The sequence below is a fragment of the Anarhichas minor genome, unplaced genomic scaffold (genome assembly GCF_050575085.1).
Source record: "Anarhichas minor isolate MPS153535 unplaced genomic scaffold, ASM5057508v1 ptg000017l, whole genome shotgun sequence".
NCBI lineage: Eukaryota > Metazoa > Chordata > Actinopteri > Perciformes > Anarhichadidae > Anarhichas > Anarhichas minor.
The window spans coordinates 10555980-10671454 of NW_027466463.1; the positions used below are offsets into that span (position 1 = coordinate 10555980).

The 115475-nt window shown below is 42.1% G+C and overlaps 10 protein-coding genes across 27 annotated transcripts; 5 read left to right on the forward strand and 5 right to left on the reverse strand.

The window, feature by feature from the left end:
• Positions 1-30690: 30690 nt before the first annotated feature.
• Positions 30691-33328, reverse strand: lyrm1 (LYR motif containing 1). Of its 4 annotated transcripts, none has more exons than XM_076093488.1 (6): positions 33180-33328; positions 32416-32493; positions 31963-32144; positions 31809-31869; positions 31267-31298; positions 30691-31169 (listed from the first exon to the last, which is right to left on the reverse strand). In XM_076093488.1, exons 3-6 carry the CDS (start codon positions 32119-32121, stop codon positions 31056-31058), a joined length of 366 nt encoding a protein of 121 aa, XP_075949603.1. In that variant the 5' UTR covers positions 32122-32144; positions 32416-32493; positions 33180-33328; the 3' UTR covers positions 30691-31055. The 4 variants fall into 4 exon arrangements, with proteins under 4 accessions (XP_075949603.1, XP_075949602.1, XP_075949604.1 ...); XM_076093487.1 differs by lacking the exon at positions 33180-33328 and adding an exon at positions 32688-32867; XM_076093489.1 differs by lacking the exon at positions 33180-33328 and adding an exon at positions 32748-32834.
• dcun1d3 (defective in cullin neddylation 1 domain containing 3) lies at positions 32085-39930 on the forward strand. 4 transcript variants are annotated; one of them, XM_076093482.1, is made up of 5 exons: positions 32085-33248; positions 34312-34394; positions 35424-35465; positions 35634-36188; positions 37933-39930. In XM_076093482.1, the coding sequence occupies exons 4-5, from the start codon at positions 35749-35751 to the stop codon at positions 38474-38476; spliced, it is 984 nt and encodes a 327-aa protein (XP_075949597.1). In that variant the 5' UTR covers positions 32085-33248; positions 34312-34394; positions 35424-35465; positions 35634-35748; the 3' UTR covers positions 38477-39930. The 4 variants fall into 4 exon arrangements, with proteins under 4 accessions (XP_075949597.1, XP_075949598.1, XP_075949599.1 ...); XM_076093483.1 differs by having other exon boundaries at positions 34315-34394; XM_076093484.1 differs by lacking the exon at positions 34312-34394.
• Positions 39931-40076: 146 nt separating this feature from the next.
• On the forward strand, positions 40077-54875 carry katnip (katanin interacting protein). 3 transcript variants are annotated; one of them, XM_076093464.1, is made up of 29 exons: positions 40077-40300; positions 40852-40969; positions 42117-42205; positions 42491-42657; positions 43068-43180; positions 43294-43395; positions 43548-43688; positions 43928-44168; positions 44442-44567; positions 44724-44875; positions 45139-45245; positions 45993-46089; positions 46194-46403; positions 46678-46815; positions 47758-48619; positions 48748-49515; positions 49602-49810; positions 50071-50149; positions 50232-50409; positions 50534-50699; positions 50856-51022; positions 51110-51174; positions 51316-51426; positions 51739-51878; positions 52003-52104; positions 52196-52356; positions 52716-52742; positions 53065-53150; positions 53265-54875. In XM_076093464.1, the coding sequence occupies exons 2-29, from the start codon at positions 40958-40960 to the stop codon at positions 53321-53323; spliced, it is 4875 nt and encodes a 1624-aa protein (XP_075949579.1). In that variant the 5' UTR covers positions 40077-40300; positions 40852-40957; the 3' UTR covers positions 53324-54875. The 3 variants fall into 3 exon arrangements, with proteins under 3 accessions (XP_075949579.1, XP_075949580.1, XP_075949581.1); XM_076093465.1 differs by lacking the exon at positions 52716-52742; XM_076093466.1 differs by lacking the exon at positions 44442-44567.
• A 117-nt stretch (positions 54876-54992) lies between these two features.
• Positions 54993-57140, reverse strand: cox6b1 (cytochrome c oxidase subunit 6B1). The gene is made up of 4 exons (XM_076093491.1): positions 56983-57140; positions 56170-56283; positions 55819-55919; positions 54993-55214 (listed from the first exon to the last, which is right to left on the reverse strand). Exons 2-4 carry the CDS (start codon positions 56273-56275, stop codon positions 55161-55163), a joined length of 261 nt encoding a protein of 86 aa, XP_075949606.1. The 5' UTR covers positions 56276-56283; positions 56983-57140; the 3' UTR covers positions 54993-55160.
• Positions 57141-58317: 1177 nt separating this feature from the next.
• fam234a (family with sequence similarity 234 member A) lies at positions 58318-63199 on the reverse strand. Of its 3 annotated transcripts, XM_076093475.1 has the most exons (13): positions 63041-63199; positions 62054-62362; positions 61857-61967; positions 61591-61773; positions 61252-61376; positions 60993-61125; positions 60589-60721; positions 60323-60466; positions 60033-60114; positions 59781-59933; positions 59595-59697; positions 59264-59471; positions 58318-59033 (listed from the first exon to the last, which is right to left on the reverse strand). In XM_076093475.1, coding segments are annotated over exons 2-13 (1653 nt in total). In that variant the 5' UTR covers positions 62331-62362; positions 63041-63199; the 3' UTR covers positions 58318-59032. The 3 variants fall into 3 exon arrangements, with proteins under 3 accessions (XP_075949590.1, XP_075949588.1, XP_075949589.1); XM_076093473.1 differs by having other exon boundaries at positions 58318-59471; XM_076093474.1 differs by lacking the exon at positions 63041-63199 and adding an exon at positions 62875-62893 and having other exon boundaries at positions 58318-59471.
• Positions 63200-64628: 1429 nt separating this feature from the next.
• luc7l (LUC7-like (S. cerevisiae)) lies at positions 64629-70939 on the forward strand. Of its 5 annotated transcripts, none has more exons than XM_076093479.1 (12): positions 64823-64876; positions 66284-66354; positions 66719-66785; positions 67488-67582; positions 67741-67839; positions 68299-68409; positions 68500-68643; positions 68766-68942; positions 69070-69158; positions 69252-69281; positions 69372-69533; positions 69707-70939. In XM_076093479.1, the coding sequence occupies exons 3-12, from the start codon at positions 66752-66754 to the stop codon at positions 69825-69827; spliced, it is 1062 nt and encodes a 353-aa protein (XP_075949594.1). In that variant the 5' UTR covers positions 64823-64876; positions 66284-66354; positions 66719-66751; the 3' UTR covers positions 69828-70939. The 5 variants fall into 5 exon arrangements, with proteins under 5 accessions (XP_075949593.1, XP_075949596.1, XP_075949594.1 ...); XM_076093480.1 differs by having other exon boundaries at positions 66719-66761; XM_076093481.1 differs by lacking the exon at positions 66719-66785 and having other exon boundaries at positions 64734-64876.
• On the reverse strand, positions 70752-80337 carry LOC142951726 (epidermal growth factor receptor kinase substrate 8-like protein 1). 3 transcript variants are annotated; one of them, XM_076093470.1, is made up of 19 exons: positions 80197-80337; positions 78732-78811; positions 78475-78633; positions 78185-78334; positions 77979-78061; positions 76653-76765; positions 76320-76366; positions 76097-76226; positions 75918-76006; positions 75757-75831; positions 74326-74474; positions 73708-73840; positions 73284-73309; positions 73087-73195; positions 72845-72970; positions 72606-72744; positions 72221-72386; positions 71879-72011; positions 70752-71453 (listed from the first exon to the last, which is right to left on the reverse strand). In XM_076093470.1, exons 2-19 carry the CDS (start codon positions 78759-78761, stop codon positions 71367-71369), a joined length of 1944 nt encoding a protein of 647 aa, XP_075949585.1. In that variant the 5' UTR covers positions 78762-78811; positions 80197-80337; the 3' UTR covers positions 70752-71366. The 3 variants fall into 3 exon arrangements, with proteins under 3 accessions (XP_075949585.1, XP_075949587.1, XP_075949584.1); XM_076093472.1 differs by lacking the exon at positions 80197-80337 and adding an exon at positions 79767-79905 and having other exon boundaries at positions 73284-73306; XM_076093469.1 differs by lacking the exon at positions 80197-80337 and adding an exon at positions 79767-79904.
• A 53-nt stretch (positions 80338-80390) lies between these two features.
• LOC142951725 (sodium-dependent neutral amino acid transporter B(0)AT2-like) lies at positions 80391-89945 on the forward strand. Of its 2 annotated transcripts, XM_076093468.1 has the most exons (13): positions 81918-81935; positions 82124-82199; positions 82856-83069; positions 83706-83863; positions 84217-84337; positions 84591-84766; positions 85960-86070; positions 86167-86408; positions 86599-86782; positions 86883-87084; positions 87386-87545; positions 87679-87841; positions 88150-89945. In XM_076093468.1, the coding sequence occupies exons 3-13, from the start codon at positions 82856-82858 to the stop codon at positions 88375-88377; spliced, it is 1959 nt and encodes a 652-aa protein (XP_075949583.1). In that variant the 5' UTR covers positions 81918-81935; positions 82124-82199; the 3' UTR covers positions 88378-89945. The 2 variants fall into 2 exon arrangements, with proteins under 2 accessions (XP_075949582.1, XP_075949583.1); XM_076093467.1 differs by lacking the exons at positions 81918-81935; positions 82124-82199 and adding an exon at positions 80391-80558.
• A 3529-nt stretch (positions 89946-93474) lies between these two features.
• Positions 93475-106103, forward strand: LOC142951728 (vesicular glutamate transporter 1-like). The gene is made up of 13 exons (XM_076093476.1): positions 93475-94791; positions 100510-100762; positions 101299-101417; positions 101515-101629; positions 101743-101830; positions 102198-102284; positions 102886-103022; positions 103363-103512; positions 103659-103791; positions 104621-104731; positions 104939-105066; positions 105513-105582; positions 105760-106103. Exons 1-13 carry the CDS (start codon positions 94730-94732, stop codon positions 106032-106034), a joined length of 1728 nt encoding a protein of 575 aa, XP_075949591.1. The 5' UTR covers positions 93475-94729; the 3' UTR covers positions 106035-106103.
• A 3035-nt stretch (positions 106104-109138) lies between these two features.
• On the reverse strand, positions 109139-113783 carry LOC142951734 (B-cell receptor CD22-like). Its single transcript, XM_076093492.1, has 8 exons — positions 113578-113783; positions 113012-113044; positions 112604-112828; positions 112229-112504; positions 111782-112060; positions 111442-111663; positions 110713-110820; positions 109139-110633 (listed from the first exon to the last, which is right to left on the reverse strand). Exons 1-8 carry the CDS (start codon positions 113696-113698, stop codon positions 110410-110412), a joined length of 1488 nt encoding a protein of 495 aa, XP_075949607.1. The 5' UTR covers positions 113699-113783; the 3' UTR covers positions 109139-110409.
• Positions 113784-115475: the final 1692 nt, after the last annotated feature.

Consider the following 115475-nt stretch of genomic DNA (forward strand, 5'->3'; position numbering starts at 1 on the left):
ATAGACAGGGAGCTGGGTGGGAGTCTTGAGCTTTAATCCAATCCCTGTAGAGAATGCCGGGAAAGGAGAACAATGTAAGCGTCTTTCTGTGACATAATGGTCAAATCACACCATACATGTGTATGAAATCACATACACAGTCAACAAAGAACCAACCATGAAATCCTTCAACTGAAAGACCTTGTAAAACGTACATAATACTCAAATAATTCTGCTACTTACTAATACTTATAGATCATTTCACTGAATGAGCACAAATTACCAATTCACCATCATCACTTACAGCGTTCTGAAGAACAAAAATTCAGAATAAAATTATTATTTTTGGGGGATATTGTAGATATACCTGCATTAGATTAACTTGATTTAGATTTTTGCTGTATGACTGACTGTTTTACCATCTATTTAATGTAATGTGTTTGTTTATTATACGTCTTCCTGTTAACTAATGCAGTAAGTAGTCAGTCTACCGGGGGCCAGCTTCTGATAAGTTTGTCCTCTTGCAAAATCTGATGTTTAATATGATAGGAAACAATAAGGAACATGATGAATGTGTTAACAGTAACAGTAAACATTGTTATGCGTTATGAGATCACCCTTTTCCCTGTCCCTCTTCTCTGTACAGGGTTTATAGTGTCAGTATCTATAATACCGGTCACTTCAGTTCATTTACACTCCTTCTCCTCGCCATCTTGCTCTCTTTAAACATCACGACTCAAAATCCAATTGGTCCTCACTGAAGGGTCCTCATGTCTTTTGATGTTGGCTGGGTGAGTGAAGAGCTGGTCTCACAGCAGATCCACTTCTGTCACATGGCTGTTCCTGTGCTTTTCTCTTTCAAATTAGACGGTCGGCAGTGGAGACAAACTAAGTCACCTACCAGATGTTTATTATTCTGGAATGGAAAAAAAATGACCGTCATGTGAGTCACTTCTGGTATCTGGTTACGTGTTTTATGAAATTAGGAGCGCTGTCAAATTTCAGGCCTACCAGTCATAGGGAAGGCTATCACATGCTAGTTTTCAGCACTCTTGCTCGTATTTATAGATTATCAGCAGCGTGCCATGCAGTCATCACATATTCAACAGACAATCTGCGCGCCTCTATTTCTGTTTTGGCATTAAGTTTGCCATTGTCCTTTCACTACAATACTTTTTGTGAGACTGTGTTGTGTGTGTGTGTGTGTGAGTATTTAAACACACTCCGAGGGGACTTGTGTATCTATGCCACTGACTCCATGGACATGCAATTCTAGATGCTGCGTACAGGGATGAGGGACTGCAGGACTATTTATTTGACCCCATTCTGTACAATTTGCAGTGTTATTAATGATGTTGTGAGGATGCGGTCAATTTATAGCACCTTCCCATGGTGCCCCATACTAGTAGGTAGTCGATTTGCCCCTGTGCAATGCCCTGTATTTAATTATATACTGGAACTTCAGCTTAACCAAAAATGACAAGATTATACACACTTGATAATGTATGTGTCAAAATGTTAGTCTGGAATGTAGTTAATCTACAATATGTCAGTGCAGCGATAACCTGGCCACTGCGCTGGATGTTGAGCCTCATGTTCAAGGAGTTTTGCCCAAAGGGGCTAGACTGAAGCCCTTCTGGGTGCAGCCAGCTTTTATCGCCTGGCCACATCCGTTCTGTGTCTGCTGGCCTGATTTGGGCCCTGAAGACTTGACAGTTCACTCATGTGTGATCCCAAATCCCCGGGTGCCCTGCCGTCTGCCGCACACTCACACTGATTCCATCCTCACTTACACTCTTTCAGCTGGAGGTTCTCCTGATCTGGAGCCAAATTACTTCATGCACAATCTAAAAATTGTCCCTTAGGGGTCAAACGCATACCTGTATCAGTAAAATATATACTGTAGCTAAATGTTATGTTCTATTTTTATACTTCCAAAGGCTCTTTTTGCCTTTTTGGACAATATCACACTACATTCCCAAAAGAGCACACAGCTGTTAATGCTTAAAATAGTAATCCTCATCCGCTCATCTCAAATCTGTGAAAAAGTCAACCAAACTAGATTGTCTCATCCTTTAGACAGACAGTTTAATTATGTATATTTGTGCTCATGGCCTCACCCACGTAATGGCAGGTAGGCCTGGTTGTGTGGTATAGTAACCACACTGACTGTGTTATATAACTGAGATGACTATTGAGCCTGAACGTCCTCTCAATATGTCACACTATACATTTTGGTCTCTACACGCATGACCTGAGCAGCATGGTCCGCAGTCTCCATATCATACTGTAGTCGTACAGTGTCAGGTGTCCAGAGAATTGGTCAAATGAAAGTAAAAACCCCTCCCTGAGTCTTTGGAGTCATTAGAAAAGTGCCTTAGAGTCTTAACCCATGCAGAAAGCCTTTGCTGTAGCTACACAGGAAGCTCTTCAAATCAGATTTTCCCCCTGAGAGGTTATGCATGTAACGTTTGAGTGTACATGCTGCTTAAAGATTAATCTTTGTCCCCAGCTCTTTGACTTGGAATTGATGGTAGTCTTTACCAAGACGTTTGACATTAGATTAATTAACTGCTAGTGACAGCTGAATAACTATGAATCTAAATGGTATCAGATGGTAAATAATCAATCTGTAGTTCTTTAGTCATATTTATTACAGATACAGCATACATTTAATTGAAAAGCTGGTTGTATAGATGAAAAATAAGCATTTTTTTGGTCATTTGTGTGTATTTTTGTATTCATATGTTTATGTCGTCTCGCTGTTCAAACACTTTGATTTTCAGACTTGCATCTTTGCTTCATAAGGCAGGACAGAGAAAGTGATTCTCCCTCAGCCAATAACTTCATAAAAAACCTTTTGTGACCTTGTCTGCTGTGTCTGTTCTTGGGGTGTCAAGAGGAGTGACCTCGGGGTGACGATAAGCTCGCAGCTGATTAGGTTCAACAGAATGAATAATTGGATGTGCAAAATAATTGAAGGAATTCGGAGGAACAATGACGTGTAGCGGGAGAGGGTACTTCATCTCAAGAGAAGCTTGCAGGAAACTGAGCTCCACCGCTATGATCCCGGCCCACCTCCCAAGGCCATTGTGAAGGAAGAGCCGAGGCTCGGGTGTCATTGTATTTTCCTATAGCTCTCCACGCGGAACTCATCTCGTCTCAAGTAACCTTCAGGTATTTTCCTATAGAAAGTAACACCAACTTCACCATGCAAGAAATGGTGAAGCGCTGAAGACCAACTGTCCGATTTACAGTATGTTATACGAACAACAACACAGTTTCTTGTTGTTGTTATTGTTTTCTTTTTCAAAAAATAATGCAATAATTGACATTTCGAAGGCTGTCTATGGTTCAACTGCTGGACAAAGAGATGAAAGTTAGAATCAGACAGACTCACTATGTAGGCCATGCCCTGCGGCTGAGATACCATGTCAGGTGGTTGTTGAGAGAAGTGGTAGAGGGACGTGTTCATAAAGAACTGAGTCACCTTCTCACGTTGTTTTAACAGCTGGTATATTATATACAAGTAGAACAAAATCTGTAGTTTTTTTGCTAGCTGCACCTGTAGGTTTTTTCTCTCTCCTCTCAAACACCTGGTTTCCTTTGATTGATCATTCCCACATGTACGCTTCTCACTGGGCTTTTTTGATCTTTATTTGTGCAGCTTTTTAATTACTTGTACCCATTCACAAAGGCTGCATCGCCCATATTCAACCTAAACTCTGTAATTTCCAATTTGAAGCAGCACCTGTTGGTTAGAGCTCACACGCTTAGAAACATTACTTTTAACACAGTGCTGCTAGATATTCTACATGAAGTCATACAAGACGATGCATAGGTTGTAGTCCATGTGTTTGATGTGATATCGTGCCTTTTTTTTGTGTGTAATATTTTATGTTTTCAGTGTGCTTGCTAAATATCCCTTTTGGATCATAGAAAGTGAATCAAACTGAACTAAGCTGAGATGAAAAGCAGGGTGAGGTAATTGAACTGTCAGGCTATTCTGCATAAATCTTTGTCCTCTTCATCCTCTGTCTCTTTTGTACCCTCACATTAGGGATTTCTTTATACACTGAAAGAAAAGTGCAGTACCCAAAGCAACACATTTATCCATTGATACCTGCTCATGTCTGTCCTCCAGTAATATTATTACAAGCTGTGGTTAGTTATCTGATATAACACTCGCAGGATAATGAGGGGCCTAAAAAGTGCTCAAGTGGTAACCAGTGCATTTATTATCAAGGTGTAAGTTGAAGTTGAATTGGGAAGATGTAGTGCAGAAATGAGTGTTTGTTCATAATGACTGAATGTTTTGATCCGTCCAGGCCTAAAACGGACGATTGTTATTGTCTATTGGATGTTTGCTAGACTAAATTAATTTCAGTCATTAATTAGTCTATCAAATCTAATAAGTACTGACAAATTCCCATCACAGTGAACCAGATTTGAAAGCGGTTTCTTTAAATGTCTTATTTTGTCTGATTCATGGTCAATAAACCTCAAGAAGAAGAGAGAAACATACAGAAAAATAGCAGAAACCTTCCAGAATTTTTTGTGCATTTTTGATAGATTTCACATCCTCCTATACATTTTCTGTGGACTCAATAATTAATCATTTCAGCAGTACTGTCACACAATATATAATTTTTATATCCTCTCCCATCTTAGTGAACATTGAGCTCTGATATTGATGGAGACAATGTCGAGGTGAATCCGCTGTTAATGTATATTCAAACCTGATTGGTAAATTCAGGATGAAAGTTTTGAAACCGATTGCTTTTAATGCTTGTCTTCGTCCGCCTTCTACATTTCTACAAGTTTGTTTGTTTGAACCATTTGGGAGCTGAGCGCCTGTCAATATCATGCAGCCTGATGTCAACAGGCACGGCCTTCTTGGCCATTTCAAAATCGATGCCAGGATTAAGATTAAAGGTGATTGAGAGTCGTGGGGTGGAGAAACCAACGTCATTTTAAATATCGGGTTGATCCACATTCTGCAGAAAAGCTTCTGCTGTGGTAAAGCTACATACTGTGGAGATGTAGGTAGATGATCAGTTATATATTATTTGTTGTTTTGACTCTGCACTACAGCACAGTGGATTTGACGTGAAACCATGAGACGATACAGCAATGACTTCCAGTTTCAATGTGTGGTGTTTACATTCACATTAGATGAATAGTCATGGAATCTTTAGCCATTTTTATACATTTACTCCAAGTTTGTGAAATGATTTATATGAATTAGATTACAACAAGGTGACTACGGATTTGCTCCAAAGGGAGAGCTTGAGAGTATACATTATAACACTACGGACCAGTGACATCTGACAGATGTCGACGTGACAATCAGGCTACAAGTTTGAGTTGAAGTTTTCTGTCCTCCTCTTACCTTTTATTTCTACCTGTCCTCCCCCAGGCTGCAGAAGCAAAAGGTGGTATCTTCTCTCCCAGTGTCCCTGTTAACCAAACTGAGGCATTCTTTGCATCTGCCACCGCAGCTGCTCCTTCTTTGTGTGTTACTCTGATACTGGAGAAAACCACTCCATCATCTTCAGCACAAGGCACAGACCCCGTTTGAATTTCTTCATCCTTGCTTGAATTCTTCTCTCTCTCTCTCTCTTTTTCAGGCGCTGTTGCGAGCGCAGATGAAACGCAATTCTGACCGGACTGAATCACACCAGAACACCAGAACCACTTTTGCTCGGTCAGCGCCTCGCGTACGGAACAGGTACGAAGCGTTTAACGAGGATTATCCCAGGGAAAATTCAGGTTTGTTTGTATCTCCATCTTCTGGGGCAATTTTCTTCAGCTGGTCTTCTGCTCATCCTTCATCTTGAGGAACATGAAGTCTTTCCTTCACATTCGCCATAAAACTGTGCAATACTCCTCACTGCTTATTAACTGAACATCTCTCTTTATCAATATTTTGCAATCTGATCTAGTTGGACTGATGATCTCTCTCTCTCTCTCTCTCTATCACACTCTCTCTCACACTCTCTCTCCCTCTGACTATTTCTTTGCTCTCTCCCTCCCTGTCTCCTCTCTCCCTCCCTCCAGTGGTGTCACAGAAGCTGCCATTTGCAGCCTCCCTCCCTCCCTCCCTCCCTCCCTCTCTTTTCTCCTCCCCTCCTCTCCTCTCTCTTGTTGTCTCTCTCCCTCCCTTCCTCCCTCACACATCATGGCACTACCAGTTGACAGCAACTTGATGCACAGACGTATCATTCAGAAAGCACAAGCAGACAATCCGCCATTGTATTTGATCAGATGTTAATCAAAAGTAAATGGAGGCAACCTCATGAAGATGAACGGCTTATACAATGACTTCCCACGTATCATTTACAGCCCAGAGTTTGCTGCCGTGTTCGTCCATCTGCTCTGCTTTTACTCTGAGATACGTCCTGTTATCCCATCATTTACCTTCAGAGGAAATAATGGGAGGTTATATGTTTAGAATAAATTAAATTCACCAGGACTTTGCAGCATCAAATTGATTGTCGCATGGCCGTGACATGACCGGGTCAAATATTCATGCATCTCTTTGACCTGCGATAGTCTGCTGCCGTGATGAAAGATCCTACGTGTGTTGTGCAGTGCAGTGTGGACCAATGTGTCATGCTGCTGGCTGCTGTGTCTCTATGAAGACAGATGCCTTTCACACTTGTCACCAAAGACTAATCAATAACATTTGACTTGAGGACGTATGTGTTTTTTGACGATATGGCTTTCTCGCCACACCAGGACTCCTGTGTCAGAGGAATTGAAAGGGATAGTTAGCCAGCCATTTTATTTCATCATATTCTGTGACACTGTTCTACAATTCTAGTCTTCTAGGAAAACGCTGTTCTCCTGAGGAAGAGTTGTTTTCAGCGTTAACACAGGACTATTGTCTTGATGTGTTACTGTGCCTGTGTCTCTAAAAAGATGAGTTAGTGTCCCTGGTTCTGCCGTTTAGTTGTCGTTGGGAGCAAACTGCAGCTTTTTCTGCATCGCTGCCACTGTTGAGTACATCACGGTTACCCTTGACGGCGTGGAGGGTAAAGTGTGACATTATCCTCAGACCTGAGTGCCTGCTTCCCTTTTCTCACGTCTTTTCAGAGAGCCAGTCATCAGTCAAATGCTAAAAGAGATGACAATTAGTAAGAGGGTGGGGGGTAGTTCGGGGGGGGGGGGAGAGTGAGAAGTTTCTAAATACAGCCATACTGGCTCAGCCCCAGCTTTATCACTAATGATTCATCAGTGCAGGAACCCTCTCTCTCTCTCTTTTTCTCCCTTTTTCTCTCTCTGGGCTCCTGTTGTTTCTCCCTCGCAGCCTCTGATTTCAGACGTCTGAGGGTGATTTGCGATATAGCCTGTGTGTGATCATCACCAGGCTATTGTGTTTGGCTGAGGACGTCAACTAATGGAGCTCAAAGCGTCCTTTTAAAGCGCCTCTTGGTCTGTGTCGGCAACAGGTACCGTACCCGTTCCTGCATAATGTAAGGCTTTGACGTCGTGGTGCTGCAAGCCCAGAGAACAGTAGATCACAAGGTTCACACATCCAGACTGTAAACCTTGTTATGTAACTGCACCATAATCACAGGTGGCAGCTCACATATCCTTTGCATGTGTGTGTGTGTGTGTGTGTGTGTGTGTGTGTGTGTGTGTGTGTGTGTGTGTGTGTGTGTGTGTGTGTGTGTGTAAATGAGAGGGTTTTGCCTCCCAGGGAGATGGCTAAGTAGGATTTGCTGCCGCTTCCATGGCTACAGGTATAACACATTTTCACTATTTTCAGACCAACTGGTAGAAATGAAGCAAAGAGAGAGGCAAGAAAAGACAGTTGGTCAACTAAAGGCTTTGGCAATACTTAGGCCATTGTAAACATGACTCATCAGAGAAATTGTGTTGGAAACATTTAAAACGATTTGATAAGGTTAAGCGGTTGAAGAGGTATATATTAAATATTTTATCTTGAAAGCAGAATTGTATCTTGCTTGAATGGGTATATTTTAAGTTATTTTATGTTCATAACTTTGCTTTAACCTTCCTCTTGTGTTAGGGTCGGCACCGACCCGTTTTAGGTTTTAAATGCTTAAAGGAACCACAAAAAATTTGTTTATTGCATCAAGGCTTTTTGACTTTGTCAGGAACCTCTATTTCAACAAAATAAAACAAAAACATTTTTTTTCGCTAAATTATAAAATGCTCTCGTTGAAATTATGACCTTTGTGTTGTTAGGGTCGGTTTCGACCCAGTTATAAAAATAATATTATAAAGCAATAATTAGAGCCAAAACTGAAATCATAAGTGCACCGTCAGCTAACACACTGACAGCCAGCTCCTCTCCCAATCATGTGAGCTTTAGGGGATTCTCATTTTGCCTTGTTATCCAGTATACCTGCACAAAAACAAAACAAACGAAGACGGATGTCCAGACATGTGAGGTCAATTCAGTATAGAGTTGGTGACTTGCAGAGTGCACATCTCCAATTTGCAGCATGCAAAAATGAAAAGATTTTCAGTGAGACAAGTTCTGGATCATATTTTTGGTGAAAATGAGGGAGAGGACATAGAGCAGCATAGCGAGACGGATGAGCAGGTTTCTGAGGAGGAAGACAATGTGGAGTAGCATCCAGAAGACACAGACACATCTGATGAGTCTGATGAGGAGGTCACCGGTGGTGAAGCTGCTCCCGCTGAAAGATACAAGTCCAAAAATGGTAAGATGTGTTGGAGCTCAGTACCTCATGATGTACATGGCAGGGCAGCTGCTGCAAATGTCATCAAAATGACCCCTGGAATCACAAGGTTTGCTGTGATGAGAGTCAGTGACATCAAGACATGTTTTGAGCTATTTATGCCATTGTCACTAAAAAGAGTCATCATTGCTATGACAAACCTTGAAGGAAAAAAAGTCCATGGCGACATGTGGAAAGACATTGATGAGGAATACCTGGATGCTTATATTGGTGTTCTTCTTATTGCTGGAGTGTACAGATCCTGCAATGAGGCCACTGATAGTCTCTGGGACGCATCGACAGGCAGAAATATTTTCCGGGCAACAATGTCACTTCAGACCTTTCAAATGATATCAAGAGTCCTCAGATTTGACAACAGAGATACCAGAGCAATATCTGACAAGCTTACCCCCATTAGGGATGTCTGGGACAGATGGGTGCTGAAAAAAATACTTTTGAGCTTTTTTCTTGAAGTAAATATATATGGGTCGAAATTGACCCTAACACCATAGATGTTACTATAGTTAATAATATTAAAATGAAAAAATAAATAAAACAAATTTATTTAAGAGATGTGTTCTAATACCCCTCAGTAATAGTCAGGTAACACAACAACCTTTTATTTATTTATATGATTCTCTTGAGGTTCATTTTAACATTCTTTTAATTGAAATCGAGGGGTATACTGACAAAGAAAAGGCCCAGAGGCCCACACCAAAAATATTAAAACCAATATGTTCATGGATAAGGAAGCCTAACAAGGTAACCAAGAGATGAGAAACAAATTGGATGATAGATAATTGTTTTTAGTGTATTTTACAGCTGATTTAAGACACGGGTCAAAACCGACCCGTTAACATAAGAGATGGTAACAGAAAGCCAACACAGGAGGAAGGTTAAACTGACTCCATTTAATACAGCGTATATATGGAGCTGGGCTTGATTGGCTGCAAGAACTAAAGATTAATCAAAATCCTTCTAATCCAGCCATTTTACAGCATTTGAACGGACATGCCTCCAAGCATTTTCTTTTTAATTTATTTGCAAAAACATTACAAGGGAATTATGCAAACGTCAGCCATAGTGTAACTGAAAGAAAACCGGAAAAGTGTGCTGAAATGGAAGTGTCACGCGGAGGTCTTAAACAGCAGCTGAGACGAGAACGTCAGGAAAATGGAGAGTTGGAGATGGTGAAATGTTTCTGCTGCTGCCACTTGCATATGCAGCAAGGTGTAATTTGCATTAATCAGAGGGGCCCTAAGAATAAACTTCTCGCAATCTTTCTGGTGATAGTGATTGTGGCGTTTCATCTTTTACAATGGAGCTCGCTTTAGGCAGACGCTGCACAGAAGCTCTATTGACGTATTGCTGCTGACAGCTCGATCGCTCTCCATCATAGTCAAGAAATATCATCTGAAGGGTTTTGACACACAAAGGGAAATATATGAAATATGTGCTGTGTTAGTAATGTGGGATACTTGAAGTTAAGGAAATCAGCACTTGTATTTTCCTAATTTAGACAGTGATAGATAATCCTAACAGATTGGATGTGCCTTCTTTATGTCACAACTAAATACACCTTATTGGATATAAAATGAGTTTGTATATATTTAATGAATGAAAACTACCCTCTGTCATTTTGATTCTTCTAAACCACGGCTACATAATGCCACTGAACCTTCCTCTGTCTCTTTATCTCTCATCTAAATAAGTCATGTTGTCCCACACTAATGTGTCTTCATATTGTGTGGAAGGCCGGGAGAGCTGAACTTTCCCCCTCCTTGCTCGGCTCGTTCTAAGCACCCCAATTACATTATTCTCCGAGACTCCTGTCTGATGCCGCTATTTCAGGCTTTGGAGTCATTCCTGTTCATTTCATTTCTTGTCAGCAGGGATTAGGAATGTGATATTACTGTACTCACACCGGCTGAAATAGTTGTGAAACGGCCTTCTTGTTCTTGGGCCCAGCTGGCTATGGCGGTGGTGGTGGAGTGTGCGTGTGTGTTGGGTGGTTTATTCAAATGTTGGACAGTGTGGAAATAATGTCTTACACAAACCTTAAAAATTGCCCAGTGGGATTTTAAGTTTGTAAAAGTTAAGTTAGGCTAAATAGTTTTCAAACATTTAACAAAGGAAGTGATGTGTTTATCAGAGATAATTTGTGACACATTTTGGAAGGTAATCATGTATAATATTGTTTATGTTCACATAAGAAACCTATTGATCTGCTATTGTAGTTCTTCCCTTAACTGCTCAGCATGATCAGTGAGGACTGAGTATAAATATCTTTGTGGGGCTGAGAACAGTGAGAAAGTGGCCAAAAACAAACCAAAACATTCCTTCCATATATGCTCCGTTATAAAAACATATATAGATAGTTTAACCGTCTGTTGTTGGTCTTGCTGTTCTCTGTGATACACACACCATCTGCATGTGTTAAACATGCTGATGTCAAGGAAAATAATCCCTCGTCAAGTTTGTTTGCCAGACCCACAGTTGATTACCAGCCAGGTTTGATTCTGTCAAGAGCCTTTTGTTCAAGAAAACAACACCATAGTAAGACATTCCACAATACCGACTACACTATCACAGTGACGGGAGCCATGACTACATGTGAGGACGGAGACTGTTAATGCTTTTACATAATGACTCCTACAGCTGCACTTAGCATCCCTCTTTCTCTCCGCCTCACGCTGGTGCTACTTTGAGTCCAGGAAATGGACAGTGATGGAGGGTTGATCTGAAGGCCATCCTAACTACGCTGACTAACGTCACTCTTATTTTACACTTGCATTAACCCTCCACTGCCTAACACTCACACCATGTATCCTCCAACCTGCTCTGATTCAGGTAATTAGGTAACCAAGGAAAAACAGGCTCTGATTGGCTTGCAGGTGTTCATTGAAATTGTGTATCAGGACACCTCAAACATACTCTCAACAGTTTGACTACTGGTCTAAATTAAAGCTCAAACTACTGTAAACCGCAGGAACTAAAGCAGTACTTCTTAACTCACTGATGGAACTAGTGAATTTAAACAAACCTTGCCTTTGTGGACATGGTATAAGTGCACTCAAGGTGTCCTGATTAGCACACCTCAATCATTTCTTATCATGTGTGATTACCTACTTATTCCACTATTTAATAAAAGCTGCAACGTGCATTTGGTTTTAGTTTTTTTTATCTCCATGCTGGAATAATGATATAAAGCCATGTGGGTGTTTATCAGGACAAAAATATATATATATATTTGTATTTAATACATAGATGGGAAGTATCCATGTTTAGATATGATTATGAGCTAAAATCACACAGGCATTATTGTTTTTTTTTATCTTAGATATAATGAATACGTATTATACGTAATACTTAAATACATTTTATTATATGTATTTACATGTCTTCTAAAAGAAATGCAATGCTATCTGTAATCTCCTAGATTATGTAATTTATTTTACAAAAAACACATCAAAAGCATAATAATCACATATTAATTTCCACGTTTGGTAAATGTATTTACTTGTGTAAAGTCACTGAACTTAGAATAAGAGCAGTCTGTGGCTCTTAGTTTGTCTGTGTCCTCAAATCCTTGTATAAATGACCCATGTTTCACAATGTGTCAACACCACTTAGCTAATATGTATGTTTCTCAGTGCTAATGCTAATATGTGTGGGCCTTGAGCTATCAATTAAAATTAAAATTGTAATGTGACAAAGTTTTGAGTATCTTTGCATCTCTTATGGTGACTGATTCATAAGAATTTGACATTCACTGAGGCATCAATGCAACGTCTTGTTAGCCACAATTAAATAGGCTTTTAAAGCTTCATTGTGCAACAACTCGCTGTTTAGATCAATGAAGTGGTCACTGTCAGACTTCCTGCACTTTATTAGACAGGATGAATATGACACAAGGATGTGTGTGACAGCAACATGATCACACTCAAACTTTAGCTTGAGAGGTCATGGTTATGGTTATGGGTTAGTGTTGACTTTGGGAGTAAGTCATCTTCAAATCACCTGATGAATGTCAGATGAAGAAAAATAAGTGTTTTCAAACAGACTGAACCCCTTTATATTCATTTTACCTCGCTCCGAAACTTGTGCCCCAGCTTTCCACAAGAGTTTCATTACCTAATGTGCAGCGCGCTGCGACGCTGGGGGTGGCTGGTGGGTGTCTATGGTTCACCATGTCCTCACCTTGACAGCACGCTGAGAAAAGCTCCCGTCTGCCTTTCCACCCGGTATACCCCGGGGGTGAGAAAATTAATCGGCTCAGGATCCAGTGTCCTCGCAGCCACATCTCCCCCTGCCGACCCTGACCTCTGCCCTGCTCATACGACAGACCATCCCTGCAGTGATCAAACGCTCTCCTCTCCCTTCAGCCTTTGAGGAAGTGCATTTAGTCAAGTTATGTTTAACTTTGAGGCGCTAGTACCATACGGGAGAATTTCCTTTTCAGAAGATGTTATACTTGTCGGCTTCTTACTGCTAAATTAGGTAGCAGAGATGGCTGCTCACCTGACGTTCCCGTTGTGCCTCCTCTTTCTCTGTGTGACACTGTGTCTCGGCAAGTTCATTATAGCAGATGCTGTCACTAATGACACGCATTAAACTCCTCTGCTGAACTGATTATATATTCAGACGCTCTCAGACTCCCTCTCTGTTTCCATAGCTGATATTTTTAGAACTTGTTTCAAACAGCAAAATAAAAAAAGAGAAACACCCAGATCATTAGTTTTGAAGGACTGCTTGTCAGTGGTCCAGTAAAAGACTAATGGAGGGTGCTATCATTATGAATGAAGCCATGTCCATCTTTAGAAAGTGGGTAAATGTACATAGACACGGACATGTCCTAATTAAGCTGGTTTATATTCTTCAAAGTTATAAAAATCACCTACATTTCTTGCAAATTAGCTCACTTTAAATGGCAGAACAAGGACAGGGACGTTGGCACACCGTGACTTCATCAGAGCTACTCTATGTGTTCCCTCGTCTCTCTGTTCTTCTAACCTTGATGGCTCGACTGCAATGTGATTGGACAGTTCCTGTGGATCCCTCAGAGTTAGTCCCAAGAAGGGGACACAGCGTTGTGCTCGGGATGTTAGACCAAACCAATTCAAACCAGGCCAGGAACCAGATCAAATCTTGTCACACAGTCCAGAGAGGTCAGAGCGATGATGAGGAGTTTATCTCTCATTGTGACTCTCATTGTCCATTGAATATAAGCCAAAGGTTAAATAAAGCCTATACGTGTTGTCTGAAAGCACCGATGTGGAACATGTGTTATCAGATGTGTCGGTGTGGATGTGTGTACATCTGTGATAGAACTTGTCTTTCTGTTCTGAGTCTCTTTCGTGTTTGCATGTACTGTATGTGTGCACACAGGAGAGAGTGCACACTGAGCTATTCGTAGCAGGTCTAGCTCCCTGGGAGCCCATCCTCCTTCTGTCAATTCCACACAGCCGGGCACAGCGAAGCGCTGAATTTACCCAAAATCTACCAGCAGCTGACCCTTTATCTCCATGGCGTCACAGACCACATTATTTTGGAGCATTGCTTTCTGCTTTCTCCTTGCTTTCTCACTCACACCGTCTGCTTCACTCCCCCCCTCCTCTTTCTCGTCGACATACACACTCATAAAGACCTGTCTTTACTCTCTGTATGCTCTTTCACACAATCAGGCACAGTCACTGTCACACCCACACACACACTCGCCTGTAATGTCACTAGAATAGACACCAGAGACAAACGGCAGATTTATACTGAATGGCAAAGACATTTTGGAAGTCAGAGATGTTATCGCATGATTCAATGCTGCAATGTCATGCAGTACTGTAGGTTGTACAAAGGTTCAAAAGAGTGTTGTGGTATCAGTAGTATGCGGAGATGCTGAAAAATAGGCCTGTGGCCTTGGAAAAATGAATTAACTATTGAGGCATATGGTGTTATTTTTTGCAGGCATATGGTGGGATGCCACTTGCCCCTTTAGCTTGGGGCCTTTTTGGAAAGAGCTGCAAGATGCCATTCATAAGATTGGGCGGAGAAGCTCGCCTTCACACATGAGAGCTGGAGTAAAGAGGACATGCCAGGACCATGTACTGTGTTTATGTAAAGGGCCGTTCTGGTGGTTTTACATCTTTCAAACCATTCATTGGGAATGGCATGCTTAACTGTCAGTGCTCTGAATTAAACCATTCACCCTTAGGAAAGGTATTTGTACAACTTCTATATCAAGAATGACTTCCTGTCCCTTATCCTTCAAGAGCAATTCACCCGTTGCTATATCTGTATGTCTATATTAAAATAAATCCCTCAGAGTGGGTAGTATCAGTTGTTCCCAACACAGGAGTTTTCCAGGTTGGGCTCAGTGTTGCGTGGCGGGAGCCGATAGCAAGGCCAAAGCAGTGCAGTTGCGTCAGCTTTATTCCCCGCTGAGGCTTTACACTAATTCGCTGCATCCGATCCCGCAGCAAGGCGCTCAATGGCCCCGTTCACCGGCTCCAAAGGCCAAACATTTCTCCCATTGTTCCCTCGAGAGAGGCCGGATTTAAAGGGATGGCGTTGATGTTCAAGCATTTTTTATTAAATTTTTTGCACCGCTGCTGTTAACAAAGGTGAAGTTCACCAGAACTTTTTGTCGATTGTCAGTGAGACTCTGATGGCAAAGTGCATGTACCTATAAGTGTGTCTAGGTGTCACGGACCCAAGGTTACCCAGTGAGATTCACTTTGGCTCTGGGTGAGATGAAGCTTTTTGAGTTGCTGTCCCTCTTTAGCAGCTCTCACCGTGGGCGTGTGGATGAGAAGTGAGAAATAGACTGAAGCTGTGTGAAATTATTAAAAGTCAGCCCTCATTTTAGTCGTGGGAATCACATTTTGGGAGATAGCTTACAAACTCTGTTTAAGAATTCTATTTTAATTCTTAAAATAGAAATAGAATAATACCATAGTTATAGGTTTTAACTATGGTATTAAAGAAATCAAAGCTGTATTTTCTAATTATAATACCATCAACAATAATTCTCAGTGTGGTTTAACTTTTTCTGTTTGTGATCTTATTGAATTCATGGTTTTGCAGCCTTCCCCTGACTTTATAGTCCACGTGACACTTGCTCAGTACCATTACCCCTTTGAATTAAGCTTGTAAACAGGCACTTTGATGATACTCTAATTATACTGTTGTGGCCAAGAAAAATCTATGGCTTCATGTTAATTAAGAAAAATCTATTCCCTTTGAGCCACAGGTGAATTCTCTGCCTTTAGTTTTCTTATAGATTTTACATAAAGTTAATTAATAGCAAATGTAAAAGCAAAGGGAGCCATCTGACACTTTAGTCAGCGATAAACCATTTACAAATCTTTACATTCAAACGGTAAATGAATGTTTAAATCATATGATATAATAAGAAGTTGATTTGGACCCAAGGTCATACAATTTGAAGTTTTGGGGAGGAGAGGACTCGTTCTCGTGTTCTGCAGGAGATAATTTCACTACTCTGGAGACTTCAGAGATGAAGGATCTAAAGTTCTGTAACATTTAGCTTTAGTGCATCTAATCCTCTGGCATTAAAGCCGAACGCTGTGCGCTCATAACATTATCAGGAGACACTAGGATGGGGTGCTCTAATTACAGCGATGAGCCTCCTGAGTGAGCCCTCATGTCACCATTAGGTTCAGACCCACGGCACCATGAAAGAAGAGGTGCAAACTGACAGTCACCACTCTTCTCTATTACACTGATGGGGAGAGGCTCTTATTAACCCGACAATACACGCGTCAGTGGGACTAGGAATAGAGAACACCCTCTGAGTCTTTGTCTCACCTGTAACTCCATCTCACCCCTTCTAAACTCTATCATCCTGCATATCTGACAAATTGATAAAGACTGGTTAGTTTGCATATAGCAGTGATAGTTATGACTAAATGGGCACACAGTTTGTTTGTTTGTGATTTATTTGGGAATTGTAGGGCAAAAACTCTACACCAAAATGGTCCTTGAAGTCAACAAATCATCATATATTCATCAAACTGCATGTATTGTGGGTTTTTCTTTGTGATTGTCATGTCTTTTGCGAACCGTTTCATAACAATTTCACTTTCCACGCTGATGCTGAAACCTATCCAGCAACAGCTATCTTAGCAGCCAGGAAACTGAGCGTTCAATCTTTCAGCAACTGGAAACGATCCTCTAATTACTGTAATTGGCTGCGTGAGGAGGCGGGTGTGGTGGCATGGAAAAGCCACGGTGGCACCCTGATCACCGGCCTCTGACTGTCCTCTGAGCGTCATTGCCTTCGGCTGCTTTATCACCTCCGACCACTCTATCCTCCTCGATTGTGTTACCGCAGTTTGCTCCTCACCTCCTGAGCTGACACAATTGGTCACATCCATTTTGATACATAGATGAACTGTGTACCAACTCCTTCCAACTGCATCAAGTAAATAGAACACCAAGAGATCAAATTGAAGGAACTCCAAGCTAAAAGCGTCTTTATGCGACATTGCTTCACTCAAAACTCCCTTTTTTTCATAACCAAGACATGGCAGTTTGTGAAGTAACTGAGGATGGAAGAGTATGAAGGAGAGTCAACAGGGTGTCGTGCTGTCAGCCCGGCTTAGTGTCAGGGCGGGCACCGACCGTGCTGAGCTCGTGTCACAGGACGTCTCCAAGGCAGGGCACCAGCAGAGCGGTGACACTCCCAGGATGTGCAACCTTTTACCAACCGTTACCCTGGACAGCTCTCTCCACTGGACGCCTGTGAGGAATGAGGAGTAGTCATTTACATCTTATTAAAAATCGTTTTTACGCATCAGTCGTAAACTGTGTACAAAAGCAGTACAGTGTCATCACCATGATTCAACATTAGCAAGGCCATTGTGGTATTTAGCCCTTTTGATACTCGTATATTATTGTATTCAAAATGCCAGGATTTCTTCTCATAATCTCTGCCTTGTAAATCATGTCGTTGGCGTAAACACTTTTTCGTTCTCAGAAACCTCCAGTGACTGGGTGTGAACTCGCTGCATTTAGCTGAGGCTTACTTGTGTACAGCAGGTGGAGAGAGCAATTACATGTACTGAAGTGAGACATTTCTTTCTTTTTTTAGCTGGGAAGAGCTGAGAGTACTGAAAACGTGTTTAGGTTACATTGCATCATGGTCTCGTGAGGCCTCTGTCTGAAGATAGTTTGGTAGCTTTAACACGCCGCTGATGGATTTCCCTCTGCATGGTTGTTGAATTCTGCAAAAAAAAATGCTCATTCATTGAGAATGAGAAGGATATTTGTATGGATGAAATGGTTTATGATAATTAATATGATGTCATGTTGTTTTTTGTTTGGCCGGTGAACAAAAGGGGCGATCCATTGCTATTTTTAATAGAAAAAAAACACAATTACTGACAAGACATCAGTATTCTAAACGTTGTATTTTGGCTGGCACCTGTCCATCTGAGGATTCAAAAAAGGAACTTTCATTCAGTAACGCTATCTGCTCTCAGAATAATCAGAGGCACAATTTTTGTGGCTCATTGTCTGTCTGGGTCCTCTGTATTCCTCCCGGCCTTTTCTACAGGGAACATCTAATCAGCTCTTGTGTAATTGGAGCTGTGTTAAGATGATCTGTAGGAGTGGGACGTCGGCTCTAATCACACACACATACACACACACACACACACACACACACACACACACACAATGAACTGCGCTCTGGCAAGAGCAATTATTACTTCAACATTGGTACCTTTGGTTATAATGGAAAAACGGCATGTCCACAGGGAGTTGAGAACTTTAATAAGATGCTGTACATTTTCTCACTTTTTCACCTTATAACCTTTAAGAGAATGCATAATTACCCAGAGTGTGTGGTCTTTTCATCTGTTATCCGATGTAAGAGGATCAGTGGCCAGAGAGGAGGTTTGTGTTCTGTCCTGTCAGACTTGGCTGGATTTGGGAAGTGGAGAAGATTTGTAATGTACTATACCTGACAATATCATGCAAACTATTACTGGCCAGTGTTCTATGTCTTCTTCCCAATAGCATAAATGTGATTTTTTTAAAGTTGACGTTTCATGAATTTTCATATACTTTCATGCACGTGTGGTGTGTACGGGGGGGAACTGTGGTGGCACTTTTCTAGTTTTTCTTTTTCTGTTTCTTTGCCAACCTCTTGGTGATAGAAACTGAAAACCAGTGACAATGACAGCTTGTCACAGTCATCTGCAGCCAGTTGAACGATGTCTTTGAGGTTTTTTTGGATCTGTTTAGCACTATCACCAAGCTCTGTGTCCAATTCCACTTTACCGTGTGAAACAGGTCTCGTTTCTTGCCAGTTATCCTTCCTTTTTTATAATCCAAAATGGCACATCACTTTCTGTTTATTCCCGTATTCTCCCTGAGGATTGATAAAGTGCTCCATGCTTTTATAGACCTCAGCACTTCTGAGTGTGCGGCTGTCCAGAAAAGCGACTGCTGCACTGTCACAGAAGTGCAAGCTCCAAAGTACAGCAGGACTTTTAGGGGTGAATTCACAAAAGCATTGCGCAGCTTTTGCGGACACGAAATCTGCACAAATAGTTCTCAAAGCACCCGCAACGGTGAAATGCACCCTTAACTGCACTGTGCTCCAGTGCTATTTGAACATATTTAAATGAGGTACTATGCATACATTTGGTACAAAACTGGCCCCTTTCTATGCAAACGTGTCTCATTGCAATGGATCCTGGTTACCTCAGCCAACAGCCAAATGACGTTTCAAGGTGTACCACTGGTGATGTGTCTGCCAGTTACGAAAAGGGCATTTCAGTTCAATTCCAGCAAAACAAATCTGTAATCTAATCTAAACGATCTGTAAGGATTGAGGAATAACTGAGACTTGCAACGGCTGCTACCGCTACTTTGTACTTTGCATTATTACCCCGGTTCATATATTGAAATACTCATGTTGTAGTAATTTATGACAACTCACACTTATGTCATACCATCAACCTTTCTGCTGAATGAGAACAAAAAACCCATTAATGCTGTATATGGATCTGTGATTAGGCTCACAGCTGCTGAACAGGATTAGTCCTCCTCTACTCCGGTTCTTGTCCATTTCTTTCCAATCGAGCCATCTAATCATATTACTTCACTAATTAACTGCAGCTGCTGGTATTTTTAGTGTCTAGGTCATCCTGGCAACCTCATGACCTGTGTGGACTGGCTGGATTTGTGTGGTTATACACAAACTCCAAGTAATGATCTGTGACATTTTGACGTTAATGCTTTGCTCTGGTCTGTTGTTGATTGATACATCTCATTAGAGATTCAAACTATTATCAGTTCATAACAGCATTTACAAAAACTAAATCCTCTGGTACACAGGAAGTGATGTGTTTGGCCACACTGATTGACGAGTGATCTTTGGGGGGGTGCTGTGAAAAAAAAAAACACTACAGCAATTAGCATCAAAGATTTTTTCAAAATTAAAATAAAACCCAACAAATAACACTGATTAAACAAATTGATTGTTGGTAATTAGAAATTAAAGTGGTTTTTTTTTACAAGAATTTCATCATTTATTTGCAATAAGCACATTTTGCTCCTGCCTTTTAAACATAAACGCAGCAGTAACCTTCAAGGGCAGATGTCTTTTCAGGCGGCTTGAAGGCAGTCTTTAGAGTGATGTGAAGCGACAGGAAGGATGACCACTGACATGCCCACACTGGCAAACATCCAGTCCAAAATACTCTCCTCTGAGAAACTTGACCAGTCCATTAATATCACAATAAGATGGAAAAAAAGGACTACTTCATCTTTTGTCTACTAACAAACCGTGATTTTATTTTTCAGCAATAAGTGTTTGTGTGTACGTGGCTGTTCATCACCAAAACAAGTGAGTTAATGACAGGAGGTTTCATAATGTCGTCCGTGGTTGCATCCTGATGGTCAGAAGAAATTAATCAAGATTGCAGAATTCGTGACAGTTTAAGATGCTGTATAATTGTACAGTCTATTGACACCAAGCATTTAACAGGACTTCACTTTTCCCTTTATTTTTTATGTCTCTTTTTATATTAACCATAACCATTGACATCAGTCACTTCTCTTTCCTCAACAGCTGAAACTATTCTCAATGACGAGTGGCTTGAATATATAGTGCTTTTTAACACTGAATATGGATGATTCTATGATGAGTGCTATATTTATTCTCCTGTCTATAATAAGTCTCAAACTGCCCCTTTTCACTGTGTGGGAAGCCCCTATTTTTGGTCTCTGTGTAGGTACTATACTGTAGGCGCTGTAAAACCCTGACCTTGTTGTCACACCGCAAGCAACAAGATCAACAAGTTGGGATTGTTTTCCTAATGATAATTAGAGCTACTACTTGTTTTTAAAAGCTATATGACCGTAAGAATATGTTACGATGGTTAACAAAGGCCATTTGAAAGAATCAAAAATGCATTATTTTGGCTGTTCAGAATGTTAACCTACACAATGCAACATTGGTATGATCGAGAAGGAAACCGATTGTGATTTAAATGACGAGCTGCGAGTTGTTAGTCTTCCTACTCATGGTGACTGTTTTTCCTCAACCACGCTCTCTTTGTCTGCTCTCTCAGCACACTCAAAATGAATCATCTGCCACTCTGAGTGCATTGTTTCTGACCAGGTCACCTGCTGCACCGGCACCAGTTCTGTACCAACGTAAACCCCCAGATGAACCTCATCTCTGCCTCCCTCATTCTCTGAGTTTGCACCCGTTGCCCCTCTCTCTGTTTTAAAATGGGTCACTCCACAGGTGAAGAACAAAAAAAAAAAAAACGAGACTCCCATTTTTTTTTCTGAACGGACACAAAAAACGCAGCCATGACAGAGTGAAAGGCTTTTGTATGTGTGACACCCCAAAAGACAAAACGGACAAGACAGATAACAGCAATAGAAGTGAGCATGCTCCTGTTGAGGAGAATGACTAATGAATACGTAATGCTTCCTCCACATTTAGATCCAGTTGAAAATATTGTTGATGATGAGGTCATGCAAAGTCTTTAAGCATTCATTGCAAATGGGGCCACTGAAATTTATTTGGTTTTTAACCACAAATTAGTTATCATTTGCCGTCCACCCAACCCCCCTAATGTATTTATTTTGATTATAGTCAGTAGGAAAGCTAATGTGACAAATGATTTACCAACAGCGATTTAGTTACACTCTAAATTTAGAACAGCACATCATTGCCGTGTCCCTTGTAACAAGGCATATGCAAAAGCTGTGCAGAAGATCACACTTTGAGACCTGTGATTATCCATTTTCACTTCCAGACGCTCCCTGACAGCTCGCAGGAGGAAGCATGACTGGTAAGGAGTAACCGTATAGCTCTGAGACATTCATTTGGTGTGTGCGTGCATGTTTATCTGTGTGTGGGAATGCATGCGTGCACATGGTCTGAATGTTCATATATATGTTTTTATGCCAGATATTGCAACAGTCTTTGTCATTTATTTCCCATTTGGGTTGCAGGACACATCAGACTGACTCTTTGTTCTCTAAAGGAGATTCCTGCTCTGGTTACCACACTGACCATGCAACACCGGTCACCTGACACCTAGCTCCTATAGCCACCTCCAACCGGTGGGCTTCATTTGTCACTTCGACCACGCGGCTGTGCACATAGAGTCATGGTACACTCTGCTTTATAGCTGCCTGAAGGTATGACGTGATGACTTATCAATAACTGCTTCAAAGAGATGATGATGGTTCATTATTTCACAGTGGGACCACAAGCATACATTCAGAATAAAAATTGGAATAAAAATCATCTTTACACACCATGATGTGCAACTCACGCACAGTTGAATTAACAGGTAACATTCAGGAAATCAAAATATGCATTAAACATGCAGAATCAGGCAGCCTATCGCATTGCATGAAGCAATTCTCACCCACAGTGTTTTTTTTTCCACCGACAACAATGAGGGAGGTTGTGTTTCCTGTCATGGCTGCCGCTGGCTAACCTTTTTCCATTTTTGCCTGATGAGGCAGGTGCTGGCTGGGCCTTTCAGTGAAGCCGTCTCCTGACTTTCACTACGCAGGGCTGAGACACCCTGGCTCTCTGCCCAAGCCAGCCTCCTCCTCATCCTCCTCCTCCTCCTCAGCTTTGTCTCTGACCCCCCCCCTCCACCGGACGAGCCACAACAGCCCTCCATCCAGCGAAGATGTAAACTAAGCTAGCACAACACCAACACAACCTCCTCCATTATTCATCTTCCCCCTTTTAATGAGTTTTCCATCCACCTGCGTGCATCTATCACAATTAAAAGAAACAATTATTGTGTTTGATCACTTTAATTTAATTCCATCAAAGTGTCACATTAATGTCTCCATCCTACATTAAGTGCTTCCCTGTGTATAAAGTAGGAAAGCGAGTGAGGAGAAACATATGGGCACGGAAATGGAAAATGAGGGGAACATTTTCCAGCAGATAGGGTGCCCTAAAAACAACAAACAACTCACAGCAGCGAAATAGATTTGTCTCTCACCTTCTCATTTATCTCTTGGAACAGTTTAGCCAGCAGCTCGCTTACTTTACAAAGATGTTATTCAAAGTGTGCCTGTGGAAGTGCAACATTCCCAGTAGTCTGATCAACATTTCCTCAGTGACCCTTCTTTTCCTTTTACACTGAAGAGCTGTCTATAGGCTTTCGCCGTCGCGCCAGGCCAAAAGGTCGTGTGTCAATCACACAGATAATATGTTTGTTTACATCCCATGATCATGAAAAAGAGGCCAGCTAAATATTTGATGGCTTCTTCGAGTTACCCAGGAACAGTCACCCTGTGACCCAACACTAGAGTTGGACCTCTGCACATCCGGTCATTGTTAAACACCTCTACCGAGCACTGGCTCACATTTGCGGGCGCATGGCTCTGGTTGGCAAATATTATAAAACACTCTCGGGGCTTTGTGCTCTCTCTGCTCTCTGTTTTGGACACAATGATGACTCTCAGCATAGCGGCCCTCTGTGTCCTGTGTGAACTCATTCGGTTATAGGTGTTTTGTGATTATAAAAATAAACAATAAGCACAAAAGTCTTTTTTTGTCTCTTTCACTTAAAAAAATGTAGAGGTTGTTTTCTCAGTCTCGTTCATCGTAAGCTCGTCGTCATCACCCCCCCCACGACCTCACTCTGACACACTCGCATGCGCTTCACACACTTTCCGCGTAGCGCCCCTGTGGACAGAGTTTAACCAAGCATGCACCATCGCTCGTCTGCGCCCTCCGTACATTCAACAATACTCCCTACACTCCCCCCCCCCCCCCCCCCCCCCCCCCACACACACACACACCTCAGTCCTTCTCTGCTGATCTCAGAGTAACTACTCTTTGAGCTGAGACAATTGTGAAATGAATAGTCTAATGAACAAAAGGCGAGAGAAAGTGAGAGAGTGAGTGGGACGGGAGTGAGCAAGGGAGCTGGAAATGAGACAAACGTCTGCGGCTACACGAAAGGGCAATTAAACGCTTAGTCATGAAAGAACATCTCATCCTTTTGTTGTCTGTATTGTGTCATTCCAAACATAACACTTTCATGAAAATATCTAATCATTGTCTGATATGTTTTGCTGTTTTTATCATTTTTTCGTTGATCATGCTGCAGTTCCAAGGTAACTCAAACAACAAATGATGTGCACCGAAAAACAACTATTATATTATATCATTTTTAATATGCTCTGATAAACCTATGGTTTTGCCTGTTGGACCCGAGATGAACACACGCTGTGGACATGCCTTCGTTATTCGTGTTTGAAATGGAGGCTAATGGAGATTACATGCAGGAGTCTGCATCAAGTCTTCTCTATTTAGGATGACTGTTCCATCTATGAATCTATCTTTTGAAGTGCTTTATGAAACTCTCAAAAAGATATAATTGAATTTATAAAATCACGGCAAAATCCCACCAGCTCACTGTATTCAAATCCTAAAGGCTTAAGAAAAGGCTTGAGAGCCTTTGCAATTAGTAGACTGCATGACCCTGATGAGGATGATTGTTGTTAATTGAATCACTGGAGCACCGAGCATCTAATCAAGAACTAAACAAAGCACCAAAGGCAAGGTTGTGGCTGCTATAGCCTACAGCAGCAACTGCTGGAATAGTATGGCTGTGGTATTGTTATAGTAATTAACCGTGCTAAAATATAATATAATTGAATAGCTTTTAGAACATAGTATGTTATGGTTTGTATAGTTTCTTTCTTTTAATGACAGCAGTGCTATTATTTGCCTTATCCTGTATGTTTTGACTGCTTTGTAAAGTAAAAACAAGCTTGATATTTATTTTATGATGGTTTAAGTGTGATCAGGACAGACAATAATGCGATCTGCATCAAAGCATTAAGGCACGTTGACAAGCTAAGGAGTTGGATTCCCCCATTTACAAGCATCTACTTACCTGAGCTCCTTAAGTCCAGTAGATGTCCACCTCCTGCATTATTCTTTAGCCTGTCATTTTCCCCTTTTCCTGCTCCCACTGGTTCTTCCACCATATTTCCTCCAGGGTCTCTCTGAAACCCCTAAATAATGCACACAGAGTGAAGGGCTTTAAGGGGCTGTATATGATGGATCACTCTCCTCTTTCTGGAGCTGTATTCTTCTTGTACTGAAGCTTATTTATCATTTCCATAATGACACTGCTCTCAGGGGAGTCTCTAAATATCTATATTTACACCAGCCAACCTTTAAAAAGAACCATGGGTCACATGCCTGCTTTGACACTTTTAATTTGAAAGTTTATTTACAAAAAGGGAAGTCCGCAAATTGCCAGTTATAGTGTTAATCTAAAGTGGGAGAAAGTAATAATTTTGAGACATTCGGTCTGTCATTTTTACAATGCAAATGTGGAAAAGCTAGAATGAGAGACAATTTTACAGCATAAGGGGACAATACATTATTTTCTTTCAAAAACAACATCAACATCTCAGAAATGCACTTAAAGCTCTTTTTTAGTTTTTAGATGATGCAGCAGATTCATTCATTCGTTCATTTACTTTATGGTTGAGACAGTTTTAGGTTTAGAAAACAACTCGTCTATTTACTCCTGTAAATAGACGTGTTACTAATATGTCCACTAATCTAAGAAGTAATGATAAAGATATAAATGCACCGAGGTAACGGATAAAGATCCAACAAATTTAAACAAACATTAAGCTGCATTTCCCAACCGATTATGAGTTTATTGATCATTTTGAATAACTTTTTGACCAGTGAAAAGAGAGAAAACGCCCCAGAGAGGAGATTTCTCACCAGCATGTATACCTGAAACACACTGTATGTTGACACAAAGTCTATTCAAAAGATGAAATGAAACTTTAATGCTCTCTGTGGGGAAATTAACCCACTGCAGCAGTAAGTAACAACATATTTAAAAACACAACAAACACTAGAGAGTCACCGCCTAAAGAAGTTTGAAGGCGAAATAACTTTTACCCACTTGATTGTAAATGTATTTTTTAAATATAGCAAAATGTGTATTCTATCCAGAAGGATAGGACAGGTGCCTCGAGATTAAAGTCCCCACGTGGGGGTCAGCTACATTATGGAGGTTAGCATATCAGGACCCAGAGATAAATATGGGCAGCAAGATCAGGTCTATAGGAGGTCAGTTAGAGGTTGTTACACATACATTCTTTCCCACTGCAGCCTTAAATTAGCTTCATTAACTCTATACATATTTAACTTATCCTCCTGTGAATTATTAAGCCACAAACCAGCTATATTTAACATGATGCGAGACAGTCTCACTCCACCCGCTGCTGTGTCAGCCGCTCTGTTATTGAAGTGTTTCATGTTTTGAATTTTTAGGCATCAAAATCAATCGCATAAGCAGTCGGATCACAGCTGGCACGTTTCAAATAAACAGCAGGCTTCCACAAGTGTTCACCAACCAGTTGCAATCTTTGATGGATTTAAATCATGTTTACACCTCTCGCCACAGAAGTAAGTGACAGTGTGTGGAAAATAACAGATTTATGATCATAGTTGTCACTGCTTAATCTGTTTTATAGACGAAGAAAATAAGGGGCTGGAAAGGCTCATTGAAAATCAATATTTGTAAAATTTGTATTCAGTTGCAGTCAAGTCTTGAATGCACGTGAGGCTGTACATTACTTATAGGCAAAGCAGTGCTCACAATGACCATGTAGAATGTTTACCATGTTGACCTTCTTAGTTTAGCATGTTAGCATGCTTGCAATTGCTAATGAGTACTAAGCACAAATACAGCTGAGGCTGATGGGAATGTGTTTAGTTATTTAGGTTTTGTGTGTTCACTGCATCAGATTTGCAGAAGTAAGTTGATTCCAGATACACTATTTTAAAAAGGGTGTTCAAATAGTGCAGTTGGGCATTTCTCCTCGGTCAAAGTTGTTTAAATGAATGAAATATCTTCCCAGCAAGAATGACTGAAAAAAAGAAAAGAACGGCCATTGTTCAACAGGAATGCTATATATGAATGCATGGAGTGAGTCACTACTCAGCATTAATACAAACTTTAAACAGTTAACAGCCGCTGCAGCTTCTCTCCCATCAGTGGTCAATTATATGGAGGAGAGTGATTTATCACTGAGGTAATGTGGTCTCCAGAAAGAGAACGGAGAGAGCAGCGACAAGCCAACTCTCAAACAGAGTGTATTAAATGTGCATCAGACAATTATTTGAGTCTGAAGTGGTAATGAGTTTGAGACGGTCCTCAGAGAAACAAACACCCGGGTCTCGGGTGACTTTTTGAGGAGAGGTGGAGACGAATAATATTTATAGCTCGTTAAAAGTGTTTTTTTAAATCTCTTTTTACTGAGCATCAGGTGTGTGTCATCTTCAATGCCACCAGAAACATGTAGTCACATGTAGCTCAGACGCACAGAGAAGCCAGTGGTCCACTCACACTGGTGAACCACATTAGGCTTCACTTAGTATGGTGTGACCCCTGGTGGCCAAAGAGTGTCGGGACTGGTTCCAACGTTTTCCATCTTACTACACCTTCTATCAAAGCTACCTTTTTCATGGTTTTGTTGTATGTTTTCATTCTCATTTATTTTCTTCTTTTTCTGAGGCTCAGTCATCTTTTTAAGATGTTTTGGTCGATCTAACCTGCAAAAATAATGCAATCTAGTCAGTTAAGATGCTCATACTCATCAGAGATACCCACGAACTAGTGAGTTGATTTAGTCAGTCATGCAATCAGCTGTCAGTCCATCAGACAGTAAATCGGGCAGAAACTGGAGCTGATGTCCGGAATTACTCATGACTCCGTCTTCTTACTGATCTACTTTTAGTTCAGCTAATTCTGATGTTGCTGCAATCTCATTTCCCCACTGTGTCTCCTCATCTGACCCCCTGTCATTCAGGAGATTCCTTTACAGACGGTCTCCCTTTAGTGTTCCTTTACAAACCGTATTTTTCTATCTTCACTCTTTCTCTCTGCCCCCAGCAGCGTGAGGTCACTGCCGTCTATATAGGACATGTCAGTGCCATGTATAAACCTGAAATGTATTTCATTCTACCAGGTCACTGTTCACTTGTGAAAAAAACACCACAGCCCAGACGCCTCTGGTTGGAGTCTGGGGGTGTCAGACACTGGACCTGGCATCACTCAATAAAACATGCACACTTCCCGTTGCTCTGCTTCCATTGGGCTCCATCGTGTGGCTGCGTTCAGGCCAGTGCAGTGCCGAAGGACTAACAATGACCTCGGTAAAGAGAGGAGACGGTGCTTATCAAGGTGACTCGGACCAGACTGTGAAATGAAAATGATCTCGTAAAGACTCCATTGTGAGCTCTGGGCTGTTAAAGGTCAGTGGTTTACCACGCAACAATACGGAAGTGCCAATGTGTGCCCTGCTGAGATTATCAGAAGTCATGTTCGCTCATCCACTCGTTGCTGGAAAGTGGAGCAGAACATAATAGTCCCCACAGAACACATCAGCTACAGAGGGCTTTTCAAGTGGGCTGTGGCCAACTCACTGAGGTGAAGCACATTATTGAAGTGGAGGCATTCATCCTTTATGCCAGCTGGTTGTAATCTAATAATCAAGAAACCTAACTTTTAATTATCGGTGCTCTGTTTCAAATTTCAAATTTAGGGAACCAATTAAATGAAAGAACATCTGTACTTTAGCTTACTCTTGTTAATAAAATGTGATCCGTTTTTCATTTCTTTACTGCCTTTTTAGAAAAGGTAATTGGTTCTCTTGGAATAGTAATTCAAATGTGCATCTTTTAGAGCAGGAGGGAACATTTTCACCAACACCCATTGTCCATTCAGTGCACAAAGATACAGTACATGTGGATGACTAAGCCCCTATTTGTAACACAAGTGCAAAGACCATGCACAAAACACAGTATAAAATCTGGTTTATTGTGGCAAATTAGATGTTTACATTATTTTGTACATTGTAGTGGTATGAGTAAATAGTTTTTAGTTTGCAATACAAAGCTCAGTATTCAGTACATTTGAACACGAAGCGGACGGAAGATGAATCTCCGACCCCTTCTGCAGGTCTTTGGCCCTTTTATCAACATCTGAATGAACCAACAGATGAGAGAAAAGCTTCTTTCTGCTCTGATTTCTGAATAGAACTGAAAGTGATGTACAAACCAGACGCTGGATTCATCGTTATGGAGAAACTGACAAAAAAGACAAAATAAATATCAAAGCAAACCAGATATTCCGTACTCTTAGATCCAGATCCAGAAATGTTGGATAGTATAATGGCATTCTGAGTATGTCAATAAAATGTATAAATTAAGGAATTTGGAATAAATGGGATTTTTTTTTTTAAATTAATGCACAAAAAGAGTCTTAAATTAACCGTCCACAATAAATGAATACACATTCAAATTGTTGTTGTTGCGACAAAATGCCGCAATGATGCTTGACATTAATTTATGCAAAGTAATGGTCCTGTTGAACAGGTCTGTTTCGACAGAGTTCAGGAAAATAATCTGTCATTCTTACCCATAAATGAGTGATTTAAAAAAGCCTTTACTGCCACTTTTATATTTACACCTTTAATCTGCAAAAACCTGTGAAACGTTTCCATGTCTGAGAAGTGTACGTTCAGAGGCTTGGAAATGCACAGCTGTTAACATCTGAGTTACAGTTTTAAAAGCTTATGTTCATGGATCTACCAGGGCAAAATAACATCAAGAAATACACTCCTGCCTTTCCTCCAACCAGTTGGTGCATGCCAGGTTGGTGATCATCCAACAGGTCAGCCGGTGGTATATTGATCCAACAAAAAACACATGATTACGTTTTAAAATAATCCGTCACATCTCTTGTTAGATTGGTAAAAAACAATGGAGGCTTTTGATACAGTTTAACGCATTTATCCCCCTTTCCTTTTAAAGCAAACAGATAGATACAACAGTAGAAATGTTGAATCACAACACGTTATAAACTTACATTATACTTACAGTATTTTTACCTCCCACCTTTTAACTAGCCTCTCACCAAGTTAACGCATTTCTTTCATTTCTGTTTTTTCAGCCCCTCTCTGTTCCTGTTTCGGTGTCTTCCTGGAAAGCTCTTTGTAAATTGTGCCTCATATCATCATTACTGCGAGTGCTTGGACATCTGTTAAGATGAAAATGTACTGTACTATAAAGGGCACTTCCTCCTGTCTACCTCACACAGTCCTTCTGAAGAAACTCTGAACTGCATAGGAAGCACACCATCTGCATACACTACAATGGGCTCAGAATTATAGATGAGTGATGACTTGTTTTCCTTATCTTCCTCTGTGCTGTTGCCAACATTCCTGGAGTTTATTTCATATTTTCTGCGTGAATAAACCGGCTACCTATATGGACAAGCTGAGGAATGGGGCCAATATTAAGGGGTTGGCTCCTAAAAACAGTTCATGTTAGAAAAGAGAGATGGTCATAGCTGAGTGTCTCAAAGAACTTACTTAGATACTACAAATAATCTTCATGTCAAGTCACAAATGTATAACTAGAGTAAAAGATTTGAAGACAACTTTATTACATTGTTTTAGCAGTTGTGACAGAATGTGAAATAATTATTTTATTTTTTTACACAGAAAAATAAACAAAATATACAACTTGATCTTATATTACAAGTCACTCCACCCTGACAGCCTTCCTGAGCTGAACAGAAGCCGACAGCCTTTAGCTACACTGAGGAACTCATGTTTAAGCAGTGAAAAAAAAACAGACAGTGAAAAATGGCTTTTTCATGAATGGCTGGTGTTCTCGCATCAGGGAGTGCTTGCAACAGCTCGGCCCATGAGATCAGCGAGTGACTGCACTCTAGTTTCCTGCCCAGGGTAACTTGAACTGTTGGCGAGGAGCGAAGATATCGAGCATCAGGTCTCGTCGTGTGACTGCAAGTATACTGGCTTGGCCTGCTTCCTCAGGCGCTGCTGTGCTTTCAGCTTCCTGCCTTTCTGAGTGGCCAATCCCATCGGTGGTAGGTACGTCTACAGGGACAGTCAGGGAACAAAGTCATTGAAGGAAGTCTCTCGACAACACAGAGAGAAACTTATCCAATTTGTCTTATAAATGGTTATTACTTACAGGCCTTGGATATGGGTTCCTGTAATGTAAACCTGTGGAAATAATGATAAGTGTTACTCACTCTTCCAAAGCCAAAAAGCTTTCCATCCTGCAGCCCTGCATGGTCCGACACGGAGCATCTGATTCTCTCAATTTGTGATTGATTTCTGTGGTGTTTTAATTAGCGATTGTATCACTTTTGCCTGATTTACTCATTTCAAAGGCAGGATGTGAACTTTTGTCAAGGTATCCCTGTAAAAGGGGAAGGGCTGAACATGGTAATATTGCCTCTTTACTAAATGGTAAATAAAGCTTTTCAAACATTGTTAGCTAGATGTTACCCTTCTCCACAAATAAGACTGGGCCTGCTGTAATAGAACTATTATAGGTCGAGTGTCAAAGTGGAAGTATGCTACGTAGTTTATAAAGTCAGCTCTTTCCTGGCATCTGATAAATAGAAGACATGGAAAGCACAGAATGGTATTACTGTGGTCTTCACCAGAGTAGGATGAGTTTTAGTCAAGACTTGTGTATGGAAATGTGTGGAATCTCTCCACTCTTACCCATTTCTATCCTTGCTTCACATTCTTCTATACACCTTTTTATTGATTCTTGATCTGTGAGCTGAGAAGAAAAATCAATGAGTCATACAAAGTGCCAAAAAAAAACAAACTACTGCTTCTTCATTTCTGAGATCAGCGCACCGTTTGTTCACACCTGCTGGTTCTGTCTGAACAGAGTGCAGGCCTCCTGGAGAATGTATTTTCTCTCAGTCTCTGCGTCACTCGTAACTCCACTCTGCGCCTGCCAGCTGCGGGCGATGCGAAACACCCGCATGTACAGTGACAACACCGTCCTGCGAGTGGAGGCCGTCATCGGGGCTCACAGGCAGCGGTTACCTGCACGATTAGGTAGTTTGAGTTGGAAATGAACAGTGGCGTCACAAAACCTGTTACCGAGTTCTCTGTGTATGGAGCTCAATACTTTAGCATCACTTGTCAACATGGAGCTAAAGTGATGCTAACGTAGCTTTCCCCTGACAGTAAGTCATAAGACACCTAAACGAACGGAGGTGAAATTAATAGCGACACGAGTGCTCTTCACATTAACGATGTACGTTATCGCTCAATATGTTTTTCAATGTATTTAATATTACAAACTTTGACCTACCGACTGTCTGGAGAAGAGGCAAGAAAAAACACACATGTCGCATGGTGATGACGTCTTCCCCAGACTGGTTTTTAAAGGCTGCAAAGAAAAAAAAACATGAGGATAATCTTAGATAAAGTTGGAGATGTTTTGCTAATTTAAAGTAGTAGCACCATCTCTACAGTTAATTATTTATAGGCACGGTTGTAGCAATTGTATACGAGTTATAAGCTTTTTCACACGTTCTATATTATTCTCTTAAAGGTTGTGTAAAATGTCAACAAAACACGCACCCGAGTTACGTTAATTGATTTCGAGGCAATCTAGCCTTCTGTGTGTGATGCAGTATTCACATTTATTCTATATATTTCCAGGATGTTTCAGCAGATTATTTTGTTAAAATTAAAAATATCTTGTCGTTGCCATTGCCGCGATGAAGATCAGCTGTTGGCTGCTCGTAGTCAGGGAGGAAGTGATGCAGGAGAATGCCCACTGTGTAGCTACACTCAGTGACTAAAAGGGGGAAGCACAAAGAAATGGACTGCTTTGGTCCGAGGTGGTCCTTTAACTCACTCTAAAGAGCGAACGTAATTCAGAATGGATTAAAAAGTACCACCTGGTTGCTAGCGTTTCACCTATTTTCTTTTTAAAAGCGGAGATGAATACGATACTGATGAGGAAGTTTCTCTCAGCTGCCAGCTAGTTAGCTAGCATTCTGAGTTAACGCGACGAGTTTGCCTCAGTTCGTTTCTGGTCGTGTACGCTAAATTGCCCAACTTACTTACCACTTAATTTGTACCGGCGACCCTGACGTGATGTTCATCCAATTCCAGATGATACAGTTTCCCAAAAAGGTAAGTTTGTGTACGATGTTAACTGTGGCGTTTCTCGGCGTCTTAATCGGAAGACCTAGCTTAGCCGATAGCTAACTTTTAGTGGACCGAGCTGATGCTAGCTAGCTGTGGCGACGTCGTCAGGGCCAGGCAGTTGTTGATGTAACGTTAGCATTAAATGGCCCGGTGGCGGCGATGTCTCGCCAATCAATAACAGCTTTGACACAAGTACCATCTGAATAAGTGAACAGATGGAAATGCCAGGTGTTAACGGTTATCCAAACACTGTTTACATGGCATTTGTAAGTGTTGTGCTTGTGCATGTGCTGTTAAGCCCACTTGATCCTGTTTATGCTCGCCATCATAACGTGGTAAAAATAACGTTAATGCTAGCTCACGTTAGTGGAGGACAGTTCTGTGCATTGACACCAGCGGTGCAAATATCACGCGAACTGGAGCTCAACTTTGTTGTCTCACAGTTTTAGGATCTAGTTAGCTTCGTTAAAAATAATGGCTGATAACTTGACGTTAACAGTTTGGCTACCATAGCGTGCAGATTGTATTTAAAACATTCTAATAACCAAGTGAGGCTTCAGACGTCCATCATATGTTCGGTAGGTGGAGTTAGCCAGAGTGTGCCAGTGAGAGATTTGCCTCGACATGCCCAGTTCAGTGATCAGTACAGTCGATTTGCTGAATACATTTTCATTGTTAACGTTAGAACAATAATCGAGGCTTTGTAAGACCAGTAATAACCACAGACAGCAAAAGTTGTTTTCAAAAGTAAGTCGAAGTTGTGTATTTTTACAACATGTGCTCATGAGTTGAATCACATTCAGGACAAAGCCTGTCTCTCAGGTCTCTCACTGGACACCTACAGATGCTCATCCAGAGATGCATTAGCCTCTTATACCACCGTCTTTGTAGTTATACATCAGTAATTGAACATTCCTGCAATGAGGCAAACTGCTTTGTTGTGCTCAAATGACATATTCATAGGATGTTGACAAAAATAGTCCTGCAGCATTGGGAGTGATGAGCTATCGCTTTCTGCTTATGATGACAAGATTATGTGTCTTTTCAGCAGTGCGGATGTCAAGCTCACAATGATGGAGCAGAGTAGAAAGACGCTTTGATCTGTGCTCAATGCCTGCAGAGGGATTGTCTGTAAGTAACTCCCAGCTACTTTTTTGTTAGTTATCGAACACCTGATCAACTCACACATTTTATGTGAGCAGATGTTACAGCTGACTGGTTAATTGCATTGACGTACACATGAAGTCATGCTGCTTTGTGAGAAATGGGGTAGGTAGAAAAGAGATAATGCTTTTACACATTGCGTTAGTTTGATTACTCTGAACCCCAGTTTATATGCACTTCGGTCACTAATCAGATTTTCATCTTCCTCTCCAAAGTTATTTTTCTTGCCAATCACAACCGTAGTTAGTACTGTGGCAACATGTGAGTCCCCATAGTGATGTTACTTTTCAGTGTGGCGTTATTCCCCTTTTCTTTTCCATGCACATATATACTCTCTTTTAAAAGCCTGTGAAAACCTGGAAAGGGACACACATGACCAAGTAATCATGTTTATTTTAACCTCACGAAACAGCCTCGCGTTGAATTTTTCTCACTGCGGAAGGTTGGGAACCATCACGTTAAATGATTGCTGTAAAATGTCTTTCAAATAGTTTTGCCGTTTTCATTGGCAACCAGAGTAGCTCCACAGTCTTGCCTATTTTAGAAATCATTTCATGATTGCATTTTTTTTTAATCTGCTGCCATTACTGCTGGGATGTAGGAAGACAGCAACACTGCATGTACTGCCTATTGAAGAACCTGGTAAAACTGTCTCTGTCAGACTGTCTCCTGATACCAAGATAAATACGTCATTTATGTGGAAATGGTATATAGGATTATCATGAAATGAAACACAACAAAGCTAACATAATAAGTTCAAGTTATACACATTTAGGTATATTTTAATTGCCTTTAAATGGATGGACCTTTGGTGTCACAAAGGAAAACCTAACGTTTTTTAGTGGCTCTGTTTAACACAAAACCAATTCAGTAAGTTTTATGGGGTTACCTGTAATGTTTTTTTCTTTTGTAGAGGTTTCTATGGTAATCAACACTGTAAGCATTGGATGCATGCATACATATAGACTGTTGTTTTCTCTGGTCTTCACTTTTTAGGGTTTTTAAGTCTGGCAGTGAATCGGGGCAGATTTGGCACAGGTAGCGTAACTTCCTGACCTTCAATGCTCACAAATCCTTGTGCTTAGAGTTTGTTCTACAAATAGCGACAGAAATGTGGATCCTTGCCTTTTGATTCTGAGCAAGGCTGACTCAGTCTAGAGCCGCACTCTACGACAATTAACATTTTTCAATTGTTCTTCACCTCAGGCCTGAGGGTATGTTGAGACGTCTCGCCGGGCCAGAGAAGAGGCGTCTAGGTGGCTCGGACGGGGACTGAAGGTGAGGAGGAAAGACAGACGAGGGACCAGGGAGGGAGGGAGACATGGGTCAATGTGTCACCAAGTGTAAGAATCCGACGTCCTCGCTCGGCAGTAAGAGTGGAGACAAGGAGAGCGGCTCCAAGTCCCACCACAAGAAAGGAGGCAGTGCTGGTGGCGGCCACAAAGAAGAGCCCGGTGCTCCGTGTAGCAAAGCCTCCAGCGATCTGTCGAATGGCACCAAGGCCTTGGAGGTTACGGTGGAGACGCCCGTCATCCCTGCAGTGATGGGGGAACCACGCAGGGACGAGTGTCTGGATGGAGACGGGCTGTCGATGCTGCGCATCGATGAGCTGTTCCACTGCTACAAGGATGAACAGGAGGATGCTATCTTGGAGGAAGGCATGGAGATGTTTTGCAATGACCTGTGTGTGGACCCAGCAGAGTTTCGTGTGCTTGTTCTCGCCTGGAAGTTTCAAGCAGCCACCATGTGCAAGTTTACAAGGTAAGGTGGAGTTCTGGGACATTGGGTGTGTTGTTTGCTGGTATCTGTTCATCAGGATGAACTAGCATGACCACTCCACAGTTATTAGCTGTAGGTGAGAACAGGACATCTTGAGTCAGATATTTCTTCATCCCAAATGACTGACACATAGTTTCATTAGTGCTCGCCCTGATTTAATTACCAAACAGGATGCTCTTACTATATATATATATATATATATATATATATATATATTCATTTGGTATTACATTTGGAAATGCTTATTGTGGCCTGGTGGTTATTACTTTATTTATCCCGGGGGGAGATTCCTGGAAGTTTCCACGCATAATTTAATTTTACACACACAAGACCGAAATACACACATGCATGACCCATAGAAATGCAGTGTGTAGAGATGTTAGAGTGATGAGGTCATGGTCAGGCAACCCCCGAGCAGTTAGAGGATTGGCTGCCTTGCTCAAGGGAATCTCGGCAGTGCCTGCGAGATGTACGAGCACCTCTCCGGGTACTAGTACAAACACCGTACGTGTTCCATGCGGGACTCCAACCGGCCACTCCAACATGCTATCAACTGTGTTACCCCAAGTGAAAACATTGTAGGGTTTCCTTAAATTAATATGTGGGATTGGGGCCAATCAAGGCATTTGTGATTATTGATTACATACTAGATAGATTCACGTCACAGCCTTTGTTTATTGTAACCTGTTCTCTCTGTGCGTAACAGCTACAGGAACGACTCGGTGTACTTGATTAGTCACTTTGAGTCATTTCAGTGGCTGCTGGTGTCAGTGCTGATGAACAATGAAATGACACATTTTGAATAAATGCAAAAAAGCTTTTAGAAATTTAGAGGACTTTAAAACCGGTCAGTAATTGTTACATTTAAGAAGAAAGTATATTATAGCTGTAATAAATTGGCTATGCACTTGATATTAACAGACAAATCACCCATCGGGTGAGGATAGAATGAACTGTAATGCCATGAATCTGGCCGGGATCCTTTAGTGTACCTTTCTATCCTCGTCATCTCTCCACTATTTTACACACACACACACACACACACACACACACACACACACACACACACGTGTGTATATATACCTGCTCTGCACTCCCACTGCAGTTAGTGTCTGAGATGAATAGAGCTGCCTGCTGGCCGGTTCACTTGTCACCTCCCCCCTCTGATTTTGAACTCAGCACTTTTCTATCAGAGGCTTTGGACAACACCACACTCTGGTTACCACCGTGTTTCATTGTCAACTAATGCTTACCCAAGCTGTTTATATTCCATTTGACTTTGAAAGCCTATATTGTTGCAGTGCTCAAATACCAAAGTATATCTGCTTGAAGTTTGTCAATGTTTCAAGGTTTTTATTTGTCACATACTCAACAAATCTTTACATTGTACAGTTAAATGCCTGTTTGCCTCCTCCAGTACTGAGCTTTAAAATATATTTAAAGGTACAATATATAAAACACAACTGCACAATATAGTCAACGGAGAAAATACATACGACAAAGTTATAGATAGTTGTTGTAGGAGTTAGTCAGATAGTTGTTATAGACACATGGCCCTTTTGTTTGCATTTCTTCACACTGTTTTGTTGTAGCACTTAGTCAATTTAGCTACTAGTTAGCTCTGGTGCTGCTGATTGAGTTTTGTTAAAAAGTTCTTTGCTGGGCCTCATCATGGTCCACTCCACTGTCGCTCTGATGTCTGTTCTTGTTTACTTTGTGTCCCCAGGAAGGAGTTTGTTGAGGGCTGCAAGGCCATCCAGGCAGACAGCCTCGAGGGTATCTGCTCACGTTTCCCCGTCATGATGCTGGACGCCCGGGGCGAGGAGAACTTCAAGGACCTGTACCGCTTCACCTTCCAGTTTGGCCTGGACGCTGATGAGGGCCAGCGCTCGCTGCAGCGTGAAATCGCCATCGCCCTGTGGCGCCTGGTGTTCACCCAGAACTCGCCCGCGATCTTGGAGCACTGGCTGGACTTCCTGTCGGAGAACCCCTCAAGTATTCGGGGCATTTCAAGGGACACGTGGAACATGTTCCTCAACTTCACCCAAGCTATTGGGCCGGACCTGAGCAACTACAGCGAGGACGAGGCCTGGCCCAGCCTCTTCGACACCTTCGTGGAGTGGGAGTTGGAGCGCAGGAAAAGAGAGGAGGAACAGGCACTGACTGCAAAGAAGGAAGAGGGGAGGTGTACTGAGACAGAGTGTTCCCCCACCACAGACAGACTTGAAACAGAGGGAAGCCGCGGCTCACAGACGTGGGGGGGCCACTGACCAGGAATCAAGAAATAAGGGCGTGCATGATATGATCTACACCTGAACTGTACATCTGTGAATCATTGGATGAATATTAGTATTACCATTACAGCTGTTCATTTTGTTCTCCTATTCTGTCTGGGTGGGATTCCTGCTTTGCACCCTTTTTTTAGGTTTCTGAAAGGGCTCTAAGAACTGTTATTTTTAAGCACTTCTATTTAAGTTATTATTTTACCTTTTTTTTTTCTCCTCCCATGTGTGTTTTGAGTAATTGGACATGTGGTCCATTTCAGCCTCCCATCTACCGACCATAACCAAGCAGAGTTGGAGCTTGGTTTTAAAAACAGGCGAGGGAAAGCCATTACCTTTTCCCCACAATATTATTATGTAGACGGTTCACTTTGACTTGATAACACTGCTGATATGTTTAGTACAAGGATAAAGTTAATAAGAAAAAGAAGGGACATTTTGGCAACCTGTTTTACTATCAAAACATGAGAGTAAACATAAGGGTCAGGGGTCAGTGAAATCATCTTGATTGGCCTAATCTAGTTAGATGGTATGCTTTTATCTTGCAGTGCTGTGAAGATGAATTGGTTGCACTTGTTTGGCCTTCACAGCTGCTGGCCTGCAATTTCATGGCAAACACAGTAATGGATTACAATTCTGTCACAAGGGCATTTTGTTTTTAACGATAATACAACGTTGTAATATCCATCTAATTCCAAGTTGATGGTAACGGACCCACCCTCTCTTCTGTGTGGAGTGTTGTTTTTGAGTGCTACCGGTGCAGCGAGGGGCTGTGCTCCCTTTTGACCTCGAGCATCTACCATTTTCATGTCCACCTATTTTCAAGAAGCGGTTAAGTGTGTGCAACACAATGATGCTGGCTTTTCTCATTTTAGGAAGTCTGTACCGCAACAAATGAGCTAAAGCAATATGCCTTGGTCATTTCTCAACAGATGATGCCTAAACCTGCATTACATTCAGGACCGTTACAAGGGGCTTCACACAAAGCTTTTATTGTTTACTGTCAGGAGTTTGAGAGTCATCACATCCTTGAACTTCTATACAAAAAAGAAATGTATACGTACTTCTCAAATATTGTTGACCGCTGCTGGTGATGGTTGTAATGGATTGCACAAAAACCAATGGCATGCTTAGTCGCTATACTTGCAACACTTTGCAGAAAGATTGATGTCAACCACATTATTTTAATTTCCAACCTTTTCCAAAATGTAGAATGATCTTTAAGTATAGCCTAGGGCGTTTTGGGATGAGTGAATGAGTGCTAACTATGCTGGCTAATCAAGAGTCTGTGGTATGGGTCCAGTGTGGTAAGAGGATGGCATAACCTAATCTGTTTGGTTTACATCTACAATGATTTTATTTCAGACCACCTTTGTCCTTTTTTATATAAAATGTATTGATTTATAATAAATAAAAACAGTGTTGAACTTTTGACTGTTGGACCATGGGAATCTGTGTGATTTTACTTCAGTGATCTCCTTATTTCTTTGTAATCTAATGCTGATGCTGATGCTGAATGACATGCTTGCATACCACTGTCTTCACTGCTCCTCAAAGGTGTGTTTTTTTGCAGCACAGCGTTTTTTGCAGCACAGCGTTTTGTGCAGGCTTGTCTGTCTGGATGTTGGCGCGAGGAGCAGCAGTCAGAGAGCGGACAGGCTAGGGGCGTGTCTAACACCGATGCGGCTCTCCCTATTGGTGGACAGCTATCCTGGTTACTAACCAACACTACTGACTGGACACATGAGAAAACACAGGAAAACTCGTTAATTTCAAAGATAATGGCCAACAAAGTATAGTTTTACAGGGACAGTAAGTGGTTTTCTAATACTTGTACACCTTTTACTCTGGTTCTAACGAGAATATGAGAGCAAAAGCCTGATTTTGTGTTATTTAATGTGTTTATTACATGCTAACGCAGACTACTGAGTCTCTGTTATTAGCGTCAATGCTAACTGCTTGCTAACGTTGTCTCTGACACAAGCTAACCTCCGGAGATAATTTGTGCGATAAACCGTTAACCCGTATTGCTACCGTCAGCTAACCGTTCAATGTTAACAGTCAGAACTGTCAGGCGTGTTAGCTGTTAAGGTCATATGAATAAATATGATTAGCAAACGTTACCACACATCTGTAAATACCCTGCACGTAACGTCAGGGTAATGTAACGTCAAGCTGTTACAAATGGGCTATAATCAGATGGGTAACGTCAACGTTCGGCTTGGAAATAGCGGATATGATGTGTTTTTAGTTGTGAATTGTCCAGCGGGTGGGGCGACATTTGAAACGAACTGCATTAAAGGTAATTTAGGTTTCATGTCACAGGTAACCTTGGGTCTCTCTCATCTGTGCTCCCTCTGCAGTGGAAATCAAACTCAACACAGATTACAATGATATCTTTGGAGGATCACAGAGCCTCTCCATAATATGGGATAGGGTTGTGTGAACAGCACTATCTGCAGCCACACAATGCATAACGAGGTAAGATACTCATCTGCTCTGTCGGTCTCAAATTCGCATCATCTGTCACATTACTCGACATGAGACACCATTCAGAAGCTCTCTGATTTTCGGGTCAATCAGTCATATTTTACAGCAGTTGTCTCTAATCTCTGTCACTAACAAGTACTTTCTATTCTTCATTCAATGTTCTTTGCTTCTCTTCTGATATTGACAGATGCTGTAGCCTAGTTGACTTGTAGAAACTAAGTAAGGGCTTTCTGATTTCCTTGCTCGTCTTGCATGATGGTTTGTAAACACGGAATGGCATGAGCTGTAGGTGACTGTGTTATGCAGACAACTGATGCTCCTTCCAAGACGCACACATCCGTCAAATTTACCAGTGGCTTTGGGTAAAGGCCTTTTAAGACTGAAGCAGGCAGACATCTGATGATTTAATGTGATGATTTCATTTTTATTGAGTCCAGCATTGTGAGGATTGCTGCTGGACCCTCACTTTTTGGATCTTGGCTTATGTATTTATTCATTTAATTTATTTTTACAATAAAACATCTTGTCAAGTGTGGCTTATAAACAAGAATGGTCAGTTGTTCATTGCTCTCTAGTTATATGACATTTTAACTGATGATAGATTGATAGATTTGTGACACGTATTGTCACTGCAAGGTTCTTTGAAAGGCCGATGCTTTATGTATTATGCAAGGACACATTATTGCAAGATAAAGTAGCTCTTGTTCCAGCCACTGTGTAACCACTGTAGTGCTCACACCTAATGAGTACAGGGTAGCACCACCTTTTTAAGGAGAGCATGAATTTCACATGGCATGGATTCATAAATGTGTTGGGAGTGTCTCCACAGGGATCTTGGCCCAAGTTGCATAAATATGTTTTGTCTATCTGTTATGTAACGTTAACATCTTGACACATTGCATTAGCTGCATTTATGTTTTATTTACTCAAGACGACTGGAGGAGCAAGTTGTTTGCTTGCATTTTTGTGATGTACAGAATACAGTGGATATTGATTGTAGTCCGTGATTGTGAGTACTAGTGCAACAATGAGGTGTATTGTGTATACGATCTGTTTTCCTCAAATAGCTGATGTAGGCTTTTCTGACTCTGTGTGTGAGTGTGTGTGTGTGTGTGTACTAATGCTGGTGTTCTTTAAGGAGAGTAAGAAGTGCCAAGGAGAGAAGCTAGCCTCTGCTGTGGACGACACCCTGGATGAATATTTAATCGCCCTCCAGCACAAAAACAGGTGAAGTGTGATCACAGGCTGCTGGGGATAGACAGATTAGTTTTCACAGAGGAGATGTGGAACTCCTCCATGGCTTTCAGTGCTGCCACATAGGAGCACTGGTTTCTTTGCTTTGAGAGGAACTAAATTAGTGTGTGGAATGTAGTAGATTGGAGGTCAGAATAGCTTAAAAATGGTTGGCGTCCTCCTGTGAGTCCTGAATCTTAGCCATCTCAATCATGTGATACACTGTTGGCCAGATTTCTATAATTGTAGATGTATTCACCCGTTTTCTTTGCTCCTCAGGATCCTAAAGCGCCTTAAAGTCAAAGACTCCAGGGAGATTGAGTTGGAACAGCTTGAGCAAGGTTTTTCACTTTATCTTAACGGAGCCAATGCTGAAGCCAATAGGAAGCAGCCCAAGAGCTCCTGTGTCACCTTCTCACCTGCTTCGAGACCTGCACGTACAGCAGGTATGCTGCTGCTGGACCAAAATAAACCTATAGACACTCAAAAGTAGCAGTCTTATATAAGACCTCCATTATTGTTTTCCTTCTTTACTGCGCAGAAGGAAATATTGTTCTCTAGAAGGCAATCCTTTTTACACTGGAATGGAAGGCGCCACCTCATACTCGTATTACTCATATTTTGTTGCTTCTGTCATCTTCAAACCATATGGAGCATGAGCTAATAGCCACCACTCCTCAGCTTGTAGTGTGTATGGTATGATCCCTTGTCCAGTCCCAGTGAATAAATGATAGTGACAGTTCCTCTGTGTGCTGTGTGGACCATCTGCGTATGTGACTGCGTTTTCCTTCTCCCCTGAGGCAGTAGTCTGCTGCAAGCTGCTCATGTTCCTTTCTGTGCTGCTACTCATCGTCAGATGCCTGTCGAAGTGCCCACCAGTTAACTGAAGACGGCCGTAATCTGGAGCAGACCCACAGGAAGAGGAGCCACACTGCCCCAGTGAAAGTCCAGAGGAAAGAATGGGTGCAGGTATAGGGGCTTCTAACTACTTAATATATTTAATCCTTGATTATGCAGCATCAAAAATATGTTCCTATGAAAGTACACATGTTAAATATTTCCTCTTTTTTTGTTGTATGCAGGATTCTGTCAGAATTCGAACCGAGGAAGGACCAAGTTTGCGGATCTGTCCAGTAAAGCGCTACTCTGAGGATTTTGAGCCATATGAAAGCGTAGACATGGAGGTAGAGTCAAGACATGACAATGCCTACTAAGCCTGTCTGTGTGGGTGTTTTTTTTAGGGGAGGGGCTATGTGTCAGATGCAGCTGTGTGTACTACTTAGCATCCCTCCGTCTCTGCCATTTCCCCTTCATCTAATCACCTTGTTTCATACAGAGCTCCGGTCCACGCTCGTCTCGTAGTCCCTGCTCCCCAAGGAACAACTGCAAGGTGTCGCCCTCCTTCAGCTCCAGGCATGAGAGCCAAGCAAATCAGGAGCACAACGAGAAGGTACTTCTCAACCTCGAGGAAGTGAAGGTGAGCAGAAGAAGAAATATGTTTTATTTCATCTTGTCAAGGTTGCCTGAGGTGTTGTGAATCATCTTAATTAGTTTCATGCCCCTGGGTGTGAATTTATGACGTTACTTCCGTGGTAGTCACACAAATCAAGGGAATGCTTAAACTGTCAGCATGCATGTGTGTACATTAGTTCTTAGTTCTTACACTGATCACCGTGTGCATGGATGCATGCGTAAACGCTGACCTTTGTAAACCAGGTTCTGCGTCGGAGCCTGGAGGTTAGCATGCGGCGAAGCAACCGCGGCTCGGCGGGGGAGGAGTCGGACGAGGAGTGGGTGGAAGAGCAGATTGAGAGGGAGGAGAGCACTGAGAGTCTGGACGAACTGGGGCTGCCTCTCACGTCCTCCAAGTCCTCCTCCAACCCTCGGCCCAGCGGCTCCCATAGCCATTTTGACTCAGCAAACCTCATTGTGCTGGACTTTGGACCCTCAACTAAAGGTAGGCTTTTTCATCCACTTTCATATGTAGATTTGTATTGATTCCTAGGGTGAGTCTTAATTGCCCAGAGTGGTTCAATCTCCTCCATATCTGCTTCATCAGCACTGATCTGTACACATGGAGAATAGGCAAGTTGTTTAGCTGTCTATGCCCAGTTCAAGTGTTAGCAAGCGTTAGCCAGCCCATGGCCCTTTTATGCCTGCAAATTTACAATATCACAATATATTCCTCATATGAAAATATCCTCAGTTTTGATTTTCTCCATTATTGCAGGTCGTAAGATTGAACTATCTGCAAAAAGGAAAGAACACACTGACACCTTTATACCCACCAAGCCCGTGTTGGTGAAGAGCAAAACATTAGATAGACCCCCTTCCAAAGAAAGCTGGGATGGTCAGAGTGAGTCTTTTAATATTTTGAAAGCTCTTTAATTCAAAGTTTACATTCCACAAATGGAAGATTTCCCAATTTAGAATAAAACTCTGTAGAAAAGCCCATCTGTTAGATAGCATGGTGCATGATTGTGGTTTGATAGATGTGTGCTTCTTGCTGAAGGGCCAAGGAGTCGGCCGGAGAGGCCCCTGTTGGCAGCCAGAAAGGCTTCTGTTGAGGAGCGAGACCCTGAGGAGATGGCATGCAGGGTGCGCCAGGCCATCCAGAGAGAACACGACCCTGTGCAGAGTCCGGAGCTCTTCAGCCGCAACACGGTCTGCCTGCCCCCCACTGTACATGTCCCACCTCTAATCAATTTAGGCCACTAATTATTAAAACCCCTTTTCTTCTCTGTTAACAGTTGTTTTTATGCTCATTTAGAGGCCCTATATTATACACCCTGATGTTACTGCCCACACAAAATTCTACACATGTACTATATGTGATTTAAATTGTGTGATAGTGTTGCTTCCATGTAAACTCTGCCTCTTAAGCTTATGGATGTCTGACTCTTCTATTCTGCTTCCTCTTAATCCAGGGCAGGGGCCACCAGATGATGAATGACTCAGTGCACCACAACAGCCACAACAAGGATGAGAGCAGTGTCACTGTGGCCATGCAGAGAATTACGCTCATGGGCCCCGGGTATGATGACAGCATATTGCACCAAGATACACAGTAGTTACGGTGACAGCGCACGTCAGTAAGGCTGTAAAGTGTTGTTTCATTAGTCCGCTAATTAGCTAGCGAGCTTGCTAATTCCTATGCTACGATGGTTACAGAAAATTAGCCGAACAAAGTTGTATACTATCTATCTGGCGATAGCAATGTGCTTTTCTACGCTATGACAAGCGTGTGTGGATGAAGCATACGTTGTTAAATTTGACTTGCTCATGCTCTCTACTCTTTGTAACGTTACTACTCCACTGCTTGTTTCAGTCTACCAAACCTCACCTCAGTGAGGAACTAAGCCTGCTACAATGGTCGCAATGGCAGTGGTACATATAGAAATGGTTGCTGCTCTGATCATCGTGCTACGTTGATTTGACTGGGGAATGTCTCTTCTACTCCTATTCTGTTTCTATGGTCTTTCCACAATGAATCATGTAAAAGCACCACCTTAATTTGTGTGTTTACCAGAAATGAACTGATGATTCAGCATGTAAAAGCATTTAACAAATGACCAATCTAAATTTACTTAAACCAAAACAACCGATTAGTCGACTAAGAGGGGGCAGCGCTACAGAGATTTATGGTGTGTACTCCCTCTGACATTGAAGAAATATTTATCAGCGTAGCCACCACAGTGCTCAGCCATCTCTCACCATTAATATGAAGGTCGGGCGCCATAGACAAAGCAGTGGAGCTGAGGATGTCATCCTTTTTCTTCAGGCAACCACAGAAACTGCTGAAAGCCTTGAAGAAACTTGAAGCAGGACCCGGCTACAACATACCTCAGAGTGTCAAAACCGAGTTTAACAAGCAGCCGGTGAGTCAGCAACACCGCCAGAATGAAGAGTCCTAATACTACTGGGTGTGATAGACGCATACGTGAACAGAGGCACTTGTGGCTGTTTTGTGTTATCATTGCAGAGGAACCTGTCCTCGGCTGAGGTCACCCCTGCATTGTATGTTACCATGGAGATCCTGTCGAACTGGGGGAGCTCTTTGCAGGTCGGGCTGACTGAGTTGCAGTTCTTCTGCCTCAGAAACAAGAAGCTGTACGTGTCTCCTCACGACCTGGACATCAGAAACGCTGACTACCCCGGGAATCTGGGGGCACTTGTCAATGGAAAGCTGAAGGTGAGCCATTCAATAGACCGATAATAGCAGGAAAGCACATTCATTATGAGTCTGTTCCATTTTAGTGTCCCATGACAGTAAACAAACGTGCACAATAACAGGGCTCTGAAGCTTGAATACCTCTATAGGAGGCTGCGATCCTTTTACACCTGTCTGGTGTGTAAAAGGCCTATTACATACAAGTTTGAGGTTGCTCCAAACATTTGTGAACGAATCTCACTATTTACATGGAGAAAGTATTTGATGACATTTGTCTGTTCTCTTGGGTTGACAGACCACCAGTGAGCGTCACATGTGGACGTGTCCGTTCCACCCCCCCATCCAGCTCTACTTCGTCATCAGGAACACCGAGCGCTCCCCAGACTTCGGAATATCTCTCATCAAAATCTGGAACTACAACAGAAGCCTCAATGTATGTTTTTTTTTTTGTTTATGTGGGATTACAGATTATAAAGAATTGTAATTTGTTCAACTGAAGTGTAATCTGTTCCTCACAGTTTTTGATTTATCCCTCGCTCAAGTGCAGAGATTATTCATTTCGCTGTCTGCAGATCTAGAGCGCACGAATCCAACATGCTTGTGTGTTGTCACTATAATGCAGGCGGATGTATTGCCGTGGTTCCGTCAGGGGGGGGTGGTTCTCTTTTAACATTGGCTGGCTCAGCTGCCAGTCACACTGTCCAAATGTGGAACAGTGAGAGATTAGCCCGAGAGGATTAGTGTTGGGGGGACGGGACGTGGGCTTCTGCCTCTCACTGCTGTTCATAGAGGGGTACAAACACCCCATCGTATCTCTTTCTATGTTACCACAGCTAGAGTTACTTGTGTTGAACCTGGAAGGTAAGGAGCTGTTGGTGGGGAATAGGTTCTAGGTTAACCTAAATTCATAGTAGTTTACTGTCTCGGGGATTAAGCAGATTGGAGTTGGGCTTTAGCCATTTCTTCATGGGAGCCATGACTTCGTATCCGTGAGAGTGCTAATTACTGCTAGCTTGGAGAAGTCTTGCTCTGCATGTGAGAAATAGGTAAATATCAATTGTACATTCATGAAATTCCCCAAGTGCTATACTTTTGGGGATTTTATGCATTTTTGGTTTGCAGCTTTTGTAGCTTTGCTGGAATTACAATCATTAAGGACTCAAAGTATCACATAATATGAAATGACAAATACTTTCCTTTTGATTAATTTGCATTTTTTGTTTATATCTTTATTTGATTTACTCAGTTATGTAAAAGGTATTATGTGTAGATGTCAGATATCCAAATCCTGAATAATTAGGCATTTTGTATCACAAGTCAAATGTTTTTTTGAACCTGTATATTCAAGTAAATTGAAGTTCCGTTTCTTTTTTAGGATCTTGACATTGGTGCACGGCATATAAAGCTGTACCTTAACAGCACATTGGTGTTTGAAGGTGAGCTGGAGAAGGGCTGCGGCAACCACGTCTTTGACTACAGCACCACAATCGACCTCCAGGATCTCCAGGTTTCAGACTCCTTGTTTTCCAGCCCCGTGTCTTCAGGACACAATCTACGGGGGACCAGCCCCCAGCACCATGAGGACAGGAAGGGTGGGGAGGGCAGCAGCACCCAGCACCACCACAGTTGGAATCAGCAGCCATCAGACGCAGGCCAGGCTATGATAGACATGCAGGAGAACCCACATACACTGCTACCACCCATCACTCCTTCACCAGTGGGGGTTTCCTCCTCCGCTCGTCGCCCCTCCACCCAGGGAAACTCTTTTGACCTGTCTGTCTCAGAGGAGCCTCTCTCTCTCAGGCAGCAGGTCGAGCAGCCTGCACCCATGGAGCAGACGGTCACCACCCAGCCGTCATCCTCACGGGTGGCCCCCCAGTGGCTTCAGCCCCTGATCAGAGGAGCTCCAGAGGGATGCGAGGCTAGCAGGGAGAGGCCCCTGTGGCTGGTGCCTCAGAACTCTGCGGAGCCCAAATCTCCCTCAGCCTCGTCATCGTCAATGCTCCCGGAGCTGCCGTGCAACCCTGGCCGAGTGTGTAGGGTGATCGAGAGGACAGCAAATGGGGGTCCGTGGAAGGCTGACTCTTTGGATCTGAGCTGCGACCTGCTGGAGGAGCTAGCAGAGCAAAAGCTGGACAGACCCATCAGCGGACGCAGGAGCTCATTTCGAAACAGTGCAGTCACTGCCAGGCAGACAGAGGAGCAGCTTCATAGAGCTACTGCACTGTTAAACACAGGTAGGGATGTTTAAAGTTAGGATACTGAAACACAAAGAGACACCTTTATATGTGATTATCTCAACAAATCATTATCCTAATTCTCCTGGCTTGTTAGTAAATAACATCAATCTTTGTGTATTCTCCAGAGGAGCCACTGTCATTGGTGAACCCTAGCAGGAGGCAGTACACCTCTCCGGCCCAGCTGCACAGCCAACAGGATGACACCCTCATGGAGTCCTGGGACTCTCTTACTAAATTCAACCAATTCCAGCGTGGACGCATCTCCAACATGGCCTTCGAAGGCGACGTCTTTGATGAGTTCGTCCAGCGCCGGGGCCGTGGTCCACCCACAGTCCCAGTCAACCCCTCCACAGCACCCAGGAGCCCACATTCCCCCTTCACCGCTCAGGGGGCATTGTGTGAAGACCTTGATGATGATCCATCCATGGAGCGGGAGGACGAGTTCGAGATCCCTGTGCTGCCGCAGGGCCAAAGGCTGGTCCTCAACATCCTGTCCACCTGGGGCGATCGCCACTACGTGGGCCTCAACAGCCTCGAGGTGTTCAGTTCCAGTGGAGAGCCCCTACGACCTGCTCACATCCGTGCTGACCCACCAGACATCAACATTCTCCCTGCGTACGGCAAAGATCCTCGTGTGGTCAGCAACTTGTTTGACGGCGTTAATCGCACCCAGGATGACATGCATCTTTGGCTGGCGCCGTTCACCGCTGGTCGGAGCCACACCATCTTCCTGGACTTTGGAGCTCCGTACCAGGTGGCCATGATCCGTGTGTGGAACTACAACAAGTCACGCATTCACTCCTTCCGAGGCGTGAAGGAGGTGGAAATGCTGCTGGATGGAAGGTGCATCTTCAGGGGCGAGATTGCCAAGGCTTCTGGGACCCTGTCTGGAGGTAGCTGAACACAACAGCCTCACAAGTTTTTCATGCTCCTTTGTGTGTTTTCCATTTTTTTTTTTCTCACTCTGCTGTCACTTCAGAGTTGGACCAATTTGGTGACACCATCCTGTTCACTACCGACGATGAGATCCTGGAGGCTATGTCTCGTAATGATGAAACCTTCCTCAGTGAAGGTGAGGGTCCCGAGAGCCTGGCGGCGGAGGAGGAGCTGCAGAGGCCACGCACCGCTGATGGAGAGGGAGAGGAAAGGCCCTTCACACAGGCTGGCTTCCGAGAAGAAGACCTCAAAGTAAGTACAGGCCTTATCGGCAGTGGGTGCAGGTTTTTTGCCTTTTTTCCACCTGTCACAGTAATAACAAAACAAAGACCCTGAATATTCAATCCACCTGTTCAGCAAAATTAAATGAAAATTCATTGTGCAGGAACCAATAGTGTTCAGCATTCCACATTGGGGAGAGACACTGAGGAAAGACAGTATAACAGGCATTCAGAGTAAATTAGCCATCAACAATACTGTTATAGTTTTAATGTGTTTACATGTTGTCTCAGTTGAATCTCCAGCTCAACCCCACTGCGAGTCAGTCTGAGGAGAACTTGGAGCTTATTCCTGGGATGTACACTGGAAAGTGTGAGTAGATAATCGGCGTCACATGATCGGTGCTCTGTTTGTTGTTTGGATACTTGTAATGACGGCCTACCTCCTCCCCCAGGCCTTAGACTAGAGCTGGTGTTGACGTGGGGGGACTCCCACTACATGGGCCTGACAGGGTTGGAGGTGGTGGGGAAGGACGGAGAGAGTTTACCTTTAGACCTCAGCATGATGGCGGCCTCTCCCGGGGACCTCAACGACCTGCCTGAGTACGAAAACGACCTGCGCACGCTTGATAAGTACGCCTGACACGCTCTTACACCCTTACTTCCCCAAACCCCGCTCTCAGAGAAACGTCTGGAATCTTAGTTCAGATCATTACGATGTCTGGCGCAGCCTTCAATGTCTGTTTTCTTCACCCAGGCTTATAGATGGCCACAACATTACCACTGATGACCAGTACATGTGGCTGATCCCTTTCTCCTATGGAGAGCCACACACCTTGAACATGACATTCAACAAGGCCCAGACTATCGCTGGACTCCGCATCTGGAACTACAACAAGTCCCCTGAGGACTCTTACAGAGGGGTGAGACACTTTTCTGTCTGTTGCTTCAGGTGGAGCCAGAGATCAAGTTATGTTTTTGGAGGGCATGGATTAGTTATTAGTTTTTGTATTTAACAAGAAAGTTTCAATGCAGGAGACTATAGGAAACGCATCAAACATACAGCTTTCCACATTCAGGTGAAGGTGGTCCATGTGTTCATGGATGATGTTGCCATCTCTCCTCCGGAGGGATTCCTGATCAGGAAAGGACCAGGCAACTGTCACTTTGACTTTGCCCAGGAGATCCTCTTCATAGACTTCCTGCAGACGTCCACCGACAACAAGAGTGCAGAGGACTTCCACAAGTAGGAGCCACACATTTAACTAGCATGAACTTGAGAAAGTTTGAAAACTGCACTTGCTAATTTATAATGTCGTTGTCTCTAATTCAGAGGACGCTCTAAGAAACAAGAAAAGGCCAGCATGGACTATGAATCTCCCATCATGCCTTGTGGCTGTATCCTGACCATGCGTTGGACACTTGTGTTTATTGGCACTATATTTGAGGGAGATAAAGTTCAAACTCAGAGGGTATATATATATAATGCTATATATAGTGCTTTTCATGTTGTTATATTCCTTGACCTTCACCCATCAGTCACCTTTCAGCTGCAGCTGTTAACAACCTGGGGAGACCCGTACTACATCGGCCTCAACGGCCTTGAATTTTATGACCAAAACCACGAGAAGATCAGTCTCAGTGACAACAGTATCCTTTCTTATGAGCTTACATCGACCTTCATGCATCTGTGCGGTTAAGACTTGTTGTGTAAATCCATAAACATTGAGTTTTGATAGCTAAAATGTATAAATTTACAAATCTTCTCCATCTAGGGGTATCTAGAGTTTTCCAGGCGTGACGACTGGAAATGTCGCTGTAATTTTGGATTGGCAAAGATAATTATGACGCAGTTGACATTAGATTCAGAAAGAGGATGCATGCTGTCTACGATGAGCAATAGCTGTTGGAGTATTAATGAGTTTGAATTTATTGTCTGTTCCTCAACATTATGTCCACCAGACATCGCTGCTTTTCCAGACAGCGTGAACATACTGGACAATGTGAGCGGTGATGTGAGGACTCCGGATAAATTAATAGATGGAGTCAACAGTACCCACGATGGAAGATGCATGTGGTTGGCCCCGGTGCTCCCTGGGCTGGTGAGAGAGAGAGAGAGAGAGAGAGAGAGAGAGAGAGAGAGAGAGAGAGAGAGCGAGCGCATTCAGTCGACACTCACAGAGGAGAGATTTCCATGACATTTACGTATTGATTGTTTCCACAAAGGTCAACCGTGTGTACGTCATCTTCGACCAGCCAGTGACGGTGTCCATGATCAAACTGTGGAACTACTCAAAGACACCACAAAGGGGAGTAAGGGAGTTTGGGGTAAGCCTCTCTGTCTGCTGTGAGATGAGCAATCACTTGTTTTTATATTTGGACCTGAAGCAGCAACCTGTGTGTCGCTCTGTGTAAACAGCTATTGGTGGACGACCTCCTGGTGTACAACGGCATCCTGGACAGTGTGAGCCATGTGGCACGAGGCATTCTGCCTACCTGTGATCCAGTGGTGCTCTACCACACCATCCTGTTCACAGACAATGCCTACATTGCACACCGTGAGAGGAACACCGTCATCAGGTACCCTGTACTTTTAGGATGTCGATAAATGATCGACTTCTTGGTTTCATGGCCGATTGGTTGTACAATGCCTTTTACCACAAAATAAAGCATCTGCATAGTTTGCCTTTCAGTGTTCTTGTTAATCGTAGACCTAAATTAGGCTTTGTCCTGCAGTTTGCGTGTAAAGTTCAGCACCAAATGGTCATACGCCGATGACTGACTACTTGTTAATTACTCATATTAATTCAAGACCATTTGATATTCAATTCAAAGTCTAAAACAGAGAAACTGATGGATTGACAAAGACGGTTAGATTCAACCCCATTGTCCCAAGTGATGAGTTGTTTTGAACAGAGATGTGCTCTTCTCCACTTCAGCCACCGTGGCAGCAGACACCACCAACAGTAAGTAACAGAGCCTGTGAAAGCCCCGTGTCAGCACCTCCCTGTGGTCAATCCCTGTAATGACGGTTCCTCCAGTGACCTCAGATGTCCCCCAGCCATTCCACACCCTCCTTACCACACGCGTGACTTTGTGATGCCCCAGTCTGTTCCCCCCTCCTTCCTTACCTCTCTAGCTCCATCTTTGGTCTCAAGGCCTGGACCCGCTGGCTTCAAGCCTTGTTACCAGTAAACCCTCCGTTTTGGTGTTGTTCCATCTTTCATAAGCTCAACCAATTGTGCTGACGTGTGTCTGTTGTGTCTTCATTTTCTCGCTGTGTTGCAGTAATTATGTGGAGGACCAGGACGTGAAGATGACCAATGAGAATCAGATAGTCCATCACAACAAGAAGAAGCAGACAGCAGATCCAGGTGAGTCAGGGGAACAACTGGACTTGGAGGTTTTTTGTACAGAGTGCTTGTCAAACATGTCGATCATCCATCAGTAAGTTACCTTAACAGTACATTTGTTGTGCCTCGGTGCAGCTCTTCGGCCTAAAACCTGCATGACTGACGGTGGGAAACATGGAAAGAGGAGGTACTGACGGACAGAGAGCAGAACTGAAACGGAGGAACTACGACTGACGGTTTGAGCCCACTTTTTAGAGGGTGACGTTTGACAACTTTAACTCACCTTAAAAACCAAAGCAGCCATTATTTGCAATGGCAGCTTGTCAGTGGCTCACATGGTCCACACTGAAGAGAACAGCTTGCACGGATAACAATGGGTTTGTGCGCACACACACACACACACACACACGCACGCGCGCAGGATTCCACTTTATGGTTGGATCACGCTCCTTTCCCCACCCAGACACGTTATCCTCAACATGTACTGTACGGTCGCCCCTCCCACAGTGCCAGGATAAACCTGCGAGGCTGCATTTTATCAGTCTATTATTGTGCCTAGTACTCAACACTATATCTGTGGTTGCTACTTGTGACTTTTGTGCTGCATATTTAAATGCTGCTTGTGGTGTGCAAATACTTAAAAGAAAATATCTCCAAGGCCACATGAAGACACTCTCGCATCAGGATGTGGCCAACGCTACTGTTATTAATGAATTGTATCCACTGATGAGCCGAGACGATCGGCTCTTTGCCTAATGGGTCTGAGAACTCACTCGCTCCCACCGGTACACCAACCAGTCGTAATGCTATGCAGACACTACTTTATATCTATTAATGGTTTGTATCAGTTGGCTAATACTAATTACAAGCCTAACGGTTTTACTTGGGGAAGTGCTTCCAGAGAGCTTTTCACCTTTTTGAAAGTGGTTACACTCGTAGTTGAAAAAAGTACAGTGGTCCGATTTTTTTTTTTTTGTACATTTCAACTTGAAGCCGTACAAAGCTTCACACACTTGAATATTCGATATCTATATTTGGCTTAACAAAATTAGGTCAGTGTGTTTTTTTTTTGCTTGGCATCAGGTAGAAAGAAAAAAGAATAGTTTGCAATCCAAGTGACCTTTATGGAAGTTGCTATAGAAAGCCAATTTATTATGGAGGCAAACATTTCATGAGCCAGTAAAGCTGTTTTAGACATTTGGTTGGAAATCGAAAAAAAATCTACATTTGCCAATTTTGATTTTGAGTAGATTCAGTAACAGGCAACTTCTAATATGCAAATACTATAACCTTACCTCAAATTGAGAAGAATGATCATTAAAAAGGGATTCATCTGATTCTACCTTCACTATATTACTTGGTAGTTGGTGTTCATTCAATATTTACTGTACTAACTTGCATGGGAAAGTGAGCTGTTATCATCTTATATATCTTATATTTGAGTTTGGAGTAGTTTTCACTGCTTCATGAAATGTACCCCAATACATTTCATACCCCTTACTCACGATGGGAGTAATTGTATATGAAATGCAGTTTTATGTATTTATTTTATATATTTTCAGCGTGTCCAACAGCAACAATGGTCATTATTGCTCTCAGTCCTGCTCTGTAGGGTGGTGGCTATTATTGTATGTGTGACATTTAGTGTTTTGAAATATTTAATAATTTTTCTAATCTTGTTTAAATATGTATATTTGATGTAGGTTTATTTGAAATGAATAAAATAAAAATGAAAAACAAAAAAAAGGTTTGTCCTCACTTGACACCACACTGGTCTGAATCAAGCCAACACAAAGGTATCTAATACTCTGTGGTGGGATGAACGGCTCACCGTGAAGAGAAAAGACATAGCGGACAACTGAGCCACATAAATGTATCCTGAGATAGTTTAATGCAGAAGCTGTTGTACATTTCATGTAATTGGTAAGGAATGACTAATCAGTTTATAGGACAGAGCATCAGTAGAGGAAAGGTGGAGGTGAAACATTTAGCTGCAAAGATTACATCCTTGCAGCTTTGGAAATGGCAGTCTTAGATCTTTCCTGGAAAGGTGCCCTCTTCTCTCTGGTCATCCCATTTCTGGATCTAAAGGGAAACAATTCCAGAAGGAGACTTATTTTAGGATGTACAGTAAGCAGTCTTTATTTAGGTCACAAAGGTTCAGAAAAGGACAGGAACCCTATATTTGGGCCATGGGCCAAGCCTATGCATGACACTATACTGTGACTGATTGGGGTGAGACCTTAAAGTACAACATGATTCAAGTTTCAGCCCATTGAGAACAGTCTTCTTCCCAATGTGATTCAGTATTGATTTACCTTTTTAAGACCCCACGTACCAGAGGAAATGACACTACAAGCAATGCTCTTTAATGTATGAAATTTGAATGTCAGTGTGAAGACAGTTTTTGGGGAAAAAGTAATATTTGATGTTCAACTTTCAAAACTGTGGAAGACTTTTTTTATTAGGATTTGGCTAAAAAGGTAACTCAAAATAGGCCGGACCTTCCTGCCTGGGCAATCCCCAATTTTGGACTGAAACTCCTCTTGTTTTGATTCTAGGGACCAAGTGGACTCTCAGGAATGCGAGGAACGATAAAGTTGTTTGCTCCGTATGTGCTGCCACTACTATTCAACCTGCTTGTGTCTTTGTGGACAGTTATTTCTCATTTAAAGGAAAAAGTTGTTACCCAGGAAATGGGGCAGAGTGATTTGTAGACCCTCTTGTACCATTCACAGGGGGCGTTGTCTACTCCTTTAGCGTCCAGAACCTTCTGGCAGCGGTGAAAGTCTATGAAAGAGAAGCAACCACAACAATGAATGTTAAAAAAAAAAAACCATAGCCTTGATCCAGGTTCCAAGGCGAATGGTCTATCAAGAAATCTCAAACTGGATTATCAACACGTCTAAAGACCATAGCAGTAATCCTGACTTGTACATCATTAGTTCAAAGGTATAATAATACATTTGTATTATATTTTAATAATGGCACAGCATGCCTTCGTGGGTTCAACTGCTTTGACCTTGACATGCAGTCTTACCCATGTAGTTGGACCAGCAGTTCTTGGTCTGGTTCTGGTTGGGGAATCTGGCATCAAAGGGAGCAGTGCGATATTTCTCAAGTTTGGCCTGAATGTCCTCAGCCATTTTCACCCCTGTAAAGAGAATATCATCAATGAATGTTGGAGCATGCTTGAAGAAAAAGGTTTATTTTCCTGTGGCCAAGCAAAAGCTCATTTCTGACATGCAGACCCCTTATGGGTCAGATAGAGACAGATTGACATAAATATATATATCTATATATATATATAGATATGTGTCCAGGTGTACAGAGAACCTGTACAGTGCATGGACTGACTTCAGAGCGACATGTCTAGAGGCGCACAGACTATTTTGGCCAGATTTAGGGGTGCTGCATGTGGCTCCTCAAGGATGTTTCTAGAAATGTGGCGTTTCCATCAAATACTCCTTTTAGATAGGACATCTATAGTATACCATTAGATAATGTACGCGGTTAAAAAAAGCATCGAATAAGACGATCGCTCTGTTCACCTGGCGTATTTCCTTGTATGAGCCAGTTTATGTTGCTTCATACAAGCAAGTAATACTCTTATTAATAAATAGTATTATGAAAATACAACATACTTGTGATAATGGATTGAAACATCTACAACCGCATCTCAAATAGAATGTATAATCTCCAGACGAGACAGCTGAGCCTTTCTTGATAACTATTCTCTCTTATTAATACGCTATAAAATACATTTGGTACGTGTCCCCATAGGCACGTGGTCTAATAATAATAACACACTTCGTTTAAGAGAAATTAAACAAAACGTGCAGGTAAACTTTACCTTTGTAGCAGTTTGAGGCGCGAGCTCAAAAGTGACTTTTACACCGGTGCGGTGGAAGCGTCTGGTTCCACTGATAAGCAGTGCGCGGCCGCGCGCCTCGCAATCAGGATGTTGCAGTCGTGCAGTCTTATCATATTGGCATGGCGGACGCAGGTCACATTGAAATGACGGGCCATCACAGCTCAGACCACCCACACGGGTCTGCTAGACGTGACGTGATGGGGGGGGCAATCGTGATGAGCTGGGACACCACACAGCAGCAGCGTGGTGTTTGTTTTTTAATAGTGATATAATTTCATGTTTGTCTCACAAGGCGGAAGTAATCTGTATTCAGCAGGCGATTTGAGTTAATCATTGAAACATGTTGTCACTAAGTAGTTCTGCTGTGTCAGGTGGTTTTGTTGGAGTTTTATTAGGGAACGGCAGCTGCGCGTAACACGTCTTCATTCAGCTGATGAAATAAAAAGTTTATCCAACCCAGGAACTGTTTCTAGGATGTACAGCGGTCAGGTCACGTTAGGGGCAGCAGCGATACTGTATACGAGTCCTATCAAATGTGTTACAGGGGGATAGAAGTCCTCATCAGTGTAGCTGGTCGCTTTTATGTGTTAGTGTCCGATTCCTCAGACCGACAGGACAGTTTTCACAGGGTTCATCTATAACTTCAGGAGCACGGACTTCAAATCCCCAAACTGAACTCCGTTATTCTCATCTTCTCGTGGCGCGCCGTTTGTGCGCCTTTCCCCAAATATGTCAGGTGGGCAACGTGTTTCAAGGTCTGATTACCTGCCTACAGGGAGCGACTTCCATTTCCCCCGAATTAATTTAGGGAGGCACGAGCTTGTGATCGGTCGTGAGTAATGGTGAAAAAGCGACACGCTGCAATTATTATGGGCGTGAGCTGTACAGTGATACGTGACTGACTTCCATACATCCATGGACTGGCTCTGCGCTGTAGTGCGCATGGCTGCTGTTCTCCGTGGCAATGCATTTACCAAGATTGTACTTTACCACACAATATGTTATTGATAAGAGCACAAGCTATTTTGTCTTCTGAAAGTATGAAGTCACTGGGAAGTATTTCATTGTGTTTGACATAAGATAAACCAAATGACTAACTTGTTTTTTATGACGAAATTAGTCTTGAAAGGATTTATTAATTCGGCAGTTTTTGTTTGGTCAAGTATTTAACTTGTTCTTTTCCTGAAGTCCACTGGTGGTGAATACAGGCTCAAGAAAATATTCTAAGCCGAACAGTGTACTTTCTACAGGTATTTTCTACTTGCACTGCATTTGCTCCTGTAATAAAACATATTTGAGATGACACAAAGGCAGTTATTTTGAAATAGTTTAATATTGCTCAAACTAAAACAGAGTCAGAGAGAGAAACGTGAGCTCTGACAAAAGGCCCACAGGTTCAATACACTAATGTACAGCAAAAACAGGAAGCTCATTTTAACTTAAACTAAAACACATCACTGACATAAAACCCACAGCAGTAACTCAATATTATGAGAACCTTTGAGACACAGCATTGAGTGCCTCAAAGGTTAAGTCAGTGTGCATTCAAGAGCATCACTAGGTACAGCATCTTGGATTAAAAACGTTAAGGACACACATCTTGATTATCGACAGTGCCATTGATTACAAACAGAAAATGTAACTAAAAATGTAACCACGTAGTGTAAGGTTGGTGGGGTTTCTGTCATATTTCAAGTTTCAGCGTAGATCTGTCTGTTGTACTGCACAAGTTTTAGGAAAGATACCAAGAGAAAAGCCCTACGATTGTGCCTTTTAGGCTGCTATCATTTAAAATACACTTTGAACTACCACCTGCTGCTTTCAAAGCCCAGTATGATAAAGGTGCATAGATTCAAATAATAATCCAGCCTCTGCAATAAAAAAAAAAAAAAGAGCTTTGCATTAATGCATGAAAGTGCTAGAAACAGTACTGCATGGCAGGAACTCTTGATGGATTTATCAGCAGGAGAGGAGCAGACTTGCTGTGCGATTGTCGGATCAAACTCGTGATAGTGTGGATGCAGTCAAGTCTGAAAACAGATAATGCCAAGTTTGTCCAATGGAGATTAATGGAAGAGCTCTGTCAAATCAAGTCGACCCAAGTCTCTCAACACAAAAGGATTTTTTTGGTTGTCAGCAGTTTGAAAGTCATAGCTAGTGTACACACTTTGTTTTTTAATTAAGCCACCATAAAGTCAGCTGTGCCAAAATGGTTTCAACACTGAGGACACACTCTACATTTTACAGTTGGTCCTTTCACCAGTCGCTGAAGCGGAGACGACTGAAGGCCTCTCTGATGACTTCATCGGTCTCTGTACTTCCGCCGGTACCAATAGGGCACACTTTGCTGTCTGGGACGTCCTGCTTCAGCTTTCGCTTGCTGAGGACCACGGTGCCTTCAGCTCCCTCCGTGTCAGGACCTGTCAGCAGGATGTAGGCAGCATGGCGTCCATTCTCCAACAGAGTGGCTGAGACACAAACACAGTCACACAAAGAGCTGGACCCTGTGTTTCCCCATCCCTCCAACCACCGATTCACAAGTTGTTATAAGACAATATCACCTCATTAAAGCATAGGAAAATCACCAGCACCTTTAAATGTTACGATGTGGTCCATGACATTGGTCGACTGCAGGAGGACTTTAGAATAGAGAGGGTGGAGCAAGTAAGAATGTCGATCACTTGCAAATGGTTCCTGGAAGGAAACATTTGAGTCTGATTAGCATTAAGTGTAAAATCCAGTAACATGCATATTTTTAATGAAGACAGCGTACTTACAGATGAGTTGGTCACTGAGGGCAGCATGCCCCAAAACATAAAGACTGAGAAGGAGTTGGTGGTGTGTATCGAGGCGGGTCTCGGCGAGTTAGGACTGGCCAAAAGGTTGACTTCCCACAGCACACCACCGGACTTCCCATCAAGAATCATTACCTGCATACCACACAGACAGTGGTACAGTGAATGCATGATTCGAAATGCATCACCGTATTAGAGAAGCTGGGCAGAAAGTTACATTTAGGTACGTCTTACCCTCTTTGTGTTGTTGCCGATATCCTCCTCGACCACAACATCGAGGACGTCGTCTTTGTTAAAGTGGCCAAAGGAGGGCTCACTGAACGAATGTCAACGCAGAGGAGAAGATTCATTTGACTCAACCAGTGTGGTTATAATGACATCACATGGTTCACATGACCAGAATGTATCTACAGATGAGATTTTTCTGACAACACAATTTGATTCCGAGCCAAAAACATTATCTTGCATTGTGCTGAGACAGATTCATTCGTATGTACAATACAAAAATCGGACTGAAGGGTTACCTGAGGATTGAGCTCGTATTGAATCTCCACAGTAGCTGCAAATGTTTTCCATCAACTACCGCCATCTCGTTTCCTGTCACCAGCAGCAGGTCGGGTGTACCACCCGTTACTCCTATTCTTAGCACTTGTCTCACTGAATCAGATCTACAAAGCGGAAATAAATAAGAGCAAAAGTTTCTGGCTAAAGCCACGACGACAGCATGCTGTTGAGAGGAATCTTTGTTGTTGAAGTGATAACCAAAAGGCGAATGTATTCTGCTTCTTACTCGTAGACGGGCACGAGGCCAGATGCTGCGCTGGCATTCTTCTCCCAGCGTTTGTCCTTCTTGAGGCCCACCTCCATCCCTGCTTTAGCCTTGGCAGCAATCTTCCACAGTGCCAGTCCATACACGCCCGTGTCTGTGAATGAGCACAAGATTACTCTCTGCTGCCATCAAGTGTATAGGACATCCAGTAGTATCTATGTACAACAGTTGTATTGGAACTTGAAGTTAAGCTTTCCTTTTCATAGAGGTAATAACAGCTTTTTTTACTTCCTTACAGTTTTTGAGTTATTGTCTCTTCTACACGTCTAACACATCTTAACTATTGAGATGCAGTGCAGCACTCCTCCTTTAGGAAAAGATCTTATCTGGTCTGAATTATGTCAAAGCTTGTTTAAGACACAAACCTTTTTGCAGTAGCACATAGTAAGAACCTTCCTTAGTGCGATGGAGAAGGTGATTGGCCGTCTCTGTGGAGTCGAGAACCACCGTAGAGCCTATCTGGACGCCTGTGTTCCCTGAGAGGAATGCCAGCTGAGTCTGCAGATATGCCGTGAGAAATCATCATCGTTAAACGAAAACTCAAAAATACAATGTGACTCAATCCTTGCACTGTAAGCAAGGAGCAAAGCACGGAAGTAAATGCATGACATCACCGGTGTTTACCTGTGTGTTGTCATATGCCACCAGAGCCACATCGCTGACCTTGTCCCCATCCAGATCTGGGACAATGAGAACAGGCACGGTGCCGTTCAGACCGGGGGGCTGAGGCTGCTGCCACCTGATGTCACCTGTAGACTCATCACACAGGAAAGGGACACTCAATCGGATTCAGTGCATCTGATTTTAGTTGCTTTATATCCTTGCTTGAATTGTTACAACGAATGCGAAAATATTTGTGTTGCTATGATTGCATAGATCTGCAAAAGCTGTATCGCAAATGCACATTGTGAAAATGCGATTTAAATCGATAGTATACATAATACAGAGTAATGAGTCACCAACCAGAGTATTTGTTGACAGCTGTGAGTTTGTCAGAATGGGACAGCAGACAGTCCCAGGTTCTGCCTTTCTCCTCATCCAGACCACACTGGGCCCAGTGGAACTCGGGGACCAGCGGGCGATCCCACAGGACATGTCCATCGGTCCCATCCACTGCCAACACAAACACACATGGCGAGGGAAGACCTGAAAAACACAGAGTGTCTCTGAATTACACATCGTTTCCTCCTGATTAATGAATAATTGAAATTGAATTGAACACTTTATACCTGCGACAGTACATGTGTTGTTTAGACTGACTGTTGTGTTTTTGATGACAAACAGGACATCCATCACCTTGTCTTTGCTCGCATCTTCAATAGCTAGGAAGTCATAGGTCGCTGTGGCAGAGAGGGAGGTAAAAGTAGTGAAGCCCCACAAACGATACAACACTACCAAGCAGTGAAAAGCACACAGTTTTACACACCTGCTTCAGAGAAAGTCTTGTTCCAGCTAACGAGATACTGTGGTCTGACGGGACAGGGGATGATGAATGAGAAGGCAAACACTATGGTGAGGCAGAGGAACAAGGAGAAGAAGAAGACTGCAGTTCGCCAATGGGTCAGTTTGGAAAAACCCAAGACTTCCTTACAACTCTTCTTCTTCTTCTTCAGCTCTGATGCTGATGACACTGTTCCCGTCTCTGCCCCGTCCTCTCCCCTCTTCAGAGGGTCACCTTCAGTGGCACTGCCCGTGGTCTCCATTGTTGCCTCAATGCATTACCCGGCCCACAGATCTATTAGACGGGGAAAAGAGCTTACTTAAGGTAAGAACCTTACCTCAATATGATGCTGGCCTTAAATAAACACGTAAATTACAAAAACCCTGCGTATTTACTACACAGTGAATAGTCCTATTATGGCATAGAGGTTGCTGCTGTATCTGTCCAAGTGTGGAGTAAACTACAAACCTGCATGTGTCAAATAAAACCAGCAATAATTACAGACAAAAGTCATAGCACAGTGTGTGTTGATCCAGCTATTTCTGCTGCATCAACCTTTGTTTGTGGATCTGACTGCAAAGATTTCTCAGCACAATGACCAATCACCATCACCGAGGCTAGCACACCCTGTTATTTGTTGTACAAATCACGGGCTTACTACTCTTAAGTACGTAACTTCCGTAACGTCAAGCTAATTTGCTGTCAATACTATTTAAAAATTAGAGCATTTACGCAACGATGTTAGCTTAGTAACTGTTAGCCCAAGAACAACGTAGTCTCCGAGTATTTCCATGCTGCATAGTTACTTGTTAGCGAGCTTTGGTCTGGAAAGTTCACGGCTCACATCTGGTTAGTTTGCTAACTTGTTGAACAAAGGCCTCGCGGAAGGACTACGGGCTAACGTTATCGCGAAAGTCCCGCCACTTGACGTTCAAATTAAGAATTTTCACTGACTCAAAATAAAATTCTTACTTTACTCTCCACTATCGTCTTTAGTGGTCACTTGTGTGGCTAACTACAGGTAGTAGGCCCGGGACACACACCAGCGGAGCTGCCTGTCACCCTCAGCTGCGTAAACAAATCCCAGGCACGCCTACTTCTAAGAGAGCTTTTTTGCCCTGAGTTTGTCTCTCAGGTGGACCTTTTTCTGCCTATTTTGAAAATCCATGGACCCAAAAGAGGTGAAATAAACAAACTATGAAACTACGCAAAAGGCCAATCTTCTCTAAACTCAATCTAAATATAAATAAGGGCTAAGGGAGCTACCAGGGACAACAGTCGTGCTGCCTGAGAGGTTATGCGCAGGGCCCCAACTGCTAAAGTACAGCATACGTCACCAGGCCGGCAACGAATCATCGTAAAAACCCCGCCCCCTCTCGGGACTCAGACACCACGAAAGAAACTCGCCGTCTCGTGTAAAGAGAAACGGGAAAATACAGAAACATGTGTCGCGGGTAAACCAAGGCTTTCACACACTGTACGTGAATATTCACTGTCAGTGCTCAATGATGTTGGGATAGATGCATTAGCTTAGCTTGCTTGAGTGGGAGGCTGCTGCAATAATACTGTCGTCTACAACTAAATCTCAGCCTGAAGATCAAACAGTTGGCTGTGAACAGGTTGATTATTTACAGACAAAACTAAGCCTCGTGATATCTGTCATTTAAATATGTAGCGTGATAGATGTCCGCATGAACAATAACGACCACCGTGTTGGGTCAATGTTTGTTTAACAATAAATAAATGCAAACATGTCAAAGTTACAATCCAAACACACATCTTTGACATTTTCTTCTTCTACTGATTTTACATCAGTTGGCATCGATCTTATTGGTGCATTACCGCCACCTTCTGCTCCGGAGTGTGGATCAGACAATAGACTTACAATCTTTCCCCCAAAACAAACAAAAAATAAATACATAAAAGTAAATATAAAGTACCACACATACTGAATTAAACTATATGTTATCATTCATGTCTTACACTCTAGACCTATAACATCCTAGCCTCTGATAAGCACCTTTGTACCATATACCTGCATTTCCATCATATCCTATAAAATACCCTGTGTTTCTTAAGAAAGCTAACAGTACCCTAAACCAGTGTGTTTCAACCTGGTTGCACACAAACAACCAAAAAAGTTACAAAATGACACATTGTAGCATAATACAGCATATATGCTGACAATTTAATGACAAGTCTCTCAATGTGTTGATCCTTCCTCAGTGTGAAACCTTGTTCTGTTGAGATGAACACAAAGCTGATATCCTGGCAGGATTTGCCACATTTGTTTGATTTTTTTCTCAGTAATACACTTGACCTCTGCTTTACTGATGACGTCGTGGACATCTATGGGATCTTATGGCTGCACAAGGGGGCGTGGCCTCGCCGTTTTCTAAAGTACCCGGATGCACCGGCCCGACGATTTGGGCTCAAGTCGCTCTGATTGGTTTATTCGCGTGTTCTCAAATGTTACAATTGGTCGTTTCTTATTATAAAATCCATTGGTCGTTTTTTCACTGAACATCCCTCCCCTTAGTTTAAGCTTAGCGAAACTTTCAAACAGGGCCTGTCGCTGTCGTCATTTCCCTAATATCAAACGGAAACTGGGAAGTCCACCAAATAGAGAAAAGCGACGAGAGGTGATGCTTTGACGAATAAATAATCGAATAGCTTAACAAAAACACGAAGGAACTGTTTGCAGTTGCTCGCTTTTATACAGCGCTGTCGACGAAAGACCCACAACAATGTCTGCCCAAGCTCAAATGAGAGCGTTGCTCGACCAGCTCATGGGAACAGCGAGGGACGGTGAGTCGCTGTTGCATGCTAGCTGAGCTAGCTAGCTAGCCAAGATGGAGCCACTGCTGCGGCTGGCTTGTGTTGGTGTGTGATGGCAGACCTGCATGAATGGATATAGTACTGCAGAGGGCTGTGTAAAATACAGTAACATTAGAGTCAAGTAGCTTCTACGGATTAACGTGAGGATTTAATGTTTGTATCCATTAAACATCAGGTTGATTTAAATAGTGAGTCACTGTTTTAGTTTTCTCTTTATTCCAGCATTAACGACATTTCTAGCTTTAGCTTAGATAGCTACCTTGCTACCTAGCTTTGAACGATATACAACAATTTATCAATCCCTGGCATTCATTAAAAAAACTATTGCTGTTTTAGTGGATAGCGTTAACGCCACTGCGTTACATTCACAAAACTCAAAGTTAATGCGCTATAAAGAAGCCCCATGCTAAGCGTCTCACAGGGCCTGTCAGTTATTGCTGAGTTAGTATCAGGCTTAATGAACTCTATTAACGTTACTCAACTAATACTTTTGATGATTTGACATCGTCATAATGTGAGAGGGCCGGTGCATAAGATTATTAGCATCGATGTCCACTGAAGCTCAATAGTGTTGGAAACAGTACTCTCATCTCTAAAAGTAAAAATACTCAACTACGAGCAAAGGTCCTGTGTTCATAATCTTTCTACAGTAAAACTGCCTGAGCATGATTAGCAATATCATGCTTAAACCCTGCATATTAGGTAAAACACTTAATATGTAGTACATTATTACCATTTTGTATTGCAAGTTGATCATAATTTGATCAGCTAAGCAATCTGTAACTCCAGCTGTCAGAGTACTCCAGCAGGGAGTGAAAAGTACAATATGTTCCTCTTGGTAGAAGCATAATGTAGCATTCCATGGTAATATTCAAGTGAGGCAAAAGTACATTAAGTTTGCACTTGATTTTACTAAAATGAGCTGCAATGCTGCTCGTTATTTTAATGAATTATAATCTAATTTAAAAGTGATATCTATGTGACCTACTAACCTATATTTGGTTAACCCATACAAATGCAAATCTGTTATCCTTAGCAAGGCACTTTGATTTGCTAAAATACCAGTTTAGTAATTGCTTCCAGCAATTTGGATACAAACATTAAGAGGTAACCCAGCTGTCGAGTCTGATTTTCATGGGCAGAAGTGACAGCTTAGTGCTGCCCTGTTATTGTATAAATCAGAGGTTCATCCTGACAGTTGATTGAATGGAACTGAGGATTATCTTTTAACACGTTGATAATTTGATCTCAACAGTAATAATGAATTTGTGTTGTGAGTTTGTGGGTGTATGTGTGATGAGATTGATATCAAATTCTTCCCATACATTTGTTGCATACAAACTGAACAATTGTGGCCCCTTTATTTTATTCATTAAGGTTCAGTGTATCTTTGCCAGCCTACAACAATCTGCAAAGGAGTTGCAGAAAAGCCTCATGTTCATCGAGCCGTGAGTCACACATAATTTTTAAAGCTGTTATGATGAATATCCAAACCATTTGTTTGCCTTCCGGAAGTTATTGTAGCTTTTTTTTTTTTTTATTTTTTTTTTTTAGTCACACAAATGGTTATATCTTCAGTGGCACTAGAACTACAATTTGCAGTAGTTTTATGCAGCTTGAGCTAAGACGTCTGATCGCGCAGAATCCAAAGGAGCAGTTCTCAGTTTTCAGAAGGCAATTTTAGCAATCGTCGAAGAAGAAAAAAACAAACAAACTTGGCACACATCATTTACAATCTGACTTGTGTATGACTCCCAACTTCTTACTACAGGTATGGGCAAGAAAACTGTTCCCATTTATACTTTTCTACAGCGGGTTTAAAATTCTGCAGCTGAGGTCTTGAAGATGCAGAAGGGTACAGTATGTGGTGCAGATCGCAGTGTGTATAAACTAATTTTTTTCCTTGGAATTCTTTTATACTTTTGTTTTCAATTTCTTTTCAATGTTTCGTATTTGTAAAAGGCTTGGCTGGAACATATGTCTGAAATGTTTACATCTTCCCTGTATAGTCGTATGCATTGAAGTGTAATGAAAACATTACAGAATCAAGGTACACCTGTTCACACAAGTTAATTGAAATACAAGTTCATATTTATTTACCTGTTTTGTGTCCTTATTAGCTTAGTCTCATATGCTCCACATTTACAGAGGAGATACTGAGCCTTATCACAAGTTAAACTGAGTTGAGGCACTAACATAGCCATGTTTTTATTGAGGCTTGGGTACGGTAAGCACCAAGAATAATGGGAAGTTCCATATGCAGAGCCACATGTAACTTTTACTCCTTCAATCTTGACACATAAATGGATGTTAAACATAGTCCAGCGGAGACACAGTATTTATTATTGGTCATTAATGTCATACAAATGAAATGTCTGTAAAACTTTGACAATCAGAAATAAAATAATTGGTTTTCACTCATTTAGGTGGGTACAGAATCCTTGAATGCAGTTATAGTGACGCATATCTGCCCGTTTCATGTTGTACAATTACAGTCATGTATATGAAAGCACTGGTGACCTCGCCCCTGATAACAAATATGTGAGGTCTTTCTCACTGGTCGTTTTTTGGACTGTTTCAGGGGATGAGACGCGACAGAGGGTCAAGTTCACTGACGAGCGAGTCTGCAAAAGTCATCTTCTAAACTGCTGTCCACATGACATCCTGTCTGGAACTGTAAGTGGCCTGCAATTATGGTCTGACTACTGAAAGTTACTCCAGTACATTAAATCAGTATAATGCTGAAATAAAGAGAAACTAAACTATGTACTACAAGTAGTCTTAAATCATTTGATATTATGTCTGAGTCATGTCTGCTTGTGTTTTGGTGATAGCGTATGGACCTGGGAGAGTGCACGAAGATCCACGACCTGGCACTTCGGGCAGATTATGAAATTGCCTCCAAGGACAGAGATCTGTTCTTTGAGCTGGATGTAAGTGCTGTCCTGCAATATATAATACCGTTGTGCAGATCATAGAATTCTGTAGAAAAACAGATTAACTATCGGTGTCTTGGCTTTGAAGACACAACTATAACCTTGCTGTTGCTTTAAGTATGAAAATCAAGTGGTTAACAGCCAGTGACAGTAGTTCATCATTTAGCATGACCACCGTTTCCAAATCCAAACTCAATCTTTTATATCAGCAAAGTTTGGCTATTTTTAAAAATTTACTTTTTGTTGCCCTTGTTATTGATGCTACAATGGTTGAGTTGCAGCCATGAAACGACTGTTTTAGACAACATATGCATGTTGATGTCCATCACTCTCAATCGGATGATTGATGAAAATCAGCATAGCCCTCCTGAACGATTTCTGTGTCTATGTATTCAAATCTACCAAGTTACATATTAAAGTCGGTTTCTTTGCGGACACATTTTCTCTTTCCAAAAGGCGGTGGATCACCTGGAGTCCTTCATTGCCGACTGCGACCGGAGGACAGAATTGGCCAAGAAGCGCCTGGCTGAGACTCAGGAAGAGATCAGTGCTGAGGTGGCAGCAAAGGTTAGTGACACAAGATGCAGCATGTAGCTTGCTATAACACTGTGTTTTAGGAAAGATGGAGGTCAATTGTGTCGTTTCCGCTGCTCGCAGGCAGAGAAGGTTCATGAGCTGAATGAAGAAATAGGGAAGCTCCTGGCCAAGGCGGAGCAGCTTGGAGCGGAGGGCAACGTCGACGAGGCCCAGAAGGTCCTGCAGGAAGTCGAGAAGGTCCGCACTAAGAAGAAGGATGCAGAGGTGAGGAAGAAGTACTTGGGAGGTGCTTCCAGCGAAAGGATGATGTGCTGCTTTTTTATATATTAATATTTCCATTTTATCCTTAAATGCATCTCTTTTTCCTATTCCGTCTCTCTCCTCAGGAAGAATACAGGAACTCCATGCCAGCCTCCAGCTTTCAGCAGCAGAAGCTGCGGGTGTGCGAGGTGTGCTCCGCTTACCTGGGTCTCCATGACAATGACCGTCGTTTGGCTGATCATTTTGGTGGGAAGCTTCATCTGGGCTTCATCCAGATCAGAGAGAAACTGGACCTACTAAAGGTATGTGCAAGTCTGTCCTACCATGTACTAGAAAACACACCAAAGAAGAAATGGGCCATAAACAGTCCTGAGGTTTGGAGACGGATGGTTTCGCCTCTAATTGGCAATGCGTTTTTATTTTGATCAGAAAACTGTGGTCGAAAAGCAGGAGAAAAGGAACCAGGAGCGCTTAAAGAGACGAGAAGAGAGGGAGAAAGAGGAAAAGATGAAGAAGAGGTGAGTGCAGACATTTATGGGACTTTATTTGTTGCATGAAGTGAATGTTTTTAACTATTTAAACTTGTGGTTTTGCATCCGATTATTTCATAGGACCAGATCACGGAGCGGAGAGCATAAAAGGTAAGGAAGTCGCTCCATGAATCCACATTTGAAATCGATCAGTATCTAAGGTAAATTGTAGCTCAAGTGTTGTCCGTTGTTTTGGGTCAGGTCCCGTTCTCGTGACCGCAGAAGGAAGCACTCGCGCTCCGCATCACGAGAAAAGCGCCGTTCGCACTCACGCTCCAGGGAGAGGAAGAGAAGGCATCGCAGCCGATCCCGCTCTCGCAGTAGAGGACACCGTCACAACCACGAGCAGAGCTCCAGACACAAGTAAATACACAACCAAGCTCACACCAAGCCCCCACAGAATGGAACCTTTCAGTCATGAATCTTAAATAATCACTGAGTAATACTCATCCTGTTTGAGCTCATGATTTGGTTCTTTACAAATACACCCTGGCTTTTGTGCTTCACTGAATATCTCGGACCGTCTTGTCCCCCAGGTCGTCCAGGGACCGAGAGCGCTCATCCAGAGACGGGTCACGGGAGCGAGACAGGAAGGACGGTATGAACGGCAGGTCAGACTCCCGCCGCGCAGACGACGGGGACATGGGGGACCTCTGAGGACCAAACTCCATCCATCACGACACACCGCCTCCTCCCGTCTCTCTCACCTGTCTGTCCATTTATAATAACCTAATGTCAGACGCAGTCCTCGCCTTGACCCATCTGTTCTCCCGCCTGCCTCCTTTCTTACAGTTTATGCATCCGACCCAGAGTGTAAACGTACATATATATCAGAAGATTTCATTTGAACATTTGGGGGAGTTAGTTGTTGATCAGTAGTGGAGTGTATTGTAATACCCACATCTGTGACTTGGTGGCTGTCTGTATCCAACACACACGTCTTGTTGTAAACTACCCCGCGATGTGTCCAACAGATAAAGCAAACACTAACAGAAAAGTGTAACTGATCCATAGTATTATTAACTGATGGTCTTTTGATACCGAATCTGTCTGAATATCTTATATCTGAATATGTTTTGGACTGATTGATTGTTGTGTTCTGAAGAGCCTCGTCCCATCAATAAGGTATTTTTTTTTTCCATCTCCCTCTGAAGGTTTCTTTTCACCAGCTCCTGATAAACTGCAGGACTGCAGTTCCCGAATATCTGTCCACATTTTTCTTTGGTCCCGTACTTAGTTCGCTAAAGCCCGGTTACACTTTTAGGAACCCAATTCAAAACCAAAAGGTTAAAGTTACGAATATTAGTATAGTATCAACCTTGTGTTTCCCATTGTCCTCTTCTTTTTTATTTTAGCTAATCAACTGTTATCTTATGCTGCCGGTAGTGACGGGATCTATTTGATTGAGAGTTTGGCCAGTGTAAGTAAACACTTGTTTTGAATTGTATCGTTGGCAAGGTTCTTGTTTTATATTTTGTTTCCATCTTGATTTCTTTTATTTAAGATAAATTGTAACTTCAAAATTCGTGTCGGCATGTGAAGCAGTAGGTTCAGAAATTATACATTATAAATTCAATGCCATAACTGTACATACCTTTTTATTAGTCTTTACGTTGGTCCAATTTGGACAAATTCCTCTGAATAGATTTATAATTGCAAACAGATTTGAATGGATGCATTGCTTCACCTAATGTGTGAAGTCATATCTGTTTATGTTCTGCTGGAAAACTTTCTTTAAAGTCTCAATAAAAATAAAAATATAATCGCCATTTCAATTTCCATGGTCTTGTCATTGCATATTATTCAGGGTTGAATCATTAGGCAAGTATTCTACAAACAAACATAAATACACTTTTAAGTTAGTCCTTCCCTACTAGAAAGAAAGGAGACAGAAGAAAACGATTCACTTTCAAATAAACAACATGCATTACAAATGGTGTACTCAAATTTGACTATATTTAACTTGCGCAGCGCCGGCTTCCATTAAAAGCTTCCATTTCTGATTCGCTGCCAAATACTTTAGTCTTAAGATGAATCAATCGTGTCATAATGGCCCTTCGAGCAAGATGGTCACTGTCACATGTTTGTTCTCTCGTGAATGGAATCAATAATTCAGGAGTTCACTCTGGAGTGACGGCACTACCAGAAGAACACAATCCTCCATCTGAACTTCTTCGTGATGAAGACGCCTGCTGCTCACAATGTGCTGCTCTCCAGTTTCAGATCCACCTTCATTTTCTGTTTCTCCATGACCGCCTCCAACTCGGTGGCCCTTCTGGCATCCTGTAAATAGCACAAGCAAATTAGACCAGCTGAAGGATAAAAGGCGCACTATTTTTATTGACAAGAATTCTATGTGGTCATATAGAGATCTATATTTCTACATGCATGTGCACAGGTTTAAAATGCCATCAAAGTAATTCACAAAATAGTCATGACAGAATAAACGGACGTTATCAATAAGTTGGTTTCAGTCAAAAAAGGTTTTCGTGCCATTTGTTTTTCCAGTCAACAAGTAGCACTTACAGAAACTCATTAAATGGATGTAGAATCAGCTCTTAGTTCATTTTCCATCTACTTTATTCTGGTTGAAATCTCTACACACTCTCAAATAGTGACTTGCTTCTTTAGCTGTCAAATGTGTTTTGAGCTTACTCAATCATTTTGTAATTGGTTAATTGTTAATTGTTAATTGTTTTTTAACTCGCCTCCAGCAGTGATCTCTGTACAGTGAGTTGACTGTAGACTCTGGCTCCCTCCTCTGGAATCACAGCTCGTAGCTCCTCCTTGTTGAGGGAGAAGAGCTGGGCGCCTGTCAGCACTCCCAAACATGACACCGCCCTGAGGGACAAAAAGGACAAATGACTCCAAAGAAAACTTAAACTCTTCTCTTATTCATTTCCTTTTTCTAGCTGTTTCAGTGTTAAAAGGTAGGAGGTCATTTATGTTGACCTTTTGATGAACCGATAACATTGTGCTTGGAGAACTTCCAGTGTGTAAACATCATGTGGTGAATCTGGTCAGCAGTCAACAGTAATGACGTCACTCACGGTTCACTGAAGCCCTTCCCTCGGAGCCACTCGGCTACCTCGTCTGGAGGAGAGTGGTAGTTCAGAGGCACGGAGGTCTCTGAGGAGCGAGGGATGACCAGCGGTTTGTTCAGATTGGTCTTTCCATTGGTCAGCCTCTGGAGCAGCTCGTCATTCATCAACATCACTGGGAAGATTAAAAGTGACATCATTAAGCACATGTCAATGTGTAGCTTTTTGGTGTACTTGACAGTTTGTTATCCAATCAAGACTTTGTGCTTTTTTATCTCTGACTCAGACAATATCTGTGCCAGGTCCGAGACTCTAAGGACATTTCAGCTCTCCATATTCAAGCCACCTTTTCACAGCATTTATGAGACACACCTCCTACACAATAGTCTGATACCTTGTTTGTCTTGCTCCTCTCCAGATGGTGTATGCTGACTGTATGGGCGCTGGGGCGAGTGGGTGGGGGCCTGGTGTGAAGTGGGAGAGCTGGGTGGGACTGCAGAGAAAGACTTGGCGAGGGGAGGTGGAGCTGGAGCCTGCAGGAATGACAAAACCACAGTTGAATTCACGCAGGTATGTACAGGTGAGAGCATACCTCTGTGGCTTGTGTGATCCGTGTGTGTTTCTGTGTCTTACACTGGGGGGTTTATTGGTGCCGGGGCTGTCTATGTGGGCCAAGGGATCCAGGATATTGAAGGGAACAAATCCGATCTGGTCGAACCGATTACGACACTTCCACCAGCGCTTGGACGACTCGATCACCTGTCGGACGGAGGAGTTGCTGTCAGTCAGCGTACTTTTGGGTGTGTCAAGCTTCATGATGGGTTCCTGAATGCACCGTGTACACGTTCTCACTGTGTACTACTTGACCTCATTACCTCTAGTGTCTCCCCTTGCTGCACTGAGAGCTCACTGCTGTTCCTGGCTATGAAGTCATACGTGCAGCTGTAGATTCTCTCAGATTCTGGTGGGAGTGTGCTGCCGTCTCTGAGAGGAAAGGAGATAGACACTGTTATCATGGGGTCGGAGGGTAAACTGTAGCAGCTGATTGAGTTGCTTCTTAAAGATGACCTACGTTTCATCGGTGTCAGGGTGTTGCTGCTGTGGGTTAAAACGAGACACAAGCATTAACAGGGCAGAGAGACAAGTATAAAGGGTTATTATGTAGAGGGTTGGGGGTGGTTGACAAAATAAAATACTCATACACACAGCTTGTAGAGCAAGAGCTTTTGGCGACAAACACTTTTGGTTTGTCGCCAAATTTCAAAAGAAAAATTTGGCGTAAAGTGTAAAGATGAGTCAAAATATTCTCCCTATCAGGTGCTTGAATTCCAAGTGCATTCATCAGCAAAAATACCTCTTTCAACAATCATTTCAAGTAGCAATGGGAGCACCGTTAATAATCATTATGCCAAAAACTGTTGACAACATGGGAATACAATTGGGAAAACAATGTCTGACCCACATCACGGGCAGGTATGCCATGCCACTTGCTTTACCTGGAGGGCTTCATGTTTGTGCTGTGACTCGATCGGATCCTCCCAAACCTGCCCGTCTGCCCTCGAGGCCTCCGGCTTCCAGCCGTCCAAAAACACAGGAGTGTAGGGAGCTACAGACCCTCTGAGCTGAGAGCTGAGAGAGCACACAGAGACACTGCATTGGTCCTTGATGCACTTGGGTTTTACTTTACATTGTGAACAGCTAATACCAACCTTTACATTTAGAAAAGCTCACTTCGGTTTTATACTTTCATGCAGCTGTTGCCAGTGAATAAACTCTATCATATGCGAGGTGAATGAGTACCACTAATTAATACGTATGACTGATTTGATGATTATTGTATAATAATAACAATAATCTATCAGCTAAATTTATTGGCAAACAAAATCAGTCCAGCTTTTAACTGTGGATTCAATAATCCAATAAGATAAGTCAGAAATACTTACACAAGAAAATGCTATCTTACTTTCAAGGAATGAGTATAATTAATTATCTCAGGAGAAGCCAGGTCAGCCAAGTAGAACTGGATTATTTTATTTTTTTACTTAATATATTTGATATTATCTAATATATATACCGCTATTACACTGGCTGACCAAGTGATTGTTGGTACTGACCGCGGGAGCGTCCAGTTGGGACCCAGAGACGTCCACAGCTGCCTCTCCTCCTCGCTCAGGTTGTCTTTTAGCAGGAAGACAGCAGAGCTGGTCAGGGCGGGGCTGGACACTGAGGCTCCCATGGGCGGTCCCCCTGTTGTTTTCACCATCTGCACACAACCAGATAAGACAAAACCCGTGCTCATGCTCCCAGTCTAGAAAAACAAGGTCCGATAATGACAGTCTAACAATCACTGCTTTACACACATTATACATTAATCTGACACATTATTTGATTAATTTGCAAATGGACGCTTCTGTTAGAGTACTGTCAACCCAAGGACACACAAAAGCCTAATGGATGCATCCACACACACACACACACACACACACACACACACACACACACACACACACAAACAGGAAGTAGTGACATACACTCAGAAATATGAGGTTGTTTCCATTCAGGTGTGCCAGTATAAACAAATCAAACACACCCATTCCACCCATTGAATCTCTTATTGACTGATTCATGTTACATCAAACATCACAGAGACACACCTTAAATTCCATGTCTGATGCATTGCATTTTATTTGTAAATAGTTGAATACTGCTCATATTTGAATTAAGTTATTCCAGTTTCTGCTGACTCGTGGTGTGCAGCGCTCTCAGAGTGCAATGTCAAGAGTTAGGCTTCATTATGGATGTGGCTTTCCTGACAGACATATTGATTGATTGTTCGAATTGTTGTCCTATTTTTTTACATCATATTTGTTATTACAGAGAGTCATAAACTACCTACTTTTGAGAGCTGGAGCACATCATTGCTGTAACTCACGACAGCAGTCGGGGGGGGGGACAGCAATGTGGCTTTTCAAGTAATAAGAGAGTCCAGCTCAAATCTAAACCAAGTGTTTACCAAGGACACACACCTGCATACAAATTCTGCCACGCAAACCAAATGAAACAAAAATGCTGAGTCTATGTAGTTTCAATGAGGCTCTCATGAAGGGAACTGCCCTGTGTAAATATTCAATGGAACTTTTAGTTTCTGTACTACACTAAAGCCTTTCAATCAGCTGAACATGACGCATGCTTGTTTTTTTTTTTATACATTTGTGTTCAACACCAGCTGAGGGATAAACATACTGCCTATATCCTTCTTTTGAACCATTACCTTCAGGTAAATAATCCAAATAGCATTTGTTGTCTAATTAATTACCAGTCTCCAAATGCTACATCTTTATCCTCGGTTCATCTGCTTCCATATAGTAAATGACGACATCACGAGACACTAGATTTAATTTAAGATTTCCGTCACATCCTAACTAGCTGTTTTTTTTGTCTATGCTGCTATAAAAGACGTGGCCGGGTGTTTACAGCGACAGCAACACATCAGGAGTTCCCCCCGCAACCCGGACAGGTAAAGACGTAGAGGTTATAACACTCACCATATTCAAAGGTTTGAATACATGGTGAACTAGCTCCTCTGATGAAGGACCGGAGATAGTTGACTTCAGGCGCGCCTGTGAATATATAGATAGAGGGAGTTACTATGTAACACAGCAGGGTAGTCAAAAGGAAAATAACTGTGACCTGATTGGATACACACCAACAGGCTGAAGCAATATTTGAATTTCTGGAAGATATCGATGAACTCCTCCTCTGGCGGAGGCCGGGCCTTTGCAGTGAGTAAATCTTCTGTTGTTCAGAAAACACAAGAAAAACAGATGTTGCACCCGCAGTTTTATCAGGATCCATAGCTGTGTTATCCAACCGTCTCATTTTTACCTTCAGCACTTTGCTTTTTACTTTGCTTCTTTTTCTTCTTCCTCTGGTTCAGCACCGTCGCGGCCTCCGCAGTCTGCTGCAGCTTGCCCATGAAGCTCTCGATGTCGTCGAAACAATGATTGAGGATCCCCTGAGGAAGGGAGAATCGGTTTGTCACTCCGTTCAGATATCAATTAAGGCCAAAGGTGACTGAAAAGGCTCAAAGGTGATGGAGGAGACGTACCACTTCTCTCTCTGCTCGCAGGTAGGAGATATCAGGCCCACTGTTTGCTGTTGTAGAAGAGAGGAGAAGATGTAGTGCATACATTTCCATTCATTACCCTGGTTTTCCCAGCATTTGCAATCCCTGCCCCCTTTACCCTTGAAACACACTCCCCTTACACACACACACACACACACACAAACACACAAAGCAATCTCTGTGCTCCTAAATACCTCTCGCTTCTCTCTTCTTCCTACCCTCTCGTCATGACAAATCCCTCCAAACACTTTTACCCTTACAGTCGTACACAAGCACTCAGGTGAAAAGTATAATTCATTTTTTTTTTCTCCTTACCTTTGTGTCCAGGGTAAGGTGGGGGGTTGGCTGGTGGTGGATTTGGAGCATGTGGGATGGGGGGGTTCGGGATTCCATAGGGGTCCTTCATCTCACCCCCACTCTGAGGAAGCCTAGAGGACGAGAGGAGAGTTTCGACCGTGCTACACTCTGACACAACTTTGTACTACAGGTAATGCTCGTGGCCTTCTTGTTTTGAAGGTGGCAGCGGCCGTTTACTCAGCGCAATAACAGGAAACACCCTTACAGAAGTCAAACACACATTGGATTGCAGACAGGCTCATCCTCATTCTGAGAGAGCCTCAAATGGATGCAGCTTTGGGGACTACTTACAACAGGACATCTTTGATTCGTGAATCTAGCCAGACAACGCACTCCTCTATCAATAGACATAATGTGATGCCTTTGAAATTCAATCCTGCGGCCCTTATTCCACTGAAATTACAGTAAACAGTCCAGACTGTGTGTTCTGGTGGGCTATAGCCTACATCGCACCCAACAATGTGCTTTAATGCAAAACTCTCTTTTAAACAAATCAGGTAGCAACAATCGGAGGACGTGGTGTTTTCCTCTACTCTTGCAAAATATGCAAACACCTGTGAGAGTGCTGACTCGAACTTTACAGTCGCTTGATTGAATCAGAATCTGAACGCAGAAACACAGTTGTCTGTCCGTCTTACCACATTTGCCTGTCCTTCACACGTCCTTTTAAAGAGAACGTCTTTCAAAGCAGGTAATCCGTTCAAGCCGTGAGCATGCACACTGCCGTCAACCCTCCTCTGCTCTCTCTGCTTTCTGTCACAATGGCCTCGTTATCTCTGTTACACCTTCCTAAGTTATGTGGAGACCGGTAAAACAGGTCTTTCTCTCTCTCAGCTGTTTACTCTGTCCTCGCTCTCTCTCTGTTTGTCTCTGTTTCGCTCTCTCTCTCTCTCTGTCTCTCTCTCTCTCTCTCTCTCACACACACACAGGTGGACGGTGACACCAGCCTGCTTTGATTCAGTGGAAAATATGACATAATGGGCCGTAAGAAAGAGGAGAAATGCAAACAGTTTAATTGGTCTGAATGGTCATGTATTATCTGTGCCTGTCTGTTGTTTGGCTGCCCATGAACCTCCTCCCATACAATATAAATGCTTACAGACACTAGAGACACACTTTTTCCTATTAAAACCACAATAAGACAATTGGGCACATACAATAAGCTTGAATACTCATGGAGAACTAATATCAAATGAATGGTTTTCAGTTTTAAAGTGTTCTCGAGAGACATTTAGATGTTTTTCCACAGATGTGTTTGTCTTGTGACCATGACATTCACTGTACCTGAGGGCGTCAGCGAGCTTCTTAGTCCTGCCGGTAGAGGAACCCGAAACTGCGTGTGTAATGTTGTCACAGATTTGCTCTGCCTGGGAAAATGTAAATCAGGTTGTGGCATCACTCGTAAAACCTGAACCAGGCTGATGATACACACTGACACGCTGAGTCAGGAGGGATGGCCTGGGTGAAGCTGCTCAGGTGTTATTACTCACCTTCACTGTCTCGCAGCTGAAGAAGTGAATGTCCGGCTTCTGTTGCTCTGCACTTTGGCAGACCAACAGAAGGAGGGATGGGAAGTGTTTTTCTGTGTTGATGGCCTCGCAGCGCAGGATGGATTTGAAAGAGTACTTCTCCAGCTCGTCCTGCACGAGTAGATAAAACTGAAGGTCATCATGTATGCAAATATACAGTGATGAGCACTTATATATAAATCTCATCTTCCTGCATTTAATTGCTCACAATGTACAGGCCTATTTATTGACCATAATGCATCTGTTCTCACCTTGCTCTGTGTGTCTCGGAGATGAATGGCCTCTGCTCCGACATCCAGGTACATCTGTTGACTCCACAGCTTTTTGTTCTGAGCCAGGACGGAGAGACGTGTCCGGGCTTCCTCCACATTCTGCACATCCCCGTCCTGGAGCGAGTAGGTCAGCAGGTGCTGCAGGCGGGGAGAGATAAGGATGAGGACTTGAGGCAAACGGCGCCTTTAAATATCACTCTGACGGAAAAGGTGTGTGCGCCACAGATAACACTTACGTTGACAAGATATCGTGAGATGTTTGTCATCCTCTGGTCTGGTGTGAAGAAAATGGAGAGGTTTAAGCTAGAGCAGCTTCCTATGAATACACAGCCGAAGAGAGTGGATCAGAAAAACATTTCGGGGGAGTTACAAAGGGTGTTGTCCCACCCAGACAGTTTGACTGGTACGGATGGTGTTAAGGCAGGCAGCAGTTTAATCTTGGATTGTCTTACTCTAAAATGAACAAGTCTTAACCAGCACCATGCGAAAGCAACATCCTCATTCAAATATTCCCTTCCCCTATGTGAGTCTACGTCAGCCTCTGCTTCAATAGGATTATGCTATGAGAGTGTGTAAGCCGCCCGACCAGTCTGACAGCATCTCACCATTCAACCTCTCTGCTGCTCAGTGGTCATTAATGGCCGACTGGACTCACTGGTATCAAGGGAGCTAACTTCCAGTATCACTTACATTTCCTTAAGACCGGTTTCATTAACAAATAATTGCCCAAAAATAGTTTCCATCTTATTTGGGCTTACAGCAAGAGCCAAACTGGTGTGGTTGGTGTCATACTCATGTAATAATATAGTATTTCAAAATAAAAGTCTGACCCTTTTTAGCATGGCAATTTGTGGATTTATAAGTGGATCTTATATCATTTTAAGATCTTGACTGACGCTGATATGTTACAGAAAATGCCACATTTAACTGTAACTTTGAAAAAATAATAGAAATGTGTTGCAATGGGCACATGACCCACGATTCAGTTTTTGATTTCAGTAAAATCCCATAAGCAGATACTGAATTAGCAGTGGCTACTTTGCCTATAGTAGCTTGACAAATTACTTCACAGAATTCATCACGAGTGAAACAAAGTCAACATATTGAAACGTGTCAAACATGTGACAAAGTTTCGCTACGGCTTTCAATGTAGTTTCTGATTCACTGTCACTGTACATGTGGTACAAATGAATTTAAGAGTTAAGTAAATGTTACAAGTTCTGACTGCTACAGAGAGTGATGATAAGAAAATGAATGTTTGATCAACGTACCTTGGTTGATAGGGTTCCGGTATTTTATTCCTGGTGTTAACAGCTGTGTGAGTGTGTTTCTACAAACAGTAAAACCTGTTCTGTACCTCAGTGTAACTCACTCTCCTCTCTTTGGAATTGAAACCTTTATAGAGCAGAGGTGTGTCACTTTTTGCAGTCCTGCCCAGTCTCACCCCACCTTAGAGATAAACAATATTGACTCATTCTCCTTCCCACTACGCCTACATATTAACAAGTCCACATATGTCACACTGGAAAACATATAGGAAAATTGTGCAGGGCTACAACTGGCAAAACTAAAGTCATGTGCTCTGTATTTTCTCTTGGAATTTTTAGCAACCTGTGGGAAGTGTATGTTTTAGGCGTAGTATATATAAGACTAGACTATTTTAAAGTAAATAATATGGATAAAGAAACACGTTTTACTCACCAGAGTATGATTCCAGCAGTTTGGGGAAGGTCAACAACTGATATCATTGGACAATTGCCTTGTGTCAGACACACCAGGCAGCTAGTGATAGTAGCAACGTCATAGCACATTGGAAATAAACTAAACATCGTTATACCACGTGCATAGAGGATAGGGGCAACCATACATATGGAGTTGAAAGAAGTTGGGTGTCAAGTTTCATAACAGTCCTTTATTGGAGGTGGGCAAGCCTCCGTTTTATCCGTCAATAGAGGAGATAGGCGGAGTCGGCTGAAGTGGCAGCAAGCAAGTGAAGAACCACTTGACTTTGGGTTTAGGACATTGGAATATTCTCAAGGATCTCTATCATTTCATACCACAAGGTATTTTTCACTTATTGACAACTATACGGCGTTCCAAGTGCATGTATTATACTTTAATAATAAGTTGATAGTGACTGTGACTGTAGACTGTGTGTTGTATTTGCCCCCAAAACAAGCATACGTGGCATGTGCAGCGTGTGTGTGTGTGTGTGTGTGTGTGTGTGTGTGTGACTATGCGGTGCAGTCCAGAGACACTGCCAGGTCAACGTTAACTTAGATGAATACTGGAAATGGGACTGATAACTTTGATGAAAAAAAAAGTAGTGTAAAATGTTGCTGAATCTAAAAATGAATATTTTCAAGGACGTGAAATTATTCCAGTCTAACAGAAAACCATGCCCGATGACAGGAAGCGACTATTGCATCAGCCTCGCCTTTTGTTTATTTTTCCAGAACTAAAATTGAACTGAAACAGGGAATATCTGAGCGTAATAATAAAAACGTGTTCAGGTGTGGTGGAGAAAGTGTATATTTTCCACGTGGTATGCTTGACAATCCATGAAACGTAACAGTTAGATCAAATGGTTAAACTTTACTCCATCAAACTTGTCGCCATGTCAATTAAAGACAATCCATGCTACAACAAATGATGAAAGAACGGTGGGGCCTCGATTCCACTGTTAAACTGGGGGTTTAGCCTGGCAGCATCAGTCACACTTGTCGGAAAATAGGTTACATTTTTAAGAGGATCATTGTTTGGATTTATGCTGCGTTCATGCTCCTCTTGTATAAATGAGAGCCGCTGGGACTGAATTGATAGGACTATTTAAAACGAGCTAAAAGCTGCAAATGGCTGTCGATTTGGGCATTAGCTCCCTTTCCCTACAGATGTATAGCAATGGTGGAAATAACGAAGTATATTTTACTTGAGTACTGTACATAATCAGCTCACCATTGTGTTTACTTGAACTTACTTGAGTACTTTCTCTAGTAATTAATTTGAAGAAGACACACATTCACTGATTTCATGCAGCTTTTCAAAGGTGATAATTTGCTGTTTTCTTTATCTGTGAATTAAATACATTTGGGGGTTTTAGACATAGGTCTTGGATTGGATGGTTAGTTGAACATAGAAGCAATTTTAAGATGTTCACCTTTAGCTCCATTAAACTGATGGATACGTTTCAATACTTCACATAATTTTGTAGACGACTAATAGATTTATAGATCATAATAGATAATTAATAGTTTGGTTTAAGGAAAATAACTATGAGTCGCTCGCAACGGGATATTGGTTGATTTGAGTAAATGTCCTGCAGTCCCTGAAAGCAGCACTGTCTGCATCGTAGGGCTGCGGTTTATTGTAAGCCATACTTCTCTTCACGCGGAAGAAACAAAAACACGATTACACCAATAAACCGCGAGAACACGCGGGCGGTAAGAGAATTCCAACACACATTCATCTGACTTTATATATTTTTATAGTTGGAGTTAAATATCGGCATCAAAGTGTTGCATTTCATTTGACAAATGTAAACAGAAGAGTAACTCCGCCGCTCGCAACGTGGTTGATAACAAAGTGACAGACCGAGCAGCAGCCACACGAGCACGTTTCCTCTTTTTAGGACGGAAGACTTAAACATTATTGCCGACATTCTCCGTTTTCTGCCATCTCCGGTGTTTCTTCTACCTCGTGACAAGGTCAGTTTGGTTTATTTAGAAGTGTGTGTTTGTGTTCACAGTGAGTCGAGACAAAGACAGACGGTCGGGGGTGTAAGCGAAGCATGTTGTAGCTTCAGCTACCGCGCGAAGAGGCTACAACTGATAGTATCTTGGACGTGATGTTAGGAAATAACTGCCGGCTGCTGTTGTGTACACTTAGAAGACAGTTTATCAGTCTAATGCATTGCCCCATGCAACAAGTCCTCGATAATACAAATGATTGGAAGCACGTTCTATTCTAGCACATTTCAACCCATCAACACCACAACCACAGCCTCCAAAATTACACATTAAACTACATAAAGCATGAAGATATCAATGCAGGTAGGATTGATTACAGGGCTGTTGAATTAGACTGCAGCAGTTTAAGCTAAGTGTACCTAATATATTGGCAACACACACACCGCACCAGAGTAAATATGTTGAGGTACACCACACATGACTGTGAAGCATCCCAAAAAACAATTCTTCAGCTGAAGAAAAGTTGCCATGAATCTATAAAGAATCAAGACTAACTGTGTTGGTCATCATGGATGATCAGACACAGTAATGCAGTGGTTATGTGCTCCTTCACGTTCAACATTCTTACCGCTGTCTTTCTTCTTTTTTTTGTCTTTTGGCCCCTCCTGTGTTAGATGGAGAAGCAGCCCCTGCCAACAGACGATGACAAGACCGCAACCACTGAGGTCGACGGCTACGCTGGCGAGGACGGCCCGCCGGCCTCGTCTGAGCCCGTCGCTCGAACAGGATGGAACAGTAAAATAGACTATTTTTTGGCTCAGGTGGGATTCAGCGTTGGGCTCGGCAACGTCTGGAGGTTTCCATATTTGTGCCATCAAAATGGAGGGGGTGAGTACTTATTAGTATTATTACTATTACTATTACTATTACTATTGTCGTCCATGTTAGATGGCTTTCAGGGGATTGGGGCCTTTTTGGGTCCCGTGGGACTAAACACAGATGTTGTGCGTACAGAGTAGCTTATTTAGTCAGCGTCGTCATCACAGGGCGAGCATGTGATGAAAGAGAGAGAGAGAGTACCAGAAAGAGCATGCATGTAAATGCATTTACTGCCTGCCTCCAAATGAGCAGCACACACTTTAACAAGTTTGTTTTTATATGTATTAACTATCTGTCAACAGCACTGAACACTGTTGCTCTGGAGTCTGATGTTCCAACATCTGCCTCACATCTGTTGCCAGGGGAAACTATGTTATCTCTACGGAAAAATACTTGCACAGTCCACAACGAATGAATCGATTTTTGGTTCCGACAGCCACAAGTTTGACTTTTAACTGTCAAACTCAGTCATATTGGCACAGTGGCAGAAGATGGTTATGAAACAAAGGATCAGTCTATTTTGGCTATATGGGGGTGTTGAATGTCTTATTTTACATACAAATGCTTGGTAATAACTTGCGTGCTTGCACCATCTAAATTTGGGTAACCATTGAAGATGCTCATTTGGTCCCCTCTTCTCCTCAGGAGCTTTTCTCCTCCTGTATGTGCTGCTGATGCTGATCATGGGCATTCCCTTGTTCTTCCTGGAGCTGGCAGCCGGTCAGGCCATCCGACAGGGCAGCATCGGCGTGTGGAAGTACATCTCCCCCAGGCTGGCAGGGATCGGCTACTCCAGCTGTGTGGTAAGAGACTGTTTGTTAAACTACTAGATTGTTCACTATATGATGGGAAATGTATTCCAGGTGTTATTTTTGTGCTCCAGTCAGTAATTTTTCCACCGTCTAGAAAAGCACATTGCTGTATGAGGAAACAATGGCAAATTTATCCAATTTTACTAAATAATTATGAAGTAATTGCAGAGAGACTTTAGTTGCATTATCATCTGTCTAGTTAAAACACGCGGCCTCTTTCTCTTTTATCTCTTCGACTGACACCACAACCATATAGATACTTTTTTGTTTCACCTTTCCTGACGTATGATAAATGGCACAGTTACTCTTAAAAACATCATTTTTTTGTTCTCAAATGTCCTCAGGTGTGTTTCTTTGTGGCCCTCTACTACAATGTGATCCTCGCGTGGAGCCTTTTCTATCTCGGGAACTCGTTCCAGTACCCTTTACCTTGGGAACAGTGTCCAAAAGAGGGGAATGTAACAGGTAAACACACAACATTGAGGTGAAAAAACTGAATCAAGGATTCAAGGATCCTTTATTGTCATCGTGCAACACAGGGATGCACAACAAAATGCAGTTGGAGCACAAGGAAAACACGACGAACAAAACAAAAACTATCGTGCATTTGAATTTGCGTCCTAAGGAATCTAAACAGCATTTAAAATTGTAAATGTATTTGCTTTGCGTCACATGTAAGACTAGTAATTGATCCTCTTTTTTTTTCTTTTAACACCAGTAAAGGAATGTGAGAAGAGCTCCCCCACATCGTATTTCTGGTACCGCAAGGCTTTGGATATCACAGACTCCATCGATGAGACGGGCTCTTTTAACCCTTACATTGTCTGCTGTCTGCTGGCGGCCTGGACCGTCGTGTGCCTGGGAATGTTCAAGGGAATCAAGAGCTCTGTCAAGGTAACCGTGTGGTCTGTTGTGGCTCCAACTGTTGCTTTGACTATCAAGGAAGCTTTGCTTACGTTGAACAGCTCTCGGATGTTTCAGTAGAGTTGTGATTATCAGGAACTTTGAACTTTGTAACTACTGGACTGAAGCATTTTCCAGTCACTTACTGGACGAGTTATTACGTAGAACATTTACAGTTTTGAGTTAGAAATGGTGCTGGGAATATTCGGTGTGATATTAGGAAGATGTTTAATTGTTTCCACTAAAGACAATATTCAATTTGAACCGTGGCAATAAGTTGATTACCATCACAGCGATTACTTTGGGGACCAGGCAGCGAATTGTTAAATGTGAAGCGAAGCCCTTGATGGAAAACAAAAAAACCTGTATCCTGTGCTACTTTGTTTTGGTCAAATCCCCGTCATGTGTTGGGCTTAGGTTTCAGGGTTAGTGCGGGTGATGTAATCTCTCTGGAATGTCTGGTTTAGGTAGCAGCGTTGACCGTAAGTCTTAAAGTATTTGGTGTTTTGTAAATCAGCATTTATTTAATACTGTCTTGTTTGTTTTCCCCAAACACAGCAGCCTGTTGTAGATCTATACATTATAGTGAACAGCAAAGCTTTTAACTAAAGTTCTATCAGGTGACATTTGTGTTACGAAATGGTGGTTCATGTTTACTTAACAAACACAGTAATTGAACCCTGCCTGGGTCAAACACACTGGTGTGGAAATAAGGATTTACTGATCGAGTTAAAGCTAATATCTGAGAGGAAGTTTAACACGGCTTAGTCTCGCGTCAGGTGTTTCACACAATTACTGCCTTAATCATCTCTATTACAAAGGCAACATGTTCAGTGTATGACAAGCAGCGGGCTTTACACTTAAAGGGACAGTGTGTAGGATTTGGTGGCATCGAGTGGTGTGGTTGCAGATTACAACCAGCTGAATCCCCCTCTGCTCAGTCCTGCCTTCTCAAGACTGCAGTAACACCAGTCGCAGAGGCAAAGCCATGGTAATGCCATTCGCCATCCTTACCATAATAACACAACTTAAGGAGCAATGGAAGTCAGACGGTACCACGCTTATGAACTCTGCGGCTCACGCTCCCGCAGTTTCTGAGAACTACGTTTTGTCCACAGTGGACTCCGTGAAGAGGACCAACTGACTGACGTCTGTGGTAATAATCCTTCTTTGACACTTCCTAGGTGATGTATTTCTCCTCCATCTTCCCCTACGTGGTGCTGTTCTGCTTCCTCGTCCGAGGGCTCATGTTGGATGGGGCCTTGGATGGAATCGCCTACATGTTCTACCCCAAGGTACCTGCATAAAATGCAAAAGGTTTAAGTGTAGAAAAGCGAGGCAGATATGAATATTTCCCTGACGCACCTGTCGTTCCCTCTATGCATTCCTAGCTGGAAATCTGGGCAGACATTCAGGTGTGGCGGCAGGCAGCCACGCAGGTCTTCTTTGCTTTAGGCCTTGGCTTCGGGTCCATCATCGCCTACTCCTCCTACAATCCCAAGAACAACAACTGCCACCGTGATGCCTTCACCGTCGCCACCATAAACTTCCTCACATCTCTGCTCGCCTCTCTGGTGGTGTTTGCTGTGCTCGGCTTCCGCGCCAAAGACAAGGCCCTGGCATGTGTGGCCAGGTATGTTTTAATCAAAACAGATTTGTCCCTCACAACGGCACGGACTGTGGTATGCCCTCTGTGGCCAGCAGCATCCGACATGTCGTTTTTCTATTGGCTAACGACGGGTACCACAGCTTCTTCTGGGTTTTATTTAACTCAGTCATGAACTGCATGTTTACAGTTGTGTTTTGTCTTTTTCTTTTCTTAGTAATATGAAGCAGTTATCAGAGCAGTTTCTCAGCAGTAATGTGGACACAAACCTGATGCCAAGCTTCAACTATTCTGATCCCGGTTCTGTGGCTCTAGAGGACTACAGGGACTGGTATAAACAGAATGGAGATAAGGTCCCTGGCAATTTAACAGACTGTAACCTGGAAAAAGAGATGCAGCAGGTAAATATTGAGTTTTAGGACGAATGTCAATGCTTTCTTTCTTTCCTGTGTTTTGTGTACTGTACATTAAGCCAAAGCTGGCACTCTTGCTTGTGTTCAGGGAGTGGAGGGCACAGGCCTAGCTTTTATTGCCTTCACAGAGGCCATGTCACTCCTGCCTGGCAGCCCCTTCTGGTCGGCGCTCTTCTTCCTCATGCTGCTCAACTTGGGACTCAGCACCATGTTTGGCACGATGGAAGGCATCATCGCCCCACTCACTGACCGCTTCAAAACTCTGGCCAACAACAAGACCAAATTCACAAGTAAGCGCCTTTTTATTCACCTCGGCCATCACGTTTTTTTTATCAAAGGGAGATGGAACTGTTTGCTAAATGCTCCAAACAACTCTGTCAGTGAGAACTGTATGTTTCCCATTAAGTGCTGTTGGACAGTAATGTCTTACCTCACTAGATTATCTTTATTGGTGTCTTTTACATACTGACACCTTAAGCAGAGAGGGAGCAAAATGAATACATTTACCTTCTGAAGTTATTCAGGATAATCCACAAATGTATCATCTTGTTGTAAATTGTGCTTCACCCTTACATGTTGATGTTGTTGCAGTTTTCAGCTGCATCCTGGGCTTTCTAATCGGCCTGCTCTTCACCCAGCGGTGTGGGAACTACTTTGTGATGATGTTCGATGATTACTCTGCCACTCTGCCCCTGATCATTGTGGTGGCTTTTGAGACCTTCAGCGTGTCTTGGCTATATGGAGCTGATAGGTGAGGTCTATTTGTCTTATCTCTAGAAAGCTTAAATTCCATGTAAATGTCAACGAATCCGTTTCCTTCCGAGTCTAATCAGAGTTTGTTGAAAAATGTGTTTGTGAGAGTTTCCCGCTCTGTGTTCCTGAAGGTTCCTTGATGACATTGAGGCGATGCTGGGCTGGCGTCCCCATGTGATTTACAAGTACCTGTGGAAATACATCAGCCTGCTTGCTATGCTGGGGCTGCTGGGCGCCACCACCATTCGCATGTTCATCAAACGCCCCATGTATTTGGCATGGAACCAAGAGAAGGTATGGATAATTGTATTGAATGGAAAGAATACAACCGTAACGTGTTAATGCCCAAAAGAAACCAAGCTATTTAAGATGGGATGTTGCACTGGTGCAGTTCTGTTTATGGAGTTTGTTCAGTACAGTCGAGTCTGAAAACATCTTAACAGTAAGACATGTTTAAGGCAAACGGCCTTTAAAAACTACGGCACATGGTACTTCCCAACCTGTAGGAAGGAGTTGATGGTGTGTTTCTCTTCCTTCACATTGAATATGTGAAGCAGAATAGTTTCAGTCTTTGAGTGATTGTTTGATTTCTTTTTCTTCAGGGTTCTGATGAGTACCTGGAGTACCCAGGCTGGGCTCTGGCTGTTTTGGCTTTACTGATCATATTTGCTGTGATGCCCGTCCCAGTGGCCTTCATCCATGCTGTTCTGCAGGACAGGACAAAGCAAACAACCAGAGGTACAGAGACCGGTCAGTACCGCATTGTTAGCACTAATGACAACTGTGAAACTCCGATGACTGACATGTCAGAACTGAGTACCTTTTCCTAAACACACGGACATGACGTTACACGGTGGAAAAGGACCATCGGCACGCAATCCAACTTTCAGTGTGCCGTTTTAAAGGACAATTGAATCTCACCGATTTTGGTGGGAAAGTGGGACAAAGGTTATTTTAATATTTAAAAGCTTTTCCACTTTATTTTTTCTCCAAAATACCCAAAGAACAATACTGAAAAAAAACCTGCTTCAACAAGTGCAACTTTTAAAAGAAGTGTGTTATTTGGAAAATATGGAATAAACTATTTCTTGCTGCTTGGTAACACAAGGTAGCATTTCCAATGACTGTTAATTGTTACAGAGTTGTGTCTTAAGTTTCATTATTAGCCGTAGACACTTGTCCATTGATCCAACTTTGTAATCTGTTTTACATCACAGTGAATGTTACAATTGTTATGACAATTACTTTAAGCTGTGCTTAAGATTGTGACTTGTGAAAATCAGCTGAGCCTGAATTAAATACCAGAAAATGGCAGCATCACCGTACTTGTGTGTGAAGCAGCACATGTTTGTCTCGTCGTGAGCTGCACCTGTGCTGTCGCTGGATGTTACTTCAGTGGAGGATAATCAGGACGGCCAGAGAGGAAATGTATCCGCTCTGTTTTGCCACGATGACATATTTTCCTCAGAGCTAATCGACTGCAGTTGTTTATGAGACTGTTACGTCAGGAAAGAGTAAACTCAGCTATGTTGAGATTAAATGCAGCTATTGGGTACGGTATTAGTGCTCTTCAATACAGCTCAAACAAACACCAGAGTCACTGTTTCGGTTCTACAGTTTGATATTACGCTGTAGGTATGCTTTGTGTCTGCAGCAGCTCACTGCATTTCATACTCCAGATGTTCCGTATGTTAACATTCTCTGTCCAAACAACCTGGAATCCAACTGCTGCTACACTGAATCAGAGCACTCGCGTTTTTTAGCTTTGTGGCGATTGCTATTTTAACATTTTTTTATTGGTAAAAAGTTTGTCAAGTGATGGCATGGTACAAATATTAAGGTGAACTCTTGTAATGTAAATATGTATAAAGTATTTGTAGAAATTCTTCATGAACAAATGTAATTGAAAATGCGTGGGATTTTCTGTTGTTTTTTATTTGTAAATTAGAAATTTTGATGATACATTTTTTTGTTAAGCTCAGGTTTAGGAGGAAACTAGTTGCATGTTTGACTTAAACAGGCTGGATGCAGCCACAGACCACAAAGGTACTCCTTTACATCAGAGTTAAGTGTAGTGTAAGATAGAAGTAATGTGTTTAGGGTTAGGGTTTTTTTTTACTTAAATGCTTGGTCATCATTGTCTTCTCGAGGTCATTTTTCTGAAAACAAAGGTGTAGTTTATTTTCCATTTTCAGTGGCTTACTGTCGGCGTGAATCGTCCTCATGTTGTTGTGTGTGTGTATATGTATCAAAGTGAAGTGCCTTCACATTTAATCAGGCTGACCAGAGAGACTTAAAGTCCCTTTTTAATCGTTCATGTAGTCTGCAAGTCTGCATAAAATGAATTTGTGATAAAATGTAATATATTTGAAATTGTATTAAAAACTTTCTTTCAGAATGACTGTATTGAAATAATCTTTGCTGTTTGACACGTGGCGTAAGCTTGCAATTCAAACATGGCTCAGACTTTACCCGACAAGGTCTTAAGTATTGATTTGTTAAATGGTCTTCTATATTTAGCTTCAAATAGACCCCTCGACTGACATCTGTATTCATACCAAAAAATCCAGATTTTTAGAAAATGATTTTTATGACATTTGTTTCCTTTCAAAAGTATACTTAATAATGTGTATAGTTACAACTTTGTGGAGTATTTCTGCAAACATGCTCTCCACCAAAACCTACTTCCATCACTTGCTGAGTGCTGCCGCCCATCTGCACCATTATCTGCTTGGGAGAGTTGAAGTATGTCAAGACTTCTGCTCAGGTAAAACATCTGAAGAGCTGTGTAGGAGGACAACAAGTAGAGGTTGTGTGTGTGTGTGTGTGTGTGTGTGTGTTTTATCTGTTTCCATCAACAGAGTGAAATATAGGTCTGTGCATCTGTGGGGAAAATCCTCTTGATTATAAACATAATTGGCAGGTTGGCATCCGTCTGATCCATTACCAGTAAATGGGTGGATTCATTATTTTGACAATAAAATAACATTTGATTTCTTTGTCCTGAGAATCCCTCAGGTTGCTGAATTCTGTTATTTGTCAAACTTGAATAACAGAAAGAAATATTTGTAAATCTTAAAGATATTTAGTTTTTGCATAATAGCAGTTGGGACCTCATAATCATGAGATTGAATCAGTACATTTATGTGTCAGCAGGGAGCTCTGTTGCACTCATGTCAGCATCTCTTTGCTTAATACCCTTGTGTTCCAGCAGGTTGTGTGATCTGCAAAAACATTTCAACTTAAGCTTATTTGGTTCGATTGCTCTTTTTCCCCCTCACCACAACTTTTGTTGTAATTTAAGTAACTTAAACCTAAAATCTGATTTCACTTGTTACGAGCAAGCAACCCCGGCCCTCTCCCCAGTTTATCTTTTCAACGTGAACATATTTCAAAGAATAGAAAACATAGTGCCAAAGCAGAACTGCTGCTGAAGGAAAGCCTTTGAAAGATTTTGTCCGTCTCAACATAACACTTACATTTTCTACATGTGTGTATGTGTGAGTGGAAGAGTACTCTCAGGTGTGCCCTTGGAAATATTAGGTGTCTGGGGAGGCCAGTTGTCTTGGATGCAGCCTCACATCAGTCAGCCAGAGAGGCGGAGAGAAACACAACCTACTCGCTTCAACCTCAGGTAAGTACTCATGATGAGATCAGTTTTAAAATGTTAAAACTAGCCTTTGAATAACAGTGATAGTGTTTTTGTGTGTGCGTATAGTACAGAGAGATTAGTAAATTTTTTTATAGACTGGGAAAGTATATCTATGAACAACAAGCTGTGGAGTATGAAAAACAACTGCGATATTGTTTTTACTGTTATTAAAGTCCACAGCCAGTCCTGTTAGCAGCCAAGAGAAAGCATGTATATACCAAAAGAAGAAGAAAACATTCAGATACAAATTCTATTGTTGTCATTGATTATATTTTTTGCAAGTGTCTTAATATTCACTTGCAGACTTATCAGTGGATCAGCCTCATGGCGGTCCTTGCAGTTCTCTGTTTGCTGCTGGCGTTTCCACTGAGCAGCTCCCAGAGTACCCTGCAGTCCGAGCAGGAGATCAACGGCCATCAGGCCCCGGCAGCCCCCCCCCCCTCCTCCTCCTCCTCCTCCTGCCCCACACATACGAGACCTACTCCGAAAAGAGGAAACCACTCACTTGAATGCAAAGCGAACGTGTAAGTGCAGTTCAAAGAAATGTTTTTTTAGCGCAACTGCAAATATTCGGCGTGCACAATGTCAATGTCAGAGCTGTTCCACACACACACACACACACACACACAGAATTTGGGTGTGAAAAGTCTGACTGATGGTCGTTGTGCCTCCACAGATGCCCGTGTAGACAAAGATAACGCCAAAGTGGGTCTGTTCATCGCTGCGGCCATGGGAACCTGCGCTCTGATGACTGCAGTGTACTGTATCTACAACAACTTCTACACCAAACACCAGTACCTGCACACCCAGCTCAACGATGACTCGGGTAGATAAATAGACTTTTATTAGATTCTTGTTGCATTAGAGCGTCTTTCGATCTTACACTTGAGGAAAATGCAGCCCCTTGGTGCCAAATCGCATTGCCTGCAGGGACTGTCAGTAAAAAAAATAAAGATATCATATGTGCCTTCACTACAAAGTGGCACTACTGCGGAGAAAACAAAAGTGACAGCTATGAGCATAGAAACGTCTCTGTCAGAGTGATAAAAGGAAGCTCAAGATTGAAATACAGTCTCCTCGTCAGCAGACACCGAGAGAAGACTGGCCCTGTCAACATCGGATCTTTTTCCTCTCTCGTCTCTTGGGTATCATTTGTTGTAGAGCATCACAGGCAGGCTGGGTTATTCAGCATGCTGTAATGTGTTCATGGATTTGCAAAATTACTTCCTGGAACTCAAGCCCTTCCTTTTGCTGTAAATTGGAGGCACTCATAAATGATGTGTAGCTTTAATAGTCGAACAGCAAATGTGTTAAATATCTACAAATTTCAAGAGCGGTTCCTTATGTATCTGTCTGCCTGCAGATTTAACCACGGACCCCATGGACCATCCCCCCGTATTTTTCTACGCCTCTGCTGGCTCCAGTGCGGTAGCTGTGCAGAGACCTGGTTATGGCTCGCTTTCGGACACTCCATCCATCATCTCTGTGCCACCCAGCCTGTCTCCTCCTCCCTCTGCCATGCCCTTCCCTCCCCGCTTCCTCTCCTCTCACTCCCTGAGAACTATATCAGCAAGGGACCTGGAGAAGAGCTGTATCTGATGTCGAATGCTTAGCTAGCGGTGCGAGACATTTGAATGTAGTTGTTGTTTGAATGTGCATGTTGTTTTCCAATATCTATACACATCAAAGTTTTCATTTTTGCAGGCAAACGACTTTGCACATACGCCACCCTTTTAGAAATTAAGGGACTTCTTCAGCGGCATTTGTTGGTAGAATATACGGGAGAGTCCTGTGATGTGATAGCAGAAGTACAGTATATCCACCACCTGCTGCAATTGTCAAATCTGTCAGATACTATTGTTAAACCATAGACCTCCTGACCTGTTGCCCTTTAACTGCACACACGCATCACCAAATCTGCCCCAAACATTTGCCTTTGCATCACAACCTAATGTATAAACTGCAGTCATATGCACACTTGCATAGCTACATTAAACTAGATCTTTCCTGCACCTTATCTAATACCGGCCACCCTTTCAGTAGTCGTCCAGTATGGTACTAGAAAGAAAATAAACTGTCCAGTTATTAACGAAATGTTGTCTTGCTCATTTTTAATTACAATCCCTATACAATTGAATTAGAATGGTGGCTCTATCCTTGACAGTGAGCCGGCATGCACAATAAATGGGACTAAGCCATCATTGATTATTTTATTTACACCTGGGATTTTCCTACAGTGATGTCATGATGTCCTCTGTAATAACGGCCTATTGCCTGTTTCTTTCATGGACCTTTATACCAGACTCAGCTACACCATAGGTTTAAGATATCACAATAAAAAAATGGCGTGTGCACCACTTCCAACGCAATGATAAAAAAAAATGAAAGTCCATCAGGTTATGCATTCAGTAACATTTTGAACCAATTTATAGATGACACATTGCAGTAGGAAGAAGGGGAAATACACAAAGCTGCAATGTTATATTTTTCTTTTAAAGACTTTATTCTCGATAGATTGCACGTCACTAATATAATGTAAATATTTAACTGACCTGTTGGTCCATTTTCTTTATCCCTTTCGGATACTTCAATATACAGTCATCTCTATATCAGTTGGTCTATATGTTTGTTTGCTTAGCTCGCTCTGAGAAAGCAGCTCCCTGCTATTCATTTTTTATTTAGCTTCTTGGAAATGTTGGTATGACGCACAGGACATATTGCTAAAACGAGAAGGTAGAACCACAAAATCTACAACCTGTCGTTTTTTTAAATCCCATTTTTCTTGTTTTCTGTTCCTGTTGATATATAGTGTTTTTCTTTTGTTTTTTTTAAAGAATCGCCGGTCATTTAAACTCAAATAATCGTCAATCCAACCCAGGAAACATGGCAGCGTCCCAGGAGCATCCTGCCCCTCCCGCCTATAAATACCTGAGAACTGCTTCGATCGGACAGTGTTTAGTCTAACTGTCTCCATTCAAGTCTTGTGCCGCTCCAAGAATAGACACCGCTTGTAAAGTCAGTGCTTAAAACGCCCGGCTGGCTACAAGGAAGGAAGTGACATGTTCCCTTCCACTCACTACACACACTTGGAGAGATTAGCGCGCAGGCAGCGGTAATCTGGTTTCAGGACCACGGCCAGAGACACCGTTTGGCCACGAATCCTCTCGAAAGTTGCTTTCAGCGCGCTCTGAACCTTAACGGAGACCAAACGAGTGTGAGGAAGTTCATTTGGACATTAATTTAAGAACTCTGGGGGGAAAAGAGGGACAAACAATGTTTGCTCGGTTGAATTCATACAAAGGCAGTTGACGCAGATTAAATCTCAGTGTCGCTGACTACAGATTCCGGTGCACAGGAAACTGCAGGCTAAGAAGTCTAGCGATCAAGTCAAATCAAGTTTTTTTATTTATTTATTTATTTTTTTTATGTGAGAGTGACAAGAACAGGGCGGAGGGAGTAGAGGAGAAGGCTGTGCGCTCAATCGGGAGCGTGCAAATAGTGCACATTGGTCGGATCCAGGAGCCGCGAGGATGGAGATCCGGCCGGACAGGTTTAAAGTCGTGGCAGCCAAGACTCTCGGGAAAATATACGGGTATGTAAAATCTGTCTGGGACAAATTACAACAAGAACGTGTTAAAAAGCTACAGGCGTAATTGTCTTATGTTAAAAAAAAGAAAGTTCATCTTTTGCAATTAATATTGAGTACCGTCTACATTAAAAACCTGATTTTATTATGAGGAATTGATTTTAAGAAGAAGCAAACTGCTCCTTTGAAGATCAAGGTGTCCAGAGGCCTGGTTTAGCGGGTTTGGATGCCCTGGCACAACATCTGTCCCTCTATAGGCTACTGAATCTGTCACATAAGAAACTGACATACATAATGTATCACCGTGTAAGCAACTGCTGTCATGCAGTAGCTGATGGGGGAAAAAAAAGTGACAAATATTGTTTCTAAATACATAATGCTATGGAATGTTTCTCCTTTGGCCCAGAGAAACAATCAAAGAGAATTAAGTTTCATTTTAGGCTGAAGACTGTCGTATCGGTGAAAAACGAGGCGTTGGATCAATAGCTGGATTAATTTCTCCCCGGCGTTTCTGCAGTGCTGTCACATTGTTAAATGATGGAAGTGTCGTCACGGTTATATGTGGAGGTTTATCTAACACTGTGTTCCAGTTTCCCCCCTTACACAAAGTAGTCTATTTGATAAGGTTGTCTATTTTACCCAATTGAATGAGAGTGACTTTGTGTTTAATGTCAAACAGGATGTGCGGCCTTGTTATTCTGTGTCACCTGTCATTATGGAACAGTGCGTGTAAGAGGACCTTCATTAACCTTCACTTATAGGAAAGGCTTTCAAAAGCCGAGAACTTGTGATGATGGACCGAGGGCGGAACGTGGCAGGAAATCTCTCCTTTATTTTCTTCATGTGGCATTTTAGACTCTCACGACACATGCGGAAAGAAATCAGGTGGTTATGACAAACTTCCTGTTGGCAAAAAAAAAAAGCGTATGAATAAGTGTCAGGTAGTCAGGAGGAGTCTGGCCAGTGATTGATATCTGAACGTGAGAAGGTATTGATGAACTCCCTTTCTTCCTCTCGGGATTTGATGTGGCGTCTAAACACTTAATTCCTCTCCAGAAATAGCCTCTGCTCGTCCAAGCTGTCGTCCCACGTAAATCCCTGCAGACCATCAGGCCATACACCTTGGACACCTCTCTCTCTCTCTCTCTCTCTTCTCCCTACTTAAGTAGCCCGATAGCTCGTCACCGAGTCCCCTCAGGGCATCTCAGCCAGGATTAGGCAACTCAACCCACGACAGAGAGCCCGTCGGCCTATACTTTCATTTCCGTTGAGCGCACGTGTTCAGGTGGTGCCCTGCTGCCGTGCGTAACGCGCACCGGCCTGTTCCCCCGCGCTGTTCTCTGCACGCAACATGCTTAACGGCCGCTCAGAGTGACAGACACACATTGCTGTGTTGACTCTTTGTTTTATGTATGGAGCTGTATCCGGTCAACAGCATATAGAAAGCCGATGTATTCCTTTATAGTTGAGTTATAAAATCAGCTCTGTTGCGTTAGTTCTATTTACTTATTTCTTGTATTCTTTGAATCTATCTCTGCCCTTTTCTAAACTATGGTCTTTTCTTAGTCTATAAAGCTATTTACAATATTTATTTAAATCACCTGAAGTCGAGACAAAACAGAAGCATGATTTCATTGAAGTAGAACCCACTCAAAGTCTCCTGTCATTGAGCTATTTATATCAGGGCTGCAAATAACCATCAGTGCAAAACCTTAAATTATTCAATTTAGTATAATGCGAAGACATGGGGAAACGGATTTTGTTCCTCATTTGAGAACCTAAAACAAGAGAATGTTTGGATTTTAACATTTAAAAAAAGTATTAATTAGCAAAATAGTTGCAGACTGATTAATAGATTAATCGGCTCTAATTTCTGTATAAATATTTTAAAATAAATACTGTGCAATTCCCCTCAGTTCTTCCAGCATCTCATTCCATATGAATAGCCCTCAGTGTAACTCAAATATCATTTTGATGTGGTCTCTCAGCAAATCTACAGAATTGAATTCATTGAGCTAATGCAACTGATCTCCAAATGTACACATTCTGTGTGACCTCAGCGTAACAGCCCACAGTGGACATTCTCACTACCAATTCTTCGTAGTGGTGTCACGAAGAGCTTTTCAACCTTTCAAACAATCAACGGCAGTTATTTGACTCTCTTTTATCCGATCAATGATTCCAAGCTGTTGACTCAATTGTGAACCAAGCTGTCGACCTGCCCTGACATTTGTCCTTGACGTATGAATTAAAAGATTAACTAAGACATAACCAGGAATACTCACTGAGCAGAATAGCTCATGTCAATGCAGCTTTCTTGCATGCTTTCCAGATTCAAAACTGAGCACCTTTCTTATTGAGTCAAAACCGTTCAGAGAAGCGCCCAAACATTTCCTCATGGTGTGACAGGTGCGACGGAGAGAACGTCAGGTGTAGCTTGTGAGGATTACAACGGCTTTTCTTGCAGGGTCAGTCATGAAAAGTCACCGCAGCAGATACAATATGTGCTATGTGTTGGCTGTTGTATTGCAGGGAATTTAAAAACTCCATGTGGACATCCTCTGGATACTGGGAAATAAATTGGTGTTGAAGAAGAAGGAAATGTTGCGAATTGTGTGCGAGACGACGCGTGAGTCAGGGGAGTTGACGATAAAAGGAAGGGTTACAGATGAAGAGGAGACAGGAAGAATGAAGACAGAAGCCCGCCCAGACAAAAATAGTCCAAGAGAGCCAAAGTTATTAATAATTCAAGAGTGAGAATCATAAATACTTGATCAGTGTCGGAGACTGTTAGAACCTCTGCTTACAGTAACTAATAAAGCAAATATGTTTTATAATTGTGTAGCTTTTATTTTCCCAGTCTGATTACTGATTTTAGGGGGCCGCTCTGATAAGGTTTGTTGGCAAGAATACAAAGATCAGTCTTTTTCTCGCTTAATATTTGATATCCAATGTTATTAATAAGTCTCCACGGGAAGTACATCTCCTGATGCTAGAGAGCTTCAATAATGGCTTTTTTTAAAGATCATGGTGCTTTTCTTTGCCTGCTATTTCAGAACTGTTCTTGTCCTCGTCCCCGGTGACTCGATAGAGTGGTGACATTGTGGTTTAGGACAGGGCTCGTTAGAGTATGCAGAGGAACTAAATCTGACACGGCACACAACTGAGAGAATAAAGCTCCATTCTGAATTAGTTGGGAAGGCCTATATATAAGCAGGATGTAAAAAGTGAATGAGGCTTGTGTCGCGAGTGATCTTGTCCTTGGGCTTGACATTTTGCAGCACCTAAAAAGTGTTTTTCTGCACTAACAAAGAGATTTTGGATGGGTGTTGAACCCAGTGGTCTACATCTACATCAAAAAGAAATATATATATATATATACAATCTTGAAAATAAATAGATAATGTAAATAAATAAGAAGAAAAACAAGGTAAGCAAGGGAGTTTGCTCGTAAACTAGCTTATATGCTCAATGCCCACTATGAAAATATTGTATGGCACAGTTTAATGCATCCTGTGGTGAGGACTTTTCACTTTCTCTACCGAGTTGTCCAACAGTACCAAAGGTCAATTGGCTGCTGGTCAGTGAGTGCGTCACACACTCCCCGAGACTCCTGTTAAAGCATGAAGTGGTCACAGTGTCGGTTTGGCCGTCGTTTGGATCAGTGTCATAATGCAACGGAGATTCACTGTGATCCCATCAACCACATGTACCACACTGATGCATTCAACTCCGGATGACGTATTGACACATGGTGGCCAACTGAAACCAATAGAGGCTGCACATATACCAAAGGAGTAATCTATTACTTCCTACTTCCATGCTTTTGACGCGTGCCTTATCACTTATTGCTGGCTCTGGCTGGACACGCAATGTAATAGTTTAAGCTATGATTAGTTATTTTGACATGGCATGATACATTTTATTCATTCTAGACAGCTTAAAGTCCCGCGTGCAAACACTTAAGTTGGGAAAACTGCTTTTGGTGTTTGTGCCTCACACACTTGGAACATTTTACAACACAAAGGTCAATTTAAAACCATGATTACAAACTACTCTGCTCTTGAATGTGACGGTTTTTAACTGTGTCCTATTTTGTTTTAATTACACTCTCAACATCATAGAAAATGAGGGCATGACATGCCCATGAAGATTTCTCAAGGTTTCAATAAAGGTTGAATGAATGAATGAACGTCAAAATTGCCAAACAGTACAGCATTGAAATGTCCGTGGTAGTTGGACCCAGCATTAAACACTGACCTACTGCACAGATAACATTGTTTAATTTCAGTGCGTTTGTTGGCTTTTCAACCCAACCACGATGAATGCTCACAGTAGCCACTGTAGTAGGCTACTGTTATTAATGGGTCGCCCTAGTGGCTCAGGCGAGTCATAATACACTTAAATGTGGTTAAGTTCAAGCCCATGATCCCGGTCCCATTTCCTGTCCTGTATAACCAGCTGTAAAACATAATAGTCTATAGAATACATCCCCATCCCCCCATCCCAGCATTATTCATGCCCTGCACTGTTGGGTGTTGTACTTTGTCTGAAAGCTGCAGGGCTGAGTGGACTGATATGTCCTCTCATGTATGTATGTTTCTCTCTATGGTGGCTGTGAATTACAATTACCAGACAAAGGCAGCAGGGATGTTTGCTTTTAACGTTTACATATATGTATGAAAAACTAAATATGTACAATAAATAAAGCTGTGGTATAAAAGGAGCTCTCTGCTCCATCATTTGGACCTGCCGTGCTTGAGTCTGTTTGGGAACTCAGCATTGCGCATGTTTAATAGATGACCTGCTGCCTTTAGATACATATTTGATGCCTGTTAGACTGGAGGCTGGCAGAGGTCATGGTTTCTCAGGGTTTTCTCAGCAACCACGTGAACACAGGTTATAGACATGTGGCAGGAAAGGAGTAGCGCAGTTAACCTTGTTTGGAAGGAGAAGAGGAGCTTGGATGCACCAGGATGAGGCGTTTTTTTTTTAAAACTCTCACTGCCAGCTCTGTCAGGAGACGAATGTCTTCAATAATACCCAATTTATTAATACCTTAAAAAGACAGGATAAGTCAAAGTTATGTCAGCAAGCTCCAGTGGTGGACAGATAACTGTGCCGACTGTCTCTTGTTAAGATTGCTAGAGTTACCAGTCAAATTTACAGCGAGAAAGATCTTATATATCGAGCCAAGCTGTCAGTCTACAAGCCCTTCAGAACAACATCTGTTCTCTCTGAGTTTGGAAAACCACGGTTTGCTCACCGACTGACTGGCTGCTCTAAGAGAAAATCATTAATACAAAAATCTAAAAGTAAACTAAATGTGTTTCCTTTTTTGAGGGCTGGCACTCTAAACATTCTTTGAATAGCTGTTTAGTTCAGTGAATCAGCAAACTGTACACTGACTGTTTGGTGCTTTTCTCATATGTCAGTGTGTTTTGGTGTATATTTTCTGTCTTGATAGGACAAGGGTTGCTATTCAACATTGCGATTAGTTGAGATAGTTCAACTGATAGATAGCCCAGACAATCATGTCAAACAAATCACAAGCTGACAAAATAGATATACAAGGATTGAGGCTATATCAAAGTTCAACTATTAAAATTAACTTCTCAACTTCACCAGTACTTCAGACAGTATGTTTGTGTGGCTGACTTGAGTCTAAACTACAATACTTTACATGTTAAATGTTCCATTCACTTTCCTCTCCCTTCTGAACAGAGCTCTTGAGAAGAAGCAAGAAAATGGCGAGACCATCGAGCTGTCGGCGGAGGGCCGGCCGGAGCTGGTGGAGGAGAAGGAGATACCCGTGGTGGACTGCACATGCTTCGGCCTGCCCCGGCGCTACATCATCGCCATCCTCTCGGGCTTTGGCTTCTGCATCTCCTTTGGTATCCGATGTAACTTGGGCGTGGCCATCGTCAGCATGGTCAACAGCCACACCGTCTTCAGAGACAACAAGGAGGTCATAGTGGTGAGTGGCACTGGATGAGGTGTGAAGTCTACAACAGCAAGGCAGAATAAATATCATTGTGTTTCCAGATTATTATTTATGTGTGAGATACATGCTAGGTGAAACACACTATACCACCTAAAGCATGTGGATTCCTCTGACTTTTGTAGTTTGAGATAGGCCTCTTAATTACGCTTAAGGGAAATGTAAATTGTGCAGTAAACAATGACATTTTATACAACGGACTGTCAGTCAATGTTGGAGTCAGTGGGGTCATTCATCAGAGTTAAAGGTTTGACAGCTATTGTGAGGGAATATTGTGATAGGTCAACGGTCGGGCATATGCCTCAGGGGGACAGGAATCAATCACATGAGTTCTTTTCTATATTTGTATTGTTCTCCCTTCAGTTTTGCGGCTTGTAATCCCACTTAATCTAATGACCAGCATTACATACTGTCTGTTCTGGTACATATATACATACACGTGCAGATCGCCTCAGTGCATTTTAGGGATTGAACTCTAATTCAAGTGCATGCGCCCCTGTGTGTCCCAACAGAAAGCTCAGTTTGACTGGGATCCAGAAACAGTGGGAATGATTCACGGCTCCTTCTTCTGGGGATACATAGTAACCCAAATCCCAGGAGGGTTCATCTGTCAAAAGTTTGCAGCAAACAGGTCTGTTAATTCACTATTTATTGTATGCAAGGGATAATTGTATATTCTAGTATACACACTGAATGTCTCTTCCTGTCTCTGTTCTTTCCTCTTCCAGAGTGTTTGGTTTTGCTATAGTGGCCACGTCTTTCCTGAACATGCTCATCCCTGCTGCAGCACGGATGCACTTTGGCTGTGTTATCCTTGTCAGAATATGTCAAGGACTTGTGGAGGTGCTTGACCCTGTAGCTTGCTCATAAACACAATCAGTTGGTAACAAGATAGATTTCCATTTCCATTTTATTGAAAACATTGAGCATAGTGTAATTTCTTCCCTATCCCACAGGGGGTTTCATATCCAGCCTGTCACGGCATTTGGGCGAAATGGGCCCCACCTCTTGAAAGAAGTCGCCTGGCCACGACAGCCTTTTGTGGTGAGTCCGTCTGTGTCCGTTCTCTCGGTCTTTACACAAGGGATGTTTATTGTCACTTTAAGAGACACATATTGCAAGTTTAATGAAGCCACAGTTAGAACTGAAACGGTTAGTAAAGTAATACATTAGCTAATTTAAAGAAAACGGTTTTTTTTTCACTATTTACCAGCTGCAACAGCGTGTGTCTGGTGTTGTTTTTTCACCTTCTGAGTCTGTGTGTGTGTGTCATCATGGCAAACTGTGGTCCTGGAGACACCTACAATGAATGACTTTTTGACATGTTGTATGGACTTAGCGGTTACGTGACAAAGTAAGTGACAGAGTATAATTCAAATGGCAGCCCTAAACATTGTTTTCTTCCATCTAGGTTCTTATGCTGGGGCTGTGATTGCCATGCCATTAGCTGGAATCCTGGTCCAGTACACAGGATGGTCATCAGTCTTCTATGTCTACGGTAAGAGACCCTTGTCCTTTTGGCCGGAGGCAAACAAAATGAAATATAGAGGCTTTACACTGGGGCTACTTTTTTCGGACCAAACTATAACTTGGGGAAACTACACATTGTCTTTGTAGTGAAATACATTACAATGTGATTGTTGCCATAATAAACATGCAGAGTCCTACAGTTATTAGTTAGTGACAAGAACTATGCATTAACATGAAGTAACAGTAGATACTGACACATACTGAAAGCAGGACCAGGAGACCGCAAAAGGCAAGCACCATAAATATGAGAACCAGAAAAAAACAAGTCCAGTCATGTTACAGTTTACATCCACGTCTCTCCAAATGGTCGTTACTTCATAATTCTACTCTACTATTAGACATTTGTGTGGAATTGTCAAAATGAAATGTGTTTTGTGAGGTCACAGGGACCTTTGAACACCAAATCCAATCAGTTCCTTGACTCCAGGTGGACATTTGTGCCAAATTTGAAGAAAGGCAGCAGCAATAGTCAATGTGTCTCCTTGTTCTTTATGACCTTTCTTTCCAGTTTTGACGCTTACATTGCTCTTTCTTTTTCCCCCCCCTGCTTGTCTTCTTCCTCCCCACAGGAAGCTTTGGGATCATGTGGTATTGTTTCTGGTTCCTGGTGTCTTATGAAAGTCCAGCAGCCCATCCCACCATCACTGAGGAGGAGAGAACTTATATTGAGGAAAGCATTGGGGAGTCGTCCCAACATACAATCACGGTCAGTACATGGAATAGATTTGAATAACATGATTCAAACACTGTAACACAGTACTAATGTGGCCTGCCCTGTTATTTACATTTCCCTCAGCTGAATGTGAGTTGATATGTTCACACTATCTACTATATGGTAAACAAGTTAGCCTGGATGAAGCTTAAGAGGGTGTCAAACATCGTCATGAGCCATTTCTAATAAGAAGAAGAATATTTGATCAATTAGACAAAACTGGTCATTAATCCTGCTAAAACAGCTGTACATTTATGTTTGAGAAACAAGTCAGAGGCTTAAAATTCCATGACAAAATCACAGAAATAAGTAACTTATTTCTGCTGTGTTACAGAAATTCAACACGCCGTGGAGGGCCTTCTTCACGTCCATGCCAGTGTATGCCATCATCGTGGCAAATTTCTGCAGAAGTTGGACTTTCTACTTGCTTCTCATCAGCCAGCCCGCATACTTCGAAGAGGTGTTTGGGTTTGAGATCAGCAAGGTAACAGAAACCAGATGTGGTTATGTGCGGTGTGCTGCACCAGGAACAAATGTTGCCATATGTACAATAACATGAAACTACTGAAGAAAGTCAAAAGCTCTAGAAAGCCTTTTACATATTCTTTTCTTTGTCTCATCTCTCTGCAGGTGGGCATGGTTTCTGCACTTCCCCACCTTGTCATGACCATCATCGTGCCCATTGGTGGCCAGCTTGCTGACTATCTGCGCTCCAACCAAATCATGACCACCACTAACGTCAGGAAACTTATGAACTGTGGAGGTAAGAAAGCAAATTTAGAATTTCAGAAAGGGGAATGCATACACAATGTAATACACAATAAATGTAGCTCACTTGCTGTGCTAATAATAGCAGCAATTTGTTTCCCCAAGACGTTAAAACTGTAGCCATATCTGATATAAAAACATTTATTTTTATTTTTTCTAGTCAGAAGGCTGGTTCCTTCATGTGAAACAGTAGCTTATTGGCTAATTATGAGGTTAACTACGGTATTTAGTCAGCTGTAGTGAGAAAAGAGTTGCTGCATAAGGGAAATGATGACTCACTGTAAAGCAGAAGCCCTGCCTCTGCTGGCTATTTTTGAACTACAGAGAAATCGATAGCAAAGTGAAATGGAGAAGTATACACTGTACATATCCCTTTGTGGGAAGCTGTCGGTACTGGGCAAACGAAAGGTTACTGTTCAGTCAACAGCATTTTATGAAACAGAAGAGAAAGGCATGAAGAAAACAGACTTAAGTTGACTTGAATGAGCATTTTGCATTGAGACTTAAAGGGATAGTTCTGGTGTTTTGAAGTGGGGTTGTGTGAGGTACTTATCCATAGTCAGTGTACAGCTGACCGACAGTAGACAAGCAGACAACAGTACCAGCACAGGAGCAAAGCAATGTGCACTGCTGTAGAGAGGGGGCAGCAGCAAAACATTTACGTAAAAGTAAGACTCGCCTAAAAGAATCACACACTGACTATAGACAAGTGCCTTATCGAACCCCACTTCAAAATACCAGAACTATTGCCTTGTAGTTAATGTTTTCCATTAACAAGTTAAACTCATTCCGTGTTTTGATTCTATTTCGCTCGTCTACATCAGGGTTCGGGATGGAGGCAACCCTGCTGCTGGTGGTGGGCTTCTCTCATACAAAGGTTGTTGCAATCACATTCCTGGTCCTGGCTGTGGGTTTCTCTGGCTTTGCAATTTCAGGTGAAACCACGTTTATTCTTACTGTAGTAACATTTTGTGTCAATGCATCTACATTGCCCCCATCAATATCAATAAGCCCCTCTTTTTCATAGAGGACATCAACTTGTTTTTAACCTTTTAGCCACAAAAATTAAATTTGTAGAGCTTGTGCTCATATAACTGTCCTATCAGTTATGTGCTAATATTGTGTTTATCTGTCCTCGTAAGGTTTCAATGTCAACCACCTGGACATTGCACCACGATATGCTAGTATCCTCATGGGTATCTCCAACGGTGTGGGCACTTTGTCTGGCATGGTTTGCCCACTTATTGTTGGCGCAATGACGAAGCATAAGGTGAGGGCTCGTGTTGTAAAATACATGCAAAAATACATTTATGTTCTTGTTTTTCTTATTACCATGGATTATGGCACAAGCATGTATGTTGCATGACCTCATATATGTAAACAGTGCACCTCCAACTCAGTTTGGTCATAAAAATGTTTCTAAATCAACAGCAGGTGTCCCTTCCTCAGAAAGAATTTTACCATTTTGCATGTCCGATAGTCACACAGGGAGAAATGTATGACTTAAGAGGAGCCGATATCAATTTAAATTTGCACTGAGAGTAGCTCAATCGCAGCCACGGGAGAAGTTGAATCTAAAGTAAGTTGTTTGAGCAACAAGTTTCATTGACGGGAGTAAAAGGTATTCCGAGTATAAGCTCATTTATACTTACATTTATTTTTGTGCTTCTTTTCCTGCTCATAATGTCTTTTTCTTCTCTCACTCTACTTTGACAGACGCGGGAGGAGTGGCAGGGAGTGTTTCTTATCGCTTCCCTTGTTCATTATGGAGGTGTTATATTCTATGGTGTGTATGACTTCTGTTTTCACTCATTTTTCCCCAGAACCGGAGCATTAGAGCGTTCAAGTAAGGCACAATCTGTGCATTGCTCTTCATGCAATCTTCTGTAGTTTGGTTGTCATAAGCCTGAATACTGTGCAACAACTCTGTATCTTACGGATTGATCATGTCTCCGGGCTGCAGGCCTCTTTGCATCTGGAGAGAAGCAAGCTTGGGCAGAGCCGGAGCAGCTGAGTAATGAGAAATGTGGCATCCTGGATGAGGACGAGCTCGCAAACGAGACAGAGGAGCTGTATCGCACAAGTGGTGGGGGAGGCTACGGAGCCATGAACCAGGGAGCAGATCCCAACGGAGCCGGAGGCATGGGGGGAGGAGGAGGCTGGGTCTCAGACTGGGACAAAACTGAGGAGTATGTCCAACCAGGAACCAATAATTACAGGGGCCGAGAGTTAACATAAAACCTGCAGACCTCCTGCACATAGCCTTCAGTGAGGCAGAAACAGTACATCAACAGCGTGGAGCGTCACCCGATGGCATGAAGAACTTTGAAAGTGTGGATTAAAATGTGAATGCGGGAGCGGACCATTTTTCAGCAAGTCTGACTATATTATCATAACTGAACTGAATCCAAAGAGACTCCACAGTGGAGGTGAAGACATTAGTAAATGTAAAATGTGTGTTTGTGTGTGCAATTGTGTACCTTGTGTGACAGACAACCTAAGTAAGAGTGTATTAGGACTCATCACCCTCCCTGCAATATTCCTCGGTGGACGGTTGTGTTTTAGGCCTGCTGTGGCTTTCTTTGGTGTTTATTCACTCTAATATTTGTAGACATTTCCATATATTATCTGACAGGATTTCATTTGTATGCCTCTCACTTAAATAGTTACAAATCCTTTGGCGCACTTCTGTATTTTGGTAAAAAAAACTATTGCGTTTTAAATCAAATCATATATTGTTGGAGAACTTCGGCAACCCAAAAGTATTCCCCTCCACTGAAGTTAAAACAGGTCAAATCACCTGAACTGGTTTTCTACATGGTCTTCACACCATGAAAGCTTTTTCTCCTAAAACCAATGTTAAGTCTTGTCCTTAATGTGCACACTTTTAAAAGCATGTTACTTGTGCCAATACAACAAACATATTGTGCTCTGTAGTATTGGTTTACTCATCCACTAAGAAAACAATTGAACACCTGCAAATAATACTGTACACAGCTTTCTGTGAAGTCTAAATAGCCCATACTGATATTTTTAGATGCAGCATCTTGTGCAAAAATGTTTTATGTACTAGGCCTCGAACCTGTCTGCCTGCTGACAAACTGGGGAATAAAAAATGCCTCGTATAACACTAGAGGCGATGCTATTTCCCAGGGTAGTTTAAAGACACTTTTATCGGGTCTCTTTGAGACTGTTTTCTTCCAATTGTCCAATATCAGAATTTGGTTCAATATGAATTACTTGTAATATATTCTTCATTGATTTGATTTTTATGTTAATGTTGTGTGCAAGCAAATTCATGCACTAAGTGTAAACATCAGCATATAACCTAAGATCCCCCACACACGCCAGTGTCTGCTCTCCGTCACATTGGCAAGGCACAAAAAAAAAAACCTGAGCCGAGACTGTTGTGTGGTGCCGCTTATGTAGCATATGTCGAAACAAAAAACTGTGCAAATAAATGTTAGTCCCGTTGAGCCATTACGTAGATCTCAATCAGTCAATCTTGTTTAAAGGTGGACTTTCATTCTACCTTTCGCTTTATTTTATAGTGCAGCAAGTTGAAGATATGTTAAAAGATCAGTAAACTGACTGATCATGGTATTGATAACAATATAATGACATTTCACTGTACATTTGTTTTACTTTTGTTGGTAGATGTTTAAATGTATCTAGCTAGCCCCAAAATGAAGGTTAAGGACTAAAAAAGATGTCAGTGTGTTAGATCATGGAAAGGTATCCCTTTGGCTGATACGGTTTCATAGAGTGGAGTTCACTGATAGATTAAATAGCCTAATAAATGTTAGGGTTTTTACTGTTTTGTCATTTTTCATTTATTTCCTTGTTAAATGTTTTGTTCTGGATTGTTAACTAAAATTGTATCTGTAAAAATCATGTACATGTATTGTATAATAAAACCTAGAGGTGATAATTCCTGCACAATAATTATAGATCTTAGTTATTATTTATAGGCTGTTTATTCTTATGCATTACTCCAATTTTCATATTTTAATGTCAGTATGTGATGTATAAACTGTCTTGCGAAAAAAAGAAGAAGAAGATGATGATTATAGCTGAGTGTTACATTTTTAATCAACGTTTTAAATGTTTCATTTCAGCACCTGTTTTGTCTTGATTGAGCCAACTTTCCTCTGCTTCATGCATGATTCAGGCACGAATAATGTAGCTCTTTAAAGCTTTGGATACAGTGGTTTCATGTTACCCATAATGCTGTACTCCTCTCCAGACAGTGTATTGATCACTGAGCACAGAAGAGCACTATAATAGCACAGAAATTAAGAAGAAAAATAGATTTTGGCTCAGGGATTCACTCATGCTGACCTGCTCTGGTCTCTAAAAATCAATGGGATCATCCTGCATCTATCTGCCAGTGAGAGAAAGAGTAGTCACCTGGACGCTCTAACAGGCTGGGTTACCTCAATAATCCAGACTCAACTGCCGACTGGGCGAAAGACATCAAGAGGACAAGCCATTGAGCATCGCCTGCCTAATGTTTTCAATAGGCCTACTCACTGTGGCTCAATTGCTTCAATTTGACCCAGATGGTGCCGCCGCAAAAGTTACACCAAGCACCAAGTGAGACACAGAGTCGGGCGTCATATCCCTGAGATATGACGTGGATGTGGAAGACCTGTGGTCTATGTGGAGTGCACCCTGAGACCCTCTGGAGGGGTGGGACCCTTTGCCTCAGAGCCCTTGCGATTCGCATCTCAAATCCAATAAGCAAGCCACTGAGCTGACAGAGGAGCGCCCTGGGCTCATGTGCTATGGCAGACTGACTGGCTGAGGCGAACTTGGACAAAGTGGGGAACACACCCCATTACTGAGGCGATCAGGCGAGCCCCAAAAGGTTACATTGCTCCAGACTAGAGCTGTAATCCGGAGCCTGTGTTGTTTGTTGCGGTTCTTACTTACACTAACTCATATGGGCAATACTAAATTGAGGTTGTCTAATATTTGAATTTAGCAATTGAAACAATAACCTAAAATAAACTAACCAACCAAATGATGGGTAGTTTTTAGAATTCTATTTCCCAAAAGTTGAACTATTGTTGCTTGCTCATGTTTCTGAACTGGCTGCACTGGCTGTTGTCGTGACCTGACGCTACCATTCTAAAGACCAGTTTTGTCAACTTGTTTGACCTTTGTTTTCTCCTCTGCATCACAAACATTTAGAGAGATAACACCTGAGTTGTATGTGTAATGAATTCTGATTCTTGAACCTTCTTTGGCATTCATTTGTTGTTGGGTTAAAAAGGCAGCAGAGGTTCATAACATCTATACATTTTGTGATAAAGTGATTTTTACAAACTACAACCAGATTTAATCAAATAGATTTATTTCAGCACATAATAGGAATGACACTCTCTCTCAAGCAAATTAATCTGATATCTGATCGGCACACAAGTGATTTTACGTTAGAATGCAAAAGCAGAAACTATGCAATATTATGCCATTTCTTATTTGCCAAATAAAAAGAATAATAAATCACAGAAAGCATCGGTAAGGCAAATACATTTTAAGACACAAAAGTCAAATCATGGGACCATCCTCCATGGCTGTACAACTGAAACTCTACTCACCCCTTTCCCATATTTGTATTGTTTGATCAAGCACTCAATCTACTTTACACATTATAAAAAGCCTTAAAAAAAAAACAGTTGAGGAATTGTCATGAAAAATCGGTATGATTCCGTTTGTAAGAGCCATTTTGTTATTGTTTTGTTTTGTAAAACCTCCCACCACTTGGGGGCGTAGTGCCGCTGTCAATTAAGCCACAGGTTAATGTAATCAGGGGGGGGGGTCACCCGATGCAGGTGTTGCTGAATAGACGGGAACAAACAGTTTTTTAACCGTGCGATATTGCAAGATAAACGTTATGATTTATTTAGACTATGGTTTAGGAAATGGACTATGACAGAGAAAGTGTCTGGAAGTCAAACCAAGCAATCAGCAACCGTGGTGACCTTTTCTTTGATAAACAACGGGGTCACGACACCGTTAGTGGTGAGTATACATATGATAACGTTCTGGGTTGAAGAAATTAGTTGACCGGATCAGAGCTGACACAATATTTGGTGTTTTGGACTGTTGGTGGCATTTCCTCTTCTGTTAACTTGTGACGGCTTTTTACATTTTACAGAATACTCCACATAATTAACATGATGAATACAATAAAAAAAGAAATTGCAACAATTTCTAGCTGCTGCTGCACTTTGCAACATACATATATAAACAGCATCATATTTTGTTATTTGGCAGCTAGTTTTTAACTGACTTTTGTTTTTGGTCAAAGTATTTCTCCCTGAAAATCTGTTTAATCTCACAATTCTCGATACATGACCCTGAGTTACTTTCATTTCCCATACAGCACTACGAAGCTAACTTCCAATCAAAGAATTTGAAGTTAAGGAGTGTGACAAAGACATCACCTGACTGTTTTGGTTTGCGGGAAATTCGATTTATTTTTAAACATAAAAGCTACTGAGACCAATCTGTCCTTTTATGGCTCAGTCTCTTGTTCCTCTGCTGTGACTTCCTTTTTTTCCTCCACTATGTCATATTCTCAGTCCTTCCCTACTGCTGCGTATCTTCACTGACCACCTGCGGCCCCCACCATTCCCAGAGTGTGGTATACCCCCTCTTCCGTTTCCTCTCTCTTCAGTGCCTCGTATTCACCCTCTTTCTTCTGTGTGCCTGGTGCTTCTGGGTGAAGGGTGTCGTATTCCCCCTCCCTTTGGGCGCCCTTGTGCAGCACCTCATATTTGTCATCACCTGTGTCTCGTGTCGCCAGCGCCACATCCTCATAAAGTGGCACTAAAAAAGAAAAAATACGTGCTATTTGATGCCATCAATGTGTTTACAAAAAAATGGAGAACAAGTAATAGTTACTCACCAGTGGTATTTCTCTTTTTATAGTATACACAAGCAGCCACAGCTGCTAATCCTAGAATCACCAGCACGATGACAACGCCAATTAGAATGGATTTGATCGGAGATTGATCTGAAACGGAGACAAAAGATACAGAACTTGAAATCCCTGACTGTGACCTTGTGATGGTAAATATCAGTTGAATTAGCAGCATTTTTTAGGCATTAAATATTGATATATGAATCTCATTGTTAAGAACTCCAGCAATTTAGTATTGTACTGCCATAAAGTTGGGGGGGGGGCTCACAAGACTGACTATGAAAATGTTTAAAATTGATGCCGCGGCGATTCCATGACTTTTACTCCCTTGCACGGGTTAAGATCCAAAAACAGTTTGTCCTGCAATTCCCATAATGCAACTCTATAGCATAATTTGCTAGAACCTCCCTGCTTGGTAAATATCTTCATCTTTCAAACTCCACATCCCCCTTTTTGTAAGAAATTGTGACTGCGTGTCCAGTTTTCTGTTAAGATTTTAAAGTCTCTGAGCCGAAGGTGGGATAACTCTGATGACACAATCAGGTTTTCTTTTTTTTGACTTTGTAAGCTCCCTCCATGGTCACAAAGTACATTACACAACTGTTCTCACAGGCTGGACAGTGCCCATGACGAGTTAAGTGCTCTTAATTTGTATTAATATGTCAAGGGAAACTGTGTCAAATTCCATTAGCAGGAACAAAAGCAGGAACTCACGAAAGTGGGCATTGCTGAGAGTAGACCTCCCGATGGCCCACACGGCTCTACATGCATAGGTACCACTCGCTTTTGGCATCATGAATTCGTGGATGGAATCCATAAGGGCCCATGGCTGACCATTCTTTTTGTAGTACCAATGATAGGTGCTATTCCTGGGACAAAGTGGACAAGAACACGACATGCCAACGTTTGCAGAGAGAACTGCCTTCATAGCAGGTGCTGAAAAAGAACAAATGAGGAGACAAAGATGCACGTGTAAAGCATACAGTATTACACAAAAGGGGGAAACTTCATTCAGTACACCAGCAGTCAAAGGGTGTTGGTTGATTATGTGTACCTTGGACAAACACATCTTGGGTATCAGAGACCACTTGGTATGGGGGCCCGGCAGTGCGCCCCATGTATGTGAACGTGGCGTCACACTTGTAACTTCCCTTTGCAGATTCTGTCACCTGAGGGATTTTGTAGATAGAACTCGAACCTTCCAGAATGATTGTGTTGTCTTTGTAGAAAATAGTGCGGCTAATTTTATTGGTGCCCCAGACCTGGCACTTCAGAGTCAGACTCTCCCCAACCACAGCAGGCAGAGGATACATTTCCAACGATGTGGCCTTCTCTGAAAGGAGATGATTGTATTAGAGTTTACCCCCATCATTTAAATGACCAGTACTATGTTGATAATGCTGTTAATGTTACATTGTGAAAGGGGTTGCTCGTAGTGAAGAACCTACAGAAAGTCCCCTTGGCTTAGTATGACAGAGCATTAAAATAACAGTAGGCCTACCTGAGGTCCTGATCGTGATTTGGTTACTTCTGAGTTGCTTCGTATCGGTACACCAGAAAACGGTCTCTTGGACATTCAGACGAGAGGGCTGAAAGACCACACTCGCATTGTTATTCCTCAACCTCAACACAATCTTCTTTGTCGGCCCTCCTCTATACACCCAGCACTTCCATCCGTGCAGACCATCCTCATTGTCAAGCTGCAAGACAACAGAACCTCCTTTCTGCATCACTGGCTGGCCTGTCTTGATGGTGAGGGAGGCACTGGGAATGTAATCTGAATGGTAAATGGATAAATTATACAATTATTTGTGTACCTCCGTTTACATCTTTGGGAGTTTGAGATGTAATACTTATGTTCATGTGGTACATTTACCCAGGACGTCGATGGGAAAACCGGCACTCTTTTGTCCGTTGCGCATGCATTGATAAGAGCCCGAGTGCATGGGTGTAGCAACTCCTATCTTCCAGGTTTCGTTTGTCAGCTGTTGTTTCGTGTCGTTCAAGTACCATGTCACTGTGCTCCCACTTGAGCTGCTGTCACATCTCAGAAAAAGCAAGTCCCCTGAGAAGATCTGCTTGAGTTCGGGTAAGATAGAAACTAAGGAGACAAAGAAAAGAAGACATATAGATTGTGGAGGCATAGTTTATGTCATTACAGTAAACCACAAAGGGCTAATGTACATGGTCATTGCTGCCACCTATTGAGATTTTACACCCCTGAGAGGTAATACAGGGAAGACGGAGAGCTGACAGCTTTTGCACATCTGTGAACACTGGTTACCTTTTGTCTGACATCTTGCCAGGAGCACGAACTCTGTAACAAAATGTAAAAATGTTATTCTTTAATATAGTCTTTCTGTAATAATATACAGTTAACATTAGTCTCTTCCATCTAGAGCAGGGCACCGAGTCAAAATGTTGATTAGCAAAATCCTCTTTTTTTTACGACATAGTCAAATATATTACTTTTGACCTTTTTGAAGGTTTCGATTTGATTACCAATTAAATTCCTTGCTAAAGGGCAGCTCTGTGATTTTTATGGAGGCAAAACTTTATCTTATTTGTTAAATGTTAAATGCAATTCGTAACAGAAAATTCAGCTAAATGTGAAAACATTTTAGTATGATTTTAGCTTTGTTGGAAATTTGTATAATTGATTAATTGCCTCGATCACCAGCTGCAGGGACATCAAAAGGCCTCAACCGTAGTTTTTATATCCCACAAAATTTCAGCTGTAATAATACTCACGAAAACGAATACCAAATAATCTGAAATATATTTCATATAAATAAACTAAAAATTTTAAACCCAGCAATCTCGGTTCATGTTTCACTGGATCCCTCTTACCTGCCAGGAGCAGCAGATGTTGTATTCCCCTCATGGCACTGCCAGAGTAACGCAGTGAAGAGAAACAACACAATGACCATGGTGTTAAAAAGTGACCACTTAAGTATCTGTTTTGAGTCATGTTGAGGAAGTTGCTGTCAGGGTTGAGCCAAACCACACAAGAGTTGCAAAAGGAAGAAGTAAATATCTAAGTATACTTCTCCTCTGCAACCATATTTCTCCGCAATAGTTTTCCCTAGTAGCATACCAAACCTTATCTTAATAGAACTTAACTAGTAAATTGTGACAGAGGAAGCAAGAGAGCAACTTGGAAACGTTACCCTAGAAAATACTGTATGCAACATTAAGGAACCAAAGCTCATTGTTAAGAAAGACGGAGACAGAGTGAATACAAAGAAAGAAGAAGGAAAAACTGGAAGTTGATGCTTGCGAAAGCTTCAAGATTAGTGACTTTCGGCCTTCTATGAACCTTCAGAGGGCAGTTAATATTTTCTTTAAACAATAATTAATGGCAATATGTACAAATGCCCTGCGATGAACTGGCGACCTGTCCAGGGTGAACCCTGCCTTCGCCCAATGTCAGCTGGGATCGGCTCCAGCGACTCTGAACAGGATAAGCGGTTTGGATAATGAATGAATGAATGAATGTACAAATGCTTTACCTGGCCAGCCTCAGCTCCTCTAAATTAGGAGGTCTGACAAACTATATTACAAGGGTTAACAGAAAAACAGGGAAAAAGAAGATTACTTAACATGACAGAAACATGTTAGGCACTAAAGATAGGTATTGGTTAAATCAAACAGCTATAGTTGGAGAACCCCAGTTAAACTAAGACGGCAAACAAGAGACTCAAATGAACTAAAAGCAAGCCTGCTTTTGTATAAGGAACAATAGTTCAACAAGGCACAGACGGAAAAAGACAGAAGCAAGAGAAGCATTTACGTGCCGCATCCCAATTTAGGGCCTGAAACCTGTGAAAAAGAATACAAAACTTTTCTGGTGGTAATTTATTTCACGAAGAAGGAGTTTCAGTTGCTGAAAGCATGCAGTGTAGTAACAAGGATGCAGGTCTTCATACAGACTCTGATGGTCATATTTGATTGGACGGTAAATGAACCCAAAACAACTTTGGCGTTGAATTATCGCAAGGCTCCGTGAAGTTAATGAAAACAATAAATAATACACTTCTATGTTGTGCAGGGACTCAACAGTCAGCAGGGTCAGTTATATTGCAGTAATTTAAGTAACCCAAACTGACCTTCTGCTTTTCAGTTGGTCTCTAAGTAAGACTTCTGAGAAATGAAGGCGAAACTGCCACAGCTGTTTATCAGATTGAATGATTAAGCCTTCTACACAGATTGAAAGCGGAAACCAGATGATTATCGTTGGCGTGGTAGCTGGCATCACTGTGTGAATCTAACTGACAGTGAGGCTCTGAGGCCAAAAGAGGAAAACAAAATGTTTGCTTTTAAAAATACATTATAATCATACAGTCAACATGTGACAGTCACTATTAGTGGACGCACAGATGAGATAGGTTGTTGTGAACCTGTCTGTACTGCAGGCGCCCAGTTCAGGTTTAAAATATCATCAAAGAATCAACACTCAAAAAGCTTAATATGACACCGTTAAAGAGCACTTTGTAGTTAACTGTATGGGCAGGTCATTTCAGAACACTGGGTTTTAGGTGTTAAATGAGATTTCTAAAATTAGACAGCTGAATTATGGTCAGCAACTTCTTCTTTCACACGTTCTAGAAAAGCAGAACGCATTTTTATACATTATACATCGCATTATATCTCATGTTCTTCTCCCCTGCACATAAATAATGTTTGCCACATGTCGAACCAAAATGTGGTGTCACAGCTTCTTTGGATTCTGATAAACAAGACGATCA

What these genes read in the sequence shown, in the direction of transcription:
- lyrm1 (XM_076093488.1), bottom strand. Translation starts at nt 32,121, where the DNA reads ATGACGGCCTCCACTCGCAGGACGGTGTTGTCACTGTACATGCGGGTG. An exon ending in TGTTCAGACAGAACCAGCAG is followed by an intron (nt 31,870 to 31,962) that starts GTGTGAACAAAC and finishes TTTTCTTCTCAG; the next exon opens with CTCACAGATCAAGAATCAAT. An exon ending in GGAACCCATATCCAAGGCCT is followed by an intron (nt 31,170 to 31,266) that starts GTAAGTAATAAC and finishes CTGTCCCTGTAG; the next exon opens with ACGTACCTACCACCGATGGG.
- dcun1d3 (XM_076093482.1), top strand. Translation starts at nt 35,749, where the DNA reads ATGGGTCAATGTGTCACCAAGTGTAAGAATCCGACGTCCTCGCTCGGC. An exon ending in ACCATGTGCAAGTTTACAAG is followed by an intron (nt 36,189 to 37,932) that starts GTAAGGTGGAGT and finishes TTGTGTCCCCAG; the next exon opens with GAAGGAGTTTGTTGAGGGCT.
- katnip (XM_076093464.1), top strand. An exon ending in AGCTCTTCAGCCGCAACACG is followed by an intron (nt 44,876 to 45,138) that starts GTCTGCCTGCCC and finishes CTCTTAATCCAG; the next exon opens with GGCAGGGGCCACCAGATGAT. An exon ending in TTGTCAATGGAAAGCTGAAG is followed by an intron (nt 46,404 to 46,677) that starts GTGAGCCATTCA and finishes TTGGGTTGACAG; the next exon opens with ACCACCAGTGAGCGTCACAT.
- cox6b1 (XM_076093491.1), bottom strand. Translation starts at nt 56,275, where the DNA reads ATGGCTGAGGACATTCAGGCCAAACTTGAGAAATATCGCACTGCTCCC. An exon ending in CTGCTGGTCCAACTACATGG is followed by an intron (nt 55,920 to 56,169) that starts GTAAGACTGCAT and finishes TCTCTTTCATAG; the next exon opens with ACTTTCACCGCTGCCAGAAG. An exon ending in CACTCTGCCCCATTTCCTGG is followed by an intron (nt 55,215 to 55,818) that starts GTAACAACTTTT and finishes GTTTCCCTTTAG; the next exon opens with ATCCAGAAATGGGATGACCA.
- fam234a (XM_076093473.1), bottom strand. Translation starts at nt 62,330, where the DNA reads ATGGAGACCACGGGCAGTGCCACTGAAGGTGACCCTCTGAAGAGGGGA. An exon ending in TGGCATATGACAACACACAG is followed by an intron (nt 61,126 to 61,251) that starts GTAAACACCGGT and finishes GCATATCTGCAG; the next exon opens with ACTCAGCTGGCATTCCTCTC. An exon ending in CCTCAGTGACCAACTCATCT is followed by an intron (nt 59,698 to 59,780) that starts GTAAGTACGCTG and finishes GTTTCCTTCCAG; the next exon opens with GAACCATTTGCAAGTGATCG.
- luc7l (XM_076093477.1), top strand. Translation starts at nt 67,385, where the DNA reads ATGTTGTACAATTACAGTCATGTATATGAAAGCACTGGTGACCTCGCC. An exon ending in ATCTGTTCTTTGAGCTGGAT is followed by an intron (nt 67,840 to 68,298) that starts GTAAGTGCTGTC and finishes TCTTTCCAAAAG; the next exon opens with GCGGTGGATCACCTGGAGTC. An exon ending in GTGCTGAGGTGGCAGCAAAG is followed by an intron (nt 68,410 to 68,499) that starts GTTAGTGACACA and finishes CGCTGCTCGCAG; the next exon opens with GCAGAGAAGGTTCATGAGCT.
- LOC142951726 (XM_076093470.1), bottom strand. Translation starts at nt 78,761, where the DNA reads ATGACAAACATCTCACGATATCTTGTCAAC. An exon ending in TCAGCTGCGAGACAGTGAAG is followed by an intron (nt 78,062 to 78,184) that starts GTGAGTAATAAC and finishes ACATTTTCCCAG; the next exon opens with GCAGAGCAAATCTGTGACAA. An exon ending in CCCAACTGGACGCTCCCGCG is followed by an intron (nt 73,841 to 74,325) that starts GTCAGTACCAAC and finishes GTGCTCTCTCAG; the next exon opens with CTCTCAGCTCAGAGGGTCTG.
- LOC142951725 (XM_076093467.1), top strand. Translation starts at nt 82,856, where the DNA reads ATGGAGAAGCAGCCCCTGCCAACAGACGATGACAAGACCGCAACCACT. An exon ending in GTGCCATCAAAATGGAGGGG is followed by an intron (nt 83,070 to 83,705) that starts GTGAGTACTTAT and finishes TCTTCTCCTCAG; the next exon opens with GAGCTTTTCTCCTCCTGTAT. An exon ending in TGGAAAAAGAGATGCAGCAG is followed by an intron (nt 86,783 to 86,882) that starts GTAAATATTGAG and finishes GCTTGTGTTCAG; the next exon opens with GGAGTGGAGGGCACAGGCCT.
- LOC142951728 (XM_076093476.1), top strand. Translation starts at nt 94,730, where the DNA reads ATGGAGATCCGGCCGGACAGGTTTAAAGTCGTGGCAGCCAAGACTCTC. An exon ending in GAAACTTATGAACTGTGGAG is followed by an intron (nt 103,792 to 104,620) that starts GTAAGAAAGCAA and finishes CGTCTACATCAG; the next exon opens with GGTTCGGGATGGAGGCAACC. An exon ending in CTCTGGCTTTGCAATTTCAG is followed by an intron (nt 104,732 to 104,938) that starts GTGAAACCACGT and finishes TGTCCTCGTAAG; the next exon opens with GTTTCAATGTCAACCACCTG.
- LOC142951734 (XM_076093492.1), bottom strand. Translation starts at nt 113,698, where the DNA reads ATGACTCAAAACAGATACTTAAGTGGTCACTTTTTAACACCATGGTCA. An exon ending in TTTTCCCATCGACGTCCTGG is followed by an intron (nt 112,505 to 112,603) that starts GTAAATGTACCA and finishes TTTACCATTCAG; the next exon opens with ATTACATTCCCAGTGCCTCC. An exon ending in TAAAAAGAGAAATACCACTG is followed by an intron (nt 110,634 to 110,712) that starts GTGAGTAACTAT and finishes TTTCTTTTTTAG; the next exon opens with TGCCACTTTATGAGGATGTG.